The sequence below is a fragment of the Carassius carassius genome, chromosome 35 (assembly GCF_963082965.1).
Source record: "Carassius carassius chromosome 35, fCarCar2.1, whole genome shotgun sequence".
Taxonomy (NCBI): domain Eukaryota; kingdom Metazoa; phylum Chordata; class Actinopteri; order Cypriniformes; family Cyprinidae; genus Carassius; species Carassius carassius.
Window position 1 is genome coordinate 18,215,887 of NC_081789.1, and position 144,179 is coordinate 18,360,065.

General features: G+C 38.7%; 2 protein-coding genes across 4 annotated transcripts; one reads left to right on the forward strand and one right to left on the reverse strand.

The window, feature by feature from the left end:
- Positions 1-19,961: 19,961 nt before the first annotated feature.
- On the forward strand, positions 19,962-28,252 carry pex2 (peroxisomal biogenesis factor 2). Its single transcript, XM_059524716.1, has 2 exons — positions 19,962-20,078; positions 26,325-28,252. The coding sequence occupies exons 1-2, from the start codon at positions 20,075-20,077 to the stop codon at positions 27,257-27,259; spliced, it is 939 nt and encodes a 312-aa protein (XP_059380699.1). The 5' UTR covers positions 19,962-20,074; the 3' UTR covers positions 27,260-28,252.
- Positions 28,253-44,138: 15,886 nt separating this feature from the next.
- On the reverse strand, positions 44,139-120,057 carry zfhx4 (zinc finger homeobox 4). Of its 3 annotated transcripts, none has more exons than XM_059524718.1 (10): positions 119,937-120,057; positions 98,097-100,687; positions 96,541-97,043; positions 81,352-81,583; positions 59,775-59,891; positions 55,315-55,448; positions 54,621-54,821; positions 54,180-54,297; positions 48,823-54,045; positions 44,139-48,458 (listed from the first exon to the last, which is right to left on the reverse strand). In XM_059524718.1, exons 2-10 carry the CDS (start codon positions 100,639-100,641, stop codon positions 46,969-46,971), a joined length of 10,563 nt encoding a protein of 3,520 aa, XP_059380701.1. In that variant the 5' UTR covers positions 100,642-100,687; positions 119,937-120,057; the 3' UTR covers positions 44,139-46,968. The 3 variants fall into 3 exon arrangements, with proteins under 3 accessions (XP_059380701.1, XP_059380700.1, XP_059380702.1); XM_059524717.1 differs by lacking the exon at positions 119,937-120,057 and adding an exon at positions 116,316-116,603; XM_059524719.1 differs by lacking the exons at positions 59,775-59,891; positions 119,937-120,057 and adding an exon at positions 116,316-116,603.
- Between the last annotated feature and the right edge of the window lie 24,122 nt (positions 120,058-144,179).

Below are 144,179 nucleotides of genomic sequence, written 5' to 3' on the forward strand. Positions count from 1 at the left end.
GGCAATTACTTTTTCACGTAGTGCCAGAAAGGTTTAGACAGATTTCTTTTCCTTAATAAATGAAATTATTATTACAAAACTGCATTTTGTATTTACTAGGTTAAATATAAATATCATGTAAATATTATAAATATTGTTTAATATTAAAATTAGCTTGATGATCATTCAAGTGTGGAGAATATACGAAAACATCTAAATATACGAAATATACGAAAAATACGAAAAAACAAATATACGAAAAAACAAATAATAAAAAAAAAATCGGAAGGGGGAAAAATCCTTTTCACGGCACTATATATATATATATATATATATATATATATATATATATATATATATATATATATATATATATATATATATATATATATATATATGTGTGTGTGTGTGTGTGTGTGTGTGTGTGTGTGTGTGTGTGACCCTGCACCACAAAAGCAGTCTTAAGTTGCCGGGGTATATTTTTAGCAATAGCCAAAAAAAATTTGTATGGGCTTTATGCCAAAAAGCATTAGGATATTAAGTAAAGATAATGTTCCGAGAAGATCTTTTGTAAATTTCCTACCATAAATATATAAAAACGTAATCGTTGATTAGTAATATGCATTGCTAAGAACTTAATTTGGACAACTTCAAAGGCGAATTTTTTGCACCCTCAGTTTCCAGATTTTCAAACAGTTGTATATTGGCCAAATATTGTCCTATCATAACAAAGCACATTTATACACCAATGGAAAGCTTATTTATTCGGCTTTCAGATGATATTTTACAAATATTTATTGCATTTCAGTATATACAGTAATATAACATATATAGTCATTTAATATTTTCAATAAATGTTTTAAAAAATAATTTTTATTGTTTTTTCACATAACTAAGCCAAAATAGAAACATCCTCTTAAGTATGCAAAATTACTTCGCTTATACTTAGGAGTTTATGGGAGAAATTCAAACTGGTAATCAATCAAAACCTTTGCTTGGCCAATGGCCAAAAAATACCATTTCAATCAGTCACATTTTTCATGTAAGAATGTATAAGGTATATTTTCAAGTGCACATGCTTGATATTGGAGGCTGTGCTATATGTGATGAAAAGCATACTGTTTATAAGTAGGCTTACTGCAACCATCAATTTGTAAAGACATAACCCACAGACAATAAAACAGCAGTGGTTTTAATTTGGTGACACCTCATATGGAGGGGTAGGAGGCAGTAAAAGCAAGTCTCAGTTGAGATGCCATTTCGAGCCTTCAGGGTTCACAATATTTGCCTCTTGTTGCAGAACGAGAGTGCCGCCTAATACACAACACATGTAAGGCTTAGAGCGCAATCAGCACGCAATATTGCTAAAATTCAACAGCATCTAAAAGTTGATTCTACTCACTCAAAGAGGATGGGGGAAAAGGGATTTTGTCGTCTCCATACCTCATTCTTCTTTTGTGCACTCTGGAACAAAGGAGTCTTAATTTCCTCTTTCAGACTTTGAATAATCCTGCTTTTAGCCTTGAGCTGTTTCCTCAGATCTTCCACCTGAGCCTTCATAGGTCGTCTGGCTTTGGACTGTGAAAGAGAGGCCACAGAGAATATTAAGTGCAACTTGAAGCTTTTCAAATCTTAAATGCGCTTTGAGACGTAAACAGTACATATTTCAACCAAAGATTTCACTTATGAAAACACACGCAATACAAATATACTTCTAAAATGACTAAAATTAGCAACTATACTTAAAATATACTTAGCAGCAGCGCATTCGAGCTGTAAAAACAACATGCACGCTCTCAAAAGATGCCCGCAATTTGCGTGAGACATTTATGAGGAGCCATTAGTTGTTCTTGTGAAAAGCTGACTAAAATTGTTCCAGACACTATTCTGCTCTTAATGGCACCTCTGTGGCTTTGTTAGAGTTTCAAAGGTAATGGGGCTCTAATGAGAAAGTCTTAATGAATCTCCCAATCTGCATTGTATAGTTTGTATAGTTTTTTCCCCTTTCTTTCTCTCTCTTTTCTCCTCTGAACCCCCTGGTGAGCTCCATAATTACTATGTAGTGAGTAGGGCATTCTTTATGCTGTTAATTCTGTGTGGCCCGTGTGTCTCACTCCCCTCCTTCCTGCATCATTATTGTCACACTGTCACTCACCGGGGGGGCGGGCGTTCAACCACACACCTGGAGTGCAGCGGAATTGGGGTTGAACCGCACACAGAGCACAAACGCCCCACGAAACCAACATGTATGACTTGTGTCTCTATAGTCATTGTTTTTAGTACACAATGAGGCAACTTATGTGGGACAGCTGTTTAGTGAATCCTACATCTTATTCACTAACCACCTGCAATGTGGTTTGACCAGGTGCTATCTGCACTGATATATGCCTCCTGTATTTTTTAAATTAAATCGTTGTTTTAAGCATGAAAATGTCTCCTTTATATGCAAATTAGGCCACAAAAAAAAATACGTCTAGCAGACATGGCAGCAGTGATTGCATTGTGTACCATAAAATATTATAAAATAACAATAAATGCAAATATTTTTCAACAGTTTTTCTAGGTTAATGTTAATGTACTTGTAATGAACTTAAAATATAAAAAATGTTTAGTACCTGTTAAGATTAGTAAATTAATTAATCATATTATTGCTAATGCATTAACTAATGTTGAACTTTGAACTGTATTTTTTCTGCAAATTGTTAGTACACTGTGCAAAGTGGTTACATTAAAGAGCTCTTCTACCTAATTCAACCCATAAAAATAATTCGCTTTTTACAGATTTAGATTGACTCAGAGATGTCAAATAGAATTTCTGACTTGAATAAAAAAAATTAATAGAATTTAAAAACGGCTGATAGATCTTAAAAATTAGTAAATTAACTTAAAGTTACTATGCTTACACCTCTGTCCAAAACGAAATAAAAACAATAAATCAGGTTGTGGAGCTGCATCCGCTTGCACAGATACATGCAGAACTCAACAGGAAGCAGTTAGGCCCTGACCGCTGTGACACTCATCAACAGCGATAAGGAAAAGAGAGGCAGAGGCTGAGTTTTGGCAGATTTTGGACAGGCGATCCAGAGGGGCCAGGCAGCAGAGAGGGCTCTTGATGTGACAGAGCATGAGATGGAGGGTTGGAGGAGTCGGTGCACTTCCTTCACACTGAGCTCGGCTCCCTGAACCTCTCCAGCTCAGCACGACACTCTAAACTTCTCTGACAGAGCGGGCAGGCAGTGCCGGTTTCCTGATGAGCTCTGCGAAGCTGCTAGCGACAGCTGTCAAGCGCCTTGCTATCAACCACCTCTCGACTGATATCCCAGCCACATCCTATAAATATTGCTTCTTAATGTTTCCACTGCAAAAACTTATGCGCCCATGCTTATATTTAGATATGTAAATGGCGACTTTATAGAAAACTACCACAGAGGCTCACGCAAACTTCTTTTCCCATGAATATTGTCCCGTGTCATTAAAAGCATATAAGCAGATAAACTGATGTGCGGAACGACGGCAAAATCAGGTGCGAAACAGAGGGGGGAATGTGAGACATTCTCTACATCATGGAAAGATTGGGGGTGTAGGAAATCACAAAACATAAGTGGAAAGTAGTGCAGGTCTCAAAACAGTCACCTGAATGCTAATGAAGTATCAACAGGGAGGACATAGATAAATGATTAAAGGAATTTTGCCCCTTTTTTCACAAAAGGAGATATCTTGAAAGTTAATGACATTCTTTATACACTGTAAGAAAAATACAATAATAAAAGGTACTGGTAAAAAATAATAATAAAAGGTACTGGTAATTTTCTGCCAGGACATTATTGGTTAAATTTACGTACATTTCTTGTTACCTTTCAACACAATGCAGTGCATAAATGGTATGGAAAAATACCTTCATATTAACTTTGTACACTGTGCACTGTTTTTACTGACTTTTCTTAAAGTCTAACAAGAAAACCAGTTTACACATTCATCAAAATCTCTTATTTTGTATTTTAAAAAGTACAGACATGAAGGACATTGATATTCACTTAGTATAGTTAACCCCAAAACCAAAATTCTCTGTTCATGTTGTTCTAAAACTGATTGGCTTACTTTTTTGGTGGAAACACACACAAAAAGAGATATCAACAAATGTCTTCTTTTGTTAACACAATAAAAGTCAGTGACCTTCATCATCATTGTAAAAACTAAAATAAGAAAAAAAGAATAATAGAAACGTCAGTGGTAACTTTCTGCCAGGACATTATCAAGATATTTCCTTTAACATAACACAAGGCAATGCACTATTCATGGTGAAGAATCATATTAATACAGCACTACTTTTACTGACTTTGTGTGTGTGTGTGTGTGTGTGTGTGTGTGTGTGTGTGTGTGTGTGTGTGTGTGTGTGTGTGTGTGTGTGTGTGTGTGCTCTTGTTTTTGTGACATATCAGGACACAACTCTGTATAATGACATGGGTATGACACAGGTATTACAAGGAGAGGGTGACTTATGTGGACATAACCCATGTCCCCATTTTTCAAAACACTTATAAACCATACAGAATGAGTTTTTTTGAGAAAGTAAAAATGCACAAAGTTTCCTGTGAGGGTTAGGGTTAGGTGTAGGGCCATAGAATATACAGTTTGTACAGTATAAAAACCATTATGCCTATGGGATGACCCACTTTTCACAAATACAAACATTGTGTGTGTGTGTGGGGGGGGGTGTTTATGTGTAAAAAGTGTATGAACAAAAAAAGTTAAACATTCTTCAAAATATCTTCATTTGTATTAAGACCGGGAGGACATTGATTCACCCCAAAATGGTAAACAGAAATAATTACTGTATCCCCAAAAGTAAAACCAAAATGGTATGATTTTCTTTTTTCAGTAGAAACACAAAAATTGATCATTTGGTTCTTTGTTTCTTAGGAGAACCCATACATGTCTGGAGGAACATGAGGGTTCAGTAAATGATGCAACTACACTGCTTATTAAAAATGCAAAACAGACACATTTTAAATTTGATGTCCACTGTATAACAACTACAAAGCGATTCACAATGGACTTATGGTGAGAACTTCCCATTTTTAACCAATTTACAGTTCAGGCCTGAATTGTTTCAATTACTCTAAATTACATCAGACATTCGAGCATTTTATCCAGTGGTGGTTGCCAAATATCAGTCATCTGACATTCATGGAAAAACTTGTGAAGTGCAAGATGAAAATGAAAGCACTGTGAATAGACAAGAGGTTTTTGAAAGGTAACTAACTGCAGTCAATTTGAGTCCCATTTCCTCTCCGAGACATTTTCAAAAAGCAGCCTGTTCCACTGGTGGATTGTTCCAGGCTCTCCCATGCTGGGTAAAAGGCTCCTGTCTCTTTTCTTTGGGGCCCAGATTCCTCTCCGCGCACACCCCTGACAGCCAGTCAATGCACAGGGGCCTAGGGAGGCGTGCAAATTGCCACTCTCAGACTCCAAAACCCAGAGGGCATCCATTTAGCCCTTCACTACAACCGCGTGTGTGCGCAGGGGCGCCTGTGCAGGCTAGCGTACATGTACATGTGCGTTCGCGCACGGTGAACGCAGCCCCTTAACATGTCAGTACATCAGCGTTCATGCCACCTCTGATGCCAAAATGATATGCGATTAATCATTCATCATGACATGCATATGCTCACACTTATCACGTCAAAAACACATGCCAAACAGAATGCACAGAGTATTGCCCTAGACTACTCTGAGATCAACTAGTGGTATTCTGACTTCCAGACGTGTTATTATCTGGGTAATTTTAACAATTTTGTTTTTCATCTGCAAGATTCGTTGGCGATACCAAACAACCGGGTTTTGCAATTAACATTCAGCACTTATACATTAATGCTTAATATGCCATAGTTTCATGTTGAAAGACAATTTTCAAACATTATTGCGTTATAACGTGCCATGGTAAGTGGCGTAAAAAAATGGCTTCCATGCACTAAGATAAAATTAGAGAACTAAACAGATTACATCATGTCAGGCTGACAAATGAAACAACCTGCTATATTTAGCAGCTCAGAATCTTAATGATCATTCAGCGCCCCGGTGTTGTAGACTAGCGAGAGGAATGGCAGTGTGTTTTGTTGGCTGTAAAAACAGCTTCTCAATTTTTCAATCCGTCATTCTGCTCTATTAGCAAAGCCTAACACAATTAGTTATGAATATGCAGTAATAACATGCAAATTGTTCCCTCCCAATTGCCCCTAGGCAGTGGTCTTTGCCTCTCTAAACTCAATTCTTTCTACATCATTACAGAGGCATGGCATAATTCATCAGAAACAGGGGGAGGGGGGGGACACCTTTGCCCAATTGCCTGCGCCTGGCTCGGGTAACCAGTCGGCGACTGTTACGGCGACTGAGTGTGACGTGATAGCGAGCGGCGTTAACCAAGCTTTTCCCCGGCACCTTCCCACTCTGTCACTTGTACACATCTCCCCTGGGTAATGTTAGACACTGCATATGAGCCTGCCAGAACAATTAACCCTTCTGTTAATTAGAAGGAAATGTCAGACGCACAGATGGCACAAGCTGGCACCCAGCCATCCCGCCAACTGACGCTGAAAGAGGCTTCCCTGCTGCTGACAGCTGCTTTCTCGTATCCCAAACCAGCAGATGTCAAAACCCTCCAGCTGGGGAGGTCTGACGGGGGCTTTTGAAGGAGGAGGGCAGCATGAGGAGGGGTTGTTCCACTCCCTAAGAGTGATAGCACTTTACAGCCATAGGATCTGTTGCTCAGCATCAAAACATGAACATCTGCCAGAAATACATTACAAATGTGTCTCTGGCCAAAGGTTGGGTGGTGGGGGGGGGGGGGGGGTGGAATTCTTTATTTTTCATTTAACCTTAATTGAAAACAATTAATAATAAAAATAAAATAAAAATAATATAAAAAGTACTTATTATTATTATAATACAGTTATTTTTTTTGCATATATATATATATATATATATATATATATATATATATATATATATATATATATATATATTATTATTATTATTATTATTATTATTATTATTATTATTATTATTTTATTTATTTTTTTGCAGGAAGGAAGAATCAATAGGTGTTTTCAAATGGTTTATTGCCCACGTTTTCAAAATGGTCACCAAAAAAAATAAAAAGAAAGAAAATCTTTTAACACCGGTTGAGGTTAGTGATCAGCAGAAAACAACTGTAGTGGAACTTTCTGGAATGCAAACATGGGCGAACAGGAGGGCTGAAGAGCGAGGCAGATGATTGGCTGGATTGTTAGTGACAGTGGGCCGGAGCTCTCATGTCTGCACTCCAGCCACAGTGTAGTATATTGATTTGTTTGCTTCCCTAATAAGCAGAGAAGACGAGAACCTGGAAAAAGTCAATAGAAAAAAAAAATTTGTCCACCCCCAAAGCAAGCTCTCTGAAAAGTGAAATTTCACTCTTTCAAAAAGCAATGATACTTCTGCTTCTTGAGGAAAATGGACAAGAACTAAAAAAAGACACAATATTATGCAGCATTTCCCTGTTTTACATTTACAAAATTTACATTATTGCAAAATGAACAAATAATAATAATCATTATATATATATATATATATATATATATATATATATATATATATATATATATATATATATACAGTACAGACCAAAAGTTTGGACACACCTTCTCATTCAAAGAGTTTTCTTTATTTTCATGACTATGAAAATTGTAGAGTCACACTGAAGGCATCAAGGGCTATTTGACCAAGAAGGAGAGTGATGGGGTGCTGCGCCAGATGACCTGGCCTCCACAGTCACCGGACCTGAACCCAATCGAGATGGTTTAGGGGTGAGCTGGACCGCAGACAGAAGGCAAAAGGGCCAACAAGTGCTAAGCATCTCTCGGGGAACTCCTTCAAGACTGTTGGAAGACCATTTCAGGTGACTACCTCTTGAAGCTCATCAAGAGAATGCCAAGAGTGTGCAAAGCAGTAATCAAAGCAAAAGGTGGCTACTTTGAAGAACCTAGAATATTCCTATACATATTTTCAGTTGTTTCACACTTTTTTTTAATGTATATAAATCCATATATAATTCCACATGTGTTAATTCATAGTTTTAATGCCTTCAGTGTGAATCTACTGAAGTGTGTGTGTGAATCAGTGTGAAGGTGTGTCCAAACTTTTGGTCTGTACTATATATATATATATATATATATATATATATATACACAGATACACACACACACACACACACATACACATTTTTATATGCTAAATGAATGCAGCAATAATCTTACAGGTTTATTATGGAACAAATTCAAATCTGCATACATGGAAATCCTCTCTTATTTTAAAAGACTATTATTATACATGAGATTTTAGTCTGCGCTGGTTTACATAACCGAATAACCTCAGCTGGAGATTATGAAAAATGTAAAAATGATGAGAAGCCTTGGAAAAGGAGACACAGAGAGAGAAAGAAAGGGGAGCTAGCATTAATAAATCACTTTTTCCTATTTTGAGTTATTCTCGTGACACTTAAATATATAAATACATTTATAGATAAAGCGAATAGGGAAAGAAAATGCGTCACAGTGATACTACCCTTGAGGATCATTTCAGTCTGTTCCCTTTTAAAGCTGGTAGCAGGTCGCTTCCTTTATTCCATTGTTACATGAACTAATACATGAGCTATAGAGTTACAAATACATATTATACATATTTTTGTATCTAATTTATCTTTCCAGAGCCAGCTGTGAGTGAATAACTACATAATGTAAAAAGCAGCTGCCCATTCAGCCCCCGGCGACACCTTCCTGCCTAAAATCACTTACTTATGAGTCTTCCCGTGCCTCAGGTGAGGAGTGCTGCATCGCCTCCCGAACAAAAACTTTACTTTAAACTAACATTCAAAAGTCTAGGGTCAGTACTTGTTTTTTTTTTTAGGCCAACTCATATTCAGCGAGGATGCATCAAATTGGTCAAAATGGACAGATATATTTCAAATAAATGTTGTTCTTTTGAACTTCATCAAAGAATTCTGAAAAGAAAAACTTTATCACAAAAAAATATTAAGCAGCACAACTTAATGAAAAAAATGTTTCTTGAGCAGCAAGTCAGGATATTAGAATGATTTCTGAAGGATCATGTGACACTGAAAACTGGAGTAATGATGCTGAAAAATCAGCTTTGTCATTAATTGAATAAATTACATTTTAAGATATAAACAGTTATGGTAACAATATTTTAAAAAAGGCCTGTTTTTGCTGCATGTTTATGGATCTAATAAGTGGAGTCTTTCTAATTAATAAAATGAAAATTATTGAAACTTTACAAAAGATTACAATGAAAAAACTCAACTAATTCAAAACAAAAATTATAATAGTATATCAATACTACATATAAATAAATAAATATTACCGAATCTAAACTTTTAAACAGTATAATTCTAAAATAAATGTGATTTGCTATGAGATATTCACATGTGAAACCCAAATAAGCAAGGCAACATGAATTTAATAATGTTGCAATAATTTAACAAATTTAAATTTATAGACAGGTGGGTAATAAACACTCAGAAGCAAACAGTCTACAAAGATGCTGTCCAAACAGTGACCCCGAAATGAAAAAAAGTTTCATGCTCCTATATCAATTATTATAGTCTTCCAAAACAGTCATAACCCCACAGACAAACTGATCATCAGACTTAAATTATTGTTCTCCAAATTGAAACTGCAAGATAAAAAAGAAAGATTTTATGAAATGCAATTAGGATAATAATATTTGATCATACAACATTTTCCTCCATGGGATTTTGATCAAAACATTGACGTAACTGCTGCCAAGAAGACAGAGTGCCTCTGAATGATGCCTTTTGATGCAGACGTCCAAATCTGTGTCTCTTTCTCTAAATCTAGAGTATATGCCAGTCTTTGATTTGTGATTTACCAAAGAATAGAGCTTTGATTTCGGCCGCTCACCCAACATGTACCCAGCATATACTCTCCACTTTAATAGGAAAGAAGAAAATAAAATCCTAGGAACAAATACCATCAGTTCAGAGCAAATCCAATCAATCCTTTTACAGCAAACACTATATAGTACAGCTGTGCTCTAATCAAAATCTTATTATTTTTTTTATGGGGTATATAATGCATGTTATAATTTTATATTAGTGATTATTTTATTTTTTGGGAAATAGATTTCTTTGGAAAACAAAACATAAGATTATTCAATGAAAACAAAAAATAACGATACGTCTGGTATAAATAGCTGATTATATCTCAACTGGAATATGACATATACAGTCCTTCTGCCCAGAAGCGCTCGAAACACATAACTAACAAACACAATTAGGTAAAGAAATATTTAAAGACTTCTTAGGACTCATATTTCTAACCACATAACTCACCACCAGACGAGACTGACAGTACAAAAGCACCAGCCTAACATGGCAGACAAACACTACATCTAATTAGTCTCTCCACACCATGCTTGGTGTTGTTTTGGAAAGCTGGGGTTTGACATTGGCCGTGTAGGTGAAATATAGCGGTGTGTATTTGTGTGTGCGGGTGAAGGGTGCAGTGACAGGCGTCACTCTTGGGAAAAGGAAATCAATGTTGATGTTAATTACTCACAGGTCAAGTCCCCAAACCACATGGCTCTTTCCCCTCACTGACCCATTTTAGTTTCGCTCCAACACCAGCAGACCTGCCCCTTCACTATGAGCTTAAAGGGATAGTTCACCAAAAAATGAAAATTCTGTCATTTACTCACCCTCATGTTGTTTTAAATCTACATGAATTCCTTTCTACCATCTAACACAACCTCAAGGTGATTTTTTTCCTGACCACACTGTCCCATTTAATGAAAGTGAATAGGGTTAAAAAAGTAATAATTATATAAAAGTAACAAACATTAATTTATCACAAAATCGGTGTAATATGACAGTTCTATGTGGAAAAACTTCCATAAGAGAAAGTAGTGACAACTGATTCACAAATGAATCATTCATTTCAGCTGGATCTTCCCAATGAATCAACCAAATTCACAAAGAAAAGGGATAGTTCATCACCATATATGTATCAAAAATGTAATATATACAACTCGTGCTCTGTATTTCAAACCTTCTGAAGTAATAGGACCGTTTTTAAGGAAAACATGTTTTAATGATATAAATAATGATAGCAAATGAATCATTCTTTTTAATAGGATCTTCTCAATGATTCAACTGATCCAGTTCACAAAACCAAACTGAACGATTTGTTCCCAAGTCAGACTGATCCAGTTCTCAAGTTCTCACTCACTGACTTCAGAGAAGATTATGAATGAATACAATTCCACATTTCAGTTTGATTCTCACACTATATGGTCTCAAAAATCTGGAATGTAACTTACAAGTCACATTGACCATTTTTGAGCTTAATTTGCCCAGAGTGACATGGATATTGTTTAAAAATCCAAATTTGATGGAAAAATGGAATAACATGAAGGTTAGTAAATGATAACACAATAAATATTTCTGGGTGAACTATATTTAAGAGGGATGTTCTTTAAAAATCCACGTTATATGGAAAAAAATCAACAACATGAAGGTGCGTAAATGATAACAGAGGTACATTTTTGGATGAACTACTCTTTAATTATCTCGTAAAAGTACAGCCACACAAGCTGTTACCTTACAGTGACTTCCAGATAACTTGGCCACTCTTACCATCAAATGCATTAGAGGAGCAAACATGGACACACTTGTTTTTTGGGGCACAACACTCAGAGACAAGGTTCAAGATACAGCCATTAAAAGCAAGGTAATATTTTATGCATGATCCAGAGATGAAACTCCTTGCTATTATTTTGCTCTAATGCTTGGCTTTTTAGGTCAGCCAGGACTCCTTTAATGCAGTCAACAAACAAGAAGGAACACTGATGGATCTTGTGCACTTTAAAAAAAATAATAAAAAAAAAACACTCAGAAAGTATTACAAATTATGCTGCATTGCTGCACGAGCAACAAATTTACCTCCACAAACAACTATTGTAAGTATTTCTCCACTATTCAATTCCATAAGGGAAAAAGATTAAGGTGAAACTAGCTTTGCTCAATGCACCTTGCAATTCTGAGTAGATTAATGTTAACAACAAAATGGAAACTGAGGGGAAATTTAGGTGAGCTGTGTGTGTGTGTGTGTGTGTGTGTGTGTCATATTTTTTGTATCACCGAATGTGTGTGTGGCTGCATGTGAGGCTAATTAAGCAGAGAGACTGAGCAACGGGACAGCTCGCTCATTGAAGGTGCACGCTTGATAATATTGTTGAGTAAAGCAGGATGGGGCGTCCACACTGGCATGCATTGAGGGGAATTAAACTGTGAGAGAGAAACAATAAAAGCAAGCTGGAGGAGCGAGGCATGGAGCACTTGCTTAAAAGACTAAATGGAAGGGTGATCAGGAAGCTCAAGAGCCTCCCATTATGTTCTACGATTCTTTCTGGCCACCGTGAAGAGACAATAACTGAAATTAAATTCCATACAGCCTCTCTCTCTCTTTGAGCCCCAGGAGGAATCGCCGCTATATCGGTTGCTCTGAAAGCCGGAGCTGCTTTTCACAAGCATTCTTGTTTAATTACGTTTAACTGTGCGATCTGACTAAGAAGGTGCTTATCAAGCCCTTTTTATTTGGCATTATTGTTCTTCCTGTCATTGTTCTGCTAGACAGCAATACAATAAATGCAGTCAGAACAAGGATATTTGGAGATCAATTGCAATTATTATTTTCCCTTTGACCCAGGACACAAGACGTCAAGAAGATCTTTACAGCTCCAATCAGCAAATATTATTATCCTCATAAGTATATATGTCATGTCAATAGCAACCCCACGTAAGTAAATGCAGAAGATCTGTGCTCTTTTCGTGAATACTACAAATAATGGAAAGAATTTTAATTATGGGCATGGGCACGTTGTACACAGGAGACTATGGTGAACCTGTCAAGAACAAACCTCTCACAGCAATCACAGTTTAGTTCAGCAGTTCTCAAGTGTGTGTGTGTGTGTGTGTGTGTGTGTGTGTGTGTGTGTGTGTGTGTGTGTGTGTGTGTGTGTGTGTGTGTGTGTGTGTGTGTGTGTGTGTGTGTGTGTGTGTGTGTCAGGTAGCATAATTTACATTGGACAGCAAGACAAAAAGTTAATTCATTTTAAGAATCAATTTATTACAGTTGAATGAATATAAATAAAAAATGTAAATAAATAATTAATAGTCTGTTCAAATAAATGAAAACTACACTTTCATTCTGATAATAATAAATAATACATTAAATAAATATGTATTCAAATAAATAAATCGGAATTAATTTAATAAATGTACAGTACATCAATGAAAATATGAAATTGCATTTTAAAATTATCTTAAATGTAAATATTAAAAATATTAATAGTGAAAATAAATGAAAATTTTACATTTAAATAATAATACAAAATAAACAATGAAAAAATGTTAAAAATAAATAATAAACATAAATAAATATAAAATATAAACATTAAAAATAAGCAATTAATAATTTATGTAATTGCAATTATAAAATTACACTTAAATTTGAATAATAATAATACAATAACTGAATTTATCAATTAGTTAAATTGAAATAATAATAAATAATACATTTTAAAAAATTAAAATACATAAATATTTTAATTATACACTTGAATAAATGAATGAATAAGGCAGCCTGCCACAGATGTCATTTCCTGAACAAGCAACATACAGCATTTCCTAGACATGACAAAAAAAAAACGAAATATAAATGTGTCTGTTTTAGTCATTCAGATAAATCAGAGGAGGCTGAAATTAAGATAATAAAAAACATTAGCTGATTAAGAAATGCTAGGGGGGGAAGTGGTGGGTCTAATTTAGCAGCAGGACTGAGTGTCCTGAGAAAGGTCCTGTTTGCGATTCGTCAATGCAGCTCTCAGCCTTTATGAAAAGCCATGCAATTTATGGTAATGAGCTTTTTGAAGGTTATGACCACAGTAAACTAATTTGTTAGAGGAATGGCAAAAGCTGGCACAAACACTACTCAATCATTAAAGCCTGTGTGGGAAAAAAACTAACAAAAAAAACTATTAAAGTAATGGTCAACTACCCTGCAGAGAAAAAAATGTGCACAACACAAGCCCAGTAAGTCTGTACTGATATATAACAGGGCAAAACATGGATGTTGCATCACACAAATTACTTCTCAGGACCATTTTGAACATTAATTCAGCTGAAATAGCAGCAGAAATGAGTGAGAAAAGGCGTCAGATCCCAAACCAATGCCCAAAGCGGTGACCGAAAGAAAAATAACCAGGCTGACTGGCTCAAAAGGGACCATCAAGGTTGCACCACTGACATCTTAGATTAATGCATGAATTTAGGTCAGCGGTGGCCCTTCCAATACACATTGGCTTGGCCTGCCTCTGTCAGAAATAGGATTTTACATAATTCTCTACCTTCTTATTAGCGTTTTCAGACTGTCGCACATGGGGTGGGGTGGAGGGGGATGTATCTGCTCTAAATGTGGCTTCCAAGAGCCAATAAAATGTAAAATCCTATGGCGATCACAGAGGAAAACTAATGAAAGAGCAATAAGCCGTTGCTCAGTCTGATGCAATCACAACATATTGTTTGTGACCTTGCTTCAAGAAGGTCTTTAATAATTGCCAACACGGCTGCCTCGATAAAAATCAAAGAACACCTTTATAATATGCCCCTATTTGAATCTCATTCAGTGTAGTGTCTGTACTAGCGCAGCTAATCTCCGCGTGCAAAGATAGGCGATGCTGTCCAACGCCATTCTGACCTGATATATTAACAAAGGTTTACAAGGCCATTCAACTACATATGTAGGTTTGCCCTTATTGCTGACCTTACAATGCACTTAGTATCCTGTACTTGAATAATGCTGTCTTGGCTCCTCGGTGCAATTTATTCTAACTAATGACCATCAAGAGCCCATAAATCAGCATTAGGTCCTTTAAACTGAAATGGTGACTCAGGCAAAGCACAGATAGAGACCACCGTCTGATGCCTAACCTTGTATTGGCACCTCTATTGATTTTAATTAGTCTAATTAGTTCATTATTTGAGAAATCAAACGGAGCATTCATTATGTAGAGCTTTACCCTAGTGACATAACATTACAGGGGAATATGGTAATGAAGCTGATCAATAATCACTCAAAAAGGAAGTCATTAACAACCAAATTAACATAACCTCCGATAGGGACCTGAGTGACCCTTCCTCAAGCAGCTAGTCATCACTCCTGCCGATGCTGCTCGAAGGGCTTGGGTTTGCTGCAGCTGTTGCCTGGAGGAGCTTCAATCAGTGCACACATCAGGGAACTGCACCTTCTTCTGTGCTGTGATTTCACAAACTCACCTCTTTGAGCCAGAGCTCCTCTGCTGGTCCTTCCTCCCCTGTGTTTATCATCCAGCAAAACACACTGACAAAAGGGAGCAGAGTGTTATTATCCTCTAACACCACAATGGGGTTGCGCTGACTCTTGTTACGACCGATGACGCCCCATGGGCACAGCTGGCGCAGAGGCCGACTTGTCACAGCTAAAGATACAGCAGCAGGATCTTGGCATGGGCACATTGTACACAGGAGACCATGGCGAACCTGTCAAGAACAAAACCCTACACAGCAAAGGCATTTTGGATCAGCAGTTCCCGTGTGTTTTTTTTTTTTTTCAGGTAGCAGAATTTATATTGGACATCAAGACAAACACAAAAATTATCAAATGAAAATTAAATTAGAATAAAAGTTAATTAATTTAAATAATCAATTAAATATTTATGAATGAATATAAATAAATAAAAACTATATATATATATATATATATATATATATATATATATATATATATATATATATATATATATATATATATATATATAAAACATAAATTTCATTATTAATATAGTTTAAATAAATCTAAATGTCTAAAATTATGAATAAATAATACTACTGCTTCTAATAATAATAAATAATACATTAAATAAATTAAAATGTATTAAATGTAAATAAATAAATAAAAATGTGCTTAAATGTACATATTGATAAAAACTTAATAACAATTAAAATAAATGTAAAAAATGTTACATTTAAATAGAACAAAAATAAACAATGAAAATATGTTACATTTAAGTAATAATAAATATTTTAAAAATGAAAATAAATAAAAACAAACATTGAAAAAAATAAAGAATTCATATAATTTAAATAAATGTAAAAATTACACTCAAATATAATAAAATATAATAATAATAATACAATAAACCTATATAAATGTATTAATTTATTAAATTGAAATAATAATAAATGTGACTGTGGACCACAAAACTAGTCATAAGGGTCAGTTTTTTTAAATAGAGATTTATGCTTGTTACGAAAGCTGGATAAATAAAAGCTTTCCATTGATGTATTTGTTACAACTATTTGAAAAAATCTGGAATCTTGAGGCCAGAAAAAAGATTTCTAAATATTGAGAAAACCTTAAGAAACTTTGGTCAAAGAAGTCAAAAGGTCAAAGTTCCAAATTAAAATATCTTCATGGAACATGATCTTTACTTAATATCCTAGTGAAATTTGGCATAAAACTAAAATTATTTTGACCCATACAATTTATTTTTGGTTATTGCTAAAAAAGACCCATGCTATATGCTTGGTTTTGTGGTCCAGGGTCACAAATATTAGATTAAATTAATGAAAGTAAATAAATAAATAATATACACACTGAAATAAATGAATGAATAAAACATAAATTATGAAATTACATTTCATTTTCTTTTAATAATAATTTAACTAAATTAGTAGTAATAGTAGTTGTAGTATTAAAATGAATGAATTATACTATAGTTATATCATAATAATTTTTCTATATATTGTGTTAACATTACTAAAAACATTACCAAAAAATCTATCTTTTGTCTGCCAGTTAAAATTAAAATATAAACATTAAACATTTTTATCTGCTAAATATGTACAAGCATCTAGTTAGTTGCATTTTGCTATTTGCATTTTTCTTTTCCTGGTGTCTGCAATCCGTAAAAAGACCTTCAACCCATTTTCACCAGGCCTGCTGTAAGTGAACATTTATACTAACCTTCTACAACCTTTCACTGATGTTCTGCATTCACACATGATGTGATAAACGGAGGAGGGAGATGAAGAGGAGGAGGAGGCATATTATGCAGATCAAAGGCAGGGCGGCGGAGAGCAGCGCGGTTTGATTAGAGCGAGGTATTGGAGGTGTTCAGCATGGAGCCGGGTCTCATCGACTGCGGCCGGAGGGGCCCAGAGGAGCCACGAGGTCAAGTCGAACCCACTGAGTCGCGTCAGTGTGGCAGAGCTGGAAATGAGTCCCATGCCGGCGTGCTGGATCAAAGCCCAGCTCCGTTGATCCCTCATGCCCAAAGGCCACCAGTCAAGGTGAAGGCAGAATTAAAAATCCTGAGCTCAAGGGCGGAAAATGAGTTTTGAAAAATGAATGAGGGACTGTCCCATGACTTTGGGGTGAGGGAGAAAATGGAGAGCATGTGAGCGAGTGAGTGAGTGAGCGAGCGAGGCAAGGGAATATAGGCATGTGACTCACATCCAGGCCAAGCATGTGTTGAGCACGATGGATCACTTATGTGAGGGGTCTAAAGTCGCTTTTCAGCTCCTGGATCTTAGCTCGCAGACAGCTACTGTCCTCCTCCAGGCATGTCCGCTGATGGTCCAAATCCTGCCGAAATCACAAAGCCAACATCTCCAACCCCTCCACACCGCTGCAAATCCAATCTGTCTAAACCAACACTTTAGCTTGAGCTTTGATATAAGCTTTGGAACATCTGCTCCAGGTTGGAGACCTTTTGGCCATAAGCTAAGCTTATCACAAGGTTGCTGGGGTTGATTAGGCTTATGTTGCATGCTGATAAAACACAACAACATGGTAATAAGTTCACATATTACAAGTAGATATAGCTGAAACCATTAAAAACACACACGCACACATACTGCATTTCAAACTGTTTGGAACATTCCTTTTAATCATGTCTATGCATAAAGTGATAGCAATAAGCACCCGTACTTAAAAAGCCCATTATTTCAAAACAATTACAAACCTACAAAAAGGGTTAATAAATCTAGTTATATATTGCAACCATTCAATCAGTGCACTTGGAGCTCATATTACCAAGTTTGAAGCATTCTTTACATTGCAAGAGGCAAATAAGCAGCTTTTAATGCTCTGAATCTATTCAATTGCCAATTATGTACATTAGAACAATGGTTACTGCAGTCAGGGGACATCAGCATAATATGCCTCTGGGACATCAGAGATGCAGTCTTCAATCTAATTCTGCTGATTCTTGAAAACATAGATGGATAGAAATGAAGTTCATATGCTACCCCAGCATCAATATTGTGTGGTCTAGCTAATGAACTCCTCTGTAAACTGAGTGGCGTTTAATGTTGTCTGAATTTTAGGGGCCATTTGCAGTGATAACAGCTTATATTGACTTTAGACTAAATATTAGCCAAATGCATGTTATTTGTTACATGACACATTATAACCCACCTACGTTTAACCTAAATGATCAATCTTACTTCTGTCAGGATGAATGGCTTTAAACTAGGTTAGGTTCAACTGCACCAGTGACCATACCGGGAGGTGAATAATTTACAATACATACTGATGAATTATTAAAATATCTATTAGCGGCGCACATACTAAATAGCAGTTAGTGCATATTGAAGAAGGTAATGCCAATGTTCACCTAGAGAGCTACAGATCATGTTGTCCCTATTATAGCAGAAATTATTAGTAATCTTAATGTGTCTCTTCTGGGAAAAGCCCAGCTGTCCTTATTTGCTACACATACATATATAACATAGCCTACTGTCAATCCTGTTACCGTCAAACTCTGGCACTAAGGTAGAGTAACAATGCTGACAAAAGAGTTACATTTACATTTACATTTAATCATTTAGCAGACACTTTAATCCTAAATGAGAACAGAAGCAATCAGACCAACGAGAGAACAACAACAGTATAGTGCCATGACAAGTCTCAGTTAGTCTAGTACAGAACTCGTTTTCTTTTCTTTTTTTTTTCTTTTTTTTTTTTTACAGGATATTGTATACATACTGATATTGAATACATTTTCAGATGAAAAATATTTGCTCCAAGCAGACAATTCTGTGAAGACAATTTTTTTTTTAAAGGTATGCATAGGTGAAATATTATCTCAGATCCAAATGTTGCAATGTAAGGACTGTTTGTCTAAGGATACAAGAAATGTGTTTCCTTTTATGGTTTATTGTTATTTCACACATTGCCTAATTTGCCCATAACAGAGCTGACAAACAATGGCTCAAGGACAAAAACAAAGAAGAACAGGAAGTAACGTGTGAAGAAGCACTGAATTATTAAAATTGAATATGTTTTCAATAAGATGCTGGAAATAATTTATGTTAATGAGCAGTTTTTTTTATTCTTAACTTTATGAAATACCAAATGTATCTCCAATTGTAAACAAACACATACACACTATATATAACTGACGTAATTTCTTAGCTGATGATACGTGAACTGTGCAGGTGCGGAGAGCATTTAACAGAACAGTTGCACATTTTACACAATGTTTTTCAAGGAAAACAAAATGTAAAACTGAAGCAAATGCTTTACTCATTTATACGCCGTGAGCGTTTAACTTATTTTCTCTCCTTATCCCTCTGTTACAATTTACAAACAACCTCCGTCCTTGAACGCGTGCTGCTCATTAGAGCCCGCCCCTGCTTGATAGCGATTGGTTAAAACTTGCTGTAGAACAGCGCTATCGATTTTGATTGGGAGGTTTATTGGCAGACGCCACAATGCCTGAAGCAACGCCTCTCCCACACGCACAGAGCGATGCGATTCAGTTATTGCGATTGGATGCATGTGATCAGGGGTGCAGAGAAAATACAATTTGCTATTGGCTCATCTGCTTCAAGGAGGGGTTAACCGAGATAACCCGGAAAAAGGAAGAAAAGCGTCTCAGTTCCGACCGAGTCCGATCGTGGACTTTCAGTCTTATCATGGGTAATTATACTACATTTATTTGCTCTTGTCAAATCTCAGTTAGCCAAACATTGTGAGAAAACATTCTGTATCAAGTTGCATTCAGTTTTGTGCAGGACAGAGCGTCGTTTCTTCCCAAGTCAGTCTAACATTAGATTTGTGCGTGTTATCAACGCATAATAATACACGAATTCAATGTTGGTGGTCGACATGAAACTAATATATTAATATTTTATTGTTTATATTAGCAATAGCATTATTGTTATTAACCAGGTTGCAGTAGATCTCATCACGTTTATGTTTTACGTAAATAAGAATATTTATAATAATAATAATACAGTAACAATATAAAATATGTTTATTTTTTAATGTATTACCAACTGTGATAATGATAATATATTTGTCAACTTTATGATGTATTGTTAGGATATAATAATTGATCACGTTTTTAGATCATTATATATCAGCTACACAAAGCACAAGCTCTCAGATCCTTTGGTCTTTCCATTTCATTATTTTTGGACTTGTCAGAGTTGGGATAGTTGTTTACTTTGTTATTAATTTGTTCATTTTCACCACTTTGTCCCATTCAGGTCTATGTGCACACCTGTTAGACCATCATAAAATAACAAACATTAGCTTGTCAAAGCATGGAGGCATGACGTTTTGTTTATTTTATGTATTTATTTATTTTACAAAATCAAGGTAACTGATTAAACTGGTTACATGGCAGTAGCTACCACTGTCATGTCAAACTAGGTAACTAGGTAATAACTAGTTACTTACCATGAACCTAATCTTGACCCATGTAGTTACCCTATATTACCAGTACTTTCTTAGGTAGGCCTAAGTACACTGTAAATACACGCAAGTGCACGTACTTACTATAAAATAAAGTGCAACCATTAAAGCATCATAACAAAAAATAAATAAATCTGTAGAAAAACGGAAAATGTCCTAGCAGACATTTACTGGTTCAATTTTCATTAAGTTTACAGGCATTTCCTTCAACCCCAAAACACATCACTATGCAAAACACCTGTGAAAAATCAATATGAGAAATTCAGTCATATAAACACAGTCCATTATTGGATGTGTTTTTACTGACTTTAAAGTGTAAATTTCTGCATTAAGGTTTAGAGTGATCAGAAATGCCGTCATTGTACAGAATTAGGACAGTTGATTGCTGTGGATTTTATTGAGCTCTAACTTAACATAATGAATGGAGTTAATGTCAGGTTGCAGTATGATCTCAGTCCAGGTCAAAAAGTTATAGATTTTTTGCCAGTGTTGCATTTAAATGGATTCAAATGTAAAAAGCAGACTATATTGTTGGGTCGTTTTGCAGCTGTGTTTGAAACTGAGCTTGGAGTCTTTCTTCTATTTGTGGGTAAAATGTTTACCAAGCTGCTGCTTCATATAAACAGGGGAGGCTTTTATTATTACATTACATGCCCTTGCTAAGCCAAATCTGGATGAGGGTGAGAAGAAAAACAATTCTCGTACATAAACATGATTTTAAGGGCAGTGGTTTGTTATGTGGTGTCATGGAATAAGGATGGTGTATTTACTGTAGCTGCTTCTAATCGGCTTTTTTTTAAATAGAAGAAAATGGTTATCATAAAAAGATGAAATGCTGTTTTATGCAAATACATCATCTCCTAAAGGTGATGAAAAATTACAAGACAAATTTATTGAAGCAGAGATCCTTTATGTGGACACAGCAAAGCCTGACTGCCCTCTGTACACTAGGGCTGTAACGATTCGTCGACGTTGTCGACAAAAATCGATAATAGAAATAGTCGACAATGAATTTCATTGTCGAAGTTGTCGCCAGACATGTTTTTTCCGACCGAGTGAGGCATCTCTCTTCATTACAATCTCTGCCGAGAGTCGCACATGCGCATTAGCTTCTCTGCTGAGCGATAACATACAGAAATGGCGGCGTCCAACGCAGCAGCTGCGCGTACCAAAACATCTAAAGTTTGGGAGCATTTTAGCCTGGATACGGCGAATAAAAAGATTACCTGCATGGTTTGCAAAGCAGTCCTTGCGTATCACGGCAGCACCTCGGTGATGCATGAACATTTAAAGAGAAAGCACGTCGGACAGTTGAATGAAACCGGAGTTTGACTCGCCTCGGTCAGATTTAAATAACATGGAAGCCAATACGTTTTGTTTTGGATGTACATTGTACATTTGTGACCCTGGATCACAAAACCAGTCTTATGTGTATTTTTTTTTAAATTGAGATTTATACATCATCTGAAAGCTGAATACATAATCTTTCCATTGATATATTGTTTGTTATGATAGGATAATATCTGCTCCCAGAAGAGCGCAAGTCTCACACGAGACCATGTGATATGCTGACTTTCCTTAATATGAATAAACTGAACGACATAGCCTGAGCCTCATGTTGATTTTAAACTTGGTCTGTCCACCATGACAGGTTTGTGTCCAGGTAGTATCACACAGTCCATGTTTACAACTTAAATTCAGACGACTCTGAAAGCTTATTTTAAAACCGTTAGATTTCATAATGTTGAGACGAGTTGTAAAGTTCTTTTGCAACAGATTGACCACTGAATGTATCTCACAAAATGCACTTAATATTTTTGTTTACTGTTTTATTGCTGCTAATGTGCCTGCCCCTGGTTTACAGGAAGAAAATGTTTACTTGATTTTAATTTATTTTTTCTTATAAAACAAATGTGCCTGTCCTTTATAAAAATGATAGAGTTTCTTTATTTATCAATTTATGTCTATACTGACCGAGCGCTGTGCCTAATTGGTTTTAGACAGGGCATTTTTATTTACTTTTAGTATGAATCGGCCTATCAGCAGCAAAGTTCAATAAAATATGCATTTTTCATTGAAGTACCCCCTTCTTTCTTGTGTTTACTTTCATTTTCCACAGAATTAAAGCAATCTCATGCTAAATTTTAGAAAAAAATTATAATTATTCGATTAGTCGACTAATCGTTTCAATAGTCGGTGACTAGTCGACTATTAAAATAGTCGTTAGTTGCAGCCCTACTGTACACCTTAATATGCATCTTCACAAATTTCTCATTTATTAACTGTTCTCTTCAGTCATTCCTGCTGCCTCAGCCTTTAAATGTTTCATGTGTTTTTAAGCAGTTTTTTTTTCTGCCTAACTCTGTACTTAAGGCTTTAAATCTTCCACCTTCATACTTACAAAATCAATTAATTCTTTTGAATAATTTACATTTTGTGCAAACAAGATTTAGCAAACTATATCTTTGTGTCAGACCTAGCTGCTATTTCTCAGACGTTAAGTTTTGTTAGACCGGGGCTCTTGTGATTCATTGGTAATTAGAGAAATGGGGCAGTTTGATGAGACATTCGGACCAGACCTTGAACCCCAAGTGCTTTTGAGGACATTCATATTTTATGATACAGACATAGAACAATTAGAACGGTTACAGGATGGGTATTTTAGCAGTCCTAATCCCATTTCAGGATGACATCACCTTTAAAATTCAGAAACTGACAGACCCATCAGTGTTCATAATAATATTCAGATACTTCTGGGACAGAGTTAACAGTTGAATGCAAAACAAGCAGACTTGCTAATTCTTCTGCCAGATGAAAAGGGTGCTGAAGCTCTGTAACCTTAATCACTCAAATGATTAAAGCAAGCAAAGTTTAAGACAGGATTTTTTGACTGAGTGACACCTCGTCTGCCACTGGAAAAACAAAGTGACATGTTTAAGCAAAGGATAATAAAACCCCTCTGGTATGTGATTTCATTTTTTATAAGAGGCACTGAAATATTTGGCAAATACATATATTTTAGTTTTATACTGTATAATTTTATTCATCAAATATAATGTAATATGCTTTTTGAATGTTTGGGGTCAGTAAAAAAAAAAGTTTTTTTTTAAGAATTATTAATTTTATCGAGGACGCATTATATTGATCATAATTTACATAAAATACATTTAAAATTTAAAATGCTGTTCTTTAGCTTTTTATTCATCAAAGAATACTGTAGGCAATGTATTATGGTTTAAAAAAAAATATGAAATCAACAAAAATCTTTTCAATATTGATAATAATAACAAAAAAAATTAAAATAATTTTGAGTACCAAATCAGCATATTAGACTGATTTCTGAAGGATTATGTGACACTGAAGACTGGAGTAATGATGCCGAAAATTCTGTGTTTTCATCACAGAAGATTGTTTTTTTTAAAAAATATATTAAAATAGAAACAGTTGTTGCAAATTGTAGTAATATTTCACAGTATTACTATCTACTGTGTTTTGACTTTTCAGAAAAAAATTAAAAATCTTACTGACCCAAAACTTATGTAACATGATATACATGTATAAATATAATAATATAATATAACATAATATATAAATATAATATAGCAAAAAAAAAAAAAAAAAAAAAAAATATATATATATATATATATATATATATATATATATGTGTGTTGTTGTTGTTTAAATAAACAGAAGTAAGGTCTTCTCTGATTTGCCCCAAAGATGCAAAAGCTGATAAAATGTCAAAAGCAAGGTCACGTAACCACAGGCTTCCTAAAAATCTCCAGATTCCAAATTGTCCAGTGGCTGCAGGAATATCATGGCCTGCCGCCTTGTAATGCTAAGCCCAAGGTGACTCTGTGACCCAGCTTATCAGTTGCAGAACTGCAAGCCTGAGCCTCCAGTGGGCTGCCTCAGGAGAACATGTTTTATAGCCTGTGCCGGTGTCAGGCATTTGTCATTTAAGGCTGCTTGTCAGGACCTTGACTTGGCTGATATAACCTTATATGCGTGTTCCCCATCCATTTTGCAGCCTGAAGATGGGCTCCATTTCCTAGAAAATTCAACTGTAAATTGCAGTAGGGTTATAAATAACAGAGCGGTCATATAGTTGAAATATATAGCTAATGAGAAAATCAGTATACTTATTGTTTCCAGTTGTTTATGCAGAATACTATTGTTTCAGCTAGGCCGTGTTTTCATTGGCTATTTGTCACTGAGTCCACTGTAGTGGCACTGTAAACGTGTATGAATCATTGCGCTCCGTGTAGGCCAGGTCTTCTGATTACAATAGAGGTAAACACAGCCATTGATTACGAATTTGGCCGATTACATAAGACGCATGGATTTTCAGCTTTCCAGTTAAAGCCCTGTACTTTCAAATGCTTAATTTTTATAGGCAGGGCACATTGACAAAAGTGTCTAGTTATTATATATTTGGCAAGTGTTTTGAGTCTGAGAGAACATGTCAATAGTAATCCTGATATTGATAGCAGTCCTATAAGAGATGTTACTTGCCGGAGCTAACATCTGTGTGATCCTCTAAATCATAATTACATTACTATTGACAGGCCCTTGACAATAGTCACATTACTATTGATAGGTTGCTGTCAATATTATGTTCTCAAATAAAACATATTCATTCATAACTTGTAAACTGCTCAATAAAAGCCTATGATGAGAATATGGAAAAGCCGTATCCCCAGAGTGGCCTGCCGCAATGATTTGTCTCACCTGGCCAAGTACTTCCATGCAGTGAAGGATTTTTTCCTTAGCTGAGAAACTATTGAACTGGTCTGTAAACCTTGACATGTACAAAACCTAATCTGCAGCCTAAAAGGGGATGTTTTGACTGATTATACAATGAGCGTAACTTCAGTTTCCAACATGTTTAAAGCAGATAATTTTTCAACCGATTCATGAACATCTTGCATCCTTTTTTATTGTCCATTTAAGTTTCATTCTTAAATGGGTGAAGTTTTTAAGCACATATGAACCTGAAGTATTGAAAAAAGACTTTCCTTAAAGATTTGGAGATGCTTTCTGCAATTTTCATAAGCCAATTTATTTCAGATATTGTCCAAATCCAGTCCTAAGCTGAGAGGTGGTCACCGCAGCTCCTGGCTCTCTTTTTTTAACCATCACGTTTAAAGAGATAAACTCAGCCCGATACAAACGCATTCCATGAAAAATTGCCAAACGTCACAGTTCTTAGATCCCTTATAAAAAGCCGTCAAAGTAAAGTAGTTCCACATAGCGGATGTTTACTGCCTTTCCAAGCCTATGCTGTTGGGATAATCTCCTGTGATGTGATTTGTCCTCAGACTGAATCTCGAGAGGGAACAGCGTAAGACCTCCTGTGCCTCTGCCCTGCACAGCTAAAAGGGAATTTAGGACGGGTTTTACATGTGAAAAGTGATTTCAGCTCAAATGCAAAAATGCATAACCATTTGCTTCTTCTGCTTGTAGCTGGAGCTGGAGGTGACAAGCCTTTCGCCAAGGCCAGCCCAAGCCCTATATCTCGGGTTTTGAGAATCAGTCAGCTGGATGCTTTTGAACTGGATGGTGCACTGGAACAGCTTGTTTGGTCACAGTTCACCCAATGTTTCCAGCATTTCAAGCCTGGTCTCTTAACCCCTGTTGAACCAGAACTCAAGGCCCTTCTCCAGCTCCTTCTGTGGAGGTTCACCGTCTACTCTAACAGTGCCACCGTGGGCCAATCACTGCTCAATATCCGGTACAAGAATGCTCTTATCCCGGGCCATAAGTACCTGCCCATGAGCCGGCCACAGAAGTTCTGGTTCGCTCTGCTGACGGTCGGCGAAAAGTGGCTAAGAGAACGTTCCCATAGCTTGTTCCTCAACCACCCTGCAGAATCCAATGCACAGAAGGCTCGTAAGATACTTAGGATCTTGACTGCCCTTACCAATTTGGCCAGCCTGGTCAACTTCCTACTGTTCCTCCAAAGAGGAACCTATCCAACAATTACCGAAAGGTTGCTGGGTGTGCAGCCTGTCTTCAGGGGACCCCAGGGACCACGAGACATCAACTTCCAGTTCTTGAACCGGGAGCTGTTGTGGCATGGCTTTGCCGAGTTCCTCATCTTCCTGATGCCTCTCATAAACATGTGGAAGCTGAAGGCCAGTGTCACTGCTCTGTTCTCCCCTCTGAAGGACCTGAGAGGAACGGAAGGTTCGGAGGAGACCCACTTTACCGAGTGCGCCGTCTGCGGGGAGTGGCCCACAATGCCCCATTCAGCCGGCTGTAAACACGTGTTCTGCTACTACTGCCTCAAGAGCCACATGATCGCTGACATCTGCTTTACCTGCCCCAAATGTGGCATCCAGACTGGAACGATAGAGCCAGTCAGGCTTCATGTAGGAACAGAGTTGCATCAGAGTTGAGACTTTGCCTCAAACAACCTTCTGATTGACTTGGGGTACGCATACTCAAGGAGAACTTAAGACCAAGTTGAACATTTCAGTCTTTCACAGAGATTTGTTGATTAAAGCATGTGCCCCCTTCTGAAACGAGAGCATTTGTTGCCATGAAATATGCAGAATTTTGTACAAAGAGACAAAGTTAATAATGTAAAATTCTAAAACAACATCATTTGTGTAGCTAATTTATTCAGCCTCATTAAAGTTTGATAGAAACTGTGTATCAGAGGTCCACTTTTCTGCATTCTTGGATTGAGCACTGAGCAAATGAATAAACATCAAAACAAGCCTTTGCTCAACTGCCTGCACGATCCAATTCCCCTCATCCCCTATGAAGGGCGAGATTTGCACAAGATCAAGGAGAGGCCATGATAGCACCAGGGGGTAGTTGGGTTGGATGCAGATTGACAGACATCCCATCATAATCTCCATGGCCCTTCTTAATACACCAGTAACACCCGTAACAAACCATAGCAGGACCGATGCAAGTTTCGGGCATATTATGCTCTAAGCCTAATAATGACTGCAAAGATGGGTATTTATTCTGCTGTTAACTCTCTCCAGTGAGCCATGCCTCAGGCCAAACACTTCCAAATGGACTCAGACCTGCTGGAAACTCACACTTCAGTTTTTTTTTTTCCCCCTAGACCACATTGCTTTAATTGCCCATTGTGAAGGCAATCAGTCACTTCTCTGGGCACGAGGGGTCTTAGTGGTTTGCAAGATTTTGTTATTTTTTGTAATCGTTGCTCTCAAGTTCACCATGACAAAGAACTGAAAATTGGAAACATGGCATACCGGTCTGCACTGATTAGGGTTCATTGACGTTATTAAGTGTAGCTCTCACTATATGCAGAACTATCCGAGTTTACTTGTTTACCAGGTTAACCATGTTCAAAAGATACACTGAAAAAAATAGCTTGTTGGTCTAAATTAATAAAATTATGACGCACATTTCCACACATTTAAACTGATTTATTTGAACTTTAAGTTAAATATACTGACATTCATGCATATTAAAATGCTATTTTAAAAAAGTGCCAATGGCATGAAACCTGAATGGAACTCACAATTTAAAGTAAAATCCATCAGAAGGTTGTCCAGAAAAAAAAATTGGACACACACAAAAAACCTGCTGTGTGAAAAAGAGCAGTGAATACTTAGAAAAAAAGTGCATTTCAAATATCTTTAAACATTTATCTCTCTCATTCAGTCATAATTAGGCTGCACGACTGAATTATGAACTGGTAAACGACAAACTGATTACAGAACATGTTTGTAAAGCTTTAAATGTTAACTGTTAAAAAGCAATGTTATCAGCTTTTACGACTAAACATTTGCAAACAACATTGTACTGGAGAATCTGCACAAATTAAAGTCTTAGGGGCCGTTCACATATCGCGCCTAAAAACGCGTGGAAAACGCTAGGCGCGCCGCTTTCTCCTTCTTTCCAAAGCGCTCGGGCAGAAGCGCCCCTGAGGCTTCTGCCTTTGCTAAGCAACCATGACGTGCTCTCTCCATGAAGACAAGGAAATTTCAGCAAAGGATAAATGGATTTGCAGCTCAAAAAATCGCTTGCAGTAGCTCTGCTACTAAATTTATTTCAAAATGGAAATCCATATACAACTATGATCAGCTGTTCCTTTCATCTTGACTGAGCTTTTAACGTTGTTACGGGAAAGGATGAAGCTGATTGGTTAGTTTTTGTCACATGACCCGCGGTGCGCTTGCTGCATTCTGAAAAGTTGAAATGTTTTAACTCGATGCGGTGCGGTGTTGGAAATAACGAACTTGAGCGCGCAAAAGACGCGATATGTGAACGTCCCCTTAAACAGTTCAGTAGTGCAGAGTTTACAGGTTACTCTTCTTTTTTGAAGGCTCAAAGTAAAGTACTCCCACATCCTGCTGAATGCTGCAGAGACGCTGTTCGGGAAGCACGTGACATAAAACGAGGCCAGCTATTGGCTATTCGCTACTTCTCCTGCTGTACTGGCTGAGTAAAACCTCCGGTGGCTCATTACTGCCACACTTTGGTCACCGCGGATTTGAAATATGCACGAAATGAGCCGCTTACGGCAAATAAAAGTTATTTAGCAACGAATCGATGACTAAATTAGTTGACAACTATTTTAATAATCGATTTTAATCGATTAAATCGATTCGTTGTTTCAGCTCTAATTGATAGTAACTTGTTTAATGGTTAGCATTAATTTAAAGTTTCAAAATAAAGGAAGATACAGACAGCTATATATTTTTGTATATAATATTTAGCAAAGCTTTAAACACATCATTGTGAGTTACATGCAAAGAATTTTTATAATTTTATCATCTGAAGAGTCAGCCCTCATTTTGCACTTCATCTCCAAATCTCATTTACATTCAGGGTTGCACTGTCTCCAATCAGCAGTAAAATCTGTAGACTTTGACACCATTTACTCTTTTTTTTTTTTTTTTACATACATGTTGGGTGTTACAGTGGACAAGGCCAGATTCACACTTTGATAAGTGATACTGCTCATTACAATAGACACATTCTTGATCCTTTGTTTTGTGTGTGCTTGTCTGGGCAAGGCAAAAGTCATTAAAAACAAATAAAACATTGAGATAAAATACTTCAAGCAGTTCACTGCCATGTGTTGCTCTAGACCCCTAACTAAATGTTCATGGTTAAAAAGCAAATCTAACACAGCTACTGGACAAACTTGTCAACGGTGGCCAATTATCTGTGTTTCTTCACTGTTGGAAGGCTATTTGCACTCTAAACCAGGAATGTGGGGAATCAATGAGACAAAAAAAGATATATTTCCTGACACCCACTGATTTCTCAACATAAATGGTTCACTTTTGACCAGTGGAACAAACAGCCATCTGTATCTCTTGCCGTAATTGACCCAGTTTCTCACTTCAGTCAAACTTTTAAACATGTTGCAGGCTGCAGCATACTTATGAAATACATAATTGCGTTGATTTACTATACATTGATATATTACCTTAAAGTCTGCACAGAAAGTGTTTTCTTCAACTATAGGCACTTTTGGTCTTATATGCACTATGAAAAATTGAGCTTCCTTAAAACATACTTTTAAACAATACTAACAAAAACATGTTCTGAGAATGTTTTGCAAACAGTTTTTTTAATGTTTTAAAAACGTTTTATTTGGTTATATATAAACATTTGGGGACATTCCATTTGATCATTTTGCAAACATTAAGGAAATGTTTTTTTCCAATGTTCTGAAACAAATAGTAACATTTAATAAAAATGAATAGACAAAACATCCAACTAAAATGTTCCATGAATGATGTATAAATAGAATTTTTATTAGTGCTGTCAAACAATTAATCCTGATTAATCACATCCAAAATAAAAGTTTTTGTTTACATAATAAATGAGCATGTACTGTGTATATTTATTATGTATATATAAATACAAACACATGCATGTATATACTGAAGAAAATATGCTGTTTGTATATTAAATATATTTATAAATAGTTTAAAATATAATAATATAAATATATAAATGTATGTACATGTAAATATTTTCAAAAAATATACTGTATGTGTGTGTATTCATACATAATAAATAAACATAGCAAACATACATAAGCATGTAAACAAAAACTATTATTTTGGATGCGATTAATCACTAATTTTTGTGTTAATGTTTTAGAACATTATTAAGAAAACTTTGAACAAACATTGTATTAATGTTAAGAATGTAAGAATGTTTGATCACACCTTTCAGAGAACCCTTATAGAAAGCTCTGAAAATGTTCACTGTTAGCGGAGACATTCCTTCTTTTTTACATTTTAATTTGAAATAACACAAAATAATTTTCCTAATGATTTTCTAGCAATCATTTTAATTTGAAATTACACAAAATAATTTTCCTAATGATTTTCTAGCAATCATTTTAATAGCATTGTATGTATGTATGTATGTATGTATGTACGAATGTGTGTGTATGTATATATATATATATATATATATGATGCTGAAACATAAAAGGCATTTGAAAACTAGCAAAAATGAATGAAGCATGGCAGGGTTTTCAAGATAAAACTTTTTTTATAAAAATCATTCCTTGGGACATGAAAGTGCCTATAGTTGAAGAAACCCTTTTTTAATGGACAAGCTGAACGCCATGTCTTCCCGCTCTTTCTCACGGAGCCTCTCAATTCCAGGCCGATGCTAATGAATGCAAGTCTTGCACTGACATTATCTTCTAGTAACGTCTGAGGTGGAGGGAATGAGTTTGGCACGGTAAGTGATAGCCTCGCTGACTCCTGTGGAGAACTACAAAGACAGACTACATGCCTGGAAGGAAAAGCCAATACCTGTGTGCCTCCACAGGCCCTCCGTTCATTGGTTGTGCTGGACTAGAGTGGCTTAAAGAGAGAATGAGCGACAACGAGGAATTAAGGGGGATTATGGGCCAGTCTGCACTGTAATGAGCCCGAGGTGAGGTGGGTTCCAGCCAAAGTCTGAGCAGGCCTCTCATTGATGTCTACTACACACAAAATTGCAAATAATCTGCAGACATCCTTCCAGATGTCCCCTTGAATTTCCTGCGGCTTAAGACAAATCGAAAGTGCTTTGAAAGTTTTGATAATCAAATAGCAAGTTTGATTGAAACCTTGCACATGGAAGAATGTAGCGTGCAGCTATCTAAAGATGTTTAACTTGTGCCCTAATGACAGTCATCCCATTTCGAGGGAATTTTACAGTGATTCAGGAGACAATGATACCTTCTCTAGCCAGACAGTGTTATCTGCTAACATAAAGAGACTGAATTGCAGCATCTTAGAACTTTTCTATTTTAACATATTTTAGAATAATTCATTTTAAATGTATTCCTGTGATGGCAAAGTTGAATTTTCAGCAGTCATTACATCCTCCACAAATCAGTCTAATATGGTGCTTGAGAAACATTATTATTATTAATAAAGCAACTTTATTTATATAGCACATTTCATACACAGTGGTTATGTAAAGTGTGTTGCATAAAAGAGTTAAAATATTCATAAAATTAATACAACATTCATACTGTAAGAAACAAAATGACAACAAAAGCAGTGAACAAAAAATATTACTTATTTAAAATGTATTGAAACAGTTAAGAATAAAATAGAAGATTCATAAAATACAGTGCAATTATTATTATGTTTAAAACAGTTGCACTAGTTTATATTTTAATATACAATGTTTTTCAGGAATCTCTTTATTAATAGAAAGTTTGAAAGAACAGCATTTATTTAAAATAGTTCTTTTTTTGGTCTACTGTCACTTTTGATCGATTTGATGGCAATAAAATATGAATGAAAAAATATAATAATTTAATGTTTTTAATTAAACATAATATTATAAGGTTGTGTGTGTAGAATAAAGCATATTCAATACATGACAGCCTTAGAGGGAAAAAATAAGCGCGAATTACAGTTTAGAAGATACTTGCTGAAAATAAGCTGAAACCTCTAAAGTGTAAATCACCTGAAAGGTAATGACAACACACAGCATACAGATGTTCATTTCAATGCAGCTGGCCAAGAAAATCATTTCCTCCCGTTCCCATGGAAACCATATTGCAAAAGGTGTCTGTCTGTGAACTTCAGCTGGAAATCATAGAACCAGGTTGTCTGTGAAGATTAACCTCAGCTACTGAATTTGTTCTGTTTGCAAATTCCCAACCAAACATGGAAATTCCGATCAGCAGGAGAAGAAGAGAAATTGATTTTCATGCATGTTATTTATTTTTTATTTTTTTTGAAAAAGGCACCAGGAAGTTGTGTGAAACAAAGCTTGTATGCATGATGTGATATTAGAAAATTCCTCATATTTTAACGCTGGAGACCAGGGCACTTCTATTCACCAGTGAAAGACACCTTTGCTTTTCCCTCCAGTCCACCAAAGCCAGTTTTTCCAGAGGTCATTGTCAACTCTAAGATATCGTTCAGTCTGAAAGCCGTGACTTGTCTTTAACAGACTGGTGATACTGCACTTGTATGAGGACGGGCTGCCCTCTGTATGCCCCAGCAGATTGCTTTGCATTCACAACAGCTGTGGCTCTGCAGCAATTTAGAATCGTTTCTGCTCAAACGTTTGAAAAGGCAAAATTATTCCTTCTGAATTACATTTTATTTGTTGAAAACAGATGCTTCGTTTTTAGGCATCTGTGTGGTATTTTCTTTTTGAATAAACATCACACACAAATTTACAACAGGACCATCTGTGAGCAGACCCTCTTGAACAAATTACAAATATGTAGATTTAAAATTATGCAAAATAGCAATATATGGCAACTTTCAAATGTTGTTGACACACAGATCTACAGTATATGGGGTGAATTCAGCTTGATTGGGGGGGGGGGGGGTGGCAAAAAGTGTCACAAACAAAATGAATTAACTTTATGTGTGTAAACCAGCAATTAAAATTTGGCTTTTTTTTATAAATATATTAACTTATGCATTGTGCAATCTTATATTAATCCATCACAAAGCTTCGGAATATTATTTCCTTGCTACTATACAGGGTTAATGGTTGTTCAAAAATCTAACTGAACGTAAGCTTATTTACTAATTAATTTCTGTACACTAAATTACAACAGAACCATTTGTTTTCTGCAACATCATAAACAAACTATTATGTAGATATAAAATTATGCATTATGATATTTGTAAGTGTCATCTATTAAAACTACTGATTTTATAGACGTGTGTGGTGAAATATATATACAAAAGTTACAAAACTATACACACACACAAACATAAATATATATATGTTATATAAAAACTGTTAACCTGAATGCACTGTAAGTCGCTTTGGATAAAAGCATCTGCTAAATGCACAAATTTACATTTATTTAATGTAATTTAATTTAAATTTATATATATATATATATATATATATATATATATATATATATATATAAATTTAAATATATATATGCATATATATGCAAATGTTTGTAAGCTTTTATCTCGAGCTAAATATATATATATATAATATATATATATATATATATATATATATATATATATATATATATATATATATATGTGTGTGTGTGTGTGTGTGTGTGTGTGTTAGATTACATATATAAAAATTATAAATATTCATCATATATGCGTGTATGTGTATGACCCTTGACCACAAATATAAATAAGCTTTCCATTGATGTATGGTTTGTTAGGATCAGACAATATTTGGCTGAGATACAACTATTTGAAAATCTGGAATCTGAGGGTGTAAAAAAATCTAAATACTAAGAAAATTGCCTTTGAAGTTCTCCAAATGAAGTTCTTAGCAATGCATATTACTAATCAAAAATAAATTTTAATATATTTACAGTAGGAAGTTTACAATATATTTTCATGAAATATGATGTTTACTTAATATGCTAATTATTTATGCCATAAAAGAAAAATCAATCATTTTGACCCATGCAATGTATTTTTGGCTATTGCTACAAATATACCCAAGTGACTTAAGACTGGTTTATATATTATTTATATTTATAGGTCAATATCCCCATAGAGTGCCTTTTAACCCTTACAATACTCAAAAATAGTAGACACTCAAGAACTATAGAAACATATTAGCTGAGCTCCCACAAATTTTTCTTTAGATAATTATGGATCATTATTCAAAGCATTAACCATCAGATATGTCCATCAAAATCATACAATTTTCACATGTATTTGTTTCTTATTTGGGGAAAACTGTGATATTTAGATGCAGTTTTTTGTTTTTACATGTTATTGCCCCCACACCTAGCTATTGAATACACTGGATTATATAGCTATGATTAAATTATTTTGTAAATATTACTATAAAATATCAAGATGACAGGGTGGATCAGCACATTACTGGGTGGACACATAATGCAGAAATGTATTTATTCAACTTCTAAAATATATATAAATAATATAATTACATCCTCAATCACATAAAAAAATTGACAATTGAAAAGTCACCAACTTTATCACCTCTGCCATTGAAATTCCCGCCACTAAAGAGACAAAAAATCTGCCGTCCTGATGTCACTAAAGGGGATGGCCTTTTCTTAAAGGGGCGGATTCCCCCCTCCATGACAGGGTGGACAACCATTGACACATGGACATGGACAATTTCTTCTTTTTTTTATTAAATACAAATATTGTTTTTATTACCCAATGATCAATACACTCAACCAAAATATTAACAGGAGGACAACATTTTACATTTTATGATTTGACAATATTCTACTATACTTCAAATTTAATGATCAGTGCATGGGACATAGCAAAATAACACACATCCTCTTAGACAAAACTAAAAGAAAAAATCAAGAAAATGTATCTAAATAGCAAAGTAATGCTGTTATGAATATAAAAACATAGCCAAATATAACACACACTTTCATAGTAATTTATATGTTACATTATCATGGCAAATGAGTTGGGCACCAAAAGGCACCTTGCAATGATACTGACCCATATATATATATCGCTCCATGTAACAATTCTTTTATTACAAATATTATTATTTTTGTAAATAATGTTATTTTTAGACAAACAAACATTTAAATTTACTTTATCATTTATAAATATGTAGATATAAAATTAGGTTTTCAATCATCTAAAAGCCTCTGAATATTATTTCCTTCATATCATACAGGGTTGATGGTAGCTCAAAAATCTGACCGTACTGAAACCTATTTTTGTGCATGCATTTCTATCTCACAGCGGTGTTTATGCCTAGTGTTGCAATGCTGCATGTATTTATGTATTTATCCATTGAGAGGCACACAGCATGACCTACAGCTCGGCTCAGAGCATCTTGGGGGCTGGTATTCCCCTCGGGCCTCTCATCTTTTACTGTGCTGTGACAGAAAATGGAGGCAGTGAGCGCAGAGTGCTGCATTAAAAACCCTTTACCCATTGGTGATTTATAAGCGTCCGCCCAGCCAAGCTCACAACGCCACACCATCTTTCCAGCAAGAGGCCATTATGTGAATTTCAGCTATGGGGGGTCGGGTGCTTCATCACAAAGACCAGCTCCACTATGAGAAGGTTGCACATCTAGTAATTTTGCATTTTAATGGTTATTCTCACCTGTTCGGTCGGGATGCAGTGTTGGTGAAGTAGTTGAGCAAGACGAAGTACTACAATTATATGATTTCCTCTAGTTGACACCAGGTAGTCCTGACAATGAATATTTGAATATGGCATAAGCAGAGATGAGGGAAGAACCAGGCATGATTTTGATTGAATGTCTGCATCAGGCAAAGTCTCGGGTCACCAGAAATCAAAAGAGACAGACTGGATTCTGTGTTCAAAATATCAAAAAATATTGTTTTATTTCAAGTAAATTCAGTTCTTTTAAAATTTCAATGCATCAAATATATTTATAATTTCTAATATATTTTTAATATAAACTGTGTGTGTGTGTGTGTGTGTGTGTGTGTGTGTGTGTGTGTGTATATATATATATATATATATATATATATATATATATATATATATATATATATATATATAATGTGTCATACCTGGAACTGTAATGAAAGTCCTGCGACGCACGCACACACACACACACACACACACACACAGAGGAAAATAATGAAGATGATAAAAACTGGAGATGATATTAAGGTTTTCCAAGGGTTCTTATGGCAATCAGTGGCAAATGTGCAGACTTGATGTCTACACGATCAGGTCGGGCCACAGACAGACTAACGAGTGTATGCATTACCCATGATTCCCTGAATAAACACAGCAAGCCCAGCAGAGGTGTTGACAAGCATCTGTTTTATCATGAATCAATGTCCATATAATGATTAGGATGCGATTCAGGAGTAAAAATGGAGGAAATAAAGAGTTGTCACAGGTCATGGACATGCACAGGAATATGTCAACAAATGACCATGAAACCTCAGTTTATTCTGTTGCTTTGCAGACAAAATAATGACTCATATACTGACACCCAGATCAAGAGTTAACATTGTGTTTATGTGCTCCTACTGGCTTCATTCACTATTGGCTTCATTCACAGTGAACTTACTCAGACTCAGGACTAACAAATTATTGGTGTTTATTAAGGATATGTTTTTTTGGAACATTATATTAAAATAAAAATTATTATAGAAGTTCAGTTGTTATCGTTTGACAAATATTGCGACAGCAACCAAATATACATATTATGGAGGAAAAAAAAAACATGCAAATATTGTCTGTTTATATTGTATTGGCAAAAGGCGTAATATCATCACTTGAGCCCTGACCTGTGATTTCCCCATCTCACACATATGAGAGAAGCCGCTCTGAGTAGTAAACAAGTTAGAGGGGAAAATGCTTGTAATCCAAGTCCCATGTTTGGAAATGAGAGGGTCTTTTGTGGAGCTCAGGCGTGTGTGATGCACTGCTTTGTAATTTACATATGGCTGTGCTTTTTGTAACTATACAGGGAGGACTCAGACAGCTGCCAAAACACACAAGCGCTCTCTGAGAATACAATGGCTGGCCTCTTGTTCAACATCTTTGCAATGAATAAATGAATAATGTTGCACCAGAAGAAGTCTGTAACAGGCATGTGGGACTGTGATATTCAGAGTCTGAATATGCATAACACGGAAATATTTTGTGTTGTGGAGGAGATAGAATGTTAGCCTCGGAACACATACTGTAAACATCTTTCACTAAATCATTTCAACCGTTGAAACAAACAGTTGTAAAATGATGAACATCAACTGACACATACTATACAGTTAATTTCAATATACATATTATATATATATATATATATATATATATATATATATATATATATATATATATATATACAGTACAGACCAAAAGTTTGGAAACATTACTATTTTTAATGTTTTTGAAAGAAGTTTCTTCTGCTCATCAAGCCTGCATTTATTTGATCAAAAATATAGAAAAAAAAAATTAATATTGTGATATTATTACAATTTAAAATATTTCACAATATTACTGTTTTTTCTGTATTTTTGATCAAATAAATGCAGGCTTCATGAGCAGAAGAAACTTCTTTCAAAAACATTAAAAATAGTAATGTTTCCAAATTTTTGGTCTGTACTGTATATATAAATATATATTTCATAACTGCATATTATATTATATATACAATCTTTTTACACCACAGACTGAACAAAATCAAGCATTGCTTGGTAATTGGTTGACTTAAATTGGTATTGTTTAAATGTGTATCTAAATTTAACAACCAACCTATTCAACCTTATTCATTACATACTTTTCTGTCAAAATTATCTGACATTATCAAGATGAATTTGTTCTGATAAGTTTAACTCTGAGTCATATTTTATTACCATTTTCTAAATTAAAATGAATAAACTGATAATTTGAGAAATGTTGAAGGTGACTGAATACATCTTGGTTTGAATATATATATATACACACACACACACACACACACACACACATATATATTACTAAGTTCTTAAAATGCAGCAGGGTTACAGTTTAACCAGGACCCCTGATCACCTTTACATCATTCACTCATAATGTCAGCTCTATTTCTGAAAGCGTCCAAGCGCTCGTAAAAATTCAGGCCTCTGCTTAAATGCTTTTTCAAATGTATTTAAAGAGTTATGAAACATGACATGTTTACTGCGGTTGCCATAGTGTTGTTTCCAGTGTAAGAAACAATTAAATACGAATATTGTATTATGCAGAGTCTCAACCTCAATTCGCGGCGGTCCCAGTGGAACTTGCGCTGGAAGTAAATTAAGAGAACGATTTAGGTTTTGGCCTTGATTCCCTCGTGTAGACATTATGAAGAAAAGCAAATCCAAACTGCTTTACATTAATATTTACAGTAATGCTCTTAGCAGACACTTTCTGACCAAAGAGACTTTCAAGAAGTTTCTGCTCTTCCCTAGAAGTAAAGACAGATTTCAAAAGTCAATAAATCAGTGTCAAAAGTGACATTTTAATGAATTATGTGTTGAGAACTGCTCACTACTACTTGACACTTGGTCAAACTTTAAGCACAAATATGCATATATAAATGTACTGCTCTATTTTTGGTGCATTTAAAGGAATAGTTCACCCAAAAATGACAATTTGCGGAAAATGTACTCACCTTCGGCCATTTAAGATGCAGGTTTCCTGTTCAGAACAGAATTGGATAAATTTAGCATTACATCACGCAACATTACATCACACAGGTACTGTGATACAAATAGTCCGCATATAAACACTTATTATAGGGGTACCATAGTGATTCAGGATAAGACAAAAACGGTTTGGAAAACCATTTTCAACACAAAACAACTCTTTGACAGCCCTGCGCTGATTGGACCAGAAGAGCCGGGGGGTTGGATTTTTGCAACACGAGTAACAGGTAGAAGTGCGCTGAGCCATAACGATCTTTTATTTAAAAAAAAAAAAAAGACTGTATTCTCTGTGTTACAACTAGGTCACGTGAAGGTCACAGTTTTTATGCCAGTCGTATCATTTTATTTTGTTGTATTTATCCATCACACAATGTTCTTCCGCCAGACGCGAGTGCCAAAAGTTACCAGCTTTAACCCCTTTTAACACAAGAAAAAAATCTGCAGTGTTTGTAATAAACAAAATCATTTAGATGTTTTTAATGTCAAACCAGTGCTACTGCCTAAAATATGAGCTGACTATTGTGATATTGCTTTCTTAAGTGAAAAGTCGCCTTGTCTGAATCAGGAGAGAAATATGCACACATCAGACACTATTTACAAGCAAAAACAATCCAGATCAGTTTTAAACTAATATATTGGTTGGTTTTGATGTGAAAACCTACAGGGACTTTTTCACTGGAGGAAGCTTTATTATGGACTCATAGCTAGAAGTGAACTTGCGTTCTGACGGCACCCATTCACTGCAGAGGATCCATCGGTGAGCAACTGATGTAATGCTAAATTTCTACAGATTTGCTTTGACAAACTAATTCACATCTTGGCCGGTTGCATATTTTCAGCCATTTTTGGGTGAACTATTCTTTTTAAACTTTGATCTGTCCTTCTAAATAATGAAAGCAGAACAAAGAGCAATTCATGCACAAAAAATAAATAAATCGAAAAATCTGATTGTAATATTTTGCTTTAGTCACCATCCAGACTTTTATGACATCATAAATGTCACATGCTAGGTTTGTAAACAAAATGCTCAAAATGAGATTAGCAAATACTCATCTCTAGTGAATGTTTACGTTGCAGTTGTTATGATTATATAACAATGGACATTTGTTTTTGCATCTCACTGTCTATGTATCCCGAACAGATTTTGCGTAATTCAAACAGGCTTCATATTTGACGGCTTTGACAAAGCATCTGCTATTTCAGCCTGCCCTCCCTTACACAGCTGAAATATCCACAAGCGTTTCTTGATTTAAGAAACATAAAAGCTGGAAGTTATAAAAGCCGCTTTTCTATTCAGCCATCTGAGGAGTTCAACTTTGAGGAAGAAAATACATGCAGTCTGAAGCATAACACAGGCATTTTATGTAACAAAACCTGGAACTTTATGCACAATTCAGAAAGCGAACAAAAAATAAATTGATGTGTTTTTTTTGTATTATCAAATCTACAAACGCCTCGCTGTGCTTTAAACGTCGTCAATGCCTCAGGTGTTCAACAATTCATTGTGTTTCTTCAGATGTATGGCCTCAACTAGAATTCACTGAACATCAACAGAGAAGTATTGTTTTGTTAGGGAGAAAGAAATAAGACATTTCTCTGTGAGGGATGCTATCATACAACTAGTTTTATCTGTCTTAAGCAATAGTGTCTCCCAACCTTCATCTCAAACCATCTGGGAGGAGTGGTTTTCTGAGCATATCAGAAAACAGAACAGAACAATCTGCCTGGGAAGTCCCAGTTGATTCGAAACAACATTTTTATTTATTTTATTATTTTGTGTGTGTGAGGATTTGTTTCAAAGGTGCAGCTCTCTGGCTTATTTAGATATCTCTCAGGTCTCTTTACTCTCCCATTCCTTAGATATTTGTGTTTGTTGAGCACATCGCCTACATGGATATTGGCAATGTTAGGAGCTTAAAATGGATCCTTTCAACTTTGCTCCATATTTCTTCTTTTGCTAGGAACACTGTATATCGTATTTACTGTTAGTCTGGATGAGGTTTCTCTTATCACCTGTAATCCTGTTTTTATCTGGCTTTTTTTGCATTAATGCGACAGGACAGTATAGAGCAGAAACAATGTATTGGGAGAGTAAAAGCGAAATGGATTCGGACTCAAACCTGAATCCTTGTGAGAACTCTCTAACTCGATATTGTTGCAAATATGCTGCTTAACATCAAACCATGTGGATAATAAGCTCCTTTGTGATGTAATAACATAATTATAATATATGTATATATTTTGAATTTAACACTGCTCAAGTCAAACACAAATGCACTACTGATACTGTATATGCAAATTGGAATTGGAGAATTGATCTATGTCTGTGTCACAAATGCAGAAATGTTCTATTAATAAAAGGCCTCTACAGTCATGGCAAGCATAAATTATTAGCAATTTTGTCTCGAACACATCTGGCGGAACTGCTCAGGTGCGCGTGGTAAATGAAGCACAGGTGTGGGGAACAGAGCAAGTTTATGAATCAAAGAACAAACTAAAATAGCTTTTGTGATCACCGGTGAGAGGAGGAGATTAAAAAAATTGGAAAGATTAAAGAAGGACATAAAACAGAAATCTAGGAAATGAATAGTGGATAAAATAGTATAAAAAATATAAAATAATATATATATACTGGACTGATGCATTTTTGTTCTGGATAATATAATACTTGCCACAGTAAATTAGGGATTGTGCAGGAATGATATATTCCCATGTGCAGAATTTAAATAGAATTGAATCTGTTTCAAATGAAAGACCTGAGTTCAGGGACCAAATACAGGAATTAGTATTCCACACTTGGGATTTCAGTGGCAAGAGAGACAACGATCCAATTACTTTTTATTCAGTTTACTGTCCCCAGATCCAACAAATGGCTTGAGAAAATATCAACCATAAATGTGTCAATAAACATTAGCATACAAAACATCAGCTGCATCTCTTTGACTGTGTAAGTACTGCCATTAAATGACAAGCATCCCATATGGACAGATTTACTTGATGCAATAATCAATTCCCAAGTATTTCAAGTCATTTTCGATCATCTTCAAATATCTAAAAATACAGTATTCGTTATTAGTGCAAATCTGTGGATTAATATCAGACCTCTCTCACTCCACAGCAAAACAATAGAACAATTCACCAAGATCATATGGCATAAGATATGTACAGAGCTTGGTCCCTGAGTCTTAAATGTCAGCAAACAACTGTGGAAAGATAGAGAGAAGGTGTAGGGAGAGGGCAGAACCGAAATGCCTTCTTCTATTGTTCTCCCAAAGGTTAAACCCTATCCAATCACAGAATAGTGTGACCCTCAAGATACAGGAGAAATAACAGGGATGACGAAGCAATTTGGATGTGCCGAGTAAAGCTTTCTTACACAAATCACAAAACGCTGGACTTTTGGTAGTTCCTAGGATAGCAAAGTCCACTAAAGGAGGTAGAGCTTTTTCACATTTGGCTCCCAAACTCTGGAATAGCCTTCCTGATAATGTTCGGGGTTCAGACACACTCTCTCTGTTTAAATCTAGATTAAAAACGCATCTCTTTCGCCAAGCATTCGAATAATGTATCTCTTAAATTGTGAGTGTAGTTGCATCTGCATTTTTATTCTTTAGCTTGGGTTAAACTAATTTTACTTTGTTGGATCAGCAGCTATGCTAATGATGTCTCTATTTTGTTTCTATGTTTTGCCACGGGATTTACATCCCGTGGTAACTAGGATTTACACAAGCTCCAGTCTGGATCCAGAACACCTGAGAAGAGATGATGCTGACCCTCAGAGGACCCCAGATGATGCTAACCTTGAATCAACAAACAGAACTAACAATTATTGCTACATGTGTGACTGCATCCTATAATTACTATTAATTAATAATATTGATAGTTCATCATCTAGCTGACTACGTCTTGTATTATTATTATTATTTTTATTTTTCTAAAATCCTGTCAAACGTGCACAAACTACTAGCTACTACTAAATATTGTAGAAACATAATTTTCTGTAAAGTTGCTTTGTAACGATTTGTATTGTAAAAAGCGCTATACAAATAAACTTGAATTGAATTCTTAGCTGATCAAAGATGTCCAAACTGCGATAAATACCTTGGAGAAAACATTTCTAGCCACTAACGGGAATGGGAAGAGTTAGTCGCATTTGGACCATGAAGAGGAATTACTGGATGAAATGTGATAGACTTTACTAAGTTGTCTGGTTTGTTTTAAAAGCAAGCGATTTACCACAATTTTGTGTGCGAGTTTTAAAAATGACTAGTGATTAGAAGCGCAAGGTCCTTTTTCTCTGCCGAATAGCAGTTAAAACTCGCGGCTGGATGATCTGCTTGGTAGATTGATGAATAATCTATTATCTCTTCCAGGGGAGAAGCTTAGACAAATACCTGCAGAAAGGCTCTTGAGATTGACACTTCTACAGATAATCCATTGCATCTGGATAAAGCCAGATTACAACCAAATAACATGTAAAGGCATACCATGTGAAATTAAAAATGTTCTCAGTGTGGATTTAGGGATAATGTGACCTCTTCTCTAGCTCATTGGCAGCATGAGCTCAGGGTAGGGATGGAATGGATGGGCTCCTTGAATTTGTGTATTTTCCGTGTGATGTTATTCAATAGTATTGATAGCTAAAATGAACAAAGCATGTGAAAGGATAAAGAAACATTCAGTTATGCCAGGCACTGAAGTGGTTTGCAGATACAGTTTTTAATGTATCACAACAATGAGCAACAAACATACTTGATGAACTATTTCCAGAAGAAGTTGTTCAAATACCATCTACAATAAACGTCATTTCAACTATGACAACAGGTCTGTGACAAAATAAAAAAAGTTTCAAAACCATGTTATTACCGTAATACGGTACAGCTGAGACCTCAAACATTACAGTAACAAAAACTAATGAGACTACTCTCTATATATAAAACATCAATAACATTTTTGGTTTAGTTTATTTAAAGTTTTCGCCATAGGGGCATCTTTTTTTATTAAAACCTTGGGGTGCATTTCCTATGTTACCCAGGCGTTGAAAGTACGTATTGTGTAGAATATGATTACGCCTTGAACATCCCTTTGATATCCAGAAGAACAATCCTAATATCAACCTTTAGAAGGTTGTCCTCCTATGCTTGACACTATCCATCCGTAGAAAGGTTTTTTGGCTGCTGTGCAGTTGCAACATTTATGTACAATTACATTATTGGACCAACCTTTGTTTTTTGTATTTTCCTTTTTTTTTTTTTTTTTTGCTTTTTTTTTTTTTTTTTTTTTGCTTTACCAGTCCTTTGTGTGGGAAGCATTCTGGTCCAGGCTAACACCTTAGCGCACGGTGCTAGCTGACAGCTCAGTCTCTAAATGCTGTTCCACATTCAGGGAAAGGCATAAGCAGAGTTCTAAAAGCCTTTGGAATCAGGACAGTCGCTCATGTTTTGGACAGAGGCAGGATTGCACCTTAGGAGGCAAAGATGTCTCTTGTGTAACACAATCAAAAAGTGTCTTCAGGATTAAAATAAGCGTTAAAATATTAAAAATCCAAATAAGAACATTAAAAAGTCCACAAAAAAGAGAATTAAAAACTGTGACATTTTACCTCAAACAGAAAAAAACACCTGTACAGCAATATAAAGTAAAATGAAATGTTACTTAATTTCATCGTTTGAAACAATTTTTAAGCATGATTTGATTTAACCTGTCAAACAGTTGCATTACATGCTACTTGTTCATCTCAGAATAGGTATACCAAAAGCAATACATTTTTGAATTTCTTCATATTAATAAGTTTGTACCATGCACAGCCAACTACGAATATGTACAACAGCTTAGCTTTCTTTGTTCACGAGCCTTTTTCTTTCATACATTAAGCCTTCTGTTACTTTGGAATGAATCACATTGTCCAACTGTATCAAACCAGAACGTGATTTGTAAAAATTAAACACCCTTAACAGCGTTCATTCTTTAAGTTACACAGCCAAAAATGAAAGAAAATGAAATAAAAACAGTAAAGCAATGTAATTTGTGATGAATCATTATTCTGTCTAGTAGAAAGCTGAAAATATATGGCAAGAAATTAAAAAAACAAAAACAAAAAAAACAAAAACAAAGCTAAAACAAAAAACATTACACAGTAGCAGCATAACGTTGTAAGATAATACTTTGTAATCCAAGTATCACTAAATATGATGGAAAATGGTCTATGTTCATGACATTAACAGAAGTGCCCAGAGTAGAATGGAAGAAACAGCCTATCCACTATATGGCAGTGTATAGGGGTAACACTGTGTTCAGTCCTACAGAAGTAAAGAAAAAATAATAATAATAATAATAATTGTATATTAAAAAAATGTTTTGTCCCCCTTTTAAAAAGCAGCTTTCTTGTTTTAAAGAAGCAAATGTTCATACCATTTTTCAACACATTTTGTCCAACTTGCACTTTTTCAAGTATACAGTACTACTTTCATGGATGCACCAATTGTTAAATGTCTCTGGATTGTTTGGTGTGAAACGTCTAACAAATGTGGACCAATCCGCTGCTGAACTACACACAAATAATAATTAAAACAAAAGAACAAACAAACACAAAAAATGATGTCTATTAAATTAAGACATGGCCTACCTCAAATAATAATTAAAAAAATGAAATCAAATAAGTGCACTATAGTCCAGACACAAGCAAGTACCATAACAGTATAGCAATTCACAAATGAAAAAATGTCCTATTCACATAATGTTCAAGAGTCTATCAAAACTAGAATTATTACCTCTTCATAAAAGGGTGTGATGAGAGGTAAAAGAAAGAAGGTAAGAGTTGGCACAGATTATCAATATATTCTACAAGAAAAAAAGGGTGTTGTATATAAATACAGCTTGTGGCAATACAAACACAGGGGCATACACATGACTTCACCATTCTAAATTCCCTCAGTGGTAAAAGCATACTCTCTTGTAGGGCAAACTAAAAGGATATGCGCGTTGTCCTGTAACAGTTATATTGTCTCTTGGTACACTACACACATCAAGGAAATGCCTCCAATAAAGCTTGACATGTTTTGGTAAAAGCCATTTATAAGCAGGCTTGGTTGCTGTTTCAACAAATGAGAAATGTTATGTTCTGACCTGAGAATTTAAAGCTACTGAATTACACCTAACTAAACTAAGAGAAATTCTCTTTGAAAGTTCTGGATCATTATCCCATACAGTACATGCTAGCATTTGGAAATCAATCCAGCTGAGGTGCAATTTGCTATCGTGAGAATTTTTGGCTTGAATCAAGCTCCAAAAGAACTTGTGAGAGTTTTCCTATTCCATGTTTTTTTTTCTTTTGTATACAATATAAGCTCAGTCAAGCATCTGCAACAGTTCTGTCCATAACAAAAATCAATCATTTTCTTGCCAGCATATCAATATGGGAAAAACAATCCTGAGTCAATCTTTTGGTACTGTAATTTTTTGGGTTAGAGTAACTTTGGAACTGCAGTTAAAAGTCTTTATTCGTTTAAGCAAGGGATCCGTTTTTCACACCTATACACTGAACATGTCCATTCTGATACTACTGAAATTGCCATCTAGGCCGGACGCCGCCTTAGCCTTGACTTCCAACGCGTTATCTAAGTCATCCAGCTTCTGGCTTAACTCACTGTCAGACTCGTCTGAACAACTTTCGGTGGGTAGTGAGGTTTGAACCCCTGAGGTGCTGCACGAAGTTGAGGTAACCGTTGAAGGCAAGGAAAGGGGAGAAGGAGAAGCAGATGGGCAGGAAGCAGCTTTCCTGGCTGAGGCCTGGAAAAGAATATTTGGCCAGGACTTCATGGACAAGTGAGAGAGATGAGGCAAGGTGTTATTAGAAGAAGCTGCAGACTGCGAGGTAGATGTGGTGTTAGGACAAGGGGAGCAGACTGAGTGAGGTAATAATCTAGCATGCTCTTTGGCATTTCTCATTGCTTGTTTGATTGTTTTCTCTTTGTGCAAGCTCGACTGAAGGTGTTGGCCAAGTGCTTCGTTCCCGCTGACGGACACGTTGCAGGCTATGCAATTGTACTTGCTCACGGCTTTGCGAAGCACTGTCTCTTGTGGATCGATAAATGGGTGACCAAAGTAACAGAAGGACTTCTGGTGGCGAGCTGCTGAGTCTTCATCAGCAAAAATCATCTGGCACTTTCTGCATATAAACTCGTGTTTGATGGACGGAACGATAAATGCATCTGGAAAGCCTGAACTTTTGGTATTCGTTTGGGGTTCTTCATTTGTGCTTTCTGTTGAAGAGCCTTTATCATCCTTAGTTTCAATAGCCTCTTTTGGTTTAAGAGAGTTGCTCTGTGCACTCGTTAACTTCATAGGGGGAGTTTTCTGCTGTGGTTCAATTTGTTTCTGCTGCTGCTGATGCTGCTTCTGTAAGGAATCCTGGAGAGACTGCTGGTACTGTTGGTACTGCTGCAGCAGGGCAGTTGGAGAAAGCCCAGCAATAGCCTGTGGCATTGCAGGGCCGTAGGGGAACAGGTTCTCCATTCCACACAGAGGAGGGAAGTATCCCCCCTGCACTCCGCCAGGAAGTTGGGGTGAGAAGCAAGATGCAAAGCCAGGGATGAAATAAGGCAAGAACTGTCCCCCTAGGAAGGAGCCTGGGTCACCAGCGATGGCATTCTGAAGTGCTTGCAGTTGTGCTGGGTCCATCAGTGCCTCACTTCCCAATTTTCCTAGCACTGAAAGTGGCGGCGAGGGCTTTTCCCTTTTCTTCACAATTGGAGTCTCGGGACGGGCAGTGTCAGCTTCTCTTTCTTTCACCTTAGGCTTCTCTAACTTCTTGTCTTTCTCTGAATCTTTTATGTGCTGCTCAGTCTGGTTTGCTGCCAAAGGAGTGGGAGGAAGAGGAAGTGCAGCGGGTTGGGGAGGAGGAGGAGGAGGAGGAGGTGTCTGAAGAAGAGTCTTGGTTGGGGTACTGCTGAGAGACATGGCAGGAGAAGGGGTGGCTGGAGTAGGGAACCCAAGCATGCCAGCACCAGGAGACGCTAAAGCTGAAATACAGTGGTACAGATTATATTGAAATATTTGACTGCAAAATCACTTGTCTACTTTTCAAGACATTATTTTGGGGCTATCGCTCTGTTATAGAACCAAACTGTGACAAGCCCTTTATCAAAGAAAGAATACAACAAAAAGATAAAACAATAAAAACAAGCACAAAGGCATGAAATCAACCCAACTTTAGGGGTCACAGTCAAACTCAAAGTATTCCACATTGTTATAGTCAATGCATGCATTAGGTCTTTAGGAAATAAGTGAATGCCACAGTTCTTCAAAGGAAGCAAATGGGCCAGTAGCATTTAATGCATCAACTGTTCATTAATCTACTGCACTGTGGTTGTCATACTAACTCACCAGGTGTATTTGGTGGAAAACCTGGAAGGGACGATGGCCCATTGACACCAGGAAGAAGCACTGGTGGGAGACCAGATATTCCTGGGTAGGCAGTTGGCAGGCTAAGGCCATGAAGTGCATTATTGTCCACTGCAGGTTGCTGCTGGGCTGACAAGTTGAGTACATCAGTTGCCTTCTTCAAACGGTCAAGTTCTTGTTGAGCCATGAGCTGGCGGACAGTGGTAGGTGCAAGATAGTCTTTTTCTCGATCAACCTGGTTGCCCAGGGTTTCTTGCACTTTTGCAATGTGCTGCTTTGAGAAGATATGATCACGAATCGAAAGTCTGGCTGTATACTTCACGCAACATAATGTACACTCAGGCCTCGGCCCATCTGGGGAGCCCTGGCTTATCATGAATGGCTTTCCAATGTTTATTTTGAACTTCTTTTCTTTTGCACGGGCATTCTGGAACCAGACTTGCACAACACGTTTCGGGAGTCCTATTTCATTGCCCAGCATTTCACACTCTTGCATAGTAGGTGTGCGGTAGTCACTGAAGCAAGCCTTTAGAACTTTTAGCTGTAAGTTGCTCATTTGGGTTCTAAAACGTTTGTGGCCTGGTCTCTCTCCACCGGCTTTTGCAGACTTGAAGGGATTTGTACCTCCAAATGGACTGGGTGAACTTGGATCAGCCAAACTTGAAGTCTCGCTCTTGTCTGCACTATCATCTAGGTCATCATCTCTGGAATAGAAGTAGTCACTGTCTTTGCCAGAGAAACTTAATGATGGGCTAACCATGTTGAAAGGGATTCTGTCCTCATTTATGTCAGAGATATGTGCTAGGCTCATTCTGTTCTCAATCATTTTTTCACCTCCATTTACTGTGAGATTCTCTACTTCATTATTGGTCTCATCTCCAGTTGTAGCATCACTCACAGCTGTGTTAATTGAGGAGGTCTCATCAAAGTCAATTTTGTTGGCATCAAAAGAGGCCTCTGCTGAGCTCAAGTTAAACCCCTCAAATTCATCACTATGTTCTGCTTTTACGGATGGTAAGCTCAATACATTTTTTAATGCCATCTCAGAAGGTTTAACTGGAGTGGAAGATGCAGTTGGAGGCTCACTGTCATTCATCTCAGTCTTTGTGGTCATTTGTAGGTAGTCAGCAAAATTATACTTATTGGGACTTTGGCCTCCTTCATCTTGAGGCATCACTGGACTTGGGGGCAAACTAAAGCCTGCTTGTTTTGCCTCATGCCAGTGTCTTGAGCGAATGTGGCTATCAAGAGCTGACTTGGCCTTGAACAATGCTCTGCAGAAGGGACACTTTTTGTGAGTCTGAGAGTGCCCAACTGCTCTAAATTGTCCCTTCCTCTCTCTGGCTCGGGTGTTCTGAAACCATACTTGGACAACTCTTTTCTTCAGGCCAACTTCACGAGCAATATGATCTAACATCTTTCTTGTTGGGTTTGAATCAAGCAAATATTTATCATATAGGATCTCAAGTTGTTCTGGAGTAATGGTAGTCCTAAGACGTTTATCTCTGTGCTGATCGTCTGCACTATTAACACCATCTTTTTCATGAGATCCATCCTCTTTTTCCTCTAATTTACGTTTCACAGAGTTAGAGTTCACAGCAAGGCCAGAGTTGCTTGGAGTTGGCATTTGGGATAGGGCTCCAGACAGGAGTTGCCCAGTCATAAGAGGGTTATTTGGATCAAAGATCATATAGGGCATATCCAGTGGCCTTTCTAAAAACTGTGAGTGTAAGAATTGGTTCTGGGCAGCCAGGAAATGCATGTGCTGGTGCTCCTGCCACAGCTCTACTGTTGGGAAAGCAATTTTGCACTGATCGCAGTGGAACTGTAACATTTGAGGTGGTAGGCTATTGTTAAGAGAGGACAGGGCAATTGAAAGAGGACTCGATGGGACAGTCGTAGACTGGGGCTGGGAATGGGGTCTTGACAATTGTGGTTGAGGTAATTTTTGCGGTGGAGGTTGTGGGGTTGAAGCCTTGGAAGATTTTAACTCATTTAGGTTCTTGGAGGTTTGTAAAGAGGCAATCTCTCCCAATTTAATTTTTTCATGGAGGAACTCAGGTTTGGGTGATGACTTCCCTACATCAGTTCGAGGTGAAGGCATTAAGGGAGAGCTGGAGCCAGAGCTACTTGCTGTTACAACAGAGTTTATTGCTGACTCAGTTGGCCTTACTGAAATTAGCTCATTGTTCTCTGTGAATTCCTCTGAGTGGTTTTCATCTCCAGCTTCATCATCCTCATCTTTGTAGCACTGCTTCTTCTGGTGAGTAATGAGGTCAAAAATTCGGGGGAAAATGACACTGCATTTCTTACATTGGTACTGCATGTTGTTGGTCCTAATGTATCGTTCATTTGTCAGTTCTTTCTTTTCACTGTCTTTCGTATCTGTTTGGTTCTCATAGCTCTTGCGTGCCTTCTGACGGGCGTTTTGGAACCACACTACAATCACTCGTGTTGGTAGGTTTAGTACCGTTGAGAGCTGCTCAATTTCATCATCCTTGGGGTAAGCATTGGTATCAAAGAAATCTTGGAGTACTCGCAGTTGATAATCTGTGAAACGTGTTCTTGATGACCTTCTGTTCGTCGTAGCATCAGTTCTGTAGTACTCCAGCATGTTCACTTGGGATTCAAGTCTGATATCTTCCAGTGTGGTCATGGGTGGAATGTTAAAATTGTAAGGGGAATCTTTGCTTCTTTGACGTTCTTTGAAGAGTGTATTTCGGAACCAGTGCTTTATGACTTTCTGAGGAAGGCCAGATTTATCTGCCATTTCTTGAATCTGTTCTTCATTTGGAGAATTATTGATGTCAAAATGAGCACGGAGGATTTTAAGCTGATCGTCTGTGATTCTGGTGCGAGGACGCTTGAACTGAGACTGCCGCAGGAAGTTTGGATCCAGTCCCAGTTGTTGTTGACATAACTGTGTGAGGTCAGAAGATAAAGAGTCCATTGTTGGAAGCTGCAGTGCAAGCTGTGGGGGTAGCCCAGGGTGCTGCACTGATTGCATCATCAGTGGTGGGAAAATTGGCAGGTCAAGAGAAACAGGGAGCTGCACTTGAGGTGGTGCAGTGGGAGGTGGAGGCGGCGGTGGTGGTGGTGGAGGAGGCGGTGGTGGCGCTTGTTGAGGAGTTTGTAGAGGTGCAGGAGATGGTGTCTGCGATTTTCCTACAGACGTAGTGGCAGGGACAATGGTCACTGGGGCAGGAGGAGGAGGAGGAGGTGGTGGGGGTGTTTCTGGAGATGCTGGGTTTATGGGATACAACTTGTCATATGCCTCCCTGTACTGCTGTGCAAACTTTTCCAGCTCCACGTATGGAAAGAACTGCCCATGCACATGTTCCTGATGGCTTTTGAGAATAAGCATGTTGGAGAAGAACTTTCCACACAGCCCACACTCCAGTTTGTCAGTCAACTCTTCCTCTCTATTCTTTTTCTGGGTTTTCTGTCTATTTTCATTGTACTGTATAACCAATTCAAAGCCAAAGTTCTCAAGTAGTGCTTTAGCAGCATTACCTCTAGCTCCTGAGATGATGCGTGGTGGAGGAATTAGAGGTTCTGAAAATTTAGGCTTTCTTGAATCTTTAGTGTCTTTTGCACTGTCAATATCTTTAGCTATATCCAGCTTTGCTTTGCTCTCCTGCTTTTCTAGGTGCTCTTCAGCATCTCTGGACATTTGAATCTCAGACAGGGCAATGTGGTTTGACTCAATTTTTGGCTTGTGACTCTGCTGCTGTACTTTGTGCTGCTGCATTTGAGACTGGGAGGCCTGCTGCTGAGCTTGCTGCTGAGAAAGTTGAAACTGTTGCTGTTGGCCCAGCTGATGCTGTTGCTGCATCTGCTGCTTCAGATCTTCCAGGAATGATCCAGTCATACCAGGCATCCCAAATGCAGCTGAATGCAATGCTAGTTCAGGGCTGATGTTAAATTCAGCACCAGGGATATAGAATGGGAAGAGGAACTGGGGCTGCTGGAATTGTAGTAGGGCCTCTGGTGTCACTGGGAAGTGTGGGAAGAAAGCTGGATTCAGAAACTGTGGCTGAAAGAATGCAGCTTGCTGTTGGAGCTCATGCTGCAGTTGCATCTGAAGCTGTGCTGGTGACTGGGTTGGTGGGTGGGTAGACTGCACATGGATGTGATCAGTAGTTTGTTTCATGGCAACTTCTTTGGCATCTACAGTGTTTTCTTTGTTAGAGGGTACTGGTGCATTTGCAGAATCTGCATTTCCCTGATTGAGCGGAACAGGGCTTTTAGATGTAGTACTTCCACTGCTACCACCCCCAGTACTAGTACTACTCTCCATTTTGGCGGTTCTTGCTTTTGTCTGATGAAGTACAGACCTCATGTGAATCTCCAGGGTTGAGCTTTGGCTATAAGCAACATTACATATATTGCATTTGTATGGTTTGTTGTCAACACTGTTGCTGGTCTCCTGGGGAACTGGACTTGAGGCCTCTTGGATTACTTTCTTTAGCTTATGCAAATGTGAGACAGAATTGTAGTGAACAAGTAGAATGTTCTTTTGGGTGAATGACTCCTTGCATACTGTGCATTTGTATGGACGAGAGGGATCTAAAAACTTTTCCATGGTGAAATTTGGACCTTTCCTAAAAGGCAAGGTCCGCTTTGGCTCTGAGCCCATGTCATCAACCAAGGAGCTGCTGTCACTTCCAGTTGGACTGGCCTTCCCTTCTTGGTCAAGTTCCTCATCTCTGTCTAACTCATGCTCAAAGGCTTGTGCATCTTCCAGAGCCCGCATCTCACTTTCAGCAATGTCTCCATTTAGGGGCAGGTTCCCACAGATTTGCTGTACTTCTGATTCAGTCAGCTCAGGGTGACCAGTCTCCAAATGCTTTCGAAGGGCAAGGAACGTCCTGAAGCTGCGCTGGCACAGACTGCACATTGTGGCTGCACGGATGGCATGGTACTGGGAATGTATCTCAAGCTTCTGCATAGTCTTGAAAGCCAGGCTACAATGGTTGCATCTGTATTTATAGACGTGGCGATCAGAGACTGAGAGCTGCTGCCGCTTCTGTAGATCACTTAGATGCTCCTGCATGGAATCTGGGCTCTTCCTGTCTTGACCACTTGCTTTCTTCCAGTCAAGGGCTTCAGCAGCCTCTTTTGGTGGTTTGAGCTCCTCACTGGCAAGGTCAACCTCACTTTTGTCTTGGCCTATGCTGTTTTTCAAATCCTTAGAGCTGTTTCCTGTTGAAATTCAGAAAAATGAAAGATTTCAGAAGTTTATTCATAAAAGACTATTATTATTACTTTTCTAAGCTATCCTCTGAAATGCCATTCATACATTTCAGATGACACTGTGGCTGCATAAATATGCTTACCCATTGGTTTTCCAGATCCCTCAGGGATAACAGCTGAAGAATCCATCAAAGATGGGACTTTGTCTTGTAATGATGTAGACAGCAAGGAATTGGGCACTGTAACATCTGGGCCCGCAACCTGAAGAAAAAAAAATACATCAGTCTCTTAACAGATTCCAATGACCATAAGATAAACAATAACCATAAATATTAACCAAAAAGTAGATTATTAAGTAGATTTATACTTTCTAAAGATATTTTTCAAAACTGCTCTTTTTTGGTTTTATAGGAGGAGAACTTTCAAGTTTATAACACGCTTTGGAGAATACGCTAGGCCTGGGAAATGCTTATTCAAGTTATTTCCTACCAGCCCTGACAGAGTATGATCTAGTTAGAAAAGGCTGAGAGCTTAGGCATGTTTTTTTATTATTTGTATTTAAAGGAAATGAATGCTGCACATACTGTCATAATTAACTTCTCCACACAGTCTGGAGCCACGCTATGGAGGTGGGTGAGATGCAGCTGCAAATGAATCTTGTTGCTGAGGACATCCTGACATAAGGGGCAGCTGATAATGGGCTGCATGGAATGCTGCGACATGATGTGCAGCTGTAAACGGTTTGCATCCTTGTTACTGTAATTACAGTATGGGCACTGCTGCACCTGAAAAGACAGAATTCATCATAGTATTGCCATGCATTACAGCACTGCTTCGACTGACTATACATGAGTGACATTGCAACATGATGCCAAAAGAAAATCTAATTCCAAACAAAACAAGACTCCAAATGTCTATAAAATCGAATTTCCTCCAATTCACTTTAGTTTTCATTTCATGTAACTTAATTAAAAACCTAACGAAGTAAATTAACTAACGTGAATGTCTGGAATTTCTAATCAGAAAATTACAAAGGATGTTGATATTAACCATTTCAGACTATGCTTGGTCCTCATTACATGAAGTACATTTAAACTGCAACTTCTCACTGCCTGTTTTAATATAGTCCTTTCAGAAAAGGTTCAGGTATCAGGCAGACAGTGCTTTTTATATAATTAAAAAGTGAATTAATATAATCTAAGCCAAGAATTTAATTAATACATAAGTATCAGTCTTGTTATTAAGTCCCATTTTTGCAAACAGATCAAAGTAACTAACCTGTTCATTGGACAGCGTCTTCTCTTCCGCTGATTTGGGCCTCTTGGGTGGAGTGTCATTTTCTTTCTCCAGCTGAAGCGACCGCTTCCCTGCTGTAGCAGTCCCCAGGGTTTCCTTAGCCAGTGTATTAATTCCTGTGAATAAACAGATAGGATATCTTCTGTCACAAGCTTATTCTGGACTCCTGCTGCTGAAAATCTCCTGACAGACCCTCACTTTAATAAGACTGCACATTTAAGTAACATAAGCTTATTGTTAGGAATGTAGATCTGATAAAAGGTTATTGGGGCGACCCACATTATGTGAGACTGAGATTATGTAGCAAATGAAATGGACATATATTTAATAAGAAAAAAAGTCTTCAAAAAGCAGAAATTATAGAATAATTTAAATTGAATTACACCGCAGACAAATTGTGTTTATTGATTTTGAGCATGAATACTAGAGGATCCAGCAAAAAAAAAAAAAAAATCTATTTTCACAAAAGCAACCGAATGAAGATATTCGCAAATAAATAGAGGTTTGTATTCATTGTTATTGCTTTGCAGGTCACGGTACCATTATGCAGTTCATTTGGGGGATACAGACAGCCAAATCACCATTCCCAGCATCCCCCTGAATATCCATGCCACACACTCTGTATTAGAGGGGGTTGCCATGTTATTTCCATTTCAGCTGAGCTCAGTTCAGCAAATCAGCCCCCAGATGTATTTAGAGTATGCTGCACAGAGTGATAAATCTTTTATTACCCCTGTATCCTCAGATACAGACAGTGTCCCAGCCTCCTCAGTCAATGCAATTTATCCTCCCGCTGCATATGCAGTGTACAAAGAAAGCACTGCTCGCTGTTCTTCACTCTAATCTGGTCACTCTAGGCTAAATGTGTGTATTACTCTTATGAATCAAAGCTTAGCAAAGCAGTCATCCAAAATGGATGGTGAAAAAGATGTTGGAAAAAAAGGGAAAGAGTATTTTTTTAGCTCTGTATTTATTCAAAGTACTGTATATTTCAATATCTCCTGCGTGTTGATGCATTTTAATTCTTGGCATTACAAGGCATTCTACTTATTTTAATGTGGTCTTACATATCAGGAGCCTGACATATTAGCCTGCCAAAGAAAGTGACACAAGAGGGGGGAAAAAACACAAGGGCACAATACAAATTTCCAAGAGTATCAAGAGTAAGGTCTGCAGTCTCAAATAGCTAGGTAATCTTTTTTTCTCTCCTTGATATCCTTGCTGCTTTTTTTCTGGGGTTGATGTCACATGCATTTCATGACAAACAGAAAACCTAATTTGCAAGGCTCCCCAATCTCATTGCTGTACTGTTTTCTCGCCCCTCTGTTTATTACGAGGATTTCTAATTTTAACTTTCAATTTTCGCCATCTTCCAGTCAATCTGCAACTAAATTGTTTCCCGGGTGAGGAGGCGACTCCTGGACAACCGGGTGCAGATACATTTCACAATGCAATGAGGCCCCTTCCATTGATTGCCATCATATTGAATGTAAATGTATGGTCTGGGGGCTAATCTGCTCTACATGAGGATGATTTATTTTCTTAATCAACTCTCAGCTTTCATAAACATTTAAAGTGCATTGCAGATGGACACACTAGACTCTCAGAAAATAAATAAGGAAATAAATTTATGAAATGCCTTTGCAGCATTTAATATTACCAAACACATTTTCTGCTGTGCACAAGGCTTTGCTGAGTAGTCAACTGAATTAACTATTAAAAAATTCTAAAGATATATATACATACTCTCTCTCTATAAAATGTCTACACACAATTGTCTTTATGTTTTTGTAATATTGTGTCAGGACTCAATGGCTAGACTCTTTGTGTAGTCTGTATCTCACAGTAAATGAGAATGCCCTTTTTCTTTGTCTACAGACACACACACAGTGCAATGAAGCAATAGAGAAAATAATTGTGACACTACAGCCCCCCTTCTCATCCAAATGACAAATGTCTTTGAGAAGCAGGACCTTGCTTGATTAGATAAATCAAACGGTGATTTATGACAGTCAAGCTGTTTGCATTACAGGGACCAGAGCCGTAGACTGGCCACCCATCTTTATTTACAACTGTCAATTGGATTTTGAAAATCATGCATCCTACGCAAGCCTTCTTTAAACACCTCTTATAATTCAACCAAACAACAAAAACCTTGCTAATGTTATATATCTAATGTCCCTCACTAAGAGAGAGGCCATTTCTCGTCCTGTTAATTTTCAATGGTCTCAAAATGCAATCTAACACTACTAAAATTTCATACACACAAAAACAGCAGTAGCTCAGCCTTCCTTCGAAAAATCAGCAAAATAGTACTGTGCTTATATATGACAAGCTATTTTATTTAAAAATGTATTTCCCCTGCAAACGCCAATTACACAGGACTTGTTTGATAAAGGCGTCATAAATTTACTTTTCAATTTACTGGTCTTCAGTCCAGCCAGTCTGGCTGAGGTGACAGGGCAATAAATAAAGCAGGACCCTGGGACGCTCCGAGAACTTTAGTGATTTACAAGGACAAGAGGTTAAGGTTACGCATTAGTGTGACCTACAGTTCAGCAGATAACATTTGAATACCACACTCTAAATTCTCGGCTTGCACAGAGCAGCCCCGCTTTCTCTGTGCTCTAGCAAAAAATAAGGCATTTGAGTCCATCAGCTTTGCCATCGCACTTCAGACGAGGCGTAAACCGACAGATGTCATATTTGGCAAATCCTACAGGACTCTCTGAATTGATTAAGTCAGTAACAGAAATCATAGCTGTAGGGCTTCAATGAAATATGCAAATACTTTTAATTTATTTTAATCAAATATCTAGAAAGACAGAAATTGAATAAATGTTCATTTCTGAGCTGGAAACATGCAAATGCTAATGGTAAATATGCAGAATTTGATCTGCCTTGCATTTTATTTAATTCAGCTGCATTATTTTAAATTTCATAAGGAGCTGATTTGAAAACAATATTTAATTTCCCTGCTAATTTACAGCAGGTATGCAGAAAATGTTCTTAGCAATAATGACAGCTAATTTTCATCTTTGCTTGTGTTTGCTGAATTATCCCTTTAGCCTAAAGCCAACACACTGACATGCTTCCATGCTACATCTAAACAGAGCACAAAGTAATCTGGAGTTGATCCAGATTAAGACATTTGCATGGAAAATGCAGTTTGGATTATAATTAATCCACAGTGACACTAGATTAAAATGACAAAATAAATGGGATGTTTTGAAAGATGCCTGTGACGATGAATATTGTGAATATCTCTATGTATAATCTTTAACATGCAGGTGTCTGGTGTTTTAAATTCAAACCCACATTAGGGATTTATTCCTTTGGCTCCAAATCACATTTAACATGTGGGTTCAACAGAGCAACCCATCCTGACCGCTTCTCAAAGTAATGGATTAGAATTGATATATATATATATATATATATATATATATATATATATTTTCCAAGTTAAATACTGCAGCCTTGAAAAAATAAAACACACCATCCATCACAAAAGTTAGCATGTGTATATTCATATAAAGGTTTAAGAATGCTAGTTTAAGTAGGATCTGCATCTTGACCGCAGCGTTGAATGACGCCGCATGTAAAAGGTCATGTAAATGCATTGAGTACGAGCTGCCTCAGACAAGCCTGTCATGGCTATATGGATAAAAGATAAACGACTGGCTAAACTAATAGGCTCTGTCCTGTTTCAGCATTTCCTCTGCTCCATTGAACCCAACATTATGTAGCTAGGTATGGTGTGCATGAAAAGACGCCTAATGTAATATTCATTTCGACCATATATTTCCATCTCATACATAAAAAAGCACATATGAATTCTTATTTGGCAAATCAAATATAACAGAGCCTTAGGTAGTGATGCCAGATGCTAGCTCCAGGGGCTGTTTCCTGATCTCAACACAACGCTGTTTTGTAAGGATTGTTGCCCTTGCTAATGTGCTACCAGTCAGACGTGTACACAGATCTGCAGTTCGAGGACAATGAGCTCTGATAGGTGGTGCACTGCTTGAATTAAAAAGAAAGGTTACAAAACTATACACTTGAGCGCTATCTAATCCTATGCTTATACAAAATTAATATGTCATCAGAGGAATCGCAAGAACAGCAAAGATTAATGAAAGGCGCTTAAAAATTACAAGCGCACAAACTGATTTGATTAAAAAAATAATCTTGGTGGTCATTGCGGAATATTCTTTGCCTTTATCCACATCTCTGCCATCAGATGGCTATGATTAAAATGGGTCAGCGGGAGGCTACTGATAGCATTCACATGCAACCCACACATGCAGCTGTTAGTAACAGGGAAAGTCCCATTGGAAGAGAACAGAAGAGCAAAACAGGTAGGAGCAGTGTGTGTTAGTGACTAAGTGACACAGGAGAGAGGGTACCAGGGAAAAAGAAAAGACCAAAACTAAAGGTCTTACTGGAGTCCTTCTCTGTTGTGTTGCCTTCTATGGCGTCCCTCTTGCTCGAGACTTTGTCCTCGGCCGCGGCCAATGAGGAGGCTTGTGGTGATTCCTCGCTGTCTTCACCTGGTTCTTCTACAATTGAACACAGGAAGGGCACTTGGTTACCCACTAGAGGTTAGGGCGACTGCTTTTGAATCGTCTGCCATGTATGGTGTGTGTGTGTGTGTGTGTTAACAAAATATACCACAAGACACTGGTGCAGTGGGGTCCATCTGGTTTCATTGAACCCGGGACACTCTGAAATATGAATGTTCCTCACACACCTCTCCAGATTGTTAGCACTGGGCAGATTACATGGACATTTTTCTGTAAGCTCAATCAATCCCCCCCCCCCCCAGTGTTTAATAATTCTGTGTATCTTTGCAGTACTGCCAGTGGATTAATCGGTTTATGCTGTTAGGTGATAGGTCGAGGCCGTGTGCCTCTAATCCCTGAAAGGCCTACTGTTCCCTTTCATCCAGAGAGCATTTGTCTCTCACTGCGGTGATGTCACATTTTAATGAATTTTTAGCAGGCTGAGTAATGCCAGATAACCACTCCTGTCTTTCCTCCTCCACCCCATGCAGCTTCCATCACACGGCACACGACAGGGAAAGAAAGAAAGAGAGAGAGAGAGAGAGAGACAGAGAGCGAGGGGAAGAAATAAACATATTTCGGAAGACCCTGCGAGAAATGAAATAAATTAGGACAACATGAGGCAGGAAAATGGCGTTCAAAGTGCTGCGCTCATCCATTTTATAAAACCTTAATAACCATATAAATTGACCACGGGGAGGCAAAAAGGTCACTGGTATATTTGCATACAATCACTCAAGTCATTGTTTGGTAAGCAGAGCGACTCTGCAGATACGTGATATAATTAACCCTTTAAAACTGCCCACACGGCGCTGGCACCGATGTTTTAAGTGCAATACATTAAGTGGAAATTATATACAGCATGAAATTTTTATGGCAGATGCTGGGAGTGATTGAAAGGAAAAATTGTGCTGCACTCTAGTCCTGATGTTTTATTAATAATATTCTGACAACAGGATGAAATATCTCCTGTCACTGCTGGCAGTCGGCTGCAAAAATTGCTATTTTGGCGCACATGCGGTGACGGTGTGTTCTAATACATCCTGTAACAAAGGCACTGTCTGTGTGTGAGTGTGTGTGTATGTTAAGACAGTTGGGGGGTATCTTTAGATGTACATGCCGCATTTCTACAAAAATAAATGGCATAAATTGCAGAGTTTGTGCTTCAGGGTAGAAAATGCGGTGGTGTCTTTTCCATGAATATACAGATTTTGTTTTTATGTATACACAACTACTACTAAATTCGATAATTATAACAAATTATAAAGTATTATAAAAAATTATTTTAAATATATATAAATGACTATGCAGAAATGCATCCTCAAAAAATGACATAAAAAGACGTCTTTGACTACACTTACAGTAGTCTATTCCATGTTTTTTGTCTGACAATATAATGTAATTTTGTTTTTAGAAAATATTAAATATAATTACAAAACACAATTAATTAGCTAATCTTACAGTGAATTTGATTGCAATTTGAATCAACGGACAGCCCCAATACTATAGGCATTAGACATATATTTATTCAACCACAATTATCTTGACGCTAAATTAAAAAACTTATTCTAAGTAAAATAAAAATAATATAAAAAATACAGCCATTAAAAATAATTTAACAACATATCACTAAGCTACACTTCAAATGTATACATTTCATTGCATGAAGTATGTCTCTCGCTCTGTGTGCCTCACTTCCTTTCATTTGCAGTGGAGACAGGACTAGGGGTGAGTGTTATGAGGGAAGGTGGCATTGTGGGGCAAAGGCGCTCTGGACAGAGCTTAAGCCAGTGTCAGGACAGAGGGCTAATCAGAGAGAGAGAGAGAGAGAGAGAGAGAGAGAGTGCTCTGCTTCAGTAGGCAGATAGGACCAGCTGGATGTCTGTGATCATGACCAGATTTCAGGTCGGTTAATAAAAGAGACAACACAAACACACACGCACACTCATACACAAACACCACAGCACAATGTCACACCCTAAGGGTACAGGGGCCAGGCTTTGGCACCTCCCCCTTCTCTCGCCCCCTCTCCTCCTCCCTACTGCAGCATGAGGCACTCTCTTCAGTCGGCTAGATTTACTGACCCAGTCCCCCTAGCTGGGAAATGAAGTGTCAAAGTGCTAGTGAGCATCTATACCTCGAGGGGGCATCAAATTTTTAAGGCGATCGTGGAATGCATTAATAAAACATGGAGTGTCACGAAAAAGAAAAGGGCGAATTATGAAGGTAGTAACAGAAGGAATAAGAGAAGAAAAGGATGGGTCGCTATCATCTGGGTCTCATCAGACGGCATTTTTTTCTCTCTTTCCTTCCACTGTCCTTCTCTCTCTCCCTCGTCTTTTAGCAGGGTGTTCTGCAGTTTTTCTGGTATACATTTCAAGAGCGAGAGAAACTCCCAGACATGCTTTCCTATACATCATAGCGGTGTCTGCCCCGCGCCTGACCCTGGCAACAGTTTGAGTAATCTGAATGCTTTACAGAGGCAGCATGTCAGCAGCATTGGAGGGGTGCGAGGGGGGTTCGGCATACTTTCTGCCCATCAAACTTAATCGCAAACAGCAGAGCCATAGACAACTTTTACTGCCCCCGCCATCCCTTTCAAGCGAAACCCACAAACACATCAACCACACATCTCCGACGACTCTCTGTTCGCCAGTCTCCCGTGAGACCTGCTCTGATGTGGGATGATCGGCATGCTGGAGGAAGACCGGGGTCAAGAAGGCGTCGCAATTAAAGCAATGCTGAGTTTTGGCCTCATCAAAATGTACCAGTTCTCTTTGCATAACTACCATACCTACAAAAAGAAAAACAGAAAAGAAACCCATGGAAATATATACATTTGATGGCCAACACCTTCTTTTCATTAAAGTGCCGGGCCTGTCTGGTATAGAGAGAGCGTAATGATGGACGTGGAGGGCAGGCTGCTCCCTCTCTCTCCTCCTGGGGACTATAACACCTCAGTCCGGTCATTATCCAGCCAGTAAAAGAGACACCCACCGTACACAACTGTGGATACCCCCAAAAATTATTGTTCTCATTAAAATGTGTCCCTCACCTCCACCTTAAGACTCACGGTTTATTTATGGATCTCAACAAAGAATAACAAAGAACTAATTGAAGCTAGGCTATCATAAAAGGTAGTGTTACTTTAAAATAATTACAACCAGATTGCATTTTTGCAAACTTACAATTATATATATATATATATATATATATATATATATATATATATATAATTAAATAATAATAATAATAATAATAATAATAATAATAAACTATTAATTTTAAACTAAAAATTAAACTGTTATTATTCGTAATAAAAATAAAAACAGTTTTTCATATTATTGTCATTTCTTATAATTTTACTGATCTTAGCATTTGTAAAAAAGAAATCTGGATATAATTATGATCTCTGGACTGTCTCTTCTTGTTGAGGTGTAAGGAACACTAATTTCCCAGCACACCACAGGTTGGCTCTGAGCTGCCCACGGTTTTCATGATGTCACATTCTTTTGCCCCGTGGTTTTCATTTGAGCCGCTCCGTTTTAAAGGAATCTTTGAAACTCGAAACCCTGTACTACTTTGTTAAGGGCCAGTTGTAATACTTTCAGGATAATAAGCTTTACTGACTTGTTGATCCACCTTCCCCCCTACTCAAATCTTTTTTTTAGCTCCCTTCTTTTTCCAAATTTCAGTGTATTTAACAAGCATTTAGATCTTAACCAGATGGCGTTAATGTACCATGTCTAAAATACTAAACATCCACGCGGAGAGCGGGTCCGTTTCCCTTCACAGCGCTGCTGCTGCTGCTGGGAGACACAAGAAAGCTGCTCTGCACATTCACACTGTTGCTGCAGGGACCTGTGGAGACGTCCAAGTAGACTGGGTATTAACCAAAAGGTTTTGTGATAATTGGTGAAAAATGTTCTTGTCTTATATTTTACACTATGTCATTTTTAAAATCCTGATTCCTTTAGAATTTTCTTGAATTACACTGCAAAAAGCCCATTTGTAAGAACATCAAGCAACCATGTATAATAGTGGTCCTTTGGCACTTGTTTGCTAATAATGAAAAGAATACTTCATATAGAATTTTTGACTAAATACTAAAAGAGTGTTCATTACTTCATACGGTCACTTTTCTCTGAGACAACCAAACTTCCACTGCAGTACACCTTATGCATCAGCAATCAGAAAATGTCTTTTGTTGCTGTCAGTTACTTTCAACCAAGAAAGTTTTCCTATGCCACCAGCACTCAAAACCATTAATCACCTCCATCAAATGAATAAACATGATGAAGATTAAAGCTTCTGCTTTTGCTGCACCAACACAAATTTCCCCCTTCATTTCTGCAGACTTCTGTTTCTGCACTCGCCCGCATAAGGGATAATAATGGTTCCAAATAACTAGCATTAAATCTTTTAAAGAATGCATCTTCAAAGGTTTCTACAGACAAACCCCAAACACCTGCATCGTACACAAAAAGGCTTTTTGTGTCCGTGCCATTCGGATCACCTAAGGCATTCGGAGAAAGGAGGCACCGCGGCCGGGATTACTTTAATATTTGAAAATAATATAAAAAGATTCCTCCTCGTATCGTTCTCCCCCCTCCCTCCTTGCTTTCTCTCCCTCTCACTCTCTCTCCTTTTTTTATCATTCTCCATCCAATATTTATTCAAGACATGATTATAAACATCTGCCCGGGTAGTCATTTCATCTACACAGGAGCCAAAAGGGCTGGAAATTTCACACACGGCCGCCAACATGACCTCGGTTCAGACGGAGCATGGCGTTTTTTTTCCTCCCTCGCACCGCACGGCTTCCTGTCTGTGACGTCTGAAAAGCACTGGGGGCCAGGGTTAATGGCCTTTCCAATCTCTGTGATAAGAATTCATTTTGTTCTATTACCAGCAGTTATCAGAGGAGGCTGCAGCATCACTTCAGCAGGAGGTTCAATCAATGAGAGAACCTAATGAAGTAACCAGCTCTAGATCTATTTTCTTGCTCAACTCTATCAGACGAATAAGACCTATCTGTCACCCCTGTGCAGGTCTGCTCTGGAAACCCAGAAAGCCTCAGCCAAACCCCTGACCGCATAGCGAGGAGACACAGACGACTGAAAAAGCGGTCTGGCATGCATGCAGATTTTTCAAATATACACAGAGAGCTGCATCATCCTTCGAAAAGAAAAGACAGAGGGAAAAACGTGGACTGGAAAGTACCAAAACTGACTACAATAGCAAATTCCATAAGCAAGTAATTATGATCGATCAAAACAGGGGTCATTTACAGGTTACAGTGGCCATGCTAACGTTTGGTGAATTCCTACAGGATAGAAACAAAGTTCTCTGTGGCCACATCTAATTAGGCAAAATCTCAGACCACATTTCTGAATGGTAACGGGCCTGACAATAGCCGTGCAGCTCGATCTGCAGCGATGGCTAGGAAATGGCATCCATCGAGGGAAATGAATGAGTATGTGCACTCCCTTCCAACTCTATGAAAACATGCAAAAAATGTCCATTTCATTACTTGCTAAACAATGTCATATGGGCTGCACTGCCCCCTAATAGACCCTGACAAAGGAGTACCAGCAGACATATGCTTTAAATAAATAAGATTACCCTGATAGACAGAGGCCTCTGACAATGTTCCCTGTTCTCTCTCTCTCCCTATTTTTTTCCCATTCCAGTGCCTGTCATTCGTGCCTCCATTTGCCGGATACAGAGAAAATCAGAAGTACAGCAGATGCCCTGCTTTCGGGGGCCCATAAGTCTCTTTAATTGCCTTGAACCACAGGAAGGCATTCAAACATGAAGTTTTTGCATTAGAGAGATCTTCTGTTTGATTTTACGATGACCCAACACAATTAAAACACCATAAATGTTCTTTGTAATTAAGGAGACACTGTTTCTGCATCACAAAAGACAATGAAATTGCCTGTAGGCCTTTAGGAAGTGTCAATGGCAGTTTCACAACATACTAATTGTGGCTTATTGATTGAATTTGAACAAAGTTGTTTTAAAAAAAGAGGAATGATGGGCGAATTATGCTGGGCCCGGGCGGTCCACATACAATTTGAGTCAAAAGAGCGTGATCAATATTTAAATGACTTTCTGCATTGATTTAAAATTAACTTTCAATTAAGACATCTGTTGGACTTTTAACTACAACACTTGGCCATTGAGGAGGAAATAAAGGAACATTTATTGATACTCTTAAACAGCAGTGGCCATTCCGCCATCGATTGAGTCATTTGTGCTGGCATTGGTATGCAGGAGGTTCTAACTCTCTCCTCCCAGGCTCCACGCTAACAGCCCCTGGCCCTGGCCTTAGCGGAGGACTTAAATAAATATATAAAGCCCAGACCCATCTCGCTGGACAGACAGAGGAAGATTAACCTTTATCCGGAGCTAAGTCAAAGGCATGTTATCTGCGGAACTGTTTGGTGCTGTAATTACATGGGCTCCATGTTTGAAGCCGATCGAATGGAACTCCTTGTGCTGCGTCGACAGTCCGGAGGGGGAGAGACATTCTGGCCGACCTAATCAGGTAACAGACACCTTTTGTTTTGGGAGCTCATTGATGGATGAAATCTTTATCTGTAATATTGATCAGCCAGGACTCTAAACTGTCTATCTTGGCTACTGGAAGCTCTAACAAGATTGCCAACTGGAGTATATCAGTTAACATTTAATCAATGACAGTTTAAGACACAGATGCTTTAAAAAGGCAGTGTGTTTTCCTCCTGCTCTGAACGATTAGCGGAGGGATTGCTCAGAATTTATAATCCACCATCCAAGACCAAGGCTTGTGTCCTTGAATGTCAGAATGTCAAAAAAGTAAAGGGTACATGAATAATGAAAAAGAAACAAAACGTTCAAAACAATACCTTCATCCATTTCTATTACACAAACACGCACCTGATTTCGTCGCCATACATCAAACAATGGGGTGGCTAACCACAACCCACACCCTGACTGAGAGAAAAATACATGCATGCATGCATCGTCTTAGTAAATGTATAATTTTTGCCACCCTTGCAAAATTTTGCAATGTTAGCTGCAATGAGGTGTCAGCAAGCTGAGCATGCAATCCATTAGAATTCCTGTTTAGCTTGTCTGCTGTTTGTGACGTCCACCCCCCAGGCCCTCCCTTTCCGATTCGTCCATTTTCCTTCACCAACAGACTCAGGCCCAATTAGAGTCTGAGCTCGTCACAATGGCTATGGCGGCTGTCACTCACACTCTGACTTCACCGCCCCTGGCCTTTGCGATCATTAGCTATTCATCTTCTTGCCTTAGCTGTCCCTTAAAGGAAAATGTGAGTGGACTAATTATGTAAAACATCAGTGTCAGACAAGACTGAAATTTCTCAGAGAAGGTCTTTTTCATCTCCTGCCTTCTTTAATAACTAATTTTGCCTGGAAATGTACAAGCAAGATTATCTTGTGTAATGTATAGAGCACAAATCAAGCATGTGCATGTTTACAGTTTTAACAATCTGTAATCTGTGATGCAAAAAGTAACCGTGGTTACCTCTGATTTGCATCTGATAAGTTGCTTTCTTTCAAATGACTAAAAGAGTCCTTCCTGGGGCTCAGATCAAAGGCACTTCAGTGTGAATGTGGCACCAGAGATCTTTGCTTCCCTCCATGTCGAGTCAGGAAACACAATCGTCAGGCACATATTATGACAGCAGCAATTACACAGAGGTGCATGACACTATTATTGCCATTTGCCGGAGAGTGATTATGCTAATGGTGAGATGTATAGCAGGTGGCACACATGCTGGCAGCTGCCAGCCAGAAACACGCACACACGCGTGGAGCCCTCCCCTTACACACGCTCTCGCTGCCACCCGTCTTTCTAACAGTATGAACAATGCCTTACAACCAGCCGGTCCCAAGATATGTAATTAGGCCTCACTTTGATTTAACACTTCCTTATCACATCAAAGGCACAGGAATTAATACTGAAGGAGAGGGAGAAAGAGACAGAAAGAAATAAAGAAAAAGGGAGAATGAAGGAAATTATAAAAGCCTGTTTCCACCTCTGAGAAAACAAAAATTGTGAGATAAAGTTTAAATTAACAAATAATATTCTGAAATATTTTGAATACATGGAGCAACTTGGAGATACAAAATCAAAATTATGAGTAAAAAGTCACAACTCTGAAATATTAAGACATATTATGAGATATAGTTGATATATAAACACAAACTGTAAGATATTACACCAGATTACAAGATACAAATTCAAATTGTAAAAAGTACTGTAAATTCAAACTGTGAGATAATGTCAGACTGAGAAAAAAACAAAAAAAAATTTTTAATATAAATTTAAATTGCGAGATGTTAAGTCAGATTGAGAGATATAAATTCAAATTGTTCTATATAAATTCAAATCGCAAGATATAAAGCTAGATTGCTAGACAAATTTAAATTGTGAGATATACAGTCACAAATATGAAGAAGTCACTCTTCTAAGATATTAAGACATATTGTTTTAAGTCTGGGTTGGAAACAAATTTCCACAGGAAACAGATCTGCTTAGATGCTAAGAAGAAGTTTCTCTTCTTCTCTCCAATCTTGCAAGCTTTTTACAATATTTTACTACAATACTGTATATGCAGTTTTTGGATATAAAAGGTGTTGAAGTATGTGTGTGTTTAGCAGGCTTTAGCATAACAGGGTGCTGTGGCTCTAGTAGCCCTGTGTGTTTTAAATTCCTTCGGCCGGGTTACTGAAACGGAATCCCCCCCGCTCTGCCGGCACACTCTGGTGAAGGGGGATGCCCTCTCCTCATCCCTGCATGGATCCTGCCTCTACATGAAAGCCCCGGAGATCCCCGCCAACAAAAATCAATGTATGGATGTTCAGAGCAGTTTTCAAGGTTTTGTAAGACAAATCTTCTGAGCATGAGCTGGTTTAGTGCTATCGAGCCGAGCTTCGATCAGCCTGCCCCGGTGAATAATACGAGAGGGCCTTGCTCACTTTACCAGCCTGTGAAATGAAGACAGGGTGCCAGCCGGCCAGCCACTTCCCTTAAAGGAATGTAACCTGAGTAACTCCCCCCTCCACAAATAACCTCCCTTAATCTAATGTCAGATACCGCCTCCAAAAGCAGATCCCAGATCAGGCTGCGGTGAGGCATGGGAGTTATCGCTTGCTCGGGGCTGCATCCTCACAGAGCCCTTTGTATCTAGTGCACATTCTTCCCCTAATTAGAAGAGATGGGTGATTATACCTTTAAAAGGAGGCTACTGTTTGCAATTGTCATTGGAGGCAGGAAGTTGGTCATCACATGGCTCGCTTGACGAGCAAATAAATTAGATTAATAAAAAGCACCCAAATAACATTTTATAACCTGGGGTAAAAGAAAAAAAAAAGTTTAAGCAAAATTACACTGACAAACAGTAATTAAAATAATACAACATGACATACTTCATAAGGAGCTCTCTTAGCGGCTTTGCTGACATAGCTACAGGGAAGTCGGCACTGCATATGTTTGTCTTTTCTCTCATTTTTAGGTAATTAACTCTGCCATTGTTTTTAAGGCAATTAAACATCAGTTTCTATTAGTGTGTCTCAATGATTTGGTCATGCAAGGACTATATAGTGTGGAGTAACCTAGTATAGGTTGCATATATTGAGAACTGGGAAGGTGGACAAACAAGTCTAAAAAGTTTTTTGTAGTTTACAAAGCGCTTTTCATTGAGAATCACATATGAACGCAAAGGCAGACTTTTTTGTTGGGGTAAAGGACAGCATTGCTAGCTGACAGGTTTCAATTTCACATCCTCGATTATCTAACCCCCAATTCCATGCATGCCTAAATCTAAAAAATCTCATCCAGTGACTCCATACCAACTCGTTCCCCTCCAAACGCCTTTTACACACACACACGCTTCCCAAGAAGCCCCATCTCTCCAAGCTTAAATAGCAGAAAATTGTTCTGCTTTTCCGTGGTCTACCTCCTCATTGCTATCAGCCCAAGTGGGAACAAAAGGCTCGAATTCACTGGCCTGTGAGACCTGCTGATGGGTCGGGAGATGGGTTGCAGTTTGGTGCCGTTGATGCACTGCTGACGGACAAGCCGGATGATGGAAGACGGGGATTTGCGAGCCTACCAGGTCGCCATTTTGTCCCCAACGCACAAATCAGACACCACACTCGCACCCGCTGAGACTATTAGGCTCAAAATAACATGTGAGGCAGGAAACAATGCTTGATTTCATTATGGAAAACAGAACAATGGCTATAAATGTCTTGGTGTAATATATCTTGGTTTAAGCCCAGGCCAAAGACAAGACCGCTAATATAAGAGGAACTGCTCCAGTGACAGCAAAAGGGCCTTGTGTAAATTTACAGTGATGGCAGAGAAAGAACAGACCTCTCTTAGCCTCTTTTTCTTCCATTCTCCCTCCCATTTTTTGCAGGAGAGTTATTATAGGATGATAAAAGCAACAACAATGTTGTGACATGAAACCGTTAGCATTAGGGTGGAAGAATGGAAGATGAAAGAATGTTCTTGGGAATTGATGATTGCTCACAAGGCCCTGATTTCAGCCTTTAATCTCATAGCACACTCAAATTTCCCTCTGTACGCTGCTGGTTTTGGCAGCAGAGAGAGGGGGGCCAAATAAGTGAGGCTAGAGAGAAATTAGATGTGTATTATAAACTATAGTAATGGCATACATTCAGCTGTAATACACACTAGGTGGTAGTATACACCCAGCTGTTAAGTTTATTCAGTTGCAATGTACTTTGAGAATTATCTCGGGCTCTACTGTAGTACATAAAGGTTATGCATTATACATCAAGACTGGAATCATTGTATATCTTTGGGATGCCCAGTTTATCAGTAAAAGTTTTTTTTTTTTTTTTTAGAATAGGCTGATGTATATTTTTCTGTGCATGCTCATTACCCATATTTTAGATTTGCATAAAACACTAATAATTTAATTAATTAAAAAAGCATAATAATGAAATAATAATTAAATATCTGTTCAATTTATTTCCAAGCGAATTTCAAAATATTTTTTTGTAAATTTTGTATGGCCTAAATACACAAAAATGTATTTGAATGATTTCATTTTTAATATACTTAGACAAAACAGCAATGAATTTTAATGTGGGTTATTTATCCATAATTGCCATGACATTTTATATTTGAAGGGTTCATTTGCAAAAACAGATAACTCTGTTTTTAACTATTTTCAAAATCTTGTTTTTTCACTGTGCATTCCAGTTAATGTCAATCAAACTGCATTTGGGTTATTTTGTTTAGGTTAAAAAAATACGTTTAAACTAACACAGCAAACTAACACAAAACACAATGAAAACATGATAACATAAAAAAATGTTTTTTTTTTTTTTATTATTGTAAAAAAAAACAGTTATGTGTTTTTGCAAATTAACTCTATATAGATTTATATATAGATATTTATATAACTCCTGGAATTCTATAATATTTAAGAATATTTATTTATAATAATATTTAATATTTCCATATACTGATATATTTGTATTGTGACATAGCTGGCAATACCCAGCCCATTTTCATCTTCCTCTAATGGAAAATCGCAAAGTGGATAGTTCTTGGTGTGTGCTTTGTAAACAATGCACTCCGTTTTTATAAATTGGGTCCCTTTTATTAAGCATGAATATGTTATTCATAACATGGCCTGGGCTGATGAAGACTGGCCTATTAAGAACCTCCAGAAGCAATTAAAGTGACAAGGAGGCAAGGCCCTGATGTGAACATTTACTATGACGAGCGCTCTCCAAAGTGAATGCCCTTATTAAGAGCCACTGTTCACCTCTACAGCCAGCCACGATGAGACACACAGAGAGAGAGAGAGAGAGAGAGAGAGAGAGAGAGAGAGAGAGAGAGAAGAACAACATGTCAGAGGCAAACGCCTGGAGAAATACCTATTCCTGGAGTGAGGGCGATTTGGTAATGAACCTTTCAATTCACTCCTGGGGTAATACATTCTGACTAGTGCATTAATTACTCGATAACATCCCATCAAAATGCAAATGCAGCACTTGACCCACAAGAGTGTCTCATTGGCTCTGCACTCACTGGAGTTTCCGCACAAATCGTCTGTTTTCCTTTATCAAACAGAGCAGCGGTGTCATATCGGGGAGGGCAGGGTTGCTCGCTTCCAGCCATGTGTGTGTTCGGTCACACAGGCCTGACGACCCCCCTGTCCCCTCACAGTCAGACAGGACCGTGGCCGCATGCTAACACTCTTAATTGCAGCACTTGAAGACAATGTGCCGCTCAGATGGAATATTTCCCCTCTGCCTGGCCATGATCTGACAAGCTTGAGACAACGCCTTTATGGCTTTTCCAGTAGGGTGGGGCAAGAGGAGAGAAGAGGAGGAAGAAAGAAACATGGAGGAAATGAGGAAGGTGGTCAGAATCTTTTAAAGGCCTCGAGAAAAAAAAATAAGATTTCAAAAATAAGGTTTCCAAACTCTTCAAGATAAACAGACTGAAATATTCATGATGCTATGTCATAATGTCAACTTATCAAAATAAATGGTTATAGCTAACCAAAAGAATCCTTTCTTAGCCATTCTGTGCTATTATAAAGGTAGCAGGCTAAGCTGTTAGCTTGTTAACTGAAGACTAACAAAAAACCTGGGACTGACTAGCAAATCACAGGTCAGGGCTGTGACATCAACATGTTAACATAAAAAAAAATTATAAAATAAGTTATTCAACACCTCATGTGTCAAGCAACCTTACTGTTTCTACTGGAAATACCTTAATACAGGATGTCGCTGAGCGATTTCTTGGGGCCTTTCAGACAGCTTTTCTCGAAAAATGGCCAAGGTTGTCCGAGAGATGTCTTTCTATCAACAGGGCTGGATTACGAGCTTCAGCTGTTAGATGATCCTTTCACGCAGGAATGTCAGACAGTCTCACGCCACATCAATCCACCCATTTTCTCATCCCTCTATGTCCTTTCTTGACTCCTTGTTCATTCAAAATTATGACTAATTAAGTCATAAGCGAATAGTTTCTGTGAAGAATGGTGAGATTCTAAAAGCGGAGCTGTAGCTTTAAGCAGTGGCCGTGGAGAGGAAGCCCTGATGAAGTGACTGTATTGTGCCGATCTCTCGAGCAGGTCATGGGAAAGCGAGCTGACTGAGGCATGAGGTGTATTATAGTGGAGAGAATCAGTGTGTACGGTATGAGGCATTATCAGAAACACAAGCATGTGACAACGAGAGAGATGAAAATGACCTTCTGTGGCACAGATCCTTCATGCATCCTGAAGGTTTGGAGGTGTCTGTGCTGTCCTATTTCGTCATACATACTGGGATCTGGATCTTATTATCAGTTTGTTCCTTTTTGGACCACGGTCGCCCCTGAATGATGAATTATTCAGACCGAGTTAATTGGTTTGTGAGAGGGTGTCCACAGAAGAAGATATTCCTTAGCAGCGGCTAATGAAAGAAAAATACCCACATTTTTTTTGCCGTTTTAACCCCTACGCTTACACACAAAGGAGCTGGTCGAGCCCTGGAGGGGATGCTTGTTTCAGGTATCCTTGGTTGTAATTGTGAGGGCTGAAGAGCTATAAATGAGCTCGAAATCACCAGGGTTTTTTGGCCCATGTATTATGCAAATGCCACAGAAACACTCCAGCACATCTAGACACAGTCAATGAACAATCAACAGGCCTTCGCCTCAATGACAGTACTTAACGCTACCTATTGTCGCTTCTGCAAGTCTCCTAAGAGTACGTACGGCATTAAATTCCCATCAGAAATAATAGCTGCTCCTCCTATTTAAAACTAAACTTCACTGTTGATACGTTCACTGACAGGTGCGTGCATAAAGTTTATGCACCGTAAAACATAATGGGGAACACACACGCTCATACACACCTGCCCTGGATGCCCCCACCTTCACACAAACAAATTAAATTAAAATCCTGCATGACCGCAGAGTGGAGCACTCTACTTAAGCAAGCCCACTGTCTTCTGATTAAGGAAAAAAGCCTTTGCCCTAGAGAGCGAAATTTCATAAAATACTAGTGCCTGTGCTTGATGAATCATGTCTCTTTAATACAGTGCAGTATGATGGAAGAGAGGAATCATCAACTGCTGCTGCGGCTCCCTCTGATAACACCCCATCTGCAGATTGCCTTGATCAGATTCGCATTTTATTTAAAACAGGACCAATCCCGAGGCCCGACTCCTTTTAATTTGCATATATTAACAGGGTTCAAATGCAGCAATAGCTAGGAGCACTTCCCAGTCAACTTCCCAATCTGCCTGCATAATGGCAGCCTATTAAATAGAGTTACTCATCAGTGCAGGAAGCAGACATGGGGAAAAAAGATGGGAAAAGGCAGCCTAATGTGAGCGTTTGCATTTATACATTTGGAATGAAACGGACGTGTTTGAATATTCCTGTTGTGTTGCTGTGAACATATTAAAAACTAACATTCAATACAACGTGAACAAATTGAGCCTATTCACATTCGGTTTTATTTCACATAATTCATTGCATTGAAAAAAAATAATTCTCCACATTTTCTTTTCCTGCCAATGTAAACAAAGCTATGAAGGAAGTAATCTATTAACCAAATAATCCATCTCTAACTTATACATTTTCCCACCTGAACGTTCAGGGAATGTGTCACGTTACAGGAGTTAAATGCATTGCGAATGGTGTTTCAGGTTGTCCTTAAGTCATTTCCTTGGTCCAGAGGGGATGCTGTCTAACACGCAGTGGTCAGTCGCTGTAAGAGAACATGATGACAGCATTAAGCCTAAATTCCCAGCTGCATTATCACTGGCCCTGGCCGACGCTGGCTAAATCTGCAAAGCTTCCTACAGTTAGCCACGATTAGGCACTGCTATAGATAATCAATACTGCCTATCAATTCCATACTTTGTTGTGATGGATGAGGTGGATGGTGAAAAGGAAAGGGGGAAACAAGGAAAGCAGTCTCTATCAGAGAACAAGACAGGGAGCAGAGGAGAGAGAGAATATGATAAACAGACCAATGCACCATCTACGCTAAACCAAAAAGACAAAAATTAAACATGTTAACATTAAAACATGAGTTAATAGAGTTAATAAAAGCTTGTTCATTAGACAGTGATTTTATTTTTCTAATTGTTCATTATACAGTGATTTATTTAGTTATTTTTGAAAATCACATTAAGCAAAAATAAATGCTGTATTATTCATTATGTTCACTATTAAACATACTGCCATTTGAAACTTGTGGTCAGTAAGATTTATTTTTCCTAACATTACAAAAGATTTGTATTTAAAATAACTGTTTTAAACACTGTTCTATTAAATGTTTTATCGATCAAGGAATCCTGATGAAAATGTATCACTGCTTCTACATTAATATTATGCTGCTCAACCGTTTTTAACATTGAAACAAACAAATATGAATATGAATACATGTATATTCATATAATTTATATTGTTTATAAATATATTTAATATATAAACATAACATCTTTTTCTTAAATATATATATATATGCATGTGTGTGTGTGTGTATTTATATATACATAATAAATATACACACTACACACACATATATTATGCAAGGTCAGACAGACAGCGAGAGATGGAGTGGGGAGGAGAGAGAGAGAAACGGAGGGCTGATGGTTGGAGGGGTGATGGTTGGAGTCAGGACTAATTACTTGCAGGCAAGATGCAGTGGGGAGGAAGGGGTCACCAACTTGACCCTGACACCTGGACGCCTCAGTCATCAGTGGTCTGCCGTCTAATCAGAAGTGAAGGGATTCAGGCCCCAGCGCTCTCTTGGAGATGATAGCTAATGACAAGGGTGTTGGATGCGCAGCCACACACGTCACACTATTGCAGTCTCATCACAAGTTTAACCCAGTGGAAGTATCTGTGTGTGAGAGATCCATCCATATTATCACACATTAATAATAACACTAGTCTGCTGTTGTACTGCTTGAGGCAATTAGTTAATTGCTGCTTTATCAGAGCTCTATGCTGCATGTCTTTGTGACGTCCTCCAAGCTTTGACAATGCCTTGTTTCCCCTAATGCCCTGTGACAGAGAGCATTGTACTATCTCCTATGGTTAGTGTCAGTGGAGTCACCACACAATGAGGAAGCCGCAGAGCAATTTCCCTTTCCCTGTTTGAATTAAGACCAGATCAAGTCTCTGTAGGCTGTCAGCTAACACCTTTAGCGGTCATGTGTACTGTACATTTACTAAAACACGGCCCCTTTAGCCGCCTGCTCTCTATGCAGGGCTTATTAGCATTGTTGAGCACAAACAAAAGAGGGCCTACTTTTTCAAGCGTATGTAAATCGAAACTGTCATGCTTTTCTTAAGGTATCACATTCCTGGTTGTTTACTACCTGTCACGGCCACTGACGAAATAAATAAAAAAACTCCATATGAAGTGAAATAATACATTAGTATGCAAAGAACACGTCCCTCTGACTTTAAATAAGCGTAATGGTTTAAAGTCAGGTATGTTAATGCGAATAATCATTGCAATTTCTGCTAATTTTAACTGTCAGTGGCCACAACAGCCTGTGAAAACACGAGGTAACAATTTAGCTTTTGTATCACTGCTTTCTAAAGGACCATCTCGTTGAAAGAAAAACAACCGGGGACGCTGGTTCTAAAGCATGTCTTTTCAAAAGCACTAACTGGCTATTTTCGAAAATAATTTTGGACTTTCTGCACGCAGAAACCGCAGAATAATTATGATAGCATTGGATGGAATTATTCAGAAATTACTCAATCTTGAGGGCCTGCCATCTGAAAAATGGTTTTGAGCTTTTCTGGTAAAATCACTGCTCTTTGCAAAAATAATAACACACATACGCATAACTGACTTATTATGACATGAAAAAAAAATGATTCGAGCATCGAGTATTGTCTCCATTTAATGATACAGCAATATAAACTCGGGGTCGGGCTATGGATCTCCTGAGACAATTTATGTCCATCAACAAAAAGCCTCTCTTGGTGAAGATCGTGTTTCATGAGGGATGGCCTATTTTCTGTGAAAAAGCATTCCTTTGCAATCACTGCGATGGCACCGCTTACTGTAGAAATGATTTTTACACCAAAAACTTGGTAATCTTACAAACAAACATCTGCTGTTCTATCTTGTTGGGAATTTGTTTTTTTCTAACACTTTCCTCAGGTACGATAGCAGGGGAGTGAAAAAACACCGCAGGCTTGTGTTCCTGCAGCCTGGCCCGTCTCCGTCTAATCACAGTGGAATGTGGCCGCCTCTGTGCCTCCTGCTTTGTGTAAGGAATCAAAGGAAAAATGGATGGCCTTGCATTAGTACATCACCCATGGCTAACAGAATGATGAGACCGATTTGGCTGTATGTCATATCTTTCACTTCACTGCTTTCCCATTTCAGTTTATGTAATGGCTACAAATTATGGCCACAAACCCTGGAAACACTGTCTTGGGATGCGATCTTAAAAAGTAACGGTTTATGTTTTTAGTTGTTTTTTTTTACCTTGAGGGCACACGAGCAATTATAACAGTTAAAACAACTTGTCATGGCGCTGAAATGCAGATGGATGAGAATGGGACCACAGGGAAAAACAGAGCAGCTTTGAGGATCACATTCAGAGTGTAACCGAACAAAGCCCGCAGTCCTCTTCATATACACGCTTGCGTCAGGCTAAAACAAAACGCGTCTTTCTTTTGCTCTCTTTTGTATGCCAATCTATATCAGAAAGAGACAGAGAGCATGTCCATTAGTGCATGTTGTTGGCCTACAGCTGCCATGAAAATGGTTCTCACTGCATTGGTGGTAATTTGGCCCTGGTTGCAAACCTCCTGGAGGATTATCACTCAGATGAAACAAAAGAGTGGGACATGCGGGGCTCTCTCAGGTCCCATCCGGCAGCAGCATTTAAAGACGTGTTCATCTCTAAAGTCAGCAAGGCCTTTTGTTTAAGCCCCTGCCAGACAAAGGTCTCCTCTTCTTGTCTAGTTTTAATACACATGGAAGGGGGGGGGGGTAAGTGTGGTGGGGGAGACTCTTAGAAATAATTACCTCCATAAGATCCCATCTCCTCTCCGAGAGCCACGACAAAATGGAGAAGTAATCCAAGGATGCAAAAAACCCCTTTATGCATCAACAAGCCCATCAGGCATTTTACAGGCCAAGGTACAAGGCAGAGAAATAGGTCCCACTCCACACACAAGCAATAATAGTGCTTTCTTCTTTTGTCTTTCTTTAAGGGCTAAAATACATGCGAATACACACGCGGACACACACACACACACACACACACACACACACACACACAAAGACATTGTTGCTGTTATTTAACCTTTTTATCACAAATACGAATGTGTTAAATATTTATTTATAAATATCACATAATACAATGCAAAAAAGAGTCATACAATAGATAATTTCTTAATCAATAATCAAATAGCCTTACTTAAGCTATAGATTATAGATTAAGCTTTATGAGAAAATTCCAAGCAGTAGTTAATCCAGAATGGAAATCATATATGTAAATATAATTAAGAAGCTAATAAACAAACCCCTGTCGCATTTTACACATTCTTGCGTATTGCACATCTGTGTAAAATATGAGTTTGTAGGGGCCACATATACGCCGCACTGTGATTTACAAATGAGGGGCGCCACTTCAAAAACATGCTTAACCACACAACCCCACTGCCTTTCCAAAGTCTCAGCTTCATGATGTTTACCTTGAGTAAATGATGAGCCTTCTGGGTCCGGAGCGCAGGGAATTACAGTCGCCCTGGGAGAGTTGGCAGTCTGATTCTCAGGGAGGATGGGCTCATATAGACTCTTTAGGAGGGTATATTACTGTTAGCGCACTGCGAGAGATCTGCCATACTTTGTCTCGTTTGGCTAATTTAGCACGTTGGGCCCGTAGAGGTCGGATTCATTATCACGCACCGCAGCAATCCTGCCACTAAAACCGGAATATACACAACGCAAGTCTAAACTGTGTGCAAGGCCATGTTTTAATGCTTTGTGTTTATCAACAAAAACAACGCTGGTGAATTTCTGCAGCGCAAACCCTTTTCGGCATGCTTTTGTAGTCTAATTAAACAATAAGCAGTCGGATATATGGCCCTCGTGCTACAGCATGGCTGTAGTTTGCTGAGTGTGGCTTTTGGCACTAATGCATTTCTCCTTTATTTAACCAACATAAGCGCCACAAAATCTCCCCTTAATTACATCTTAAAAATGGCATCAGAATTGTTTAACGAAATCCATTCACATGTACATGAAGTCAATGGGATTCTAACCTTTATTTCCAAATGGTTTTATAATTATTTGGCGAGTTTCCACGGAGCTGCTTTTAAAAGAAAGATACAGGTCAGCAGTTAAATAAATCTTTTTTTTCTTCCTTCCTTTTCTCCCTCTCTTCATGAAACTGACTAATGACCAGAAAATGCTAAACTAAGGAGTTATACCCACGAAAACCAACCGGCTCCCTTTAACATAGAGCTGTAATTCAGCGAGGGCTGAAATGTTGCTTACTCCAGGACCTTTTCTCTGGAGCAGAGACACAAATTATTACCATCACATACACGCAGGCACCCGGCCGGTCCTGAGAACGCACTGGGCACTGTGTCACGGGGAGGGCAGACTCCCCCTGGCCCTGCCAATTTATCCTCCCCTCCCTCCTGCGGTGGCATTTGGAAAACTTTTTATTTATTTATTTACCGCTTACACTTGCCAGGTGGAACAATTAACAAAAATAAGTTGCGATTTATCTGGTGCCAGCGATCCATTTCCTTAACCTCGCCAGTGTTGGGTCTGTTTGAAAGCACTTCATACATTAGGATTACAGGGTTAAACTACCTGAATAATCTCTCTCCTACTAAGATCTGGAGCTGTAAAGAAAAAACAAAGTTTAACGGCACCCTCTAACTCTCCCTACTCGCTGCGCTTTAGGCTCGAACCTATTAAAGCTAGTTACTCTTTAACTGAAATAAGAGTAGTTGTGTATAATCAAAACATTAGCTGCTCTGGAGTCCACCTAGAGCACCAAAAAACAACGACAAAGGGTTTATCTTTTCCGTAATGTACTCTGTCTGCAGTCCGCCCACCTCGTCTGCTTGGTCTGACGTTCATACAAGTGGAAAAAAAAACTACGGTCGTTAAACGGCAAGCATAAATTCTGAATGAGTCTGTTAGTTTATACACATTAGCGCTGTTCTGAAGGACTGGGGTAAATATAAAAGCCATGAGCTATAGCTGGAAACGCTAGGAGGAGAAGGTGAGACTTCATAAAAACCTTTATAATAACCTTTGAATTTGAATATGTTGAAACGAAAATACACATGATATGGTGTTTACTAGCAGGGGTCCAAAAATAAAGCAGTCTGTGGGATACAAATGTTGTTTTCTGGTACTTAAAGCACAAATAATGTTAACATTAATATATTCACATGCAAAGACAGAAGGTTAGAAAAGTGAGGCTGTATGTGTGTGTGTGTGTGTGTGTGTGTGTGTGTGTGTGTGTGTGTGCAACAGAGGTAGGTTGTCTTTCTAAAAGCAAAATAATGATTTAAAGGTTAGAAAAGTGAGGCTGTGTGTGTGTGTGTGTGTGTGTGTGTGTGTGTGTGTGTGTGTGTGTGTGCGCAACAGAGGTAGGTTGTCTTTCTAAAAGTAAAATAATGATTTATCTAACTGGTCCTTTGGTGCACCCGACTCCGAAGCACCTTTGATCCAGATATAATTAATGCCAAATGTAAAACACACTCGTTTATTTCCAATATGGGTAGTTTTGGAGCTGAAGTTTCACATATGGTTCTCCGTTTAATCCCATCTGGTTCTGGAGTTCATATATAAACAGGACACTTTGGGGAACAGAGATTAATTCAGCTTTGGAATGCCATTGAAAACGTGTTAGTCGTTTCCCTCGGCCAGGTCAGGCAAAGCAAAAACAAGTTAAGTGCTCATTTGGTCGTGTGGCATTAACGTAGGCATTATTATACATTGGACCCTGACTCGCTCTTATGTTTTAAATTACAAGTCCCTCTCAAATAAAACTATTAATCTTTTTTTTTTTTTTGGTTTGCGTCTCTGAATGTTTTACAGTCCTGTTACACTTATTAGCTTCTGGCAGCTCCAAAACTTTTAAATGAAAGCCAAATTGCTTTGGTCATGAGAAAGGAAATTAAAGCTCACTCCAGGGGGAAGAATTTCACTGTGAGATCCTCCCAAGGTAGAGTTTCATAACCTTCTGCATGCCTGCTAAAGATGTCACTGCGTATGGGGCCGAGTGTGGTACTGATATAAAAAGACGGTCCGTAATGGGAACAACATGTTCATTTTAGGGAGATTAGGCAGCTGGCATGTTTTACATCTGGAGAAGAGGTGCTCCAGGTTTGGGTTTGAGGGAGGAGGTATGTGCTATGGGAGTGGGCTAAATGGTGCACTCACCGGATTCGTTCGGAGGGTAGTCCTTGACGAAGAAAATATCAGCGAGGTTGTCTTCGTCAGGAGGAAGGCCCTGCTGGTGCAGCTGCAGCTTGCGGAGGCCTTCGCTCTGCTGGTGCTTGACCGACCGGAGGTGCTGCAGCAGGTTCAGCTTGGCTCGGCTGGAGTAGTCGCACAACGCGCAGTAGTAGTAGCAGGACTCCGAGTTACACGCACTCTCTTGTTTTAGCAAGTGCTGCAGGAGGGGAGGAGGTGCAAGCACAGATGGAAAGAGAGAGGGAGAGAGGGAGAGAGAGAGAGAGAGAGAGAGAGAGAGAGAGAGAGAGGGGAAAGGGGAAAAACTCATTAGGGGCTATACGCTTCACATGAAATTACAGCCTTCGTTTGTTTCACGGGTTGAGACAGCACCTACATGAAACAGATACTTCCTTTCCCCCATAATAATCTCCCGACATGAAATGCATTCCTTCCAGCTTTGTCCCAAACATAAATACTGATAACAAAGAGAGATTGTCAAAGCCGAGTGCTTTAGAGGGGCTGCCCGATGAGGAAAGACAGACGAGGGAGAGCGGGCGAGGTGCAGAGGGAGAGACGAGCCAACGCGTCTCCGCCTGGCATCGCGTAATCCAGGACATACGAGTAATTTACCGCGACAAAAAGTCCAGCTTAACTTTAAGTCTGGACTGTCCAACTTTAGAAAGGGATAAGGGGATGAAAGAAGATGGGATCTGGTGGGGGTAATTTACTATCTGTGCAGTGATAAAGATAAGAAAACAAATCTGCCAGGCCTTGGCTATAAAACTACCACAGGTCTGCAGCTTCATTCGGTAGGAGAGAGGCACCTCGACTTCGATCCTCCTCATAAAGGCCTACGGAGGGCTGTGAAACAGTTTAAACACACACATACACGCAACTTCAGGTTTATGTAGTATAAATATTCACATGCTGCTTTCTGTATGTATAGAGAGGCTTATGAAGGCCTGTGGTGCATTAGTGGACGAGAGTGGAAGCTAAACCCCCGCGTGGCCTCTCTCTCTCTTCTCCACTGACACAAAGACCCCTGTTACTCAGGCCCCACTGTATGTGTGTGAGAGAATCGCACAGTGGTTTTACTGCCACCATGCAGTTAATGTTTTGAAGGCAGATTCTAACATTTTAAAAACTTTAAAAAAAAAAATTTTTAAATGCTAAATTCTATAAATCTATAAATCTGTTTTTTAAATAACTGCTAAAATACAGATAGGCAATTTAGAATATTAACAGTATTTTAGTTCTGTCACCCAGCTTTAATATGCACACACACACAAAGGTAAAGATTAAGAGGAAATCCTGGCTACTTTCTCATGCTAATTCCACCACTATTTACAGCTATTAAACTGCACCTAAATGCTTTATTTCTCTTGGCGTTCTGGCTAGCAGTGGGTCAACTGGTACGAATAAGGTGAACTGCCTCTTTCCCCCTCTGCTTTTAACAAAACCCAAACTGGATTGGTCTTTTTAGGGGACAAGCACGCACGCACACACACTGAGCTGGTGGGGCTTCCTAAGCTTGTTAATTCTGACAAGAGACTCCAAGCGGAGGCTAGACACAGAAGGAGAGAGAAAGTATTTAAAACAGTGCTTTGTAGGCGAAATCCGAACTGTCCAGCTTTGCGTATTGTTCTATTCAACTCTAATGTGTTTCAAACAGCAGGGCTCCTGCATTCAGCCCTGCCTGACAATTCTGCACTTTAATTTGGGTTTTAAGTTTTGCATTAAAATTGTGCAGCAGTGCACCATGCAAGGCCATAGTAGGCCTCCCCTCCATCTAACACACATACAAAGCCCCCAGTCCTGCAAACAGTCCCTCTTCCCTCCCCATTCCCCAGGCAAGCCAAGCATATCAAGTGTGCCTACAGTACTCCCAGACTAATGAACAATGCGTAAAAACAAAAGGCCGAGTGAGGCCTCCATTATCGGATCTTCCGCTAAAACACAAAACCGGCCCTCTACGAGCCTGAAGGAAGTACCAGCGTGCCTGCAGGTGTGAGCCGGCTAAAAGAAAACCTTTTGACAAAACAGATTCTTGGACTGTCAGGGATTAGAGTCATGGCACCAGTGGTAGCACACATCTTTTCTTTCATAAACTCGGCAAAATTTTCTCACGAGTCTGCAGGGTAAGGGGCTCTCTGTGGCCATTGAAACGTCTTAAGCTTTAATTAAGTTGAAGTTGTCAGAGGAAAGCCTTTTTGGCACAGATTCAAGGTCATTAATTACAGCTATCTTTGTTTCTCTCCAAAGGGAAGCCCTTTCGATGACATGCAGGACTACTTGTATGAACTGCCTCCATGTAAACAGACTCAAACCCGGCTTAACTTACACTTTAGGACATCCGCTACATGTAGCAGTTTAGGCCTCATCTGTGTGGAAATTAAGAGGAGAGTGTGCTCAACCTTTCCCAAAAAAACTAAATGAGATCAATCTAATTCCTCATTTAGAGCCAGATGTCTTGGGAACCTTTGCATCATAAATTCATCTTAGGTAGTCATACGGGTAGTGAAACAAAAGACAAAACATTCCATTTAGACTTAAGATGGTTTCTGGGAAAAACAGCAATATAATTTGTTTTCTCTGCATGATGACTAAACCTCATTAGGATGAATAACTATCACTAATAAACAAGCATTTGCTCAAGGGCTATTGGCTAGCTATTGTTGCATTCATATCCTCATATTGCATTTATGTGCATCTTTTCCTGAGTTGTAGCCTCTTTTAGTAGCCTCCATTACTAATAGTTTCATTCTAATACGAAATAGATTTGTGTTGTATGTGAACGAGGCTGACCACACATCTTAAATTATTCTGAATCGCAATCGCAGCCGAGTATCCATTTTTATGGTCCTAATAAAATACAATGCGAGCAGACATGCCTAACATTTAAAGGCCGAAAGAGTGCGTAACTCTAGAAAATATTAATTTATTCACTATCAGCATTCCTGCTTTGTTTGTTTAAGACCTATATTGAAATCAAGTATTTTTCTTCCTTCTTTTATAGACCCCTGTGGCACCGGGGCAAGCTGTTCAGAGACTTGAGCCTGGGGTTTTTGATTTATGAGGTTTAAGCTTACCATTTTTAGGACCGCCAAACTCACAAAGCCGTTATATACTACCTGCAAAGTTCAAAATGTTTGTGGCACCCCGTAGCAGATTTTGCCCACCGAAAAGTCAGGATGCTGCTAGCAAAGAAAAGAAGGCCTATTTATTACTAAAATAAATAAATAAAAAGAATAAGACTTTGGTTTTTCTCACCTCGACTTGGTTTAGAAGAAAACTGGAGGATAAATTGCGCGGTGGTTCTGTCAAGCGCTAAGAAAATCTCTGAAACTGTTCCAAGTGCTGTTCTTGTGGGTGGCGAAGAGGCTATCTATGACAATATAGCGGCACGCTCTCGCCTTTGATGGGTAATTGTTCTAGATTAGCATTTGGCAGACAACCAAGAGTCAAAAACCCCATGGGGTCCAATCATTTTAGCTAACTTATCATTCCGGGGTGCCCCTCAGCATGCCAAAGAGCTCATCCAGCCGAACAGGATCCCTGGCACAGGGGTCTGAGGAGGAACACCCACCTCTTGCTCTCTCTGGGCTCTCAGGACCTAATCAGGCATGAGCTGGGCGACTCTAAACCAAAGACGCCATCGTACCGTGCTGCCAAAACAATGCAAATCAAAGCACCAGGGACTCCCCATCACCTGTCAAACTAGGCCCCAATTCCCAGGGAGCGTGTTTTTTCCGTAACCTGACGAGACTTATTTATTTATGCTGACTTCAATGATTACAAAACAACTCTCGTTGCCTTCCCCTCTGCCCGTCTGCTGTTGGCAGTAGGAGACTGGTTTCATTTGTACTGCCTGCAGTCACAAAACAGACTCATTAGTGGCATTCAGAATATGGATAAGGGCTGTTTGAGACTGGATGTTTATTCGCTCCGTTCTACTTGACAAGATGACAAGACTCCTTTAGACAAGAAAAGAAAAAAAATGAAGGGTTAAAAAATATGCTGTTCCTAAACGAAAACAAATTAGGGCAATCAAAGACATTTTTTTAGGTCATTAGTGAAGAAAAAAATCCAACAAAAATAAAACATGTACTAATGGTTTTTGAGTATTTTTTTATAAATCCTATCAGCACATTTTTTTTTTAATTCTTGTTTGTATGCTTTCGAAGAGGAACTTATTTCCAGACCCCGAGCGAGAAAAAAATCAAATAAAATAAACAAAAGCTTGTTTTGTTCCTCAAAGCATTTTAAACACATTCCAGTCTTACTTGGAGACTGGCCAGGTATACGATTCCATCAATGCTGACACCCTCCAAACACATATTACCAGTAACTGCTATTCAGCCTGGAGACATAGATGTAATGTTATATCATGGGTACAGCAGGAGCTGGCAACCTGAGCGAAATTCTTCTGCAAGAGGTATGCCCCCTACATTCCATTCAGAGATTGCACACAAGGCCACCGTCTTTTCCGCTACAGGCACAAAACAACAGCGAAAAACCATCTCTTTTCTACTTTCCCTCTTCCCTACCTCAACAAATCCCAAGGAATGCATCAAAGAGCCCCAAATTACCTCCCCTATTTATTTTTTTCCTCCGAATCCGTCTGGTTTATCATATGTAATTATGGCTTAGGACATTCCGCTAGCGCATGGCTGTATGGTTAGCTGCTTAGGTCATATAATAATAATAATAATCATCCTTGCAAATGGATGCCAAGTTAAATAAGTGAATTAGCACAATGTGTCTTTCAGCAGCACACTCTCATCTGAGGTGGCTTGTGGAGACGCAGTAAAGAGAGCGGGACACACCCCGGGGACCCTCCAAAATGACTAAACCCACAACTGCTGTAGCGTCCATCCACAGCATTTCATTTACTGTAATCACACTCGGAATGGACAGGGCGACATACGCCCCATTTTTCCAAGGACACTCGTTCTGCGAAGCTACAATGTACTGTGACTACTGCAGTTCGCAATCAGGCCTTCAACAAGTCAGTGCAGTCTGTGCCATAACTTTGGAACAGTTCATATAAATGTTGGCCAGCCAAGCGTGGTCCAAACAGAAATCCACCAAAAACACATAAATCTGTGAATTGACAGCCAGTTTGCGGAAAGTTTTAAAAGAACATCTGTGTGTTTCTTTGGAAATATTGTTTTTCTTCTCATGTACATTTACATTCGTATTAATCATGTCAAAGTCTGAGTGTGTGTGTTTTACCAGACTTTTAATATGTGGATTGATCCGCGATACAATATTTCACTGATCGCTGTAAGAACCAATTCCTATTGGCTCACTATAAAAGCAAACAGCACGCGGGGCTTTAGGAACCAATCATGCTTCATACGTTTCTTGCTGAATTGTAAAGAGATGAAGAGGGACACGTGAAAATAAATATTTCCATGTGGTGCTGATATTGTTGATCTGGCATATATCAGGCCTACAATAATGTTAATTTGACAGAAATGAATGAACGAAAAACATTAAGACGCTACAGGGTTCATGCAACGGTATTCCTAAATCACATACTCTTCCCACTGGACTTTCAGACTCTGTTGAGGGTCAAGCAGAGTTCCTGATGCAGAAGAACAATGTGGGTTAACTGGCACCCTGAATACACAAAAACAAAAGTCATAATGCTCATATTTCAAAGATTTTCAATATAGCGAGCTGCCTCTGTAGACAGGACTACACATTTATAATGTTTAAGAATGCTGCTTAGCTAGGTTTTTGAAACAAATCCAGAGACTCTGGTGATGACATCCTGTTGTTGCTGATTGGTAGCCGGATAAATGAACCTCTTGTCTATATAATAGAATCACTGGACTTAAACATGAAGCAGGAGCAATGGAAAAATCCATTTGCATATCACCTCTCACCTCTGTAGTTGATATGGAAGATTAAGAACTAGTCCTTAATCTTCACTCCTCTAATCCTTCCGATTGCTAAGACAGGCACGAGTGTTCGTCTGCTCCTCAAATTGCCTTAAAAGAATGCAAACTCCCTATGAAAATGGAGGTGTATTTATATTATGGTGATTTAAAATCTGTCGCCTGGACACTTCACTCCCATTAAATCCACTGACCTTACCATTACCCTTAAAAGCTTTGCCTGTCTCCATCAGAAGGTGAAAAATACCAGAGGCTTCACCATCATCTCTATGCCACACTATCATGAAAAATTAGCTTTTTTTGCAATTGAGCATAATGGTAAGCCTAAAATTGGTTCAAAATCTGGTCCAAGTGGCATCACTTTATTTTGAGTAAGACTTTTGTGACATGTCTCACTAGAGACTAACTAAATACAACACATCATGTACAGCTAATAATATATATATTTTTTAATTTAACAGTATACACTTTTAATAATTAATGGATAATATCTTACTATATTAACTAATATTAATACTTTACTGTTACAAACATTTAGAAAACTATTTAACTACAATAAAATAATTCTGTATGTTACACCAAATGAACAATGTGCAACGAAATAAGTAAAAATGTTTACATATTATAACCCCACCACCCACATCTCAGCATATGTTTTTAATGCAAACAAAAAGTTATGAGTTCATAGTCTCAGGTGGGAAGCACAAGAAACGATGATCCATGCATGTGACCCTCTGCTGGTACAGTACAAGACTGTGGCATTCCGACTAATTATGATGCATGGTCTACAGGCTGAAATCTTTCCTTTAAAATAATCCCATGCAAAGATGAGACAATCTCCCACCTTGTGTATCTGATAAGAGCAGAATGAGCTCCGGCTCACCGCCGTGTGTTTTCCCTATTCATACTTTTAAACATTAAACCCTTTCATGTTCCATCTGCCTTCTCTCCTTCCACAACAACATAGAGGAGGGTCCCTGATTTGCATCCTATTATAGGAGGGAGGGAAAGAGGGAGGGAGGAAGAGAGCGCAGGGATCACGGAGAGGAGCTTGTTTAAAGAGCCCTGCCTCTTGCTTTGCTGCTCTCACTCCTCAATGTGAGCACTTCTTAGCCCAACGCTTTGCATATTGTCTACAAAGATCTTCAGGGGTCGAGCCTGTAGGGGTGAATGCTTTTAACCTGTGCTGTATCAAAAGAGTCTAAGTAAATAACACCTTACCCACCCACTAACCCACACATCAAGAGCCAGTGGGGATATATTGAGAATCTTAAATACATACAGACAAATCGAAATGTTCTAGTGCTTCTAATGCACATAAACACATCAATTCAAACTGCGGTATTGTAAGCTGATACAACTGATACAGCTAATGCCTCAACCACAGTTTATGCAGTTACAACCCATAAAAGGAAAGCCATTGTTTTTTCGCTGAAAATCCCTAGCCATAGCTTGCATTCCACGGTCCACTCGACATACCACTGGCCACTTTGAAGATTACTGAAATGTTTGCCTTTGTTCTCTGAGAATCACAAAAACCAAGCAGCCTTCTTTTTAAACACACTGCACCTTTAGGTGAACAATTAGGCTTGACAGCATATAGTTAAGCATGATATTAAGGGGAAACTAAGGTGAGCATTCGAACACTGGAAATGTTTAATTACAGTACACTACATTAAACAAAAAGGCCATCCAGATCTCACTGAAAGGTTTTTAACTAGGGATGTCAATTTTCGATCATTTCCATTATCGTTCGTCATTTAAAAAAAACATCAATTAATTGATTGATCGTTAACCTTAATACTGCAAAATGTGTCTATTCCAGCGGCACGAAGTCACCGGCATGACAGGATGTGCAAAAGCCACTCAAAAAATTTAATTAAAAAAATGCTTTATCACACGAATTAAAGCGATTTTAGTCTGAATAAATTGCCAACAGCAGGATTGTAAAATGAATAGATGTGATTATGATAATTTTATCAAATTAAGAAAGCGCAACGTACGTTTGAGATCATTTTACTTTGTTGACTGTTTCCTATTATTATTTCTAATGTACACTAGAGTTGTACTTTACACGCATTCGCATATAGACGGAAAAGATCATCCTCTTCACATGAGCAAAAATGTCCTTGGCATAACAGCAGAGTGGACCGGTATACTCAGTATATTTAAACTGATCAGTGTAACATTTTATATATTTGGTTGACAATTTTATTTTGATAATGAACAGACTGCAGTGTAAGTTTGAATTGCTAAAATAGGTGGGGTGTGTGTTTGCGAGACGCCGGCGCAATCGAACAGATGAAACATAAAAAAATATATTTTTGGAACAAGATATAATCCGCAAAATTTTTTACTTTTATTTTTGCACACTCACAATAAAAACAGATGATTTGTGCTTTTGTAAAATAAAGCAAACAAACAGAATGCACAGTGTCATCCTTTCCTTTCTGTGAACTTGTTGTGCTGTGCCACACTTCTGTTTTAAATCTTAAGTCAGATATATTTCTCTTTTATTTTTTTATTTTTTTTATGAAAACAAATTGTTATTTTTATTTTAGGCCTATTACTTATATAGGATATATATTTTTCTTAAAGCATCCCATTTTGTCCCAGGGCTTGAAAACCTGTGCCCTTGGCTAGTTGGGTCCATGCAGAAACTTGTGAATGATGCTCTTAGCTGTGGCATCACCACTTTGTTCTGGTTTTCCGGTTGGTAACAAATTTACACAAATTCAATAATATTTAGGCATTGTTTCTTTTCCTAAATCCTCACTGTCTAACCCTCTAATTACACAGGTTTATTTTATTCCCATTCACTTTATTATCACTGTTTTCGCATCTCTTACTGGAGTAAACATTTGAGAAGGGAAATGAAAGATTTCATGGCCATGAATTAAGAATTTGTTCAATTTATTAATTTGTTCCCTAATTTTAGTTTAATCATGGGTTATTTAAGGAACAAAATTAATGAAACATGGACAGTGGCCACAAATTAATAAGTCATAGGAAGGAACATATTAACAAGTTGTAGGAATGAATAGCCTAGCCAATCTGTCCTGTGTCCCACAGACCTGCGCAGAGCCCGATATGAAACAATTATCTGGGTAAATGACATAGCTACTACATTTCTATTGCTTTCCATGTTGAAGAACTTTGTGTTGTTTATATTTTAAATGTACTTTTAAAGTTTAAAATCACATTAAAAGCTTAATTTGTACATTATGAATGATGATGGATTTATATAATGTCACTCACAGCCACTCGCATGTGAGTCGCACACAGCCCAAAATGAAATAGCTTAATCGACCATCGATAGCTTTAATTATCGATAGTTCTTATCGACAATTAATCGACCATGGATTCATCGTTGACATCACTATTTTTAACAATTATAAAAATGAGAATTTAATGGGTTAATTTAACTAAATGTGGAAAAAAGCATTTGTAATCCCAAACAAGTGAGTGGGACTTCTATCAGATCTATTTCAAAGCATTAAGGATTACTAGTAGCAGTCTAATCCTGCTGAACCTAAGGGGAGGTAAGTCATAGTGTGTTGGAAATCCTGGCCAGGAAAGAACAGGAGGTTAAATGAGTTCTTTGCTCTGTAATCGAATATCACACTCTACTTATCTATTCAGTGAGCACCTAATGTTTAAAATCAATTACTTGAGGAATGCTTTCTTGCATTCAGGTCTGTTAATGTGAACAAAAACTGCCACCCATGACTGCTGCTCTGTCTTCACTCGGGCATCCGTTCTGGGCCGCAGCTCTTATTAAACGACACACGTCAATATTGATCTTAATTCCAATCTTTTCTGCAAACTCTCTCTCTTTCTTTGCCGTTAATTGTTGACTGACCTAATAATCTTTGGGACGATACTTCTTTTTTTAAACATGCAGCCTGCGTGTAGCTACTTAAAATAACTGGGAAAATAAAGGTTAGCAGTGAAAGAAAAATCTCAGCTGAGTTACAAGGGAGACCTCAGGGGAACATGTGATGTTCAGGCATACATTTATTGTCCAATAATGCTTTCCAGACAAAGTCGTATGTTTGCTCTCCGTCTGTGTCTGGAGAGTTAAAACAAAGCTAATTACCTTCAGCCAGCTATTTCACCAAGAATATCATATTATTGCTATTCAAGTCCTTCCACGGCTGGCCTTATCAGAGAACTGTGAGTCATCCTTTGTTAAGCCGAGCCCCAAATCTCATGAGAAATGGACGGGTGAAGGGGGCGAGTGAAAAAAGGAGGATGGAAAAAAGAGAAAAGGATGAGGAAAAGAAAGGAAAGGGCTAAAAATTACAAACTCCTGCCACTCTTTGTTTTTGGGAGTGCCAAGCTCTCCTTCAGGGCTCGGTAAGTCTTATTTCCCCTGTTATGGTTCCCATACCTGTCAGCCTCAATAGCCTTCACAGTGCCTGCACAGAGACAAACGGCCTGACCTGGCCGGCCTCTCTGACCCAGGGCCAACAGGAAGATCACATATGGTTATTAATATCAGAGCATCCTCATATGGCGGCCCCCCACTCATCTCGCAAGACAGAAAGAAAAGAAAACAGCAAAGAAGGAAAGAACCAAACAGAGAGGGGTGTCTGGGGCACCACACTTTAACACAATGCTTTAAGTTGTCCGTCAGCAAACGTTAGTCCTGTGGGGCCAGTGTGGAGATGACCATCTGCTTACGAGCGGGGAGGGCATGATGGGAGAAATACCTATTAATATCTATGAGGATTAATGACAGCAGGGCCTAGCTGAAGCCTGGGCTTTGTGTTTGCACCCACACTCGTCTGTCTGTATGCTTTAATTATATCCCCTCCCCCACACGCCCTCCCCTGAAAGATTCCCATTGTAATCTGTATGCAGGTGAAAGACGAGAGCGTCTGAATAATCTGGCCCTGATGTCGGGTCAGAGTGGGAGGCTGAGAGAGTGCTGACATACTTTTATGCCTGCAGAGAGTAAGTGGATAAACGGACGCATTTGTGAGCCTCTGGTTATGTTTGCATTTGGAAAGTAAAGCGAGGGCTTGTGTAAGGTCGTTTGGACCTGTGCAAAGTCCTCTGGTACTGCAGCGCACTGACTCTTATTAGCAAACAGCTGAGACCAGGCAATGTCTCCTTTTCTGTTTTTTTTTTCCTCATATCCTCCCAGGTTTGGATGCTTTCTAGGGGCATCATGTCTAATAATGAAGACAGCGTGACAATAAATGCAAAAAATACTGTTAAACCAAATCTATAAAAATGCAGTATTTTAAAGCACTTAGAGCAATAGTTCACCCAAAAATGTGTCATTTTTTTAATCACCCTCACATTGTTTCAAACCTGTAGGAGTTTCCTTTAACGGAACACACAAAAAAAACATTTTTGGACCCCACTGACTTTTTCACTACATTGACTAAACCAGCTGATACATTCTTCAAAATATTATGTTTGTGTGTGTGTGTTTCAATGTTCTGCAGAAGAAAGTAAGTAATACAGGTTTGAAATTACATGAGAATGAGTAAATGTCAGAATTTCAATTTTTGGTGCTCACTGGTCTGTATTTATTAAATTTTTTTTGGAAAAAAGCCCCAAAATAAAATACAATGTGTGCTAAGGGACAACACCAATGATGATGATGATGCTACATGAAGGCGCATGCAAAACAGATCCTCCTCATTCCTCTATAGCACAATGGCTTTTTATGCAAATACTCTCAACTCAATCTCCTGTCCATTTTACCATCAGATCGGGGGAAATGACAGACAATAATTTGAGCTGCATATATATGGGGAATTTGATTTTCAAATGAGAAGGAGCGAGGCTGACCTTCAGTAATGAATGTGCTGTAATATAATGTGCCCATCAACCGGCAGCCATCTTGGTTTAGAAAGATAGAGCAAAAGGCAGAGAGTAAAAAGAGGGAAAATGAGGAGGAAATACTGACCTTCTGCATGAGAATAAAAGAGAAAAAAAAACGTCAGAAAAGGGGTTGGGAAAAGTCTTTGATAAATCTGAAATTCCAGTCTCCTCACTCTCGCATTCTCTCCTCCTCCCTCTTTTCTCTGCTCCCCTCTTTTAATTTCCCTTCTCATTTCCCTGCCCCGACCAATGGTGTTGCCATCCGTATCATGGATAATGAGATGGGCTATCTGCCTCTCCCTGGGGACAAGGCCACGGAAAGCCAGTCGCTGCAGCTCCATCTCCCCGCCTGCCTCCACCAGAGAGAGGTGCATTATGTGTGCCATGGCCCCTGTGGCTCAAAACGAGGAGAAAAGAGACGAGGAGGGAAAAAAGAGAGGAGGAAAACACAAATATGGAAATGGAGCCTTGGACTCCAGACAGACAGAAAATTCTGCTTGACTGATGACGGATGCTCGGGGAGTGGGGTGGCTGCTGTAATTAAGCAGTTCATAGCTCCTGACGCGCAACTGGGGATACATACTGGACATCCTTATGTGCTGCACACAAGCCTCCAGAGAGAGGAAGTAGAGAGAGAAGGGAATAGACAAACAGAGGGGGAGGGAAAAAAGTGGGAGATACAACAGAAGAGCATGGCGAGGACCACCTGGTGAACAGGTGCGGGTCGGTATCTGGCTTTCCCCCCGCTTCCAACACACTGACCATGAACATTCTTGGCTTCAAATGACCCAAGTGCCCAGCACAAATCGGCTCTTTGGAGCAACATACATTTCTCACCATTTCTTAATCAAGCGTTACGTTGCCTTTGAAAGGCCTTGACAGATTTACACTCAACTACATCTGCGTTTATTTGAGTGGTTATTAACAATAATTGTATAACGACAATATATCATTACTGTAAGCTAATTCCAAACACTAAGGGGTCAAGAATTTGCATTGTATTTATTTTAACAGCCAAATTACTTCATAATAGTGGAAAAATATCCAAGACTGTTTTAGGTGTGGGCTTGGGAGTTTTAAAACCACCTAGCCTTTCACAAAAAAAAAAAAAAGAAAAGAAAGAAACATAGCACTGTTAATGTAATTGAGGCCTTTTTTAATGTATGGCAAATCTCAAAAACCTAAATCGTAGGTACAAAGCTGTAATAAAAATACTGAATATGCTTTTTGTTTGTATCCTCAATCATTCTGGGCTATAAAGATACTTTGTGTTCTGGGGCTCATATGGAAAGGTCATCAATACTTTGTTCTTTAGCGCGCTACCCTTTCACCTTTGAACATAAAAGATGAGGTGTTTTTCTGGTCAAATAAAGAAACCTTTTTCTTTTTTCCCAACATTTACTACCAAATATACATGAGCGAAACGGCCCGGTTCCTGCCAAAAGCATTAGAAGCCGCATCTGTAGAACAGATTTCCCTCTCCCTGGGTAAAGGTGGGGGCGCAAGGAGATGAGAGAGCCAGAGCGAACCCCCTCACCCCCTTTGTGTCAAGTGGACAGCCTTCTCTCCCCATCAAAATTCAGCCCCATCACCTGTTCTAACACTTCTTAAAGTGTGCGCCAATAAAACTCAAAGGGGTAGGCGTCTATTTGAGTGCTAAAATATCGGGAGTATTTTCTACATGCTCTACATAGCCACCTGCTGTTCTAAAAAAGAAAGTGTAAATGGTAAAGATGCTCCTCGGCTGCTAAAAATTCAGGTAAACTACTTAAACATTTCAGGATAAACGCAAACAATCACATCAATAATCAGGCAGTGACCCAACCACACGTGCACGTGAAGAAACAAATCTACTGCTAGACTTACTAAGATCATAGCTAAACTAGGCCTTTCTCTTCTTCTAATCTCCAATCTATTTGTCTTTCGATGTGATCTGAAATGCTCTCTGTTGCCATGGAGCCTTTTTATTTGCTTAGAGAATTAGCCAAGCCCCCTGACCCCCCAGCCCTTTCTAAACTGCTAAGGATTTCAAAACATTCCCATGGACTGCATCTTTAATGCCAGGCCTCCAAATACCACATGCGATTCTTTCAGCCCTTTATTTGCCTCATGCTGACTTCACCCATTGGAGGATTTGCTCTTTGTTGTTTAGTTACTTGCTCTGTATTTCTAACACTGTCTGAATGTATTAAAAACACGAAGCAGCTCAAATTCCCATTTCTTAAAAGTACTAGAAACTCACCATTTCTTATTCTCAGAAGGTCTTTTTTTTCAGCATTTGGTTCTGACTTAACTATTTTTCAGGAGGTTCTCGGTGTGAAAGTGACAGTAGTTGTATTTTCCTTTTAAAACCCCCTTTTGAATGACTATGTGTGTAATTAGGTCAGAGTAATGAATTGTTCGCATTATTGCTATCATTACAAGACTGCCAATTTTGTTTGCAGTCTAGCCATTGTCAGCTGCTAAATTCACTTTTCTAAATATACAGCTGAGTCCAGCTTACGAGCACACACAAGTCAAAAGTGACTAATGCTGGTCAATAGATCCTCATTAAGTTAATACAGTTTATCCAGAGGAGTCCACTAATGTGTCTGGGATGTGATGCTGGTCTATGATTTCAGGATGTTAGTATTATTGTTTCAGGCAATCACACAAGTCCAGTAAGTCAACACCCAAATGCACTTAAGAACAGGATGAGGCTGCAGAGGCCTCTGTTCAACCCCCACCGCTGTGGATCAGTTATCTGCCTTAGGCCTTGAGCAAAACAGTCAAAAATGACCCGCAAATCAGAAAAAGGAATGTCTAAATTTAATGTTGGTAATTTGTATGTTAAAAAAATAGTAAAGACAGGGGGATCTAAAAAATAATTTTAATGTTTCCCTTTCATATGCGTGCATGTTGACAAGCATACAAAGTCGCGTGTTCAAAATTTGTCAGCTGTTCTAATGATGTTTGTTGTTATACACTGGCTGATGGGGCAGCTTTCCTCAGAGGCAAATATTCAATGGAGTGCTACAACAGTGGCCAACTGTTAAAAATATTGATATTTCTGGCATAAATTCAGTTAGGTTTGATTTCTGAAAGGCATCGTGTAAACAGGCTGACTGGCACAATCCTGTCTTTACAGGAAAGAGAGCAGAGGAAACTGGGAAAAGGGCGAGCATAGAAGGCCAAAACAAATTTAAAGCTGGACTAATCTGACATCATAAAAAAAAAACAAGGTGCTATAAAAAAAATGTTCACTGTTTGTATTCTCCTGACTATGGCCTGACTCTTTCAAATACAGTGATAAAATCGATATAATGCAATAAAATGAAGTAAAAGTTAAACAAAACAAAGTAAATATTAACCCAGGCGACACAGAGAACACATAGAACTAGGACAGTGGGTCATAACACAGTTCAACACAAAGTAAAGCATAGCTGACCTTGTAGACCTTCAGCGCAGCTTCGTGCCTCTGGTTGGTGGCATGCAGTCTCAGCTTCTCCACACTGTTGCTGTAGTAGTCGCAGGCGTTACACTTCAGGTGCACCGGGTTGCCGATGGCAATGCACTTGAGACGCCACTGGTTGGCTTTGCCACCTTCCTTGATGTGGGCCACCAGCTGATACTTCTGCATGTGCTTGTCGGTCTTGCAGTGGAGCTGGAAATTGGCCTTGAGCTGCGTGTTGTAGTTGCACAGCTTGCATTGGTAGACGTCTCCCATCACGGCCCTCCACTCCTCTTCCGGAAGCGATCGCTCTGCCGCCACGTGCCCGCTGAGGGCTTCCAGGCTGTCAGAGCTGAATTTGTTGCACACCGCGCACTGGAAGAGCTTCAGCAGTGGGTCGTTGATGCAAGGTGACAGCTCCCCAGCAGAGAGGACGGACAGGTCATCACCCATTAGCTGACCACTCGCAAGACGCAGCTCCGCAGGCAGCTCATTATTTACTGCAGGGGGAGAAAGATAGAGAAAGAGAGAGAGAGAGAGAGAGAGAGAGAGAGAGAGAAAGAAATGTGGGGGGGATGTTGAAGGGAAGAGGTGGGGCACACAGGGAGGAGAAAAAGAGAAAAGGTTTTTTTTTAATTATTATTAAATGAAATTTAAAAAGAGCTGAGAGACTGGTGTAGGGCACCCATACAAAAGGATTTGATAAAATAAAGCCCCAGTAAGGAGTATGGCTTTTATAAAGCCTTAACTATAAAAAGCTATAATAGGATTGAATCAGGATCAATTACAATCATCCCTTTCAAGTTCTAAACTCCCTCATCAGATAGCTTTAATTATTCCTACCAGGCATTCCTTAGTTTGTACTCAGGGATGTTTTTTTCTCTCTCTCTCTATAAAGACACTAAACTGATCAATATAAAACGAGCCTGCCTCAACAGTAGTCCTAAAAATTAAAATGATAAAAAACAGATCATCTTACATCTAATTGTAATTTAGTTCTTTGATCTCTGCACTTTTAGAAGCAAACTAGATCATTTCACATACTCTAAACCCCCTAGAAAAAAAGCTTTGAATTTAATAATTACACAAGATCAAGACAAGGTACAAATATAGCATTTTGTTAGACGAGAGTTTCTGAGTTGCTGGATGAAAGATAATGTTTTTTTTTGTGGAAACAATATTTCTTGACAGGCTAATGTATATGTGTCAGTCTATACTACGTATGGAGGTAAAGATCCAAGAGATTAATGCACAAGGGTATCGGCTTTCAGAAACAGATGCAGAAAGGGTTTTTTTGGTCTTGACTGACAAAGTGAAAGAATAAAACTGCTGCTGTATGTTTTTGTATGCCATCTGCTCACTACAGCCAATGTTAAGACGAGGGCTAATCTTAAGAAAATTAGGAAACAGATTCTCACATGGCAGCTCAAATCACAGAACAAGTCGAGAGCAGGATACAATAATGACAAGAGTAATAGGACCAGAGTCAGTGAAGGAGACAGAGAACAAAAGAAAGTGAGTGACAAGCATATCCAAGGGGGAAAACTACTCACCGTGACCGGGAGCCAGAGCTGCGGCAGTGCTAGGGTCAAGCTGGAATGGGTTGATCATCATTTGTGGGTCTGAAGGGTTCTCCAGTTTCATACCAGTGAGCCCGATGTTCTGGGCCAGGTAGTACTGGTAGAGCTCTGCCTCGGCCGGTGCCAAGCCCAGGTGCAAGTTGTGCTGGATCTGCTTCATGTTCTGCTGAAGAAGCATCATGTTGTGCATGTGTTTCTCACTTGTCATGTGGATGCGCAAATTGCGAGCCACATTGGTCTCATAGTCGCAGACCTCGCATCGCCATGTGGGTTTCTGTTTGGGCTTGGAGGGTGAGGGCGTCCCGCACCCGCTAAGGCTGGCGTTGGACACAGGAGCAGCATGGTTGTAGATGGCTTCCGTTCCTCCGTTCTGCAGCGTCTGCACATTGTTAAGGTGCTTGTCCGACTGCATGTGTATGCTAAGGTTGCCTTTGGTGGTTGTGGAGTAGTTACACACCTCGCAGCGGAAAGGTTTGTAACCGCACGTATAGCTCTCACCCCGGGCGAGTCGAGGGTGAGGCTGGCCCGTGCGGCAATAGACACAAGAGCCTTCAGACTCTGGGTGCTTCTCCTTCATGTGAGCATCCAGGGTCTGCTGGTACTTGTAGTGCCAATTGCATTTGGGGCATTTCAGCGTCTTGCAGGAGTTCCGTGAATGCATCATGGTCATGTGACCACCAAGTGAACGCGAGGAACCTAAGACAGTGTCACACTTGGGGCATTCGATTCCACTTCCAGGAGAGCCCTCTCCCGGGCCGGGTGTGCCAGGGGTGCTGGGCGTGGCAGCATGCTGGTGCAGTGGGCCAGGGCTTTCGTCGTCTCGTCGCATCATGTCAAGAGGAAGAGATGACGGACTGCCATCCCTGCCGCCGTTGGAGTCACAGCCATCTTTGCTGCCTCCGCTAGTGTAGTCATTGCTGTAGTCCAAGCTGGCAGCAGCTTGCTTTGTCTTCTCTAGGTCATTGGCAACAGTCACAGAGGAATTAGTGCCCCTTTCAGTAAATTTTAGCACACTGGACGATAAAGGAGAAATGCTTTGGTTTAAGAGAGGGAAATCTTTGCTACTGGTACTATCCCCAAGTTCACAAACGCCATCGTCGTCGAGCTCATTCAAATACATGTCTTCATCCTCCTCAGCGTCGGCCATGTCTCTGGGCTCACTTTTGATGGGGAGCTCACCATTGGCATGCAAAGTGCTTATGTCCTTCTGCCGTTCACAGTTGCTCTCCTGATCCCTGCACCCAGCTCCTGGCGACGAGCGCTGGAGAGACACAGAGCTGACGGGGGATTTGAGTGCCGAGGTGGTCGCAACCCCGAGGTTCAGTTCAGCCTTTGGCATCTGGGCACTCCTGGGCGACTGGTCTGCAGAAGATGCCAAACTGGCACTTCCTTTTAGGAAGGCAAAACCAGCCTGCAGGGAATCACCATTTTCTATGTGAAAGGTGTTCCACAGGTTGCGAATGCCTGGATCAGGGCCCATGAAGTTTGCAGTAGAAAAGTGTGGTAACACAGAATTGTTTTTTTTTGGTTCCAGAAAGCTTATAAGAGGTTCTTTGTCTTTACCAATGCCCTGTATGATGGCAGAGACATATTTATTACTAAGGAGCTTTTGCTCCTGTTCATTGAGGGTCATCCGATGATCATGCACAGCATGGGTTACAAATGACCTACTATAACCAAAAGACAACTTGCACAAGAAACACATCAGAATAGGTTTCCTTTTCCCATCACTAATGCAACCATCAAATTTAGACAAGTCCACATTGTTTGGAACATCTTTGGACACACAGGAGTTTTTGGCTGCGCCATCAATGGTAAGATAGTCTTTATCACTCTTGTGTCGGAGATCGTACACACGGAAACTGTGCAACACAGGACCATCTCCTGCTAATGCTGAGGTATTTGGGAAAGCCTGATCGGCCGTAAATGGTTTCCCGAGGGATGAAGTGATGTGAAAGGTATTGATCACTTGTGGATAAAAGGACATGGGGGCTGTGGCCGACTGCTCAGTCTTGTCCCCAGCAGCAGTTTGGGAGTTTGAAAACAGTGCTGGGGAAAAGAGGCTTTTGACCCCTGACTGGCCACCTTCTTTGGAGTCCTCAAGAATAAAAGCTGAGCCATCTGGCTGGTAAACTATCTCTCCTGTCAGGTTCTCTACATCGCTGTCCTCAAGGTCACTGACCTCGCTCTCATTCTCGTCCTTCAAAAGAGGAAGGCGAGCGTTCGGGCAGTGGTGCTCCATGTATTTCTGTAAACTCGAGAAGGAAGTGGCACATTCGTTGCAGGGGATCTCTTTAGTGGCCGCACCTATCGCATTTTCTGCACTCAATCCCAACGCAATCGCTCGACGGCTCTCCTCCGTCCTCAGGTTGTCATCCGCAGGGCTGTTTTCCTTGTCAGGCTCCATCCCAGGGACTTTCTCTGGCACCTCATTATCAAGATGTGTCGTCTCACGTAGCTTTGATATCTGCTGCCCATTTTCCTGCCTTGAGAGAGAAGGGGAATCACAAGTTTCCATGGTAATCACTACATGGGGATCTCATTTCATCCAGCCTGTCAGGGACCTGCATAAATAAAATAAAAAAGAGAGAGCAAATACATATTAGAACGTGTATAACGATAAGGCACCTGATCTTCAGCATGTGTTATCCTTGATGATATAGAGAGCATTACTGAGCTGCAATTATTTGTGAATTAGCTCAAAAATTAGCAGAGGTTAAAAAGAGGTTTCAATTGTCAAAAAAAGAGGTTTAAGTATGAGACTTTTTCAATAACACGTTCAGCACTCCCCTTAAGATCAGACAACTCCCACATAGATGTGCCGGTATTCGGTAATGCGATATCACGGTAATGAATATGCACAATATTGTTATCATGGGCACTTCTAAATACCGTGATTAATTATATATTACAAATTATTCCGAATTTAGAATGCATTTTAAGAATACTTTTTCCATCAACTAGTCAAAATGCACAACACCGCTGTATGCTGCTTGAAAGAGTGTGTGCTCTGATGTAAACGAGCACGCATGAGAAGCACAAGGGGGAACACGTGAGAGAGATCGCTGAATGAAAGCACATTCACCATCTGACAGCAGATGGCCTAAACTGCTGAAAATGCAGCCGTGATATTGTCTGAAAGTGTTTTGATTCTTTATTGTTCATTCAGACTTTACATTAGGGCTTCATTTGTTAACATTAGTTAATGCATTAGTTAACAAACTGCCAATGAAAAATTCTTCTCAACATTCATTAATCTTAGGTATTCCATTATTTAATAACACGTTGTTAAAATCGAGAGTTGCAACTGTTATTTAATGAGCTAACATGAACTAAGACTTGTATTTTTTAACAAAGATTGATAACTTCTGTAGCAAATGTGGCTATTGCTCATTGTGAATGTTAATGCCTTAACAAATGAGGTCTCATTGTAAAGACACCTATTGATACCTATTGGTATTTATAGTTCTTTTGCACTTTAATCTGTGTTTTCTGTATTGCTCTATTGTATTTAAATCTTCAGTTATTTTTGTAATAAGAAATATTTAACCTGTAATACTGTATTATGAACACCATTGAAAATAAATTTCTATACCGTGATAATATTGTATACCGTGATAAAAGCATTAGCAATTAATTGCAACAGGAAAAGTTGATACCGGCATATCCCTACTCCCACACAAATTTTTCTGTGAGCCCCTTTATCAATGCAACATAATTACAATAAGCAAAGAAAAGCGGGGTGGACCACCACATTCAAATCATGACCACTTTGGCAGAGAGAGGCAGTATCTCTAGGCAGTTCCTATGTTACTCAGTAAATCAGCTTATACCAAATCTTCCCTCTGAGAGATCCCCCAGCAGGTATCTAACAAGCCCTGATTAAGCAGCCATCCAAATTCTAGCCCACGCTTTGGCCTCTCCGACAATCAACTCAAACTCAAATTAATATTTAGCACACCCAGTCCAGTCACCCCGGGAGGGCCATCTCACAATTTCTTTTCACTTTTTTTGTTTTTCATTTTTCATCCTTGGCAGCCCACAAAAACCCAAGCGCATAAAGCACACCATTTGAAATACCATTGCGATGTTATCTATCCTGGATGGCTGCCCATCTCCCAACCGTCACTGTCTCAATCAGGGTCTCTCCTGGCTTTCACAAATCTTATGTGCACCTTGCTGATGAAAACCCTTCAATCATTTTTTTTTCTTGGACAACACACAATTTATTCTCAAGGCTGGCACTGCAGATTCAAAGACTGAGACTAAGCTTGGACGCTGAAATAGAGTTGGATCCAAAGCATATGTGCCTACCTTGCCCAGGCTCGGCGAATGAGGCCCAGAGAGCAAAGAGAAACCCAGCTGCTCCAAATTTTCAGTGTGATATCAGTGTGTGCAGAAGAGGTAGAGATTTGTGGTGAAGGCCAACAATGACAGGCTTGCAACTGCTGTGTTTTCAATTAAAATTAAATGCACTCAAGACAGACCCAGAATTTTAAAACGACAGCCCTGTCTGCTGCACCAGGATTATTTTTTAATTATTCTCAAGAATATAGGAAACTTGATAATAGCTTATTGAACACAATGCAATTTGGAAAAGCACTTTAAAAAAAAATGCAAACGAGGTTAAAAGATGATGCAAAATTAAACGGCAATTGCAAACATGCCCTCTCCCCATAGCTATGTGCAAATCACTTTTTTCCAGATAATTATGTTGATACAAAGCAAATCAGGGATTCATTTAAATGAAGCCTTGGATAAATACCTTTGGAAAATCATATGAATATTACACACAGAAAAGATCAATTTTACAATTTTATTAGAATACTTCTGCTAGGAAATGCAGATAAGCTATCACATTAATTGAAGTGAAGTGAAAATTAAATTGTATAGTAAACAAATGGTGGGGGTGATCTGCACAATGCACTAGTGAAGAAAATAAAGAGATTGCTCCCAAATGCCCTGAGAGCAACACTGTTCAGCAATTAGTGCAAAATTAGCACCTTTTAGAATTATTTTCACACAAGAAAAGAAAAAGGTGTGTCTGTGTATGTGTGCAGTGGCGAAGTTTGGCGGGGGGTCATTTATGCAAGCCGAGAGGAATGTACATCTCCAAAAACACACGTTTGGCAGGGAAGCGAGGACTAGATTACAGTGTTCTCCTGTGATAATTTCTGCATCTCCCAGTGTAAGATCACAGAGCCAGCAGCTGTGCCTCCAGGGCCTGTGGGCGCTGGGTGAGTGTGTGAGCCGCACACAACATTCCAACGACGTTAACACAAAACCCACTGCACATCATAAAACAAGCAACCTTCACAAAACACACACTCTCCCTCATGTGTCTACCTTGTCAGCAGCTGCCTGTGATTTGTTTCTGTTTGAATTCAGCCTTTAAAAGGTATCAAATACAATATGGAAGCTGTAATTATACAACCGGCTTCCTCATTCTCTTTTTTCCTTCTTTCAGGTAGTAGGAAAATTGAATTTATGCAGAGATTTTGTGTGCAACTGCGCGTGTTTGTTGCTTTCCTTCGGATCCTAACACACAACATCAGTTAATGGGGGTCCGGACATAAAACACGCAGTTTGAGATGAATTATGCATTTCTTGACACTTGAAGTGCTGAGAGAGATGCCTCCTCTGGATTTGCCTGTGTCTCTACATTTTTGGCTATGCATGTGAATCATTACATGCCTATGAATTATAAAGCAAGGCACAAAAGAGCTAAACAGCTCAGAGCTACGCTTGTTTTGATATGAGGCAAGTATCCAGGGATGCTGAGAGCACCTCTAGCTTTCATATTGATATTTCGCATCAGAAGACGTTTCATTGACAATCAGCCCCGGTAACTTAAGTGTGCCCATCAATTTCTTCTCAAAAAAATAAATATAAATATCACTGTTTGTTACAGCAAGTCACTGCATATTATCCAGACATCCTCAAGCGTTCAAGATACCTGACAAGAACGACTTTAAAGGAATCACATGCAGGCGTCTTTCTTCAAACCGGCTCAATCTCAATTGTTAAAATACTCTCTTTTCCACCAAAAAAAACAGAAACTAGTCTTAAGTAAATACTTTGCTATTAAAAGGGGCTCTATGTTCTTTTTGACTGCATTTTTCCTCTGTTAACACATTTTTCTACACAACGTTTTACAATTCCTCCAACGTGTTGTAACTTAACTGTGAAACAGCTTTTCTCTCCTGTCTTACTTTCCCTCCTTCTACTCGGTCTAAAAAGCAAAGGCTACAAAAAGAAAAAAAAACAAACACTAAGCTCTTTTTCTTGGAACTGAAAGAGCGCTCTCTCAAAACAATGAGGACAGATCTCATTGCATGGAAATGGCTCCCGTTCCCATTCGAAGAAAAAGATGGCAAACAGTGTTTCAACCTCTGTTTTTTAATTAAGACTGTCTCGGCTTCGCTCTCGGTTCTCTGTGGAGACGCTGCCTGTGAAGTGATTAAAAGAATGTGATCTGATCAAGAGACGGGAATAATGGAGTAGGAATGCTAGGTTTACCCGAGTGCTAAGACTACCGCTGATCCAACACCCCCCCCAAAGAAAAAGGATTTCATCACCCTTTCTTCCCTAAATTTTTTTTTAGGTCGTCCTTTTTTTTTTTTTTTTTTTGAGACATAGACAAAAGTCAAACATTAGCATCCACATATGTGTCACGCGTTGCTGAAGTGGAACTGCAATACAAATGGGAAAGAAAAAAACAGGAAAAATAGGTAAAACGCCTCCGAATTATATCCGATTTAGGAAAGGTCACCCCAGCCTCTGCTGGGGCTTTTCTCAACACCAAATCCTCTATCAAAATGTCATAGTGAGTTAGGGAAAGACAAAGGAGAGTCACAGCATGCAAACTGCACATATATCTAATCCTAACAAAGGCATGAATAGGCCTTCACAAGTCTAATTATACTTGTTTATTTGTTGCCATGCAGAAAGAACTGATGAAAAATCCATCAAAGTGGTATTATCCAAACATCAAGAGCTTCTCTGGCCTCCAAGGACACCGGGAGGCTTAATTCTTTCTTGTTTAAGTCCAAAACAGAGAGAGAATTGCAAAGGGGAGAGAGAAAAGGAGTGTGGGGGGGGTGCGGTTTTGCATGACCTTTTTTTCACAAAGGCTTTTCCCGACCCCGTCGATGCCCAGAGGTGTAACAGTAGAAGCAGGATATCTCCCCTGTGCCATAACCACATTTAAGGGCCTCATTTTCAATACGCAACATATCATTACTGTCGGGTGTGGCATATCCACATCAGCAAAAAGACGTCTATTTAGCTGTTGTACAAATTACCTTTCTGTGGCTGGAGTTTAACAAAAGAGTCAAACAATTTGAAGCACAAAACAAATTAAGTATGAAAAATTTTCCAGTTTTTAAATCTTTAAAACCTTGTACTATTAAAAACGAAAGAAAAGAAAAAAAACGTATCACGCGACATAAGTTTTACATACAAAATTACTTCAAAAAGACCCTTTAAATGAGAGGGGGAAAAAAGAGTGCCTGGGTTTATACGACTCCCTCTCCCATTCGAAAACTTTTAACAGGAGAGGCCGGTATCAAAGGGAAACATAATCTACATAGCTAATGTCTTTTCTCAATTCAAAGCAGAGAAGGCTGCAATTTCTCCTTGCTGGCAATCTGGAAACACTCTGGAGTTAATTACGCCTGATTCGAAATGAACCGCACAAACAAAGGCCAGTCTATGTCCAGACTATTATACCGCATTAACCGGCTTTAAGCTTCCTGCGGATCATTCCGAGGCTCTTCCATTACCCAACCCTACCGTCCCGACACAGAGAAAAAATGCCTGCACACCCTGGATTAATGAAAAGGAGCGTAAAAAGAATGTGTGACGACCTCTCCCGACACAGTGCAAACTTTCAGTCCAAGTCACAGAAAAGGGGGAGAAGGTAATTAAGTTTGAAAGAAAAGGTCCTCATGACAAACAATGAGGCTGTGTCTCTGGAGGAGCGCAGGGGGGGTGAAAAAAATCATTAACATTCTTTTTCAACTGAGAAAAAGAGAAGGAGGGGAAAGGAGAACGTATGCTGGCAGGTTCCCCACTAGTCTTCCTCTTTAGCCTTTTTTTCACCCCACATCTGGTTTCACATCTTCTCTCGTGCCCGTGTCCACGTGACACAGCAGATCATCTCTTTAACCCCACCTCTCTCTCTCTCTCTCTCTTCACAGTTAACTTAGAGAGCGTCGCAGAGACAACCACGCACGTTTGCCCACCTGAGACCCATCAGGCATTTTTGCTGTGTGTTTTGCAAAGAGAAATAAGCCAGATGCAAATCAATGCGTCGCCCCTGGTGAGTCTTACGGCTTAATTAGTAAAGCAGATATGCTGTTTCCTCTTTATAGTAATGGCACACAAACAAATAAAAACATGCACAGGCACTGTCAGGGAATATGACTAAACACTAGAAACGCACATTTCTCAGAGGAGGCACTGACTAAAATTAGAGTTGTTTTCTCTGATTCACTGGCTTGACGTGAATTCATCTCGTGATCTTTCTGCTGTCCACACAAGCACAAGTGATGAATATGTTTGCTTTCTGCTTTGCTTTTTTTCTCTTCGAAGGAGGGGGGAAAAGTTCAGAGCATTTTCCTTTTGTGTGAATGATGAGTGTTTTTTTTCCCCGTTCTCAACAAGAAAAGCAGAGAATCTAATTGTAGCTTTGCCCGTCTGTGTTCAGTAATCACCCTCTTTGTCTAGTTTTTGCCGAGCTGGATTAGAGTTAAAATGATGACTGACTAATCCTTTGATTTCCCTGTGCTAAATAAATTTTAATCTACTGGTCAAACATGTTCTTGTGAAGTACAATACATACAATATGAAAGCGCTTACCAGTTACATAAATCGTAGTTTAACGCACATCTGTTTGAAAGCACTAGTCCCTTCCAATACATAAAAACAAATAAAGCAGAATTAAAAACGTCAGTCCTGCAATCGAAGTTGTCCCGATGAGTGACGCTCATATAATCACACGCTTTGTGTTCGCTGCTTTCAAATAAGGCCTACAAACATGGCTTACATTGCAATGATGGGGGTGAGGACCAAACACACACACACACACACACACACACACAAAGTCAAACACAGGCCACATATTTCACCTCCAAAAAACACATGGGAGGGGGTGAAATCAACGTTTAACAAGCCATCTAAAAATATACCCTGTTAAGCCTGTCAGACAGGTGTTATATTTCTACGGTCATCCTCTGTTAACTAACTTTAGCCTGATGAATGTTTTGACACGCTACCGCATGGGCCAGGAGCAGTGAGCAGGCGCCATTTGGAACGAGAGCCCGTTTTTCGCTGCAGATTTTGACCTTTCCGTGCTGTCATTTTCCCAGAGAAACAATAAAAGTTTAAAGTTCAAGTTGCTCAGTAAAGACGAAGCATCCAGCCTGCCGGTCCTGTAATTATCTAGTATTATAAACATAATCACAGGCCAGGTATCCCTGCATGCATTCCAGCGCCGCTAGCTATGCGCTAACTGGAGCGTTCTTCACGCAGGAATTTCACAAAACATGTCAAACAATCTATTAAAGCATGAATTACTGCTAACTAAGTTCTCCCGTGCAGGCCCTAATGCCTTTATATGGCAGCACGAGAGATCGTGCTCCTGATCTCCCTAATTTCTGGAGCCAGAGAATTACTAATTAACTTAAGGTCTGGGCCTATATTTAATTAGAGAGTTCTCCAAATGAACTTTAGACCAAAGGCATTTGCTTTTTAAACAAACTCTGTTCTGACAGCTGTTGCGAGTTTACCCTTGTATGCCCACAAAAAACATTTATTTTCAGAGCCATCATGGGGTCATTATTTCTTTAAGGAGGAACCGGAGTATTCCGCTTGAAAAGTGTACAGTTTAATTGGATTTCACTCCAAACAAACAACTGTCAGATGTAATTGGAATGAGCTGAAATTAGGGCCACAATATTCCATTATCAAATAAACGGAATGTCACGCAAACTACCGATTCAATTTTCAAAGTTAATTTCGACGAATCTGGCAGTAACGTCACTTCGTCCGCTTTCTACAATCACCAGACAAAATCACGTACGTAGTAAAATGATTCATCCTTTTTTTGACTCATTAAAAAAATCATTCATTTAATGGCATATTATAAGGGAGCCAAAAATTGTTTCTTTGCAGATGAAAAGGGCAAGAGACCGAAGAAATATCTGTGAGCAGTGCTAATGAAGAGAAACATTAAACGAGTCTGTGGTTATTGCCACTTACGCCATTTGAAAGCCTATATGGGCTGCTTTGGCCCGGCTGTAACATTATCAGTGCGCTGCAGTGGGGAAGGCCACATTGTGTTATGCTTTTCAGATCGCTAAGGCCTCAACAAGACACTGGGGGTATTTTAAGGTCAATGACAACCTAGATGAGAAAACAAACTCTGGATCAGCATAACCGCCAACTAATTAAAGCAAAGAAAACACATTATACCTACAGCTCTGAATGGTAATAGTCAGGGGGAAGAATGATTTGTTTTGCTATCAAATGCCATGCAGTAATAAGTATAAAGCTGCGGTGAGAGAGTGTTTTGAAATGCAAAGCCCAGATGCGAGCGCATGAAATGGCACATATACATTTGTTTCAACAAATCTCAGTCTCGCAGGCATTAAATGGAAAATAATCTGGCTTTCTCAAAAAAATATTGGTCGAGCCCCCATTCATCGTCAGATTTAACAACCCTCCGGTCCGTCGTTCATATGCATCGCTTGATCTTCGCAAAGGCCTCTGATTTGATTTTATATGAAACACCCCAAAGGACCTCAATTTTCCTTAATGGTTTTTTCATATGCTTTCCATAGGTCTTTTTTATTACACTTTCTTTGATTGTCCATAAATTAAATGGTTATGGGCACAGCAAGCAGGGCTCCCTATTGTCTCCACATAAAACTAAAAGAAATCTCCCTCCAAAAAAAAAAAAAAAAAGGACAAGGTGAGGCAGAAAATCGTTGTTTCTTCAAAAGCCCAAAATACAGACGACACCATTATCTTTTTTCTCTTGGCTCAATGCAATACTTTGTTCTTTTTATTTCACGACCACGATTCTCTAACATGAGCTCCGCTCGCTACGCATTTAATCTCATTCTGTTGCTACACGTCATTAAAACGAAAAAGACGACGACCCACGCCGGGACACACAAAACCAGCCTTCAGTCCATGCCACTCATCTGCCCTGATGGAAAGTCTAACCCCCTTTAAAGCAAATAATTAAAGATGATTCCAACACACATGCCAGACCAGAGCGAGACAGGATATGAGAAGTCTAGCATTAACCAAATACTTCTCCGGGGACTTCTCTTGCTCAGCCTCTGGACTAACACAAACACTGGGCCAGTGTCATGTCTGGAAAACTGCTCTTTTTCTTCATACACATACACACAGGTGGAACAGCCATGTTAATATCCTCATCACAGGGCCAGATGAACTAAGCGGCATGAATATTCATGAGGGCAGGCTCTCATTTATCTGTTTACATAAGGCACTACCGGTCATACATATTCAATTATGGCCTCATCCCTCTCTTGACGACTAATAATGGGCTTGTTATCCAGCAACGAGGGTGCGTACGATTTTTATCTGAATGGAGCACCTATAAATTTTTATCTACATATGGAGGGAGAATCAGGAAGAGGATATCAGAGTTAAGCTCAACCTTTCCCCAAATAATTGTACTTAGACATGAAATAAAGTGCTTCACAACAGCTGTGGCAATATGACAATCCCTGCATGATATTTAATGCACACTTGGTTGCTGTGATCTGGAGAGACACAAATCTTTACGAGATTATCTTGTTGCACGGTATCTCAGCTGCTTTGAAAAATGACACAGTCAAATGCTTAAATATTATTTTACAATAGATTCAAAATATTTTTATGTAAAACTCCTAAGTCTCATAGAAAAGAACAGCTTGTTTTTACATGCCACCTGATCAAAAAATATAACATATCAGGGGCCTTTCAATCTTTAGCTGCCAATAGTCTCTGCAATAATGACTGAAAACTAGAAAACCAGTGCATTCACTGGCTCAGGAATGGCTATATGGACACAGCTGCGTTTACATAAGCTAAATGCTCTGCTCTTCTTCTTCTTTAATCTGAATTGTTTCTTTAAAAAATACTCTGTGGACTTTGAACACAATATTTGGTCTATTCCGTTCATTTCTATACATGACTGCATTTTCCAGTGAAATGCCTAAACGTTTCTTTAGTTAGATTTGCCCCCCCCCCCCCCCCCTCCCATTTTTAATATCCTGTAGCAAAGGCGTCACAAAAAACCAAAGAAGGCCTGAGAATACGAAGGGGGAAAATCCCCTTCTCCGATGAGACGCAAGCTGACAGTAAAAGTAATGTAATCCTGACTGGCAGAGGACCAAGAGCAACAAAAACATTTAGATAACTGTGCTCAAAAATGAAAGTTCTCAATGAGGACAAAAATTACATTTCCTCACGATAACAAGTCCTTCTCATAACAACCCTTACGATTGTTTGAAATGTCCATGTCCTCATCAGTCATGTGTTCGTACACATCGGTAGGAACAGCATGTAAGTCGCGGAAAAGCAAGAGATGTTTTAACTACATCCAAGCTGCAGAGTAAAGAGAGCACATCTCGAGGGCCGGTGGTGGGGGAAAGGGGGACAATCCACAGCATACAAGTTTCACTTGGCAACCGGGCCCACATCAACATCTGGTTGAGCTTGTCAGTACATGCCTGATTCAACCAGACACTAAAGCATGACTTGTCTAACAGAGAGTCTTGTTTGAAATGAACAGACGTGAAGCGTCATCCACGGTGTATCCTTTTCTTTAGCGCCGGGGTTAAAAAGACTGACATCGCCACCTTTCACAATCGACTCAAAGCTACTTGCTTTTCACCCCTGGAATGGTCAGAAAAAGAAACAGAAGTGAAAAGAAGAATAATCGTTTTGTTCGTGATAACCTGTGAGCACTTATCCCGGCTACAATTCCTTTCCCTTAATCATTTGCATATGAAAGGATAGCTCTAGTCTATAAAAGGTCAGTGAAAGATGATCAAGGCCTCACAGAACACAACAAAACACGAAAAAAACGTCTCTGGCGACCACAATGTCAGTGACGCTGAGATCACGGAAGCGGCGCTCACGTCACACCGGCACCTTCCCCCCAAAACAAAAAACTAGAGCTAGAATCCGACCATCCTCCAAAACGCCTCATCTATAATATATGAGTGCCGTATTAAGCGTTTTCTTTTTCACACACGCACAAGCACACATAAAATTCAGGCTTGGAATGTTTTAACAAAAGGATTACAAACATATTCCTGGTGTTCTCGATCAAAACCGCTCCTGTTTATATTGAGAACTGTAAAAGAACAAAAATAAATAAAAAGTAAGAAGTATTTCTAGCGTTCAATCAAAACCTGTTTAAATTGAGATTGACACTGGAGGAAAAAAAAAATCCCATCTCTGCAGAATCCACTCCCTAGCTCTGCTATTGTGCCTGAACGCTACTGAATAAAGCATACGGGCTGCTATTTACCAGTTGAGAGACACCATTATCATACATATTACTTCACATGATGGCAAAATCTGCAGGCATCTTGGGAGGCTTCAGGAATATGAAGCCTGTGCCTGTTGTCTCAAGTCCTCGACAAACATCTTTGGGGACAAGCGGGGCCTGGAAAGAAAGGACAAGAAGGCACCGTTTCCATCTCGCTTTCATCTAAGTCACTCAGTCAACCATTCAGTGCCCCATTCAAAGCCGCTGTGCATTATGCAAAAAAATGCTAATCCTTTTCCGATGCTTTTTACACTTGTACAAACCCTGCATTCCCTTTCCTGAAAAGCAATTATATCAGTTTACATTTCTGTCAAAAAACAGGATTACTTAAGGAGAACTAGCACTGCAGCAGGCTTCCACCCATCTATAGCTGAAGGAAACCAGAGATTATCTGCGAGAGTATTTTTTCCCCTCCTCTTCCACTCTCTTTAAAAAAAAGTGAAGAGGCCTAAAGAATGTGATTTAATTAGCCAAAGGGAAAAGAATAGATCTTTAGTTGCTGTGGAAACTCTTTCTGACCTGACCTTCTCTTTGCAAAAAGTCCCGAACTGAACGAGCCTCAGTCTGGTCTATTAATCAGAAACAAATTATGAAAGAATGTTGTCGGCCTGAATAATGCTGCCCATTCTGTGGTGAGATCAGCAACAGCCTTCGCTCTTGCTTTCATTGTCTTTCAGCGCGTTTGACAGCCTGACATGACGAATGAGATCAGGAAGACCCCGGATTTGCATATGCAAATTCCCACATGAGGGAAACGTGTCTAAACAAGTGTTATCGTGAGGCAGATTAAGTAAGCCGTCGTGCTTTTGCTGTTTTTTGGGGGCCACCGCCATAGACAGGGCTATTAGTCAGCACAATTAACCCCATCTCCATGGCTACTAATGAAATTTTGCCATGGTACGACTTAAATTAGATAGCTGGTTATGCGTTGCCACCGTCCGACTCCGAATCCATTATTTGGCCCAGGAACAATGAGCCGTTTGTGCTCAGCTGATCTTCACCAGCTGAACAAACCTCTGAGTTAACAATTTGCATATGTTAATAAAATTATGTCCTAATTACATGAAACTTGTACATAGTCAAATGCACTTTCCCTAGGCGCTATGGAGCTTGAACCCCATCCAAGTGTTTAACCCTTCAGAAAGCCTCTAAGCAGGGGAGGCTCTTTCTGCCTCAGAAATGCCTCGGGGCTGACACAAAAAGGCCCCCCTTAATACATTAAGCCAGCTCCTGACTTCTCAGCTTTCCACCCACTGCTCTACGGACTGGGGCAAGTACTGCATCCTCCGAACCAAATTCAGTTGGGCCCACAACAAAAGCCCTATAGTTCCTCTAACAACAAAGTGACAGTTTTCCCAATGTTATCTATGAGGAGTGCACACACAAACACACACATACAGAGGTTATTAAGCGGTTAATGTGCTCAGGAAACCACAACAAGCACTGGCAACTGAGTACATAAAATACAGAGCTCAAATAAGTTCTTGATATAAAATTGAGAAGCATTTCTTCAAGAAAATGACAGCGGGAAAAAATGGACAATATCTTATCGCAACGACATTAAGCTTGTGAAATTGTAACAGACAGGGAATCTTAAAGGAAACCATACAGTCGCAGCCAGATTAAAAAGGCCTTTGTCCTGCACCATATAAAAAAAATTTCCTTCGTTGCCGGTAAAATTAAATTGGTCTGTTAAAAGGTTTAAGATGAGACCAAATGAAAAAAAAAATTCTATCACATATGAAATTCATGCCGCTCTGTGAAGCGTAGCCCAGATGGTACGAGATGAATAAAAAACAAACACCTAATGATAGACAGCAGAAAGCTCAGAGGACTCTGAAAAAAATCATTCCTGCTTCTCAGTATTGCTGACCAACAACGAATTTCCACGACTGCAATGAATTAACAAGACGTGCTCCGGTGAATTGAAGCTCTTGGTGCTCTAAATGGTTCATATCACCACATTCAAAAATAGAAACCGTATTTACCTGTCTAACCCTGTACAAAGCCTTCACGGAAAAACAAATGGTATACTGCAGCATTTTAGGGAGAAACTGATACCATCAGTGATCACTGGTCTTGTGATTTATTTTAATTTTTTAAGATGGATGCTGTCAAATGTGTGCATATATTATGAGTGTGTTTCTCTACCTGCATGTGTATGCAAACATTAGAGTGTGTGTGTGTGTGTGTGTGTGTGTGTGTGTGTGTGTGTGTGTGTGTGTGTGTGTGTGTGTGTGTGTGTGTTTGAATGGAGCTTCTCTTTTACAACTATCAATACCGGGATAACCACATATTAGCATTCAACCGAACACGCAGTCATCTCTCAGCCTTTTAGCCAAATTGGGTGTCTTAATGTCACAAAGCAGTGGCAGTCAACCTCTGCACGTTGCCATAGGAGTTTCAGTACTGAACAGCAGAACGCTGTGATAGGCTTGTAGCAAGCCACTCCGCAGAGCCAGATTTTAAATCATCCAGCCTCTTCTATTAGACTTGAGATTTATTGAGGTAGAAACCATAAAAAATGAAGAAGGGAAATTTAATCCCTGAAATATTGATTTGCACATTAATATCATATAGGCAGTGGGCAATTTGGCTTCATGGAAATGACACATTGTCGACCCTAGGAGAAGCCTCAGCCAATCTTACTGCAGAACATGTCTCAAGAGTTATTAAAGGCTCCTCTCGTTGGCTTCACAATATTCCGTGCTACCTCCAATCAATCTGTGCACTGTATGAAATTATGTGGACACAAAAACGCAAAACCCATCTGATATTAAATCAAAGCATGCTTAATAGATCCAGATGCCTTGTGGTGCCATAAAACGTCTCCATTTAAATGAACATTTCTAATTACATTAATGCAACCTGAACCACAATTTTTCTAAACCTTTCGTGTCTTTCAGTGACAGCAGATCTCAGACACAACCTTTTTAAAAAATATGATTTTTACATAACAGAACAAAATTTCTGAATGGAACACAGCCTTTTATTCAACAGAAATAAAAATTATTCAAGCTGAAAATATAGATTTAATATCAAAATAGAGATAACACTTTTACATACAATACAAAAATATGTACATAATAATAATAATAATAATCGCGTTATTACTGAAACAAAAATAATCTAAATAAAAATAAAATAAAACTATTAATGAAAAACGAATCCAATAAAAAATAGATGCAATTCCCGTGCAGTTCCAATTTGCAAACAAATCCAGGTCTCCACAAAGGATCGTATTAATACAAAAAGCGTACACATCCACAATTTCTAACGTAGAAAATCAATCGCAGCTCATTTAATACACAAGCAAGCAAACATGCTGCCAGCGGAAAAACTACTTGAAATCGTACAAAACACGGAGATCCAGACAGTGAAAATCTGCTGGTTGAGAGAGCAGAGAGCGCAGACACACCGCGGCTCTGAGCTCTGCCTCCCCACTGCCTGGGTTTTTTCTGTGCTCTCAATGGAAGCGATCGATGCCCTTGTCACTGTCGCGTTCCAATCGGAGCCAAGACTCTGCCTCACACTCACCATCAACCCAAAAGCCAAGCGCTCACACACGTCACGGTCTTCAATGCCAATGTTAACGTTTTACCACAAAAAAAAAACGAAAACTCTCAACTTTAAGAATCTGCGTTACCGACCTTACTATAAACTCGGGGACAATTCTCTAAGGAAAAACGTAAAGGGATTGAAAGGAGAAGAGAAGGAAACTTACGGGCAAGACAGAGGAGACGAGTAGTTTAAACACGGAATGGGCTATCTGATGAAAATAGGAATGATTTCGGTCCTTTTTATTCCGTTTTCCACAGACACGAAGGAGTCCGGGAAATGGCAGAAGAGACCCTCGGCTGCTGTTAGAGTTCAATCGCTCCTATCGTTACCATCATCCGAGCCGCAGCGTGGAAAGACTGTTTTACACGTTGCAGGTAACATAAATATACAAAGAAGCGTATTTTGGTTATCCGAGGAGAACTGTGCAGATTTTGAGTCTATCTCAAGATACATGACGGAAAACACCGGTCCGAAGCGACTTGCGTCGTCGTGTCAAAACGTAGCCTGCGCGTTTCTTACTGTTACAGGATATTGTTCTCGACACGTTACCTTTTCAAACAGATGTTTTATAAAATGTAATGACGTGTATTATTGTAAGATACGCAATTTGGTCAAATTTAAGGAAGCCCTGCTGTTTAGCGTCTGCTGTGATGAGGCGAGTCAACACAACAGCCGCGAGTGTACAAATCAGTCCACTTTTTACTCCGTATCAGCGAATAACGGTGGAAAATAGAGCGAAACTTAACATTTACGGCGGTTTGCTTGCAAATGAAACAAAATAGAGTCTGGAACCGGTTTACGATAGATACGGTAGGACAACATCGCCTGACAGTTCGCGGCTGTTCGGCAAAACGAATGTTTTACAAACTGAGAGGAAAATATTTAGGCTGACATTTGTAGAAATTATATCACATAAAGCCGTAATCCGACAGCAAATTAGCGCAGATTCAGCAGAGCTAGTCGCGAAATAAAATCAATAATCGACCTAAATTTAACACCAACTAACGTTACGTTAGCCTACTCACTAAAAGTTGAAGGGGAAAAAAACTTACTTTCTTCCCCCGCAGTTCCCTCCGATCCCTCTCTTGATATTTGCTTTTTCTGAAGAAAATCACATCCAATGGTCGCGCAAGTGGGTAACAAAAAGAATAAAAAGAAAAAAAGTAACAATAATCCTCCAATTTTATTGGCAAAAACGTAAATACTACAGTAAGAGGCGATCCTTTGGGTCCGGCTGTGTAAAAGATGTGTCGACGACTGCCTAGCAGTTTCGGTTGTGGAGGGGTAAGGGAAAGGAGGTAAGGAAATGAAAATCCGATATGTCTTTATTCTGCTAATTATTATCGTTTTAGCCCTGTTTAAAAAAATGGCTGATTAAGTTGAGTGCGCATGTCTTTGTGTGTCTATTCTCGATATGCACTCTGGGAATGAGAGAGAGAGAGAGAGAGGGGGGGGAGTGAGCGCGAGAGGGAGGGAGAGAGAGCGCGAGGCAGAAAGAGAGACGTAATTAGTGAGGTGATCAACAGTCTCCACATTGCAAATGACGCGCCGTTTCAACTTGGAGAGCCGAAGGGCTGTACGAGCCAGATTCCTAAAATGATCTAATAGGGGGGAAATCTTTTTCGGTGGGCAAGACGTCCTGTAACGGCCTGGAACATTTTGTGGGACAAAAAGAGATTTTTTTGTACTTTTTGAGTCATACCTGTAATCAAAGCTGTTTATTTATTTATTTTATTAACCAAAATACCAAAATAAAAATAAATAAATTAAGAAATGTTCAAGACAACGTGTTATAGTATGGCCGGTTTAAAATATTAAGTCTGCCTGCTGTTATAAAAAAAAAGATTAAATATCTACATTTTGTTTGTAATGCACTCGGCCTAAATTTCATGAAGATTTAGCAATGCTTCCTTCACGATTTTTTTTGTTAAAGACAAAAATAATGATACACTCGAGACGCTTCGGTTTATGAAAATGTAGCTACATATTTCGAAAAGCAGAAATATTTGGACACTATAGTGTTCCAATAACATCCGTTTGCATTGTAGGGAATATATATATATATATATATATATATATATATATATATATATATATATTAAATTATATTAGAAAACAACATAAGTGAAATGGTATTTTTTTTGCTATTCCCATATAGTAGTCCTACAGTAGCAAATAAAAATAAAGAGTTAAATGCAACGCAAATGAAGAGAAATCATGAGAAAAACATAAATAGCCTACTGTACAGGTGTCGATTATTATGAGCTGTTATCCGCGTGACATGTAAAATGTCAATATCTGAGCAGATTAAATGGACACATCGTCTATCAGTTGTAGATGCTATGTATTTAAAATTATTTTCAGTTACTGTATTGGTAACCTGGTGTATTGTAGGCTATTGTAAGAGAACATGCAGATGTGGATATCATTTAGCTTTTAGAGATATTTAATGACACATGTGTATGACACATTTTTAATGACACGTGTGTAACTACTCATTTCTTTTGCAAACAAAATTGATATGTAAAGTTAAATAAGATTCAAATAATAAATCACAGAATATTTATAGAGAGTTCAAAATAAACCTCAAAAAGTACACTACTTGACAGTAAATGTGCCTCGGACTTAAAGCCCATAGTAACCTATGCCTGGTTTTGGCTTATGAACTTTATTTACATCCTTCTATTTCACTCATCAGGCTTTTAGTTCATATTAAAACACGCATGCAAATGCTCCGATTTATTATAGCCAGTTTGGATCTCCTAAAATGTCGCCATTGAAATGAGACCCGATAACATGTTAATCGTGAAGAAAATCAAAAGATCGACTCTCCTTTATGAAAAAATCGAAAGTGTTGAATTGAGCGAGGCTCTGTTTCCGGAACGCACGATAAGGATGCGTATACCGGAGCTGTCTTTGCAGTAAAACACGAGCCCTTGGATTGGCATGTCTACTGTGGGTCTTTGGATGGGCGAGAGGTGGTCAACAGAGGCGTTACTTCTTCACCCCTGATCCACTGTTTCTAGTCCTCGGGGACTCATGCCTGCCAGACCCAAGTGGTGCTTCGGCAGGATGAACGAGAGAACAGAAACAAGACCGAGACGAGCTTGCATTAGGACACGGAGAGCTTCAGATTTTACCTTCATATAAACGCAAAGCAAATGCGGCGGAGTAAAGGTTATTTGCCAGCCACTGACGACTGTATTTCTGCTGCTCACCGCGGAGGACTTTAAAACTATTGATTTAAAGGTCTCACCTCTTATGCAAGTAGGCTATACTTTGACGGATACATTTAGCGTAGTTATAAGAGCTGTGCTGTCTTTTGAACTGTTTTGTGCTGTAAAATGGAGAAAGTGGAAGCTGCGTGGCTGATATAGTGCTCATCTTAGTCTGTGGCACTTTCAAATGTTATCGTGGCCACCCTCGTACTTTCTGCTCTTCTTTCTCTCAGGCTATCTGACAAACATCGCTTTGTTTGCGTATCATTTCATCTTAAATGAATTAAAGATTGTATTTTGTTGCAGTATGTTTTTGAAATGGAGATTTTTCCTTTTATATTTATTATTATTATTATTTTGTTTGGTAAAAGCCAGTATGTAGTGTAGCCTACAATACTCGCATTTATCATTGCCGATTAGCCTGTTTGTTTATTGTCATATTTCAATGTATATTCCTCATTTTCAACTATATTGATATAGCCTACAAACAATATCACAAGCTTTGCTCACTTTTTTATGACATTGTGAAGTACCTATGAGACGTAGGCTACCAAAAACTGCATGAATATTGATTTAAGTGAGATGCAATCATCATTCAATTCGCGACATGTGATTTCTTATATGCTAATTGTCTTTCTAAAAGGTACGATGTCTAAAAATGACTTCAGGGTTTCTTTTTTGGTTCTTTGCTCGTACCTAATGAGTGAATGACTGTCCTGCCCCACAAATGAAAGGCTTGTCCAAATCGCCTGGCGCCCTCTGGGGTTTGAGAGGTCACGTTTTGACAGTAACTGACCCTTTGTAGCCGCATAAAACACCTTCCAAAATGTTCTGCTAACGGAGAATTAAGTCCCATTATAAATTCTCAACTCTCTCTCTCACACACACACACTTCAAGAAAGTTTTCAATATTTGTGGAAGACGGGGAAACCTCTGTGCAATAGCCTGTAACAAACGTAGCCGAACATGCATTATCAAAACGAAAACATCTAAATGTAGGCTATTTAAAACAGAACTGATTAGCTATAAAATCGCTTTTCATGGCACTATTTAGTAAAGTCGGCCAGGCAAGTGTTCACAAAATTGATTACACTGAGAGTAAACAACAACAAAATAGCCATAAAACTACGCCACAGTATTATTTATTTCAAAGTCAAAAGATACCGATGTAATTTCCCCTAAAAGTCATACCGTTCAAAACATGTCCCACACTGAAATCTCACAGTTCTCTCTTAAAAACAAGAAAAAGCTAACATCCACCACAAAAAACAAGAAAAAATCTCCGTCATCTGTAGGCTATAGGCTACGACCAGCTCGCTTTTGTCTTTTAAAAATGACAGTTCCACTAAAGCGACATATTTCACGGCGCAAACGGTTTAAAACATATTTTTTGCGTTATATATTCCCATCTTTTGTTTATAAACGGCAGCTAAAAAGAAAATAAATCGCGTGTACCTTTGGTATAAAAGGGCATCCCGGTGTCCTGTGTCTCTCTGATGCTCCGCTTATAGCATATGGAAACTCTTTAGAAAATGCCTAGATTTGGCACATTGTCATTGAAAAGAGCGGAGCGCGGTGATGCTGGAACACAAAATGGGAAATAAGTTGGGGATTGGGTGCAGCCTCCCTCAATGCGGACTTATCTAACTTTAATTTCATATACCGCAATGACATGTCATTCTGAATGATTTGAAAAATTAGAACACTCTCGTGATTTTCAAACAGAGTAGGCTAAGAAAGTGCTTCTTCGCACAATGCTTTTGCGCGTTCGTATAGCTATATATTTAATAAGCTATTAATTTGCTTTTATGTATAACACAAACAAATACAAGATTGCGTGAACAATCTGTAAACGACGTCGTGGCAAAATCACTGGCAACGTAAAATCGAGTTTCACAAATGCTTGTTTGCAAAACACTGGACTTTCGATCAATGTATTGGGACATTTCGATCGATTATATAAACGAAAATCCATATACGACATGAGAACGGTATCAGCACGACTTTCACCTTTCATGAGAAACAAAACGAAGTGGCAAAGAGCAGTGAGAACATAAATAAGCGATTCATTTTATTAGAAAAATACAAAACAATAACATTTGCTAACAACAACATGCAATGTGTATCAAAAATTAAAAATAAGGTTTAATGTTAAAGATAGGCTATGTAATATAAATCTGAATATTTTCGCCTACCTATTTCACTATGAAATAAAGGTATAAAATAATTCATTGGCATGCTAAATGATGCACCGCGCTGAAACTACAGAGTTTAATTGACAGCCGTCAATATGATTATTCTATAATGTTTCTGTTTAGATGTGGTAAAATCACACGTGCTCCCAGCTGCTGGGTCCCGGGATCACGGATGAGGGAGGCGGCCAGGCACACGGTGCCATTCTGTTTATTTGATAAAGAAAATCAATGAGAATGACTGTGGACTATTTAGCCAGACGTTTGAGAGGGGGAAATGGTTGGTTGAAAAGTGACTTCAGTTGGCTGGTCGATCTCATCGGGAAATGTACACTAAACTACACTCTCAGAGACACACTTGGTCCTCTCTTTGAGTCCATTCACCCCCACTGCCCCCTCCCACTTGGCCCTTTGCTCCTCGTGGTGCGGAGGTTTTCATTGTTGATCCCTCTTTAATAGACAAACGGGCAGGAGTTGCGTCTCCGGCCATCTATCCTAAAGCAGGAGATTCTCCTGAGCCCCTGAATGTATAGCTGTCTGCTTTGCTTATTAATTACGTTATATCATTTGAATATGAGTTTTATCTTTGCAAGTATCATTTTCGGTGTAAAACAAAGAAATAATAATAAATGAAAACGTCATTGCTGATTTGTTTATGTAAATAATTGATCATTTTAATAATAATAATAATTATAATTATTAATGAATGTTATAATCATTATTAAATGTATACAATATATATATATATTAAATTTATTAATTATTGCTATTTTTTTAAATCTGTGGATTAAGGTGATTAAGCATGCAAAATCATTCCAGTGTCTAATCAATGACACAATCAATAATGAGGTAATTAATTATAATTACAAATGAGCCTGCTGTTTGTAACTGAAAAGCCACTGAGACCCTCCCTATTCCGTGATTTTAAGCCCGAAGGACCAGAGCACCTACTGAGCGGGCTGCACTTAAACACTAAAACCAGAATCATTCCGAACACATATCAGTTCGAGCCATCGCCCCTGTTCAGGAGAGTGTATATTTCACTGGGTTATGGCTAATGCTCTAAAGCAGAGAAGAAACTGTGCTTTTCTTCTTATGAACTTTATTAAATTATTTGTCTTTTTGTGTGCTAGATAATTGCATTTCCAGCTTTCCCTGTTCAAATGAGTCTTTAACATGGCTAGATGTTTTCTTCTGCCTCTCCTGGGGTTAGAAGCTGCCCTCTCCCCCATACGTAGTGGTGCATTCTATTTAGCGGATTACCTGGTTACCATTGGTCAGCACAGGAAAGGCAAGAGAGCAAAACCATGGCAACATGACATATTCTAAACCCATCAGCCAAACTGGATGATAATGCAGTCAACTTGGTCAAGTGGCTTGAATTTTGCCTATGAGAAAAAGGAGAAACACGGTATTGTTTCATGTCAGAATAGTGTGTCTATTACGCATTTGTGAATTAAATATCACTCTTAAATATTAATGACTCATTTATTAAATGAGTACACATATCAGTTACTGTTCATTTTAGGGAATGCATGAATCAGATGGTAAATTATTTTCAGTCATTGTTTTATTAAACAAAAACACAAATGATAATGTCAAAAGTCACAAGCCACAACATAAATTGAAATAATTAATGCATAAAGCTGCATACAACAATTATTGATATTTGTATGTGATATTTTCATCCTAGGGAAAGTGTGTATAAAATGCTTTGTGTGGATCTACATAATTAATACATAATCAGCATTCTTAAGTGAATTACATTCCAATTAGCCAAACAAATGAACTAATCTGTCAAAACAAACTCATTTGAATAATTAGACCATGTTTTTGATTGTTGTATAACATCCTTTTCACATTCTCAAATTACATGCACTCATTTAAAAAATGTCAGGATGCATCAGACATGAACAGCTTAATGTTGACTTTTTTTTATTCCTATAAAAATATACCTAAGATCAACAACAAATTATTAAGCAAGAGGAAAACGATTCAATCCCATAATGAAACAAATGAGGTCAGTGAAAATATAGTCATTTAAAAACAATCTGCATATGTCTAAGTGTCAGATAAACTGATTAGCCAGACAGATTTCTTATTGATCATAATAATCAGTAAGGCTTACTGATTGATTTATAGATCATAGTCTATTATATCATATTTAACAGGCCTGAAGCTTGTCCTACTAGGGGAAAAACTGACCTAAAACATAAATTAACCAAACTATTTATGTGTTTATCTATTTCCTGGAAAAACTAAACTATGTTTGGTGGTTATGGCAGGATCGTGTGTAGCGGTGCTGGTTTGTGAACAGTCAGCTGGCAGCTCAGAACCCCATGGACGAGAATCTCAGGCTTTTTCACATTTAAAATGCACCCGTGGGCCAGACAGCTGAGAACGACTCCTTGGTGTCTCAGAAAAAGACTGGAGTCTGTTTGCACTGATATTTCACTAGTGGCAGCACTAAGGACACTTGGAAAAAGGGGTGGTGGTGGGGGGGGGGTAATAAAATCTGCGTGTCTCCTCTTCGCGCTGGAGGTGTATGAAGGTGATTTTGGATTGGTTAAAGGGAGTCGATGGATTGTCATGCATAAGGTAAGCGCCCGTCCGTGAGCTTTGTTTGAAAGCGCTGATGTTGAGGAGGTGCTGACAGCCCTTCGCTGTGGTTTCTAAAGCGAGCAATTTCTGTGCTTTGATTTCTTCCTATGATATGTCAGATGCACAAAACACATTGTGCGATTTGAATTCATTTGCAATATGCCTCTCCTGCCAGCGCTGTCTTTCATGCGCATGTTTTTAGAATAATTTTTAAGCAACACATTTATTAGCAGAGTTGCACCTAGCCTGAGTGAATGAGAGTTAGAAAAAATATATTGTTGTATAAAATAAAAGATATTATATTCTTAATATATATATATATATATATATATATATATATATATATATATATATATATATATATATATGTGTGTGTGTGTGTGTGTGTGTGTGTGTGTGTGTGTGTGTGTAATTAAAAAATATTAAATATATATATTTTAAATACATTAAGGTACTATATAACAGCAAAGGCATTTAAATAGCGAGTGTCTGTTTTGTATCATCTTGCTCATCGACCATAAGATTACATTCATTCTCCATATGCATGCAAGCAGTCATTCATGCACTGCGAGGGGCTTCTCTCTCTTGCCGTCAGGGCTGCAGAGGAGATAATTTGAGTCTAATCTGCTGGTGCAGAAGTGTGAAGAGTGAGACTGGACAATGAGACTCCCTCTCCTCTCACCTGAGAGAGGTTTCCGCTTAAATCACGCCTGTCTCACTGGCCCCAGACCCAGATCCCCAACTTTAATGGGAAGACAGTTAATAACCTTCTTCTTCTCCTTCTTCTCCTCCTTCTTCTTCTTTTTTTATCCCCTGTGCACTATCAATCTGACCTGTCAGGGCACTGCTGAATCAAAGCAAAAGTCCTCTTCACAGATGACTGATTAGAAACGCAAAATCACAAAATCCATCTTCATGGTCACTTTTATTACAGTCATTTTTAAACTGACAGCAACCTGCTCGGGCTCAGAACAGAGCTTGTGGTGCAGATTGTGTCTCTGAGAGAAAGAGAGAGAGAAAGAGAGATGAGAGGATGCAGAGAGGTGGGGAGGGAGCCTATTGTCTGTGGGAATTGGGGTGCATTATATAGGTTGCACATATACACTTAAATGCATGCACACAGAAAATGCACATAAATCCGATATGCATGTTCAGCTGAGTTTGACTGTTACTGTTGCTATTTATGGGGTCACATGTTGTGTACATGTTAAAACAATAATAATACCTCAAAAAATTAACATAACTTCATTTAAAATATATGAATACATGTCTCAGACTGTAATCCAATATCGCAACTACCCAATATATTAGTGCTGCTGTAGAAAAATACAATGAAGGAAATCGAAATGATTGACAGGAGCGTACCTGAACAATCACAAAATCGCAGCATATGAAAGTATAGTTTATATAGTATAGTTTATATAGTATAAATATATATATATATATATATATATATATATATAGTAACTGGTCATCAAAATAACCAACTGTATGTCAAACTATTTGAGAATGCAGGAGTGGAAAGGGAAGGCGTTTTGTCGAATAGGCGACTTTTACTGTTCCATGAGCATGTCTGTCAGGGCCCAGTCCTGCTCTAATCTTTCTCGACATCATTCAGGAGGGGTTACATGTGTCTTGGTTACGTTTATACACAGAACAAAGGAAAATGGGTCACGAAAGACAGAAAACACACCAATTCACAGAAACCAGGGGAACAGACAGCCTGCCACATTTAATGTTCTTAAAACATCTGATTGAACAGCTTGTCAAAATATTAAATCTCACTTATGAAGGCCTAAGAGTCAACTCTGGAAGGAGGGGGGATTATTCTATTTAACAAATGATTTTCTGTATTATCCGGCATTTCATACAGATTCAAAAAGGCAAGGGCAAATTATAAAAATGTTTCTGTGCTTTTTATTTTTGTGCATCTACGTTCACCATCGATCCATTTATTTAATACAAGTCCTGTAAGATGCATTTAGCCAAATAAATCATTTTAAATAAGAAAAATGGCATCTGTCAGATCATAAACTTTATAACGTCACACAGTCCGACCTAGCCTTAAAATATATCAACCACATTAAAATATGTTTGGACAAGGCTTTAAAGAAGCAGGGTTTAGACTAACGCAGTCGTGTCAGAGTGTGGGAGCAGCTGCTCTCTGGAAATGAATGCCCCTGACTGTACGCCTGTCAGTGGACTGAGACCCGACTGACCTGATGGGTTTGATTACTTCCCTGACATTCAATGTCAATAAAAAACACGGCAAAAAAGACCTGGGGAAATTTCTGCAGAAATTCCACCGCGCACATCCGTATGTCCACACGTATACACCGAACGCACATGTAAACAACACTCACCCACACACGCTAACACATATGGTCCGAATAAACATAACAGATACAAGGCACAAAAGCCTTAAAATCTTCAGCTTCAACGCTCCCAAAAGAGCCAAAACGGTTTCATCTTCTGAACGGGGAGATGTTACGCCATTCGGAAATCTGGCCTCGGATACGTCCGAAACACTCATAGAACTACACCAGTATTTTACATCTGACTCCATCGATGACAAGCTCTAACTACCATGAAATTCCCTAAAGATTAAATGTCCCGGGACCGTATTCCGTCTGCTCTGCCTTTCCTCGACAGGAGGGAACAGAGGAAAGGCAGATAAATCCAAAAGAACCACCCCACAACACTCAGCGAGAGGCAAACCAAGACAAACAGCACATCAAACCTTAGTCTGCAAAGCCTCCTTTTTATCCTGCTGGCATTAAACCCCAGACACACACACACACACACACACACACTCGGTGGGAGACTGTAGATAGAGAGAGACAGACACACACTCACATACACACACCCTCACAGTACAGGGACTGAGAAACCCAGACAAACAGAAATGGCACAGAAAGCAAACCGCAGTATTCGAACACAAACACACGAGCCGTTCGCCTACCACACCTGCCTTTGTGTGTCTGCAGCGTCGACTGGCAGTCCTGTCTTTTCTGCAGGGCAACGCCGAGTCCTTTCAAGACGGGGGGAGGCGGATCAGTCCGCCAGGTTTTACTAGGGGTAAATCAGCAGGTCAGGGGCTTTCAGGTGGGTTCGGACAGGAGCGGCATATGAGAAGGCCGGAGCGGGTAACTTTTAGCAAGTCTGTGATTCCTGGGGTTCACATCCTGACTCCCCCATTTGTGCTCTTCAAAAGAGAAAAAAAAGAGGAGAGCGAGAGAGAGGGAAGGAGAGAGAGGAATAGGAAGCACAGGTCATGTAAAATGTATAAGCTGCATTTAAAAATAATTTAATTCTGGAAGCGAGCAGCAGGGATTCTTCTCTTTTTTTTCATGAATGCACCTTTTGTGACAGTCTACATTTCGGCTCAGGAGACAGCAAGAAACGAGAAAGTTGTTTATGAGCACTAGAGCAAATATTTTTTAGCAAAAAGGTCATCCAGATGAGCGTACGACAGTTATCATTGGTATTCGTGAATTACAAGTCATCCTCTGCTATTTGTTTGTGGTTTCTGCTCATTTCGCGCATGTCACACGGGTTGATTTTAAATCCACCATCGACTGAGAGGTATTTAAGCTAGTTGAACTACAGCTTTTAGTCGTGGTGGAAGGTGTAGGCTGCTCCTCACAGGTGGGCTTGTGTGTTTTGCACTCGCTGACTCACTTGTAAGCAAAACTCTCCTCGGGAGGCAGCTCAAACAAACCCAAATTACAGGGTTAATGAAAGCTGAATAAATTAAACAAACTCTCTGTTGCCTGTTTGACGTCTGTTTAACAAGATATACATCTATTTTTTCCATAAAAACAGCTTTGACCCAAAAGCAAGCACAGTTTTGCTGCTGCTGAAGGCGGTGTGTTTTGAAGCAAATGTTTCCTATAGCTCTGTTATGCAGTATAATTATGTTATACTTCTGACCTTTGCTGAAAAAAAAAATTCTTTGAAGGTTTTAATGTGAACCATTTTAAACCCCAAAGAAAGCGATGGGTGGGGGAGACACAGAATGCCATATATGGAATGTTAATTGTTATACTGTGCCAGCCGAAATGTTTTCTGCCTTTTATTTTCACTTCATATTCTTAAAATGAAACTTTCTTTGTTGTCAGTCGCCTGATTCAGCGTAATCGAAAACATTCCACGGCGCATAACGTTTTTTGCTCATGGATAACTTGGAAACCTTGTTCGGATTATATTTAGCACATCACGAACGATCCTTTTGCACACGTACACGCAGAAACATCTTATGTAAACAGACCACAACAGTGCTCTGTTATAATAACATGGAAGGGGTACAGCCTGTCTGCGTCACCATCATTTTATGAGAGACATATTGCTGAAATGTCGATTTCTGTTGCTTTTAATAACAAGCACATGACAGGGCACAAAACACTGCATTGTAGGATATTGACCTGGTTGGGGGAAGGAGGGGGCAATGATTTGGATTGAGGATAATATTCTCTTTAAAGCGCACAGTGTAAATTGTGCGTATAAAGTCATTGGAAGTGATTCCTCAGGACAGCCTGAGAGGACAGCTACCTGCTGGCTTGAAGAAGCCAATCAATAGCAGGAAATAGAGCCGTGCATGAGGCTGGGAGGCTAGCGAGCGGTTAGCGCTAATAAAAACGGCCGATGTCAATATTTGGGGATAACAGACGAGAAGGATAATAGACAAAAGACAGCATATGCCGTGGAATACTCAAACAGGGGCTCCGAATTAATGCGCAGAGTCCAGCTGCTCCCGAAGGGTAGACCCCCGCGCATTAGTTACCACAGGTAATGCCAAACTATAGTAAAATCAATGTGCTCAGAACCACTATAAAGAGAGACAACACTTCACAGGAGGCATGCCTGAGTGCACCTCTCTTCCTATCGCTCCATCGCAGGGTCACATAGCTGTTGAATGTGTAGTGCCTTAACAGACGTCCTCTAAAAAAGACTAAATAAATTATGTATATCGCAATGTGTGCGCTTCATGCAAACAGAAGCAATCACAACTGACAGCAATGATCCAATTTCATCTGTGTTGCCTTAATGGCGATTTAATACTTCTATAATGTCCATGAACTAACTGACTGATGTATTTTGTGTTCGCTTGCCGAGCCGCTCATAAAATTACTCTAATTTTCAGTTTGTTTGGCTAAATAGGACATTATACTTGAAAAGCTAATGTCATCAGATTTATATTTCCTTTTCTGGAACCTTTAAATGCTATTGTTTGTCCTTCATAAGCCATCAACTCTGTTACCACAAACCCCTAGACAAGAGAAGTGAAGTGAAGTGAAGTGACATTCAGCCAAGTAAGGTGACCCATACTCAGAATTTGTGCTCTGCATTTAACCCATCCGAAGTGCACACACACAGAGCAGTGAACACACACACACACTGTGAGCACACACCCGGAGCAGTGGGCAGCCATTTTTTATGCTGCGGTGCCCAGGGAGCAGTTGGGGGTTCGGTGCCTTGCTCAAGGGCACCTCAGTCGTGGTATTGAGGGTGGTGAGAGAACTGTACATGCACTCCCCCCACCCACAATTCCTGCCGGCCCGGGACTCGAACCCACAACCCTTCGATTAGGAGTCCGATTCTCTAACCACCAGGCCACGACTTCCCCGAACACAATGTTCTCCGAGACAATGTCTAACTACCTCAATAATGGCATAATATTTTCGTAGAGAATAGTTCAGTAATTTTTATTACATCTGAGCATTACCCAAAAAATAGAGCAGGCGAAATTCAGCAGTCCCGACCCTTCATGAAAGATGGGATTGTGGAAATAATGGCCGGATGAAATTTTCTCAGACTGTACTTGTACAAAATGGCATGTAAAAACTGAGAACGGCATTTGAGACGCTGCTATTTGGAGTATTGTGGATTCTGAACAATTGAGCTAGAAAGTTTAGTTCACTCACAATAAAAAAAAATCTGTCATTTCCACATTGCATGACAAAATGCAAATAATGTCCTGGTTGCTCTTTTCCGGTGGATCACAATGAGTTTTAGGCTTTAAAAAAAGATGCAACAGCACCAAAAAAAGTATCATAAATGCAAGTCATACAACTTGTGCGCTATATTCTAAGTCTTCCAAAGCCCTACGACAGAAGAACTGAGGTTCATTTAATAAACAAATCACTCTTTTGAATCAGATCTTTTCATTAAATCAGTTATCAGTTGAAGCTATACACAAAATCATGATTCATTCATGAATCAAAATCAACTGACTGGTCATTGCTTACAGCTTCAGTGTGTTTCTTACACAAAACCATCTATACTTCAGATAGTCTTGAACAACATTATCACAAACTTCTCCTGTAAGAAAAAGTCAACCAAATTTGGAATATGAGGATGACAGAATTTCTCATTGTGGTTTCATTGACTTTTTAAGACATAGTCGACAGCAGCTGAAATAAGGTCAGATAGTTTTCTTTGACATGTCATAAACACACTTCTGGTACCTGTCCGATCCCAACATGCCATTGTACAGGTTGATGTTGTACGTGGGTGACATGCTGTCTATATGCATAAGGACAAATTCATCACTGGTGTGAGAGGTGGACATACTTGCGGCTGAAGGGGGCAAGATGACCTCCCAACCGTCCAACAACCTGACCTAGACTGTTCGCACAATCCAGCACTGGACAAGAAACAGGAGAACTGCCACTGGATGCAGGTAGAAGCTGGACGACACATTACTTGGACTGGAAAAGACACAAAAATACAGTGTTTAGAGTAGCTAAGAATTTAATGGACACGTTATATCAAAATATTGAAATTGTACCAATTACAGTACAAATCCTTGTGACTAAAACACAAACAGAAAATTGCTTTAGACTCATTGTGGAATTGTGCGAAATGCATTTGGGTGTCTATAATGACTGGCTTCATTCCCAACACAATGCATAGCTGAGAAGTGCAGAAGTCTGTCATGTGAATTTTCCATCCACTCTTCAACACACTGTAATTTGGGCTGCATTCAAAATGGCCACCTTTTATTTTTTTTTTTGCTGTGTGTCCGTCCATTACCTCCTTATGATGCCCAGAAAACATTTCAATTGGATTGTGATGGCCTGTTTGGGCTCTTTGATCCTTCTCCCTTTTAAGACCTCCATTGTTCAAGATTCGCCATCCTGTGCTACCGAGAGTCTGACCCAAGGCAAATTTTCATAATGAGCTTCTTGTCTGATCCATTATGGATTCTTGGATGTGCCCACATCACACATGCCTCTGGTGCGTATTTCTGTTTTCCCCATCCTCAAAATGCTCATAAATGTATAAAGCAGCATCAAAATCCAGCAAAACACACTCATCAAAGTCCTCAAGGTAGCGATTGATTTAGCTCGTATGAATTTAGACATTGTGCAGCACTAATGAAAGATTAAAGACTAGTTGGGAGCATTACAATTTAAAACAAATAACTCAAGATGGTTTTCGTTTCATCTCCTCCCATACACAAATGAACAATATGCCATTCCTCGCCTACATCAGCTAGTCCCGCAGTATAGTCTGAGTTCTGCTTTGAAGTTTTACAGCATGTGTAGGTGCACATAGATAGGGGAGACCAGGGATGGTTGTAAAATGGGTGAAGTTTAAGACCCTTATTTTAACCACTTCGGTACAATGATGAAATCTTCAATGAAATTATAGATGACAATAGAAGTCTTGTGTATAAATACAAAGGATTTGGAGAATTTGAGGAGGGAAAAAAAAGTTTCCCTTTAGGTTTTAAATTTGAACTGGATTTTAAATGAACTGGAATCATTTTAATCAGTGTTTTCTCTTGTTCTGTTGTTGACTTTTGGCTTAAAACTATCACCTAAATATTAAACAAAAGAGAGAAATACCATGACCGAGCAGACGGGATTGTTGTTTTCCATTTACTTATATTGGACAGAGAAAAATTTAACAAAATGAAAGCATAAGTGAACAATTTTAAAAAGTGACACACACACACTGTCATGTCATACTGTACATTCATTACCATACACCAAAGTTTGAGGTCGGTAAGATTTACTTAATTGTTTTGAAAAGAAATTAATACTTATATTCAGCAAAGACGCATTCAGTTGATCAAAAGTGGCAACAAAGACATTTATAATGTTACAAAAGATTCCTTTTTTAAATAAATTGTTATTTTAAAATTCCTATTCATTAAAGAATCATGGAAAACAGCCCCTGTGGTAAAACAGTGTGTAACAAAAGCACTTTGTAATTGACGATTTACACAGTTTAGGGATAAGTTGTAGATCTTAAAAACAAACAGTCCTGACTTCTCCTATATACTTTGCATGTGTTCAAAGCTTCATTTCAATACTTTAGACACCTGTGCAAGAACACCTTCCAGGTTAAATTGATAAATCACTAAACCTGCTGAACGAGACCAACGGAAAAATGGAATTGCAGAGCGATTTGCATGGGTAAAAAGACTTGTGTTTGTTTTAGACAACTGCATCAAGTCGATTAATTGATACTAGCAAGGCCTACACCAGACTCTAAGGGCAAATCCATGAACTTGTTTATATTTATGTATGTACAAACAAAACCAAAACACCCCAGTTCAAATAGAATAAGTACGGTAATATGAGGTAAATAGATTTCCTCATTGTTTTCTGAACAGCAAGAGCTGAGAACCATCTAAAATGCTTTTTCACGATTGCCTCGAGAGTAAACTTTCCAGAAAAAAAAGAAAACATTAACACTCTTCGAAAACAAACAACACATAGACAGAAAAAAGCAAGGGGAGGAAAAAAAAGGAAAACATCAATTGTCCTTCTTCAGAACGACATGCTTTGTAGCTCTTCTGTCATATCTCATGGAGTAGAATGGACAGAAGGATTGCTGGCTTGACTGACTTTCTGACATCCCCAGAGACAGCGTTCTCTTTCCGGCACCTCTCGAGAGACGGCTGGACTTTATGAATTAGTTACAAGCTTTGTCCTTTTCTTATTGCATGGCAGATGAAACGCACACCAGATAAGACAGAGGTGCAGGAAAAGGAAGAACGTCAATTGGAGTGAATTGTGAATTCTGGGGGGAAAAAAGGCAAATGAAAGAAAAAGTTTTGCTCGCATTTGCAAATGAAATGCAGCTGCGTGTCATTTTTGGCCTCCGCCTGTTCTAAGATTGGAAAGATGGAGTGTGTGTGTGTGACGGTGGAAGAGTTCCGTCTCCTTTGTGACCATTTGCTTTGACCTAAAACGCGGCTGGGGGGAAACAGCACTTTTTACAGTGTGTGGCTCACTGTCGAACTTATATTTAATATATGACATTTCACACAAATCACCCGACCAAAGACATGACCCTGGGGTATTTTTGCAGATTGCTTTTTCAGTACCTCAGCAACTGTGGAATTACTCTTCCTCAAGAAAGCCTTTGAGTTGGACGAGGTGATCACCTCGGAAGGCTGTGGCCATCCTGATCTGGAACAGCTCAGAGAAAGTGATATCATGATCGTAGAGCCACACTAAATTGAAAACATCTTGGTGGCTGGAGGCTGTACAAAATACCCATATATTACATATTGTATAACACTCAATTGGCCTGCCGGACAATTATTATGTTGTGGCATCTCAGATGGTCTGGTTTTAAACTTACCTTCATATCTGCAAGCGTTCATTTTTAATAGGGTGAATGTTTTAGGACCTTAAGAATGTTGTCGTCTTTTCTGTGGCTCTAAAAGGAATTCCACTTCACCTAAAAATGAGAATTCTGTCAGTGTGTACTCACTCTAATGTCACACCAAATTCTTTCTGCTTGAGGAACACAAAAGATGAAATTAAGGTCAATGGGGTGCAATATTGCAGTTTAAAATACCTTTTTCTTTTAATTTATTTTAAAACATAATTTAAAGCTGCATTTTCAGCAGCCATTACTCCAGTCTACAACAATAAACCCCACAGAAAAAAAATACAAATTCTTCAAAATAACTTCTTTAATGTTCCTTAAAAGAAAGAAAATCATTCAGATTTGGAATGACAGAATTATTATTTTTAGATGAAGTCACACTTAAAATGTCTAAACGAAGTTACACTAAATTCAAAATATCAAGTGGAAAAGCTGTTCTGCAATGACTACCTTGGGGTCCCTAAACTTGTTTCACCGAATTTACAAAGCACCAAAAGCATCTAAAATTTGTTTTAATTTTAAACAATATATTTATTATTATTGTAATTATTTATTTTTCTATTTTAGTATAATGAAAATCCAACTTATTTCCCCACTGGCCTGGAAATCGTACTTATTTCAGTCATATGTTTTACTCACAAAAAAAAGTTCAATAGTTCATGCTTTCATGACATTCATAAGATTTGTAAATGTGGCTTGAGCATTCAAACACTTTATATAGTGATATACAAAGATCTCATAGAGGACTTCACCGGAGGAAAAAAAAGACCAATCCAAATATAATTGGTGAAAGAGCATTCCATATTCTCAAGGTTAGTGTCAGGCCTGGGTTGTATTAAATCCACAGAGCCTCTTCTACAGTTCCAGGTTTCTCCTCAGAGACGGCAGCATCCCCATTCTGTCTCTACCCACTTACTCTAATTAAGCAATTATTTTGAGCTAACACTATTAAAATTGAATAAAGAACACAAAAGATGAAAGTGTACTGTATATTAGCTGTGTACAGCTAATATACCCCCCTCTGCCACAACAGAATAATTAGCCGTTCTCCCTCAGGGCAGAAGAAAACCTGTTTTTAATTGGAATCCAGCCGGGACTTACCAGTATTAAAATACATGAGGCTTCAGCAACAATAAAATACACAGAATTTGATATGTTTGCTGAAATTGTTTACCTGGGTTCCCTCTCCCTTGCATTAAGAAACACGGGTGGCAGTTAAACTCAGTCACAATTACACACACATTTTGTGTTTATAGCTTAAGCTTTTGTATAATAGACACAAGTGTGACTAAGGAATCCTATCAAATTCAGGGCAGATGCTTTTCTGCCAATTTGCAACAAAGACCTTTGGTTTTCTTACATGGACAATTAGCCGCTGTTCTGACTGTCTTTTTCTCTGGCTATTAAAAGCAAATTCGGCTGGTCTGGGTCAGACGAGTGTGTGTTTTGGTCAGAAGGTCTTACGTAGCCACAACCCCCTCCTGGCTTAACCTACAAGATTCCCCAGCCGTTTCCCCGCGGGACTCATCCCCGACCCTGCGGAGGGAGGCCGGTGCTGAGGCTGTGGGTAGCTGCGGCCTGGTCTCCTTTGTTTTCCTCCAGCCCTGTCATTTCCCTCCCTTTCTCTGCCTCAGTCAAGTTCAAGGATATCTTCAATTGGCTGACTGCAGGTCACTTCCTAGGACCTTTGAGCGCCGTGATGCTAGTTCACCCGCAAACCTCCACTCCGCCACTGGCCTATAAATATTTGGTAAAGGGATTAAGTCACGTGCACACCTTATGAAAATAAATCCCGAGCATTACATTTGGTTATAGAAGGGGGTTCTGCTGTGCTGCAAATTTCTTCTCTGCTTAAATGGAGAAAAGGTGATTCTTTTATGCATCTTGCTGACGGCAGGCAAAAAAGTACCTGCTTGTTTTGTGTCGACCGTACTGTTGATGGATCAACATCATGTGTCTTACTTGAGTGGATATGGAGGACAGACAATTGGCTAGCTGTGACTCTCAACCCGAATCAGTCTGCTTGGAAATGAAAAACCAACAGGAAACAAATTAAATAAATAAGAACAGAAAATATTTCCCACCCCAAGCAAAAAGATTAAATTAAACTAGTTTATTCTAGATGTGTCTGGAATGGACACAAAGCTCGAAGAACACGCAAGGAAGAAAATATTAGCTTTTTGATCCTGCACATTCAAAAACCATGCCATTCCTCAAAACAACTTTTATTAAGAAAATATAACAGGTTTGAATGAATAAAGGCAGGACTGATTTATTAATTTTTTTTTTCATTTTAGAGCAGAGAAAAATCCTACAGCATGTTATCATATAAAACTAAACTATTATGATTTCAGATGATTAATTTAAGATGTTAATGCAATATCTCTCTCGCAGTTTCTATTAATTCACTGGAAACATATTTCCGGCTTCAGCCAGTAAACAATATTTGCAATTTATGCCAATATCTGCATAAATCAAATAAACATGTTTGATCTCTGAATTTCCCTAATGCTTGAATGGATTTTAATTACAAACCCCAAATTAACTTTCTGCAAATCATTAGCATTCAGTTTTTCTTTCCTACTAATTTTTATTAACAAAAAAAATATGAAGCATCAAACCCTTAAAATCTTTGTGAACACCTGTGATGATAGAGTAAAAAAAACACAAAACCTGTACTTTTCACCCCATTAAACAGCAGATTTTCCTCCATATACACATAGATATGGAAGAAAACTGCCATTTAATAGGTCTATATATATATATATATGAGGCGTATATATATATATATATATATATATATATATATATATATATATATATATATATATATATATATATATATATATATATATATATATATATATAAGCTTATCTCGGAGGCACAGAGCAACAGTATTAGGTAAAACTATGGATTATGTTAAGGTGGATAGGGATGCTGCAGGATGACTGGGGTCTCTATAGGGGATGTATGTGGTTTGCTGTCTGTTTGTCTCTATATGTACATGTCCATCTATCATGCCATCTGTGGGTCTATCAGTTCCTTCTCGAATGTGTAGGGGGAAATAAATGTAGCCCCCCGCTTTAAAAATGCACATACATTTCCATACATTGGGTGCGAGTTAAAGGGGCTTAAACCTATTTCCCCAACAAACCCAAAACACCAACAGAGGGAAGATAAATGCATCTGTCCCTTTTTTTCAGCCGCTGCTGAAAATCCCTCCATCGCAATATTTATCTTAATAAGGGGGCGCAGTGACAGGGACCGCTATTGCACGCCGCCTCACCTGCACATTTTTAATCTCACTCTGTGTTATCATACAAGGTGGGAAACCCAAATGAAGCGGAGTCGTCACCCTTTTAGGACACAGAGTTTGTGTCTAACATCTATTCACCGTTCACTCAGCTGTCACAACATGTTACCTCATTTGCAGATATTTTATCTGTACACACACACTCTCTCTCTCTCTCCATGACTCTTTCTATACGTCTGTCTTTGTTTATTTGTTGTTTTGTCCTAAAAAAGTATCGTGGCATCTCTTCACCTAGAAAATTCCAAAAAGGCGACTAGTTAGAATAAATGAGGAGACTCGCTTTCCGGATTCGGAAAACTGTTATAAAAGACTAACAACCGATTAAAGAAAGTTTTACTCACCAGAAGTCCATTTTGTTCTCCTCAGACACGAGGCTGTTTGTGTGCTTTCTATCAGTTATGTTTACTGTATTATTTTGTTTATTAAAGATGAAACACAATGGCTTGGCTTCACAGAGCCAGCTCGTGTGTAACCCTCTCTGTCTGTCCCTCTTACATTTGAAATGCAGGGACGGGTGAGGAGAGATATGCACTTATAAAAAACTGGGTTTTTATCTTTCACCAGCATCTCTGCAGTCGAGAGAGAGAAAGAGAGAGAGCGAGAGAAATCAGAGAGGGAGAGAGCATGACAGAGTAGGTTGCCGTTCTGTCACCTCGACCTCTAAACATGGAGTGTATCAAGCTCCACTGCCTCACTTTCACACATATACACACACAAACACACTCACAGACAGCGATGACTGCATCTACATAACCGCTGAAGCATTTCACATATTAAACTTTAGTTTCACATTCAAGTCTATACCTATTCAAAGTTTTGTTAGGCTCACTTTATTGTCACATTTGTGCAATTCTAAAACTTACTGGCTGTTACCCCAAAAAGGCAAGGGTGACATGAGTTTATTTGAGACTTATGGAGATGACGAAATGAGGAATGCATTTAAAAATACACACACACACACACACAGAAAATCCAGCATTTTGCTACAGCTTCATGCAGAAATTAATTCTATCCTCTGTCAACGTAAACAAATTATGAGAAAAAAATATTCCTAATGTATAACTTTACCTAATATTCAGATTTGTATTATTAATGACATAATTTACAACGATTTAGAATTATTATCACAAACTAATGTTATAAAAATATTATAAAAATAATTCATAGAAGAATAAAATAAAATAGAAGAATAAAATAAAATAAAATTAAATTAAATTAAATTAAATTAAATTAAATTAAATTAAATTAAATTAAATTAAATTAAATTAAATATTTAATATGGTCCATCAGGTCCTTCCAGTCTGGCCAACTACAAAAGTACCCAAACCAAAAAAAAAAACCTTTATAAAAAAACCTGTTAAAACCAGCAAATCATCTTTGGGCAGGATTTTATTTTTATTTTTTATTTTTTTGCCAGCATGGTAAATAGACTCTGTGTGAAAACACCCACTGGATAATATAATACTAATTTATGAGTTAGCATACCACACACAAATACGCAACACAATCACCTCTTGTTTTGAACAGAACTCTCCATTGAAAATGAAATAAAAGATGACCTCATGTCTTTTGAACTGGTGCTGAAACTCAATCGGCCCTTGTAAGATGACCGTGGCCTAGAATTGACAGTGAGAGGAATAAAAAACACATAACTGCCCTCCTGGGGGTATCCGCATGCAAACTCATCCTTTCTTTTTCTCACCATCATCCTCGTCTTTTTCTCTCACGCTTTGCCTCTCAATCCTTCCCTCTGATTTCCCACAGCCCTCGGGGCAGACGGATTGTCAATCCGCACCATGTGCTGATAAATTAGCACAAGTGTTTCTCTGATACACTGTACTGCATCCCAACACTTCGGATAGAAATCTGTACAAAGCAGACAGATAACTCTCAGTCTCTCAGGCCAAACCGAACACAAACACACACACTATTAGAGTACAGAGAACAGCGGCGGATCCAGAAAAATTCTCAAGATTTCATTCCACTGAGAAGCTAAGAGCAAAAATAGAAATTGCTTTTCCTTTTCTTTTGGTTTTCTTTCTTCGGGGGAGCACTTTATGGTGGTGTGTTTGTGTGTGTGGATGGTACAGGGCTCTTTCATTACAAGTGGAGGCAGATCTTATTACCTGAAGTAGTATACAGACATATGTTTCTCATGAAGGGCCTTAGCGAGTCAAATGAATTCTCTGAAGTTACATGGCGACTGCTACTCTTCTCTTTGAAATTGGGCACACCGTGCTCCATAATCAATAAGTCAAGCTATCACACACACATACACATATAACAGACCCTGTGGCATTTTAGATGAAAAACTTCAATTGACTTTATAATAAATTCCGATTCACTTTGTAAATCGGAGACAAACGGAAAGCATTAAACTATGTAAAATATGAAAGTTTCCACACTGGACTTGTGGTGAAAAAAGAAAGGAAGTACACGAGGTCCCTGATATTTACATGTTCGGTGCTTTAGTGGAGGCGGCAGCTGGACATGCTCGATGAATCCTTGCTTCGGTCTGAAAATAATTACTTACATCATGGTTGGGTGCCAAGCTGTGCCACATCCCTTCTGAACTTTCAAAGCAAAGCTTGTAACTTTAAAAGCAAACTCATTTTTAAGTCAAAATAAATGTTGAGGCCTGCTGGTACATTTAATGATAATAATAATAATAAATACTGCTGCGTAATAATTTTCAGTCATACAATGTTATATTATTAAAACATTATTTATTCAATTTTGAATTGTTTCACAAGTTATATGTAAAATAGTATATCTACACTGGAATGCACAAATATTAAGTAAGAATTATTCCGTTATTTAAAATATTAAATAATATTAAATGATCTATTATATTTAGACCATGTTAATGCTGATCTAAAATAACCAAGCCAGGATCAGTGTGAATGTTTATTATTATTATTATTATTATTATTATTATTATTAAATAATTTTTTATGTATTTTTTACAAGCAAATATATAAAACAATATTTATGAAATATAAAACAATTTAATAATATAAAGAATTAAATAGAGACTGAATAAGAATTAATCAGTAACTTTCACAAATTATTTAGATAATAATAATAATAATAATAATTAATAAAATATGTTTCCAGGAACCAATAGTGTAAATTGGATAGTGGACTAAGATCTGGTCTAAAATAGATATTAATAATAATAATAATAATAATAATAATAAATCAATAAATAATAAATAAAACTATCAAATTCCATAAATGATCATCAACAGCAGAAAAAGCAATAGTAAAATAATCTGATGTAATCGTGTTATTTATAAGAAAAAAAAACTGTGACACATCCAGGACAGGTGTGTGTGTGTGTGTGTGTGTGTGTGTGTGTGTGTGTGTGTGTGTGTGTGTGTGTGTGAGTGTGAGTGTGTGTGTGTGTGTGTGTGTGTGTGTGTGTGTGTGTGTGTGTGTGTTAACACTGTGGTATTTATGGAAGTGGTTGCAACTCATGCTGAACATGGCAGTGCGGATCCCAGCCGATACAAACTCCTGGCAGCAGAGACTTTGATTCACAAATCGTCTCTTTTTGCATGACATTTATATGCTCTCCATGAAAACTGACACATGTTGCCAAGACAACTGTGATGGCTCAGCACCATGACAACAAAGCAAAACTCTGACGGTGCCAAAGAAGAGTGGGAAAGGACAAAAAAAAAAAAAAAAAGCCAGATTTGTCAGGGAAAGGCTAAACACGTGTAAACGAAATACTAAACAAAGTGAAAAGACATGGTAGGATGTATAACGCTGAAGATTCATTAATTCTCAACCTGTTAACTACATTTAAGAGAAGAACCTTCCGGGTGCAATAATCTATAAGATCAAGCTAAGTGCTGCATCTGTGAGGGAACCCGATCTCTCGGATCAAATAGCAGCAATTAAGATGTCAGAATGGTGGGCTAATTGTGTTCAGACTCATTAACAGAACTGAAACGCAGGGTAAGAGGATACAAAAGAGAAAATAGTTCAAAGAAAGCCTTAAGTGTTGCCATGAAGTCAATCTCTCATTATACCAGATTATAATTAACTGTGGAATAAAGAAAGCGCAGTTAAGGACCACCGCCAGGCCTTGGTAAACAGTCCGATGTTTAAAAAATGTGTGCAATTGATTTTGCATAGTCTCTGAATTGTATATCTGAGTTCAATTGCGTCTGGTTAATTTACAAAAACAAATATCTCACCGTCTATATTCATACATCCCAGAAACAAGAGAAGACTGTTTATCCTGCTGCATTTCCTCATAAATTTCCCCAAAGTCCATTAAGGAAGTCTCTTAACAATACAAAAGCACATGCTCTGGCTACGCCGCAATGTCATTTTTTGTCACCTTGTAAATCCTGACATTTTTCAGAGCTTTTTTGCCATACGAGGTGGAGAAAGCGCAGATGTGTCTAAAGGAAAGACCAGAGGAAGAGTGTGAGCTGTCTGGCGGTGCAAATAAAATGCTACACAAAACTGTCTGCTTTTCAGTTCAGGGTTCTCATTTCAACTTGAAAGCTGTGCAGATTGTGCCTTAAAGTTAATGCCGCCATCGGAATGCTAATGGCGCTGAATTTCTGAGCGTCAGAATCATTTCCTCCGAGGAACCGGTGCACAATCCTGTTGATTTAGTCGAGTTTTTCAAGGGCATGGCAGGTTTTGAGCTGCAGTGGAAAAGGGCTGTGCATCAGTGCTTCTTTAATTCACATGAAACAAAGATTTACTTCCACAGCTTCAGGACACGTTGCTGATGAATATATTAAGCGTTTCTGAGACAAATCGGAAGGACCTGCTTGTTGTAATGAAAAAATGCAATGACAGATCCAGCAATGAGGAAGTGGCACCTGTAAGGTGGAGAGGGATTGACTGTCTACATAAAGCTCAGATCAAATGAGCATAAAATAAAACATGTTCCACCTACAGTGTGTGACAGCTTTCTTTTTCTTCAAACACTCTGTTGCTTTCCTGCCAAAGCAGTTTTAATCATTCACTCACCCTCATTTTGTTCCAAATGCACATTGTGGAACACTATATATATATATATTCTATTTATTGTGTTTTTTAAAGAATAATAAAAAAAAAATTTTTGACCGTTCTTACCATATTATAAAAGTGAATGCTATCAAACAACAAAAACACCATCATAAGATCATAGAAGTGTTCTATACAATTAATGCACTATATTCTTAGTCATATGATAATTTTTGTGAGATCTAAGCATCTGCTAAAACTATTTAAAAACTATTTATAAGAAAACCTTAACTTAAAAAATAAATAAACAAATAAATTGAAGTCCCATTACCTGAAAAAGGGGAAAAAAGATAAGCTAAATAAAATACTTTAAAAAAAAGATAATAATTATATTGTTTACAACTATTATAGAAGTATTAATAATCAGAGGTTTTTTTTATGTAGTTCTATTATTTTACCTACTATAATAGAATAATATTTTGAATGGCCTTGATTTTTTTTTTTTTTTGGAGTTTTAATTTTAAATTTAGTTAAAAACAATACAATCTAATTCAAAATATTAATAATTATATTATTTACCTACTTTTATACAAGTATTTGTATTTTGAATGGGCTTATATTTTTATTCTGAGTTTTAATTTTAGTTTTAAAATGAAAATGAAAATAAAAACAATAAGAGCTCCTTCAAAATATAAACAACTCTATAATAGTATGTAAAACCAGAATATCCTTTTGGGTTCAATAAAAAAAAAAAAAAGTCATACGAGTTTGGAACAACTTGGTGGACTTTAAATGATGATAGAATCACATTTTTGTGTGAACTATCCCTTTAAGCTCTCTGAGCTCCCCGTCTGGGAAGTTCATGAGTCACATGTGAAAGAAAAGCTGCATTGAACTCTCGAAACATAATCAAACACACACACATAAACACCCAATGCGGTAAATGTACTGCTGAATTAAAACAATTATACCTCCAGATTCTCGTAGCCTGACCCCTGATCAGACGAATCCCCTGCAATCGCTAGCAGATGTTGAAGTAGCCACACAGATACACCAGGCTCCTAATTAAGCTCTTTTAGCTCGTTTCATTTCCATGCAGGACTCACAGATGCTGATGTACGGCAAGGGTTTGGGGAAACCGATGTTAAGCTCATCATTAAGAGTGTTTAAAGCAGACTAAGTAAGGTGGAACAGCAATGACTAGTGTGACAGCTGACATGAGAAATAATAACACTGTCCAGGTGTTTGAGAAGGTTCCAGTGATCAAAGTGTGTGAGTGACATGAGGAAGGGAAGAAGTTGGAGCATATCTAATATGCGAGTTCAGCTCAGACCAGGGCAATCAGCAATTACAGGGAAGGTTTTAGTGATGGCAAATTGCATTACCATTTAAGAGCAGAGCGAGGAAAACATATCCAGCCAGAAGAGTTTCCAACGAGAGTGAGATTAGGTTTCACTTATTGATTTTTGTTTTAAACTGATACATTAGTGAACCTAATGCTTTAATAATTTCAAATAAACTGTCCTTCCCCAAAGTCTTAATGAGCACCACTGACTAAACGCCAAAATTATGAGTAATATGTACATGTGTGTGTTATAAAAGACATTTAAATGAATTGATGAGTGCGAAGAAAGAAAGAAAGAAAGAAAGAAAGAAAGAAAGATGGTGAGTGCTTTTAGTTTAGTTGCTAATGCCAATTAAAAATGTTATGCATTTATGAATAATTATCAGGATTGTTTAAACCAAATATATCCAGAAAAACTGAAAAGTTAATGTAATTAAAGTTAAAGAGTCCTTTTGTCATTAAATGCATTTTTCCCCTTTTCTTTTGAACTCTATTATAACATGCAGGCAAAGGAAAGAAAATCATTTTTAACATAAAACTTCTCTTGTCTTATGATGAGTCTTATATAGTTCCCAGTGTGAATAAAACAAAACAAAACTACTTTGTGTGTTCATAACTGATTTTCAAAATTTCCTAAATCAATAAACATCCAGGAAAATGTTTTTCTTCTCATAAAATAATTTTAGGAAACAATATACAGTGACTTTATCGTTGTGTTTTTTCCTTTTCTTTTCAACAGCGTTGTTCATTTCATCTTTGCTTAAGTGGTACAAAATGGCAGATTTGTATAACAGACCGAAGAAAGAGGGGAAAACTGAAATAAAATCAGAGTTAAAAGAAAGAGGAAAAAACATTGACCATGAGCATTTCGAATGAGACAAAGTATGGACTCCTCTCCCTCTCTTTCTCTCCGTCTGTCTCTCACCACAAACCGCAGGCTGTTCAAGGCAACTTAGAAATCTCTTACATCTGGAAGAGTCATAATTCATGGGATTTCTCTTGACAGCCATGACAGGCATAGGGGCAGCCAGAAACAACTGTCTCCTATGTTGTGCTATTTGCACAGAGGCAGGAGAGGAGGAGCAGGCACAGGACCACATCCTTCTCCAGCAGATGCGAGCAGCGGAAGCCCTTTTATTCTTTGCCAGTTACTCCATGAATAGGCCTTAAATATTATATAGACAGTAGCTATTGCTTCCAAACAGAAATTCCGGACTGTCTGCTAAGCTGGAAAGCACATGAGGGTCCATTGTTCTAGCGCAGAGGTCACGCCACGCTCTCTGCCCGGTTATTCATCTCTAGGATTTCTCACATGTTGGACGGAGATTAACGATTGGAGCTGCACCCCGCCGTGCATGAATACGATATCATCCTTTGGCCAGGGACTGGGTTTTTTTCTCTTTTTGGGGGGTGAAATTTATACAGAGACCAGGCTGTGTTGGTTTTGAAATGGCCAGGCAGGGAATGGTAGGAGAACTGCTGAAATCACAACAGTTGGCGGTGAAGCCCAAACCAGATCCAAACAAGGTGCTACTACCTTTGAAATCATTTATAAAACCTCATGCCATTTTAATGCATTTTTCTTTCTTTCACTGAACACAAAAGGAAATGCTTTCGATCTCTAAGACACTTTCTT

What these genes read in the sequence shown, in the direction of transcription:
- zfhx4 (XM_059524718.1), bottom strand. Translation starts at nt 100,641, where the DNA reads ATGGAAACTTGTGATTCCCCTTCTCTCTCAAGGCAGGAAAATGGGCAG. An exon ending in CACAACAGAGAAGGACTCCA is followed by an intron (nt 55,449 to 59,774) that starts GTAAGACCTTTA and finishes GTTTATTCACAG; the next exon opens with GAATTAATACACTGGCTAAG. An exon ending in TTTTCCACCAAATACACCTG is followed by an intron (nt 48,459 to 48,822) that starts GTGAGTTAGTAT and finishes ACTGTATTTCAG; the next exon opens with CTTTAGCGTCTCCTGGTGCT.